This window comes from Trematomus bernacchii, unplaced genomic scaffold (assembly GCF_902827165.1).
Source record: "Trematomus bernacchii unplaced genomic scaffold, fTreBer1.1, whole genome shotgun sequence".
NCBI classification, from domain to species: domain Eukaryota; kingdom Metazoa; phylum Chordata; class Actinopteri; order Perciformes; family Nototheniidae; genus Trematomus; species Trematomus bernacchii.
This window is the reverse complement of record NW_022987547.1, coordinates 1208160-1352338: the sequence shown is the minus strand read 5'-3', so window position 1 is coordinate 1352338 and position 144179 is coordinate 1208160. Positions and strand designations below refer to the sequence as shown.

The 144179-nt window shown below is 39.1% G+C and overlaps 6 protein-coding genes across 11 annotated transcripts; 4 read left to right on the top strand and 2 right to left on the bottom strand.

Annotated features, from left to right (window-relative positions):
- Positions 1–3955: 3955 nt before the first annotated feature.
- On the top strand, positions 3956–7376 carry ube2g1b (ubiquitin-conjugating enzyme E2G 1b (UBC7 homolog, yeast)). Its single transcript, XM_034123008.1, has 6 exons — positions 3956–4341; positions 5197–5299; positions 5394–5491; positions 5773–5951; positions 6429–6540; positions 6629–7376. The coding sequence occupies exons 1-5, from the start codon at positions 4299–4301 to the stop codon at positions 6513–6515; spliced, it is 510 nt and encodes a 169-aa protein (XP_033978899.1). The 5' UTR covers positions 3956–4298; the 3' UTR covers positions 6516–6540; positions 6629–7376.
- Positions 7377–7699: 323 nt separating this feature from the next.
- arpc3 (actin related protein 2/3 complex, subunit 3) lies at positions 7700–10854 on the bottom strand. Its single transcript, XM_034123007.1, has 7 exons — positions 10750–10854; positions 10264–10363; positions 9744–9820; positions 9040–9108; positions 8730–8856; positions 8100–8194; positions 7700–7965 (listed from the first exon to the last, which is right to left on the bottom strand). Exons 1-7 carry the CDS (start codon positions 10753–10755, stop codon positions 7903–7905), a joined length of 537 nt encoding a protein of 178 aa, XP_033978898.1. The 5' UTR covers positions 10756–10854; the 3' UTR covers positions 7700–7902.
- Positions 10855–10933: 79 nt separating this feature from the next.
- Positions 10934–13755, bottom strand: gpn3 (GPN-loop GTPase 3). The gene is made up of 8 exons (XM_034123004.1): positions 13584–13755; positions 13316–13424; positions 12690–12857; positions 12471–12595; positions 12258–12373; positions 12058–12154; positions 11424–11552; positions 10934–11295 (listed from the first exon to the last, which is right to left on the bottom strand). The coding sequence occupies exons 1-8, from the start codon at positions 13629–13631 to the stop codon at positions 11230–11232; spliced, it is 858 nt and encodes a 285-aa protein (XP_033978895.1). The 5' UTR covers positions 13632–13755; the 3' UTR covers positions 10934–11229.
- Positions 13756–14002: 247 nt separating this feature from the next.
- Positions 14003–18114, top strand: rnf170 (ring finger protein 170). 2 transcript variants are annotated; one of them, XM_034123005.1, is made up of 7 exons: positions 14003–14182; positions 14879–15042; positions 15239–15314; positions 15669–15783; positions 16038–16111; positions 16464–16595; positions 16955–18114. In XM_034123005.1, the coding sequence occupies exons 2-7, from the start codon at positions 14903–14905 to the stop codon at positions 17222–17224; spliced, it is 807 nt and encodes a 268-aa protein (XP_033978896.1). In that variant the 5' UTR covers positions 14003–14182; positions 14879–14902; the 3' UTR covers positions 17225–18114. The 2 variants fall into 2 exon arrangements, with proteins under 2 accessions (XP_033978896.1, XP_033978897.1); XM_034123006.1 differs by lacking the exon at positions 14003–14182 and adding an exon at positions 14257–14670.
- Positions 18115–19424: 1310 nt separating this feature from the next.
- hook3 (hook microtubule-tethering protein 3) lies at positions 19425–45325 on the top strand. Of its 5 annotated transcripts, none has more exons than XM_034123059.1 (25): positions 19425–19584; positions 26787–26872; positions 27185–27257; positions 27417–27467; positions 27642–27774; positions 28590–28657; positions 29048–29110; positions 29521–29604; positions 30309–30371; positions 31828–31991; positions 32075–32215; positions 32477–32564; positions 32976–33089; positions 33230–33340; positions 33549–33633; positions 33754–33820; positions 35938–36078; positions 36421–36508; positions 39202–39236; positions 39324–39406; positions 39573–39673; positions 39795–39899; positions 40047–40118; positions 40827–40963; positions 42382–45325. In XM_034123059.1, the coding sequence occupies exons 1-25, from the start codon at positions 19528–19530 to the stop codon at positions 42395–42397; spliced, it is 2226 nt and encodes a 741-aa protein (XP_033978950.1). In that variant the 5' UTR covers positions 19425–19527; the 3' UTR covers positions 42398–45325. The 5 variants fall into 5 exon arrangements, 4 of the variants coding, with proteins under 4 accessions (XP_033978950.1, XP_033978951.1, XP_033978952.1 ...); XM_034123060.1 differs by having other exon boundaries at positions 41138–45325; XM_034123061.1 differs by lacking the exon at positions 30309–30371.
- Positions 45326–58994: 13669 nt separating this feature from the next.
- Positions 58995–114449, top strand: trabd2a (TraB domain containing 2A). Its single transcript, XM_034122677.1, has 7 exons — positions 58995–59690; positions 60990–61550; positions 85505–85651; positions 86079–86253; positions 106682–106772; positions 109847–110107; positions 113622–114449. Exons 1-7 carry the CDS (start codon positions 59586–59588, stop codon positions 113827–113829), a joined length of 1548 nt encoding a protein of 515 aa, XP_033978568.1. The 5' UTR covers positions 58995–59585; the 3' UTR covers positions 113830–114449.
- Positions 114450–144179: the final 29730 nt, after the last annotated feature.

The window sequence follows — 144179 nt, the reverse complement described above, 5'->3', positions numbered from 1 at the left end:
GATGTTGTTGGAGATGGTGTATTATTAGTATTGTATGAAGATAATGGTGTTTACTTGTGCCAGTAAGTGGCTCATGTTGATTGATGGATGTGAGGTTTTTACATAATATGTATTTGTTATAGTCCATAAATAGCTTATATTATAGTTTGTCTTTTAAGAAAGAAGGTCTTGTTGTGTGTGAATACAGTGTTGAAAGAAATGTGAAAATACTGACAGATCCTGTCTATGATGCTTTGACTCAGACATATTTGAAAAACACTGTTGTACATTTCTACACCTGTCAGTTATAGAGCAACGTAATGATTCATAAGCGCATTGTATTGATTATACCGTATATTATTTAGTGATAAGTGAAAGAGGGAGTAGTTCAGTTAAAGCTTCAATTTCCATCTCTGTCTCTCTCCATGATGCTGAGACATTTCTACCTTATTCAGCCAAGAGAGCCCCGGAGTGATGCAATGTGATACAACCTTAGCGAAGAGAAGAAAAGCAAAGGATGAACTGAAGTTCAGTTAAAGCATTTACAACCAAACAACCTCTAAACAGGATGGACATTTTGTTTCATAACCTTGCTACTCAAAAGGCAAAAAAGTATTTCTAAACAGAGGCCAATGGGTTAATACATTCTGACGACAGAATATCATGAATACTAGTCAATACATTTCTCTACATTCATCACCTTTCTCAGCTAAGTAAAGCTTTGTTATACTGAACAAACTTTTATTTTGTTTTTATTGTTAAGACAATAATTGGGACTCTTGAGCATACAGACGGCAGCACTTGTAGATGTACTTAACAAACACTGCCAGAGGAAAGGTATAAAAGGTCGCAAAAATCAATAGTTTTCCTTTAGCTGGTGCTCGAAATGTGTGCTGCAAATTCCTTGCCAACAGTTTTAACATATGTATATGTTGTTTCAGCATTTGAATGGAGACACATTCTCCTTTGAGATTTGAATCTATTAATGACTTTACCTTGTTCACTAAAAAACAAGGTGTTCTAAGAACAAAATCCCCTATTGGGATGAGGTTGGTTCCAGGCCACAAATTGTTATGACCCTTTTTTACAACTTGCATATTCCCAAGGGAGTGAGAAATCCCACTGGCTCTCAGTTCAATAACAGTAACAACCTTTCCGTTAATTGCTTTAGCGTTGTGACGATGACTTTCTCCTGACGTCCCCTTTTTGCAGTTTAATTGAGTAATAGCCCATTATAAACATAATAAATGAATCAAGGACAGGCATAGTTTCTCTCAATTGCAAATGTACAAAGATGCAGTCTGTTTAACCAAAGTAATTACAGGTCATGAGTACACACGTAATTATATCAGCTACATTAAACAAGGCAGTTCCCAGACAAAAATAAGTATGAGTAACTAATGACTACAGTGACATTTTCACCACATGGTGGCTGAACCTTAACAAATAAAACCTCTTTTATAGGGCATCAACAAACTTAGAGAATCAATAAGGACAGGGTTTGTTTATTAAGATTTCTGAATGTACTCTCAAATAAATGTGAATTTCAGAGATCAGACCATGTTTTGTGCACAACATGGGGAATCTAGTTCAGCTTTGATCATATTTCTATGTTGAATATAACTTGAATCAGCAAGTGTTGGTGCACCTGGATTTTTTTTAATAAACAGTGCCTTAGACTAACTCTAAACGGACAATAAATACACTAAATCGTTCTTGTGATATATCCTTTCCCAAAGTATAGGAGAGGAAATGTGTCTGTCTCTAAACTAGTGATAAATGGCCTTCACTGTAAGAAGTTCTGACCAGATCTATCTTCAAGTAAACACAAGTCTTTCAAATCATTTTCACAGCCAGTGTCTAACATGATTGATTTCTTATCAGACCTTTATGATATTAAAGGGAAAATACAGTTATTATATATTTGATCTCAGATACACTTCAATCACCAGTGTAGGTCAGCAAAATATTCCTTTTCCCAGTTGAAAGAATATAAATAGCGTAGTTAAAAGTCCCTTTGACCTCTGAACAGCCATGAGACAGCTTTAATCAACGCAAAAAATGACCTGCTATTAGCCACTGACCAGAGCTCTATATTATTTTCCAACACTGGTTATTAGATATGAGTGTGTTGTCACTTCCCTAATGATATGAGTATTTAATAGCATCATCTACTTGAGAGCAGCATATAAGCAGTCAGTGTAGCTCCTGTCTTATGGCAATATTTTTCTTTTAGTGCTTGAAGTTTCATCCATGATATGGTATTTAAATGATGGACTTTAAATAAGTTAAATATTTCAATGTTCACTTTTGGTTCCACGCGGAACACAAACAACTGTAGCCTGGTCTTCTAGAAAATTAGGTTTCTACCCATCCAAACTGCATTGTCAAAGTAAATTCTCCCATATTCGCCTTGCTTTTAACCTCACCATCAGAAATACAAATGATGTATTATATATATGGCCTACCTATTTTGTTCCCTCATGAATTGACAAAGATTTTAAAACATATTATAATAAAAAGATCACTGCATTTACTGTTTGTTGCATAATGTTATGGAGAAAACAACATGAGATCATGCAGAATAATGTAAAAGAATATTAGTCTAGAACACCCTTTAAATAAATACATTTTCATGCAAGAATTCCTGGGTAAATGTGAGGGTGCGGACGAGGAGTAAAATGTTAGAGAAACCCAATAAAGAATTACTTAGAAAACCTTTAACATGTATTTCAACTGAACAGGGGTCAATACAAGGCTGAAGGAAAATCATTTAAGTAATGGATGACTTTAACTATGGGATGCTTGAGAGACTAGATGATGTAGTCTTAAATGTTAAGGTAAAACGAGGAAAGGGTGTAAGATACGGAGGTTCAAACAGATCAAATAAGCCACATGGGGCCTAAAGGCAGCTGTTATGTTAAAGATCATAAAGAGAATAGTAATAAGTAGTAAGTGGTTCGATTTTCCCACCAGTACGTTTTAATAAATGCAGGAGACCTAGAAGCTAAAGGGAGACACATGTGAGGTTATAAAACACCAATATTGTGCTATATTTGCTAAGACAATGAGCCTGTAATGAGTACTATTTGAGGCATATATAACCAGGTGTCATGGATACAGTAAAGTACAAGCCTTGGGTTCACCCGGAGAAAAACAGAAGTAAAGAAATTGAAATATACTGCTGCAGGTATTTCAGAAAAACAACTGTGCTAGAGGGATGATCTTTGGTCATGCCTGAAACCGTTGTAGAGCTTTTAATGGCTCTGAATGGAGTGGATACAGGGAGGGCTTTTGTTTTTTGAAAGCTGAGAGGATGTGGATATGGCAGGCTATGAATGGAGTGATGTGAAGTGAATTTGAAAGTGGCCTTAGACCACCCGAAAAAGCGGTAGGTCTATATAATAAGGGAAAACTACAATGAATGGCAGGGAGTGGGAAGGCGAGTTGGCATCATTTCAGCCGGGAACTCATTTTGTAGGTAAGTGATAGCAATAAAACAAATTTAGACTGAGACACTGTTTTGTAGGCTACATGTAGTTTGAGTCAGTGATTTGCCCCAATTCAAACACAACATATGAAGGAGTTTAAGCACTGATGAATAATGAATCATTTGAATCTGTGCTCCAAATTATTCCAAATTATTCCAAAGGTGTTCAAAATTAATAAAATGTATACCTGTGTTGGGGAATTACTTTATTATCATATTGTATTTTTATTTCGTATTACTTATTTTATATAAGTGCCTTATTTTATAAACCTGTCTGTACTATTGACTGTTTAAGATCTGCCACTGGGGATGCAAATAAAGAACGTGTAGTATTCATTACAAACTGTGAGTCAGTAACGGGCCATTGGGGGTACATCCTGCCTGCTGCCAAACACACGAAGAAGAGAAGTGGTCAAAAGCTGCATGTCATACCCTGGATTTGTCCTTACAGGCAGCACTTCCGAGATGTAGACACAACACACTAATTACTTTATCTAAAATCAACAGCTCTTTAGCACAGTCAAAGCTCTACGTTTGACCTTAACTTTAATTTAATTGTTGGATATTTTGGGGGAACTGTACACAGCTTAGACAAAAAGGCTTGCCTGTGAGGTTAGGCTGAGGGCAAAACCCACACACGTTTTTTCTTCGCTTTGGACCAGCTTTGGACTCATGTTGTTGGTCTTGTTAGACAGAAAGAGAACAAAACGTGGACGGTGTGCTTTAGCTACATTATTTGTTCAATGTTTAATTCAACCGTGGTGACAGTTCGACAGTCATTTGGCCCTAATTAATACAAATAACGGTGGTAAACATATATAGCTGTAAAATGACGGAACAGTCCTCGTTGCTTCTACGTAAACAACTAGCAGGTAAGTTGGCTAACTCTTGCTACTTAAGCTATTTCACTGTATCATCAAGTTATCACATTATACAATAGCTGTGTTTAATGATCTTTGTTTTATTCGGCTAGGTTTAACGTACTGATACGTTTGGCATAATGCAGTTGAGGTGCACGTGTACAAATTGCGTATTAGACAGCTGTTAGAGAGGATATGACTAAGGCTAGCTGTTGCTCAATAATCACTGCAGGCATTTAGTAAGCACAGCCCAGGCCAATACATGCGCAGGGATATTAGCTACCAGCTCAGCACTGCCACACGTGTTTTCATCAGTATTTCTTACATTTCGGTCGTTTAATGGTCAACACACTAGTAACTGATTGCTTTGTGTCCATATCGATATAGTTCGTTCGACCTAAACCTAGTGATAATGTATTATTATTATTATTATATTAAGTATTTCCCTTGTATGCTACTTTATACTTCTACTCCACTTCATTTTGGAAGCCAATATTGTACTTTTGACTCTACTACTTTTATTTAACAAAATTAATTACTGTATATATTCACATTATAAGATAACTTAAATAAAGTAATACATAAACTATGATACAAAATGATAGGTTAAGATATCCAGCAGCATTATATAAAGAAATTACATCTCCTTCTTTACCAGCAGATATGAACACATTAATGCATCAATAATCAAAATGCAGGTATTTCATAAATATAATCCTAAAAAGGGACATTATGAACAATACGTAATTTATTTTGATGTTAATACTTATGTGAGATTTTGCATGCAGGACTTGTAACAAAGTATTTTTGCACTGTTTATTTAAGGCCCTTTTTAAAGTACATTTAACTGTTTATTTTTATTTTCAGAGCTCAACAAGAACCCAGTGGAAGGATTTTCAGCCGGTCTTGTAGATGACGACGACATATACCAATGGGAAGTGGTCGTAATTGGACCTCAGGACACATTATTGTGAGAAAAATGAAGTTACTTTCTTGTGGCTGAGCTGTATATTCATTCATAGTCACCAGTGTACATATTAACACCTCCTTTTTGCCATTTTTAGTGAAGGAGGTTTCTTCAAAGCAACCTTAACCTTCCCCAGGGACTATCCTCTGAGGCCTCCCAAGTTGAAGTTTGTCACAGAAATCTGGCATCCAAATGGTAAGAACTAAAATAACAGGCCATCATCTCTATTTAATTCATATCCAAGAAATCAATATTTATGTGTGCAGTGGGTGCATTTTTTGGTGTAGCCTAACTACTGCTGTTTAAATGTAAATGGTTATAAGATCTGTTTATTTCTATCTTCAATCATGTATATGTAAATCTTTTTTTTCCTGGGCCTTTTTAAATACATAACCAACTTTTTCTGCTGAGCTGCCGCTTAGTGTCTGCTTCAGTATAAACGTGTCAGTAATCTGTGTGTTATTGTTTTCTGCCAGTGGCAAAAAATGGCGACGTCTGCATCTCCATCCTTCATGAACCTGGCGAGGACAAGTATGGCTACGAGAAGCCTGAGGAGCGCTGGCTGCCGATCCATACAGTAGAGACCATCATGATCAGTGTTATCTCCATGTTGGCAGACCCTAATGGAGACTCTGCTGCCAATGTAGATGCAGCTGTAAGTCTCCATTTTATCTTATAATAACGCTCTCAAGCTGCATCTAGTTTGCAGCCTTTAAAAAAAAGTTTTACCAGTGATATACATGTTCCAGTACGTGGTTCTGACAAGCAATATGACACTTTTAATCCAAAATCTCTCGCGCGTATATGTTTACATTTGGAGAATGGTATCTGAAATGCTTATTATATTTCACCAGAGTTTAGTCAAAAGTGGGCTGAGTGACTCTAAGGGAGAACATCACAGTGTCAAGGCCAAGGGAAGTCTTTATCCAGGAGGGGCTGGAGATAATAAAGGCAATAGTTCAAAATCAACTTTTAAAATAAGTAAACATCTTTTTATTCAGATGTACAGTATTGGCAACCTTTTTCGGTAAATTGTGTGGCCAAGAAGTATTGAGAAACATTTCACAAGGGGAAGAAAGGATTGCACTGAGCAGGTTGTTGATAGAATATCTGTCTACCTTATATTCTGCAGAAAGAATGGAGGGACGATCCTAAAGGAATTTTTAAGAAAAAGGTAGCACGCTGTGTCCGGAGGAGTCAAGACATGGCTTATGACTAAGGCTTTTCCTACAGCCATCAACACAGTAAGTACTATTTATAAAAAAACAGTTACTTGCTGTTGCTACTCCTCAGGGTGCTGTTATTTTATTAAGTGTGTTTGTTTTGTTTCAGATTGGAACTGCACAAAGGATTTGACAACTGGTTACACTTAAGATGGCTAAATGATTCCAGGACTTAACTTTGTCGACATCAACTAGTCCCGGAAACAAAAAACAGACTCGCTGGAAAAAAAGTTAATGTTCTCATATTTCTCAATTAATTTCTGTCCTGCAGTTCGATGGTTGATATTTATGAATTTCGCTGAAGGGCATTGGCATTCAGGCTGCAAAATTTTCAATTTTTCACCATCAGTTGAAACGGTTTCTTGTCAAGCATCAAGATTTCTCTCACAGGAAGATGAATTATACAGCCTCGTTCTTTCTTTTTGTATATACTCATCAGATGTCTAGGAAGAAACCCCTTTAAAATGCTCCATTTTGTTAAAATAGTTTACTTGATATTTACCTATTTATTTAGAGGGGCTGTTTTAGGATGCATATGGGAGGTTTTTTGTTTGTTTTCACCCTGCCCCACTGAGCCATCCAGTCTACAGTGATTTCATCAATTATGCAACTTTGCAGTCGTTAAAGAGATGGAAATACGGACACTGGCTCTTATTTCCTGGAAGAGTTCTGCAAAGAAAGTGTTCCTTCTCTCCCTGGGGGGCAAACATATCACCCGGCGCTGCCTTAACTTTGACTGCCAGCGAAGGAAACTTATCGTCAATAAGGACTGCATCTGAAAGCTTGTTTGGAATCCAGAAAATAACATTGTGGACAAACCAAAGAGAATACACCAATAAATATATTTTTAATGAACGTGATGCATTGTTTTACTTTGGATGTAAACTGTTTGTCCTCATCTGTACAAGTACAGCAGCACTTTAATAGCCATTTATACAGAAGACATTTTGACAAGTTTCAATAATTGAGCCATTGTTTGTTATTTGTTAAACCTTTCCCTTCTGTGATTAGTCGATATGTCTGCTGTGGTGAAGGCCTATACCAAAATAATCTACCGGTCTAATTTGAATAAATAGTGATAAGCCTCATACAGAGCTACTCACTGTAAAAAGAATTTCAACTCCTTGAATACGTTCCTTGATCCGAGTGTGAAGTGCAATAAGAAGAAAAAAGCACCAAATTATATTCTAATCTCCATGAATGCTTTATTGAATTAAGCACCAGCTCAATATGGTCAACATCCAGACAAGTGAAGACATCTTCCCTAATGTTAAAGAGTATAAAATCATTTTATCAATGCAGAATCACAACCAACCCCCCCCCAAAAAAAAAAACCTTGATCCGTCTTGCAGGTGCAGAATCGAAACCTGAGTCCTGAGTTGTTCACTGTCCCGGGGCGGACAGACTTTTGTTCATGAACTGCCTTTTGACAAAGCACACCCACCACTGGAAAAAACAAAAAACTTGTGTTGAGAAAATGTCTGAAGGCACATTTTTTTTAAGCAAACAAGGCACCCTGTGATCTAATGGGCACAAAGAAACAGGAAACAGATTGTTTTGATTTGAGATGTTGGCCTCACCTTGCTGGGTTTGTCTGTCTGGGGGTCAAACACGCGATCACACAGCCTCAAGCCGGTCTCCTGGCGGAGCTGCTGGAGGTACGCTCTCATGGTCTCTGGAAAAGGTTGCAGAGGTTGTCACCACAGCCACTAACACCCTCCTTTACATTTTAACAAACACTTTTGCTAGTGAACATTTGATCTTTTACTGCTACATCAGAATTAGGAAGGAGTGGTTTCAAATGACTACTGTGTTTATTTTTGCAACCATTTTCTTTTGCCTTCTTCGGTTGTTTGATAGATTGTGGTTGGTGGTTTGCTGTGTATGTACTGACATGCAGTCCGCACGCAACAAATTAACTATTCTTGGAGGTGAGCTATAGAAAATACAAACCATGGGTATTTTGCCTAACTTGACAAGAAAGCTGAAACGATATATTGTGCAGCCTTAGCATAGATGTAAAGTCCCTGCCACAACAATTCTTGGATGATTCAATTTCCAGGCGCAATGTTTAAGATTGGGGTTGAAGGTTACCACAAAGGAAATGAAAAAAGCATTTCTAACTTCCTTTCAGCTGATGGAATTAAAGGAAATAATGCTAAGGGTATAAGGAAAGTGAAACAGCATTAGTTGATGGTGCTTGATCTTACCGTCCTCTTGCTTGTTTGCAGGCTTGACATACATAGCATTGAGAGGGAAGCCAGGTTCTCCAGGAATGGGGAAGTTAGTGATGCCCAGAGTGTACATCTCCTTCTCTCCCTGGCTCCTGGAGCTGCACTGTAAAGAGCAAACACAAGCCAATGCAAAGGGTTAGATCACCTGTGTTAGTAACACTATTGAAATAGGCATTCAAGCCACTCTGATTTACCACAAGTCTTTTAATTGATGCTACTCGTACCACTTTTTTATTAAAATCAGTTGGATTGCAGACATCTTCCTGTGTAAACATGAACAACTTACCTTCTGTAGCCTCTTTAGGCATTCAGAAATGTACAGTGTGACATAGATCAGCGTCCTGTCAGCCTCATTCTGAAAAACAAAATAAGATAAAATAAGATGGACCTTTATTAATCCCCGTGGGGAAATACAGTAGTTTAACAGCAACAGGGTAAGAAGGAAAAACAGGACAGCACAGATTAGAGATTAATAACATTAAAGATCAAATCAAAGATAAAAATAAAATGATATACAGGTAAGTAACCTTTAAAATAAGAAATGAATTAAAATGGTCATATATACATATTAAAATCACATTACCTGCTGAAATACTTTGAATTAGACTGAAAAAATTATTTTGTCTTAATGTTATTGTAAAGAAATTCCATAAAAGTTCCAGTCAGGTCTGCACAGCCAAGGGTAATGCAGTTTGAACCCAAAGCAAATATGCATTGCTGAGGGGAATGGGGAAAAGCATGCAAGCTGGGGCATGTGGAAGAACTAATTGCAGACCTGCTTTAGACAGACAGAGAGAGAGAGAGAGAGAGAGATGGGCAAGAGGAAACACATTCAGGAACAAGCACACCAGAGACGTACACACTTGTCCTTTCGCCAACAAAAATTGCCACTTATTTTCTTCCTCTTTTGCTTTGAAGAATATATAAAAGGCAGCAGAGTCCTTAGCTTTTATGCAAACAAATGTTCATGAACTTTAAATACTTGCTTACCTTGATTTCATAGTTCTTAAAGAAAACGTTGGCCTTGAAGTAGTAGATGGCCTCATCAACTATGTCAGTCTCCATGCCTAAAATGGACAAAAAAGTTTCAATAACTGAAAGGTTAATTTTAGATGTGTTTTATACAGACTGGATGGAAACCATGCCAAGTGACTAAGCAGTTTGAATATAAAATCCATTTCCAGTAACCTTTAAAGTGGCATACTAATGCACTCATCTAAAAAAATCAAGTAAATCATGGCCACACGAGGACTACCATACAAATATTCTGTTCTGTTGACAGCAGACAATGAAAAGCTAAAAGACATTAATGAAGAAGTGCAACTTAAGGATGCACTCTTCGGGCCATATATGGAAATGAGGGTAATGCATTTATCAGGAACTGAGGAAGGTGTCATAATAAGGTGACAAAACGTAGCAAAATAGCCATTAGAAACGATACATGTTTGTTTATGTAATCATGGGGGACTGGATCCACTTTATAATAATTAAAACGACCGTAAAAACTTACCGTCTCCTCTGGCTGGACCCTTGAACTGGGTTTTGATGGGAAGCAAAGCCATATTCCCCACCATCCTGGTGTCAGGGACCATCAGGCTCGAGTGATACGCCTGAAAATAAGAGAAAGGTGCTGTCACTAATATTTATTTTCCAGGTATATTTTTATCAGAGAGCATCAGTGACATCTCTGCTTCAGACCCATCCGCTCTTACGGCTATACTATCGCGACAACTAACGATGTATTTAATAGATACATAAATAATAACTAAGTAAGTTAGGTTAAAACCGTTAAATGCAATAATTCTGACTTGAAGAACATCAATAACATAGATAGCAAATGTTAGCTTAGCTAGCCAAATATGCTAACGAGACTCGTCACCATAGCTATCGTTTACTCGGAGGCCCTTGTCATCCAGTGGAGTTTATATGCATTCGTTTTGCTCTTAGCCTACAAAATACGCTTTTGCTCGTTAGTTATGGTGTAGGATTTACTCACCGGCATTTTGAGTGATAAATATCAGTCCAACTGCTCAGCGAAATAAAAAATACTAGCACTGCAGGACCCAGCTTCCGCCTGTCCCACCCTTCAGCTTTACAGGAAGTGGACACGTGTAATGTAGCGTACCGTCCACACGGGGGCGCTAGCACACCAGGTTAATTACACAGGAAGTCAAGTGGTATATTTTGTGTAATATTTTATTTAAAAAATATAGCATTTATAAATGTATTTAACAAAAACTTTTTTAAATAAAACGTTGTCTTGAAATAATGACACAAAAAAACTTCGGAACATAATATGAAGCAAGGTATTGATGATCTTGTGAGTCCGTTTTTCTGCCCATATCCTTTTTCTTATTTTGCTTGCAGTCATTATCATCTGGAATTGATATTGTGATTCCTGGTTCGTCTTCAGCCTCAAATGTTGTGTTCAACTCTAGTCTCTTTTTTTCCATGATTCTTGGTTTTGTACTAATCCTCAGGTGTCCCCTTTGCCTTGAAAAATCTCATCATAATTTAGGTCAGCCGACTCGTCATCAACCTCCTGTAGGTAAAAGGAAAGAATGGGAAAACAACAAAGGGAATCATTTAGTATATTAAAATATTAAGTATTGTAGTTTAAATCATATTGTTAAATTATGTTTGATATAGTTGTTTTGCTTGTTTCGTCACCTTGGGCTCCTTGAACTCCAGGTCCTCTCCATACTGTATTGAGAAGTCAATGCTTTGCAGTACCATGTTCATACCCTCCTCATCTGTGCGGTCAAAAGGCATGAATCTCACCATGCTATAATCATCAATCTGGACACACAGACAAAGAGAATGTCAAATTTAAGACGAAATTATAATCAAATGTTGTATCATATTAAAAGTATAGTTCAGTGATTTGAAGTGGAGTTGTATGAAGTACTGTACTGTAGTCAGTGTGTTACCTAGTTTTTAGAAAAAGACAGGAGTAATGGCATACAAGTACAACATGTGGTTCTGTGGATGGGGTTAGCAGCAACATTTATTTTAGCCACTGAAAAAAAGGTCATAATCAGATTAAAAGTAATGCCATCTTTGGAAAATGTTCACTGCCATCGGACGGGGAGCCGATATCAATGCTTACGACAAAAACAGTAATTTTACCTAAAGAAAAACATGGTAGCTGCTGCTCTATCGCTTCGTCAATTGGTTAATTTGTGTTAATGTATGACTTCTGTATTAAGGTTTAGTCATGCTGACCAATATATAATGTAGGTCATACACCAACTATGGTAAAGTACCTCACACAACTCCTTTTTCATTTAAGGGTGTCACTTACCAGACCACAAATGGCTTTGGTCAATTTTTTGAACTTTTTGCTCCTGATGTTATCTGAGGTATCTTCCATCATTGAGTACATGTCTGGGTCCAGGTACCTAGTGAAAAAGAAAGGGATACATAACTACAGGTGCTTCCAGATGAAAACGTTGAATTGATGAAAACACCAGACTTTTGTACTGCACCCGGTGTGAGACTTACTTTTCAATCTCCTTCTTGGCCTTGGGACTGAGCAGGTCCATTTTTGTCATGATGTTTATTTGAGGGATCTCTAACACCACCATGGCACTCAGGGCAGCCATGACTCCTGAGATGAACTGCAGTTAGAGAAGAGGGAAGATGTGAGACCTCATGGTTGCTGTTATAATTACATCAAGTGTACTTTAGTTCAGAACTGGCAAGGTCATCTGTCACCTTAAAAGTCTCCACCATGAACTGGGAGTCCACCAGGAAGACCCCGCACACCCGGAACTCCCACTGCTGGAGCTGCTCCACAAGCTGCTTCATTACAGGGAGGTGTGTGTACAGTTCAATCTGACCTGCAAAAAAAAAAAAGAAGAAACTGTGCTCAAGCTGTAAAAACATGGCTCCAGAACTAGGAGAATATAGTGCTTTCCGTGCCAAGGTGTTTACCTGGGCAGTCGAACAGTATGTAGTCATCCTCTACGTGACCCAGGCTTTCCCCCAGCCAGTCAAAGTTGTTGGCGAAGTACTCCATGCAGAATACCAGTCCTCCATTGGGGCCAAATCTGAGAGAGGGGTCCTCCATCACGTCATCCACCTGGATGAGCTCTCGGATGTCTGCAGACACAGAAACAATGAGGGTGCCGTACACAATAACACTAACCGTAAGTATACAACATGTGACAAAAAGTATTAAATGATATGAGTATTAAGTGATTCACAATATTTATGTATATACGGTATACTAAAGTCAATTAAATGAGCCTGTGTTGGAACCATACCCAGTTTATTGTTTTGTTATGCTTTTGTATTGATAGGATTACTGTGCGCATTGATGTGATCAAATTGTACTGTATCCTTGTTTAGTGTGTTGCTGTACAGTATGTGAACCAAGTCAACTATATATCTGTTATTAGAAAACAACTTCTTAAATCATAGCTTAAACCCATTAAATGCATGTAATAACATAACTCTTTAATCTCTACTTACTTTTTTGTAACCCTGTTGTGGGTTGTATAAGGCTACTTTATATAAGTACATGTAATGATTTTGTAACCTAAACATGATGTATTCACCTGCCATGACAGGGTAGTCAAAGTGCTCAGCTGCTGGGTCCAGGTTGACCACCTGAGCTGAGCGGTTCATGGATCCTAGATGCTGCAGCATGGTGGAGCAGTAGGTACTCTGAAATGTAACACACAATTCCAACAATAAACAGATACAAATAAACGATATGACTTGAACTTCATGTATGTGTATGACTAGACAATCTCATGCCTTAGCATAGCGCTTTAGCCGAATAGCATAACAAGGCATCTCAACACGTGTAACTGAGTAACTTACCTTCCCGCTTCCCGCGGGGCCAATCACGAGCTGTGCAAAACGAGGCATTTTGCCTCAGTGTGTTGTGAAAACGTTAAATCCCTTTAATCGTTAGCTGTCGATAGCTATAGTTTTTTTGGATTAATTACTGATTCCTTACTATTTCTTCTTCTTGTTTTTAGGGTCAGTCAAACCGGCTGTGAGCTGGTTATACTGGTCACTGCTGCCCCCTACTGGTGAGAGTGTGAAATAAAAATGAATTGGACAAAAGATAGATGGATGAATGTAGAACATGGTTTAACATATTTAACTTGTGTATGCAAATGAGCTCAATATTTTTGTATATAAACTGTAATATTAAAATGAATGCTCTTTTCAAGAAATGATATTGAATTGCTTCTCCAATAGAAACAAGTGACTAACCACCTGCTGACCCGTGGAGGGCGTTGGTTGCTAGAAACGTTGACAGCAGGTAATCCCAGAAGAAGAAGACGCAACTACCTGAAACAACATGCAAAACTGATTAAATCTGTCACCTATTGAAAGAGATTGTCTCAAGATTTAGGACCTTGAATGGACTGGACAAGTCTAGCCTTAAGAAAAAGCTGGATTTCTTGTTGGTATGTCATCGTCATGCGCCCTGTTGCATTGCAACGCATTGTAATGTAGTTGTTAGGCTACGTGTGCTGTACTGGATTGTGCTCTTGTGCCACACTCTTGGATAACCAAGTAAAAGGATAGCTATGTTTATGATTTAGCTACGAGCTATTATGGCCAGGTTAAGCTCGGATTTAGAAGACTCGGCCATTGGTCTATCAGTATGTAATAACGCTACCGTTAAGTTAGCTACTTTCCTATAGCGGATGTGCTAACATTAGCGAAACGACAACCCATTGCCATCAACGTCAGCAGTATTCATAAATATACTTACAACGTATTATTAGCGAGTCAATGCTACTCTGCGAGCTAACGCTAAACTAAGCTAGCTGTGTGGAATTTTGAGTTTATGGCAGACAGTGCTAGCTGATAATGTAAGCAAGATAAACAGCAACGACTTCCTTATATTGTGTGATCTTGGATTTTAGTGGTACTGGACATTTCACTAAAGGTAATTTATTGAAATGTATGATAGCTAGTTTGTAAGATGAGCTAACGTTAAGCAGCCTGCGAGACCCACTCCTTTTGTAGCTAGTTAACTTGTGTTGAAAGTACGTTATACTTCTAATGTTGCAAATACTAATAATGCAACTGGTTTTCATACCGTAGAAACACTGTCTAAGGAAATGCTAACCACTTTTTGTATCCATTTGGTTTAGTGTTGTAGGCTATGAGTGTGGGTGATGGAGGACAATGAATGTGGGGACTTGGACTACCTGGTCCATGATGAGGACACCTTCATTGAGGGTATCAGCAACCAGGTCTTATTTGTTGTGGTACTCACGATCACCTTCCTTGCAGGCCTGCTCACTCTGCTCTGCAGGTAAATTAATATACAAATTGGCCATGATGTTTATGTAAAGTAGGATATAAATGTGGTGTTTTGCATTAGCCTTCCAAATAAATTATCTAAAAGAAATGTCCTTGTTTGTTTGCCTTGCTTTGTGTGCTTTTACACTCATTATCTTCAGCTGGGGACTAATACAAAGACACTTTTCTAACCTTTGGCCTTCTTGCAGACAAGAGGAGCAGAACATTCATCCTGAGAATCAAGAGCATGTGCGAGCAGTGAGACAGCAGCTCCAAACAGAGCAGGTACGTCAGAAAATACAGCTCTAGCCTTTCTGCCAAAATACAGTTGACAAAGAAAGTCTAGAAACAACGACAAGACATGAAATGCACTTTTTATTTACCATTAATCGTACATGTTTCAAAGAAATTTGAACACAATTAATATATTTTGCAGGTAGGAAATAGGGTCATAAACAGACTGTATATAGAGATCATAAACTGCATGGTTTTGCAGGATTGTAAGCTGCTTTTATCTCAGTTAAAAATGTCTGTTTTTCAAAAGTAGATTCATTTTAAAATGGTCTGTTCTACCATTTGTCACATTTTAAACTTTCATATGTTTTTACTAAACTTAAATGTGTTTGCTTTTTCTGTCAGGATGAAAATTCACAGTCGGAGGCGAGGCAACAGTATTACACAGACATGTCTTGTCCTGTGTGTTTACAGCAGGCTGTACTGCCTGTAGAAACCAACTGCGGACACCTTTTCTGTGGTAAGACTTTAGTACTGATAATAGTAATATGAACTCAGCAAAACCAAGATGTTACATTATGAAACGAAGAAGAACAAGTGATGCAAATCAGTAATTGTCACTACTTAATTATATTTTCTTAGCTCAGAAGTAGACATTTCAAAACGATGAAAGCATAATTGAGAAATATATGCTTTAAAATAGATGTGACCTATTTTATTAGTATGTATGCAGTGTGATCATGTTGTCAAAGTGTTGTCTTTTCCCTCTTACAGGCTCCTGCATTATAGCCTACTGGAGGTATGGCACATGGCTGGGTGCTATTCACTGTCCCATCTGCAGACAAATGGTGAGACTTGTAATACATTCTGGATGTTTAACTTTTAACCTCAGCTTTTTATATGCCCATGTTTTAACTGCCAGACATACAGGTAGCTGTAAGGATTGCTTGCGCCCATTATGATACATGCTAAATGATTATCTATCTGGACTCATGTTTGTTGCTTAATCTGAAATACTTTACATTTTCAGTACAATTGTTTTCTGTTGGTTATTTTCACAATTACGGGTACACTGAGTTATTCTTTCTAATTGTTCAAATAGTTTCTAATTGTTTAAATCGTTTTATCAATGTAGGTGTGCACCACACATTTCCTCTTTTGGCATCGATATTTGTATGTTAAACATTTCTTCTTTCCTAGGTAACGCTGCTTTTTCCACTATTTCATGAGAACGCCGCTCCTCAGAGGGTCCAGGATGGCGAGGCAGAACCTCAGCTGATATTAAGAGACCTTAACGATTACAACCGCAGGTTCTCAGGCCAGCCAAGATCTGTGAGTATACAGCCAGATACATATTTAGGCTGCAGTAGTTACTGGTTAGCTAAGCATGCGTATTGTAAGTCGCTTTGAACCAAAGGTGTCAGCTAAATGTAAAGTAATGCTTGATAGCCAACAGTTCTTGAAATAGTAAAGTTCAAGATGCTAGTGCTGTTTTGAATTGTATTAATATTTCAAAAGCAGTCACTATTCTTCTCAATATTAAAAAACAACAACACATTTCTTATAAATTCCCTGCACACCATGGGTTTGCTGGTAAAAGATACACATGTGCAAATGAGATACTGAGCAGTATAGTCCAGGGAGCATATTTAGAACTCCTTTCAATATTTTCTCTCCTCTTTTCTTCTCAGTACATGGACAGGCTGCGCGATGTGCCCACTCTGCTCCGCCACGCATTTAGGGAGATGTTCTCTATGGGTGGCCTCTTCTGGATGTTTAGGATACGAATTATTCTCTGCCTAGTGGGAGCGCTCACCTACCTGGCATCGCCGCTCGACATCATCCCAGAGGCGCTTTTCGGTCTGCTGGGATTCATGGACGACTTCTTTGTGATCCTACTTCTCTTTGTGTATATCTCTATCATGTACAGGGAGGTGGTTACACAGAGACTGTATGGCTAGGTGCTCAAAAGACGCCTGTGCTTGGTGCGGGAAGAGCGAACGCAGCATCTACGGGACATGTATTGACTGAATAAAAGGAGAGCTGTTCAAAAAGAAATGCTGGGTCTTTGAGGTTTGCTTTGAAGCCTGGGATGTGACTTCCTAACTGGAGAGGGGTTGACAAACAAGGAACTCTGGATATTGGCTCTGTATATATAATTCTACAGTATGGTTGATAGATCTAATGACATCAAGGCGAAAAAACATCAATTAAAGGGAATGAATGAAGGCATTACAACAAGTTGTTTCAGATAATTGTACATTGTAATTATGGAAACAATTGTGTAACATAATGTGATCTTTAATTTGCTGTATTAATGGCAGTGTCTTGATTATATTGCATTTAAAGTTGGTTGTCAGCGTCCAGAAGGTCGTCTGTGAGCAGAATTAGTGTTTTTAAACCATACTGTGGCTATTACAGGCTACTCTGTCAATGAAACTGTTCATGCACTTAATTAAGTAATCTGTGACTACTATGCATATTCATTCGATTAACAGATTTACATGCGTGTGTGAAAATCACTGGACCATGTTACTTCCAACTGTTTACATTTATTGATGAAAATGGAACCTGAATCTGAGCCAACTGACCCATGCATAGGACAACTTCAATTTTTCCAAAAGAATCAAAGAGAAATTAAAGGTCATTGAATGTAATCTCATGGATGTATATGAATGTTGACTTCCCTTGACACTTGGAGATAATATTGAGTTTGGACGTTTGTCTTCTGTACAGGATCCTAATCTGGCTCAGAGTGAGTGAACAAAGCTTCTCAAATAACACAATTAATGTTTGCTTACCCGTTGGTAAATTAAAAAATCAATATTTAAAAATGAAATTGACATGTGTACACTATTGATTCAATTCAAATTATTGTGAGTATCTTGCACTGTGTTTTTAAGGGAAGTATCATTTAATCCTTGACTATATGGGTGGGATGGATTTTTGTTGATTCCCAGTAAAGATGCATTACTGGTTATCAACATTTTTGACATTTGAGGATAGGCCAAAGATTATTTGCCATGCATGCAGAAAAATTAATAGTACATAATGTCTTGCATTTGTAGACATTATTTTTATTTTCTGCTTCTTTTCTTAAGTTAGTGTGCTGCATTTACTTTCTTAGGGTATACTTTCTGAGCAAGCACTGGCCTTCATGTTCAAGAATAGTAGAAGAAGATTCGGCTGAGGACGGCTCATATCACGGATCAACAGTTGACAGTATGATCCAACAGCAAACAAAGCCATGAGTTCCCTCTTGGAATGCCACGTTGTAAGGTGTGGCACAAGCCAAGCTGTGTCATTGCTGATTAGTGTCTCCTCCAGTTTGTCTCTGGGGTGTTTGAGCAACCTCCACCCTTTTGTCTATGTCAAAATAACGCATGACAGCAGCGTGTGTTGTGAATGTTCACAAGCTGAGAACCAGTTAGGTGAGTCTTACCATGGTGGGAACCATAGGTGGGAACACATAGCACACTGCTTCAAGAGTTGGTGCTTTGGTGTAATCTGCATCACAATTTCCCAAATTATATTTCTACAATTTCTTAAACATGACCCTAGTGACCTCTGACATATTCCAAGTAGGCTACACAAGAAAATAGATGTTGTATATGATGTCAGGATTAGACTTCTCATCTCATTTAAATTGACACTTTACACAAAGATTATCTATGTCGGTACACTAATCAAGGATCAAGGATTTGTTTCCACAAATATTAAAAGTATCTTTTAACAGAAGAATCCTAACATGTTTAAATGTTGTTTGTGCCCACATAGCCCTTGCTAATGCCTTTTTTCTCTGCTTGTGCTGAGGGTCTTGGTCCCCATAAATTGTCCTAATGGCAATTTCTTTGTGTTTGTTTATATTTGCAAAAGTGAAGCACAATAAACTGAAATCGTTACTGAAGTGGGCCCAAGGCATTTGTATCCAAAATTGAGACTTAGATTATGAAGGCTTCTTTTTGCTCTGTGGATGTATATGTCATATCATATTTTTTTGTATACCTACTTCACATTGTATGTGTCTTTCGCGTAAATGTTCATATGATGGAGTTTTTCTGTTGAGTTGTCCTTTATTAGCATTCCAGACTCCGCCCACCCAGCCCTACTCTGGCAGACGCCGGAGAGGCGAAGCAGCGCACCAGACTATTGGCCGACGGTTTGAGAGACAGCCGAATGCGAGAGAGACCTCGGGAGTACATGAAGCCGACTGTTTAACTTCAGGCTCTGTTTACCACACAAAGTCGGTTCACGTTAGGTAACCATGACCACATCGGGGTCCTTGGATCGAATGGAGCTCTGTGAAAGCCTCTTGACATGGGTAGGTGGACTAATATGAAGTTTGTGGGTTTAATGTCACTGACTGTCAGTTCTCCGGCTCCCCGGTGATGCTAGTAGGTAGCATTCGAGGCTACTGCTAGCTCGATAAGCTAGCGGGGGAAACATTAGCAGGCTAGAGGAAAATGACACGGGCTCACGTTGGTTACGTATGCAGGCCAGCTGTTTGCTGCTTTAGCTGCTGATGTGTTATTTGCTAGCCGCCAGCAAACCATTAACCAAGACTGTAATTTTGGTTCTAGCTCTTTGGTATTTAGCTAGCTCAACTTTACTAACGCCCCATCGTATGTTGTAATGGTCGGATCAGACGTTATAAACGATGGCCTTGATTCAAAGCTTTATTATTGAGCATAAAACGCTTTAGCTCGGTGTCTGCTTTGAGGTTGAATTCCTTTCATTGTTGACCAATGTTTCATTATGGGCGCTTACTCTTCCCTATTGTTACCCATCAGAAATGTCAAATACAGACTAGATTCCCAGACATGGATTTCTAACGTCAGCGTTAACATATATCTTTCTAACGTCAATGACTAAAAACAGATATGGAAGCTACCAACTGGAGAAAATAACATCTGATTGAGTGGTCACATGCTACAAATATTAGCATGTTTACATTGTTGTATGCTTTGAGCACCACAAAAAAAAAGAGGGTCAATGAAATGCTGATGTGAAAATGATATCCAAGCAGATACAGACATTCACTGTTCTTATCAGTAGTTATCACTACTGAAGAAGAGTGAGATCAACCCAGAAATGTCCTAACTGTGATATAGACTTATATTCAATGAATATGCAACAATAAGGGTAACTGACATGAGTTACTAGGATATGTAAACAGAAGTGTGAATGCATTGATAGACATAACACGTGATGCAAACTCTGCATAGGTTCCTTTATGTTTGCTCTACACATTACATAGATGTCAGTTGTGTTAGCTGAAAACATTATGTGGTGCTGGTTTTGGTAGGGCAGCAAGTACAAGCAAGCTACCCTCCTCCTGCATAGTCATGTGCTTCCTGACGTGTCATGTAATCACACTTTAAATCAATTTGTTAATTCCCTGAGAGGTAGCCTTTTAGCCTGTGTGTTGATTGTGACATTGATGTACTTCATTGTTGCATCCTGCTCTTGTTGTCATAGCTTGGCTTATGTATTCAATAACTCAAATTGTTCTTTCTTCATGTTCCTAGTAATGGTGTGGCTGGCAAACATTTCCCATATACCTGTTAATTGTGAAGTCACAGCATTGCGTGTGACGGATTGTCACTAAAACGCGAGAGACTACAGTACCGCCTACAAAATAGCCCTGGTGATGTCTAGGTTACTGCTTGAGGTCAATGCAAAAGGGGGTCATACTGACAAATGCAAAGCCATGTATTGTAATATATTTAGGCACAACTATACAACCACAAATATAACCATATGTCATCCCAATGGCTGCCAATTAACCTTTGATGTGACTTTTGAATTTGTCTGCAGTCAGCCAATGTTGATTTTCATACGACGCTGAAGTTGGATTCCGATTCAGAGCTTCCGATTCGGCAGTTAAGGGGAAAGTTAAGGGAAATTGAATTTACAGAGCTGAGCGAACAATCCTCCGTGTTTGAACCTCTTAAATCGCTGCATAGCCAATTTATTTGGACTGGATTATCCCAGAGAGGCTAAACATTCTTTATAACACAGTTTTAGATTTGTGAAACCTTTATTCTATTTGTGAAAATTTAAAAAAAGGGAGATTTCAGTGCTTTTTTCGCATCTAGACCACATTAGACCAGGTCCTGATCTAAAACCACTAGACCTAGACTCATCAAATCTGGACTGGATTATCCCAGAGAGTCTAAACATTCTTTATAACACAGTTTGAGATTTGTGAAACCTTAATTCTATTTGTGAAAATACAAAAAAGGAAGATTTTGGTGCTTTTTCTACATCTAGACCACATTAGACCAGGTCCTGATCTAAAACAGTGGCCTCAGGATGCTTCCGACACAACATTCAATAGCTTTAGCCAACGAGCTGCTGGGTCAGGTGAGGCTGCAGCAGCTCTGTGCCCTGATGTGAGCTACATAATCGGTCTTTTGGAGTATGTGGTGTTCTAAGGCTCTGTGCCTGTTAGGATGTTAACCTAGCTCCTGCTGGGTGACAGAACCTGCAGTTTGTGATGGACTCTTACCGCTGATGCACTGGCAGAAAGAACATAATTGCAAGGCCTGGTCTCCTGAAAAGCAGGTGCAGCCTACAAACAAGAGCAGGGAGGAGGAGACACATGTTGGCACAGTCATGCATTACAATCATAAAGCAGAACAACAAAAACAGTTAGCCAAAAGCAAAGCTGGATCATTTATTAATTGCTGTTAAAGCATAAACAGTTAGAATGCTTTAGGAAGTTTTGCTTTAACTTTAATAAAATGATCCTGTGAGGATAATAAGTTAATTTGAAGCAGACTCAGTGTCAGGGTTGGGGAAAAATAGGACCCAAATGCAGTAAAAGGACTAAAAGGTCAGGTAACAAAAAGCGAGCTTTATTTCCCAAAGCTGAATGACAAAAGAAAACAAGGAATAACTTAACATACCAAAAAACGGGGGAGTACGAGGAAGGATCAGGACAAAAAACCTCAGGAACAAACATGGAGCGTGACAGGTAGCATGGACAAGAGCAAAGAGACTAACTGGTATCATAGACGAGAAACGACGACTAACAGACATGGAGCACAGGGGAAGACAAGACAATGCGAAAAAAGCACTGAAATCTCCCTTTTTTGTATTTTCACAAATAGAATTAAGGTTTCACAAATCTCAAACTGTGTTATAAAGAATGTTTAGACTCTCTGGGATAATCCAGTCTAAATAAATCGGCTATGCAGCGATTTAAGAGGTTCAAACATGGAGGATTGTTCGCTCAGCGCTGTAAATTAAATTTCCCTTAACTTTCCCCTTAACTGCCGAATCGGAAGCTCTGAATCGGAAGCCAACTTCAGCGTCGTGATTTACATCTGGTTGCTCAGTCTTGCATGTTGTATAATATGTCTAAGAAGATAATGAAATGCAAGTGATCAAATAATGTCTCATGACGTTGCAGTCACTTGACAAACATTATAAAAGTTTCCCTTTTCTTCCACTTGAATAGCATTTTATTCCATATTTTATTAATTTCAATTGAGCAAAGCTCTTAGCATAGCTCTTAGCATGGCCCTAGCGGCATGATCTTGTCATTTGAGTTATAAACACACATGGTAAAAGTACACTGTCACCTTTCGTAAGTGTTTCCACAAACTGGTAGGTGTGGGTTTCCTTTTTGGAATTCTGTGCTCCCTCTTTGAGTTTTGTATGTCTGTAGTGTAATTAAGCCAATATTCTTCAAGGATGTGATTGTTATTTTTATTGCTCGAGTTCTGTGGCTTATAAAAATGTAACCATTACGAATTTCAAAAAGAAAAATAATCAGGGTTACCAGTATTTATTTTCTATTCAGTGGCTCTTTGTGTAATCAGCTGCCACAAAATACTTGATATTACATTACTTATTGTGTGTACGTTATCATGGGAAGTACATTTTTATTTTACATGAAGCATTTCCTGACAGTTGGTTTTACAAATTGTCATTTTTCAATAGAGATATAGTGCACTATTCCCATTGTGAACGAGGCTCCTTGAGCTCATTTATGCTGAACTCCATTGGGCTCTCTTATCTGCCCTCTTTGCAGATTGCTATGGATGATGTGATCAAAGCAGACTGAATGTAATCTGGCATGACCGTGAAAAATGAGCAAATCTTGCTGAACTAGAACCTGAAAATCCCTCAGATCACATGATGCTTTGTTTCCAGATTCATTGGTTTTCAATCATTACATTGCAGCTCCACACATAGTCTTAGGTCTGAGGACCAACAATACTTTGCAGATAAAATGCCAAGATGTTCTGTGATAACCATCCAGTACACAACAAGTATGCATGTGCTGCTTAACCAGTGGTATGCCGTTTCAGTGACCAACATTAACAGCTACTGGTTCAGATAGATTAAAACTTTTAAGAAATATTCAAGCCCTGGAGCTTTGAGCATCCATAAGAGAGAATACAGAAAATATGAGTCCAATCGATGTAGTAATGGTGGTTGGCCCTACTTCCCCTTTGCAGTAAGTGCTTTAGCTATTAATATAATCATTATAAGCTGATTGAGAGGTGATCACGGTGATATACTGGACATGAGTTAGCCCAGAGCTTTCTGTAAAGTGTTCTCAAATTAAATTAGTGTTGATAGCCGCTATGAATCACATTACACTGTGGGACACAGGACAATGACCTTTAGCCTGGAGGTTTAGCACAAGGACTTAACTTTTTACAGAAGAATATAGTTTGACATGAGTCTTGGCACTGTATTTACCAAATCATTGTAATGGGTAGCCGTATTTAGCCATCAAATGTTATATAAAAAACTCATGTCATTTAAAAAGTTTAACATTGTGTTGTTTTTATCTACACTTGAGATAGACATTTTAAAAAACATTCTTGCTTCCATAATCATGTTCATTTCAAAATCTTCCAACCCTAATTTAGCGGTGGGAATTTCAGCTAGGTTGACTCTTTAGCCAGTTACCTGTTATGACCATGTCTACATACATCTGATTCCTGATCACCATTCAAGGCATCAAGAGTGACACAAATAACAAACCTCCAAAAGCACAATTCATAAACGTGCCATAATTGAAACAGGGCTAGAAAACAGGGGCTTCTTCCACATAGCCATTGCCATACATTGTCCCACACAGCATAAAGCAACTCATCAGCGCTGCTCCACTGTGGCTTTTCGAGAGACATCACAGGGGCATACGTTCTGTTTAAAGGCTTTGTAATCCAGTGGTATGTATACCACAGGTTTGTTGACCGAACATGCAGTCAAGCATGTGGAGCTCATGATGCCATGAGAACCTATTTCTGCTTGGGAACAAAAGCAACAGAGCCCTGCTAAAAGGGGACAAAATACCGTTGTTCAGCCAGTGTACAATATCACACAGATTTGGATGTGTTGACCTCAAGTAGCTGTTAGATTAAAGATGACTGATCTGATGACTTAACTATTCGGCACCAGCAAAAAATAGCTGTTGGTAGTCCAAAATGACATCACACACCAGGCATGTTACATGTCAAGGGCCATAGATTTATGTTGTCCTCAGTTTGGCTTAATAACAGCCTTTAGAGAGCTGTTGTCATGATGCCATGTTGGGACTGTGGGTTGTCTGTGTGTTTTTGATTGCTCTTATTTTCTTTCCTTCCACCTCTTTCCTGCTAAGGGAAATGAGGCAGACCAAATGTTGCTGCGGTTGGGAGCCACTAACAAGTTTTCTACCACCATTTCTACCATGACGCTTGTCTCGTTTCAGCTAATTGAAGTACTATGCCACTCTGGGAGAGACATATTGTGTGTAGTTGCAGTGGCCCACCCTGTGTAATATGTAATTCTGTGTTGCAGACTTATGCTTACATGTTAATTATAGCGCTTCTGACCAGTCCGAAATGCCAATTTGAGTCAACATTTTGAACAGTTTCATCACTGCTAGATCCATTCTAATATGTATTAAACACTGGATATAAACACAGGAAGGCAGCATGTAACCCTCTCTTCAAAATAATGAAACGTCACAGGAAAGGGTGTTTTCTTCATTGTAGAATATTGCATACATTTGATGTGGTAGTTTACATTTTGCAGGATTATTGGAGCGGTTAAGGTTTTCTCAGTCTCTCACTTGTAAGCGGTGTTATGTAATCAGGGGTGCTGTTATGTGTTGGCTCTTGGCCAGTGTTTGGCTTTAGCTACTAGCTCCCTATAGATTGACTAAGAAAAATCATAGCTAACTGGAGAAAAAAAAGATTAGTAGGAATATGAATAATAATGCAGATATTTTGAGTCAGATGTCATCTGCTTGACAATTTAGTCATCTGAATGTTGTCATACACACAGTCACCCCGCAGCTATGTAGGAAGCTTAGATTGAAAATGACTATTTTTGCTATTGAAATACGTTTTATAAAGGTATGCAAGATTCAGGGATCCACAATTAAGAAATGGTATTAGATTTGTAGTCCAACAGCAATATCAAACATTTTGGTTATGTGAATTTATCAAGTGATAGTGTGGATGTTAGGCTCATGATGCCTTCATGTAATGTGAGATGTGTCCTTAACTGTGTACACAGTGTCAAGTGTCTTCCTGTTTACTGACCTCTGTCTCTGCCAACAATGGTAATTAGGCTCTTGGCTAGTTTTCTGTGGCCTAACAAAGTGTTGCGCCATGTCCCAGACCTATGGAAGCTAATGTAGAGCATTGGATCAAACACAGTGAAGTCACCTCTCCTTTTCAATGTGTTTATAAGAGATACTGACATGACGGTGACACAGTAGTCGGAGAAGGTGTTGTTATGACTTGCGTCATGGTTATTTTAAGATTTGTTCTAGAGTCAGTAATTGAATAGCAGTGGAGACAACACCGAGCACATCCGAATATCATTGCCAACCCAACACTTAGTCACAACAACTTTCAATTAGGGTTATGTTAGAAATATTTAAAAAGCGGTGAACATATGTCAATATACTAAATACCAGCTTAAGCTTGACTCATTTCAACCCAGTTAGTGAATAAATGCTTCATAAATAATTGTACCTGTGTCCCCCACTCTCTCTCATACTATTTGGCTGAGTGCTCCCCCTTAAGCAACGTAAAGCAAAGTGAATTTCAATCTCTACATATATCTCCTCCCGGAATTCCAACATTCCTGGTCTCAATTTCCCCAACTTTGTCATGTGGACTTTTGGCATGTAGACTGAAAAACATTCTCTTATGTCTGGGCAACAGACTTTCATCATAGAGGAAACGCTGTAGAGAAGAATATGGAGGATGAAAAGAGAACAATGACACGTCAAGTCAGAAAGAAAACCGCAAAGAAATAATGATGCAAGACAAAACTGAGCAATGAAGATAAGCACTTATGATAAAAGCAGAAAGTGTGAGCTTCCTACTTGTGACTGTATTTACTCATGTCTTCAGGGATACCATTACAATCCAATTGATGTAGCTTGTCAGGCAAAATGTTGCATTTGATAAATTAATAATTTAATGTTTTTGTATATTACATATATATATATAATTTGTTCCTGCACCCAGCACTCAACTTGTTTGTCTGGTTGTTGTGTAGATCCAGACATTTGGAGTGGAGGCTTCATGCAAGACAGTAGAAGAACTGACGGGCGGTGTCGTCATGGCCCAAGTGCTACAGAAAATGTAAGTTTTGTGGGTAAATATGTTATCGGTTGTATATACGTGTTTATGAAACTTCCTTTTCTTTCATCTTATTTCACATTGTTTCTTTCATTTTTCCCCATTCATTCAATTATATGACACAATTATACACCAAATTTAAATGTGAACCTAATCCGCTAATATGTAAAAAAATATAAAAACATTCAGTAGGTCTCCTTCACCGTCAGCTTTTTTATCATTCCATTTCCTAAACTTACAGATTCTGAAGTCTCCTTAAAGATAAAACTACTTTACACATCTAATTCCTATTCTATTGTTTGTCTTCATTTCCAGAGATGCAGTATATTTCAACGACGCTTGGCTTAGTAGAGTCAAGCCAGAGGTTGGGGACAACTGGAGGTTAAAAGTAAGCATAAGCCTTGGTTTTATTGGTATTTGTGCAAGGTTTGGTGAGAACCGTCTTTTTTGTATATTTGTTCTAATTTGCAATGTATGTGTTTCAATCAAGCTTGTGTAAGTTGCATTTGTCTTTCTAATATCCTATATAAATGATCTCTTTTTTCAGATAAGTAATCTAAAGAAAGTTCTGAAGGGAATCCTCGAATTTAACCAGGAGGTAAGCAGAGCCAGTTGTATTTATTTTTGATTTGATCAGTGGCAAGCATCCCCATTATGTTAGCAGATGTGTTGCTAGAAGCGAAATATTATAACTGCCGAAACTATATAATTTTCTCTGTTATGCATATTACGATTTATTTTGGTTATTAAAACAGCTTTTGTGTTCGTCTAGATCCTTGGCCAGCACATTAACGACTTCACGCTCCCAGATGTGAACCTGATTGGAGAACACTCTGACTCAGCAGAGCTTGGGAGGATGCTGCAGCTCATCCTGGGCTGTGCTGTCAACTGTGAACAGAAACAAGGTGCACATCATATATACTGTGGTATCTGAAAACAATGTTCTCTAATGTCCCTTTGTATTAAAGGGGACCAATCATGCAAAATGCACTTTTTGATGTCTTTTATACATAAATATGTGTCCCCGGTGTGTCAGGGAACTCACGCAGCGTCAGAAAATAAAACCCTCTCTCTTTTCCTCCGTACCCAAATCTCTAAAAACGGGGGTACAACGGAGCTGATCCAGATTTGCGTCCGATATGACGTCATATCGGCAATGCGGACCCACAGCACTATCAGAAATGTTGCTATCAGAAACAATGCCCGGCTGTTCTGGACGTAATATGGTCGGTGTTTACATTAGCATCGCTAACACTCAGAGCTAACCTGTACTGGAGAGAGCATGTGTGTGAAGAAGCAGGAAAATAAAAAGGAACTCACCTTGTGGTATAACCGGCAAGAGAGAAAGCCTTTGAGCTCCATACTGTTTCAGAAATAATCCTTGATAATCCATGATATGGCGTTTCATCACGGCAGTATCTGCCGGTAGAATCTCCCGCATGAGCAGGCATAAGCTCCGCCCCTCTTTTGTATCATTTTTTTTAGCTTTATACCCAAAATCAGCACTTTTTAAAACAGGAAGTGAAATAGAGGGATATGAGGCATGGCTAGAATGGGTGATCTGTTTGGTATTTTGAGCAAAACCCTTCATAGACATGTTTTTCATATATTTCTATATATCCGAGACCTATGCTATTGCCTAAAAATAGCATGATAGGTGACCTTTAACGCTGACCTCAAATGCCCCCCTTCATTCTGTCCCTTTCTCTCTGTTCTCTAGAATACATCCAGACCATAATGATGATGGAGGAGTCGGTGCAGCATGTTGTCATGACAGCCATCCAAGAGGTGAACTTTCCTGTTTATTATAATGATAGATTAATGATGAGAATAAGGCAAGATTGGTCATGTATATTTTTCCAATTCAAACTACCAAAAATCAACTACAAATCAACTTAGATATGTCTACTGATGGAAAATAGTCCTACAACTCTGAGTACTGAAGTTTTGTCAAGATTTATTGTGTTTTTTGTTGTTGTAACATCACACAAAATAACAGCTTTACATATATTTTGTGTACAATTTTTATTTTTGAAATTGGCAAGTTTCTGAGCAATAAACTTGCAGCTAGCTTAAACCTACCACTTCTATTCTTGTTTCAGGCAGCATATTTATTTTTGTCTTTATTTTAATGTATGCTTCTTCTAAATATGAACCTGTTGTTGTGTGTTCCTGCAGCTGATGAGTAAAGAAACTCCGGTGTTGGGGGGCAGTGACTCGTATGTGGATCTAGACAGACAGGTATGGACACTTTGTATAACCTCACTGTGATGCCTTTTAATGCATGTCTGTTTTTAGACAGATTCACGAAAAATATTTAAAGTTCAAATATAAATTCCCTGTTATGGACTTCACTTTTAGATTAAAGTCACAAGCCAAACTTTGAAATTGCACAGACACCTTTTGTGATCTTACACACAGTATTCACTATAACTTGTGACATAATACATTGACCCAGGTATCCTCCACAACTAATGTTCTGCTTTTTGGACACATACCTGTAAAAGAGCTGGGAGTACAGGGAACAAATAGCCTTAGCAGGAGCACTGTGCTTTTTGGTTTCATTTCTGTGTATAAACTGCCTCAAAAACATCTCAGGGTGATCCATCTTTTCTTCAGTGTCTTTATTTGTTGTGTCTTTCTGTTCTCAGCTGAAGAAGACAGCAGAGGATCTGAATGATGCTTTGTCTACCAAGGAGGAGATCTCCCAGAGGTGTCGTGAGCTGGACATGCAGGTTGGTGTTATTTTTAACGCGGTTTGACCTCTGTTCTTGTACATCCTAGCACAGTTTGCAGGTACTCGCGTCACGTTTCTGACCTAACCAGAAAGACAACACACCGCCAGATAGGAACTATTTTGTCTTTGTTTGCTATTGTTAGGACTCCTGGTCAAATGTATAAATAGCCTTGATCTAAAATAGTTGTCAGGACAATGCCATTTGAAACTGAAAAGATGAATGAGCCTTATGTATAGTCAGGAAAGTAGTTAATGGGGCTCAATGCATTCAGTGTGTCCAGAAAATAACATTGCATAACACCTTTACCCAAGTTTTCTTTTGACTTTTCCTCTATATTTGGTAACCTTTTCACTATCTAACTGGTTTTGTCATGTACTTCTTATATCTAGTTTTGGTTACGCTTTAAAAGCAGCTCCCTTCTTTGCATGATTTGGTTTCTACTGATTAACCTTTCTTGTACCCTCCTAAATATGTCCTTGTCAGATCATTTATTTTTAAATTGAATTGTGATCATCTGCTGCAGAAAGAGAGAAACACCCTATATCTATATTGAAAGCAGATCATAGTGACCATATTAACTTCTCTTTATTTTCTGCTAATGACACGATAATAAAAAAAAATGGAGCTGCAATTTAAAGAGTCGCCTGCTCTCCTGTTGTTTTGTTTCCTGACTTTTTCCAACACTGTGCCTTGCTTTAAAGGCCCTCCATGTCCAAGAGGAGCGTGATAGACTGAGGTTAGACTATAATGAGCTAGAAGAGAGGGTAAATCTAAACTTTCTTTTTCTTTCTGTCTCTTTTTTCCATCCATGGTGTGTGGTGTGTCTAATAGTCCTGGATTTCTTTTCAGTCTGCTTGCACCGGCATCCCCCTTTTAGGAATCCTGGCTCTCCTAACTATGTGTGCATGTTTGTGTGTACACGTATGTGCACAAGTGTTTGTGTACACGTATGTGCACAAGTGTTTGTGCACACGTCTACACACGTGGTCCTCTCAGGAAAACTTGTGTGGGTGTGTCAGTTGTCACCCCTTTACTAATTATCCTCTGCCTTTTTACCTTGGTGTGTTTCATTGCTTTCCCACAGCAACTGTAGAAACTAAGGGGGAACACAGGAGGGTCATTTCTTGGCTAAACTGTTGAAGATATGTCACATTTTTTACACATACTGTGTTTTACTCAGATGTGAAAGGAAAAAGATCTCTGGTTCTTTGGTTAGCAATCATCGAGCAGCACAATTGCTTGTAGTGTAACTCAATATTAAGTATGTATTTTATTTTTCTATTAGGTTAACTCCCACCCCATGTTTTTGAACTTTTAAGATCACAACGCTAATGGTATACAGGCTTGTTGCCGTGAGAGCATTTTCAAAGGGGTGCTAGATCATCGAAAACGCTTTCACATAATAATGTAACAAACATTTCAATGGAATCCATCTTTCACATAGAACTATTCAACAACATTTAAAAAAGACATAAGAAAAGGCTAATGACATTTATTTGTATTCACATTATTTAGATTTTATCCAATTGATCCTGGCAAATTCTTAAAGGGTTGAGAAATAATGGTATGTCCTAGCTTTACATGCCAGGTAAATAGATGTATTTATTTTTAAATAACCTTGCCTAATCATGTTACAGTTCTATTTCCTTATAACATATATTAAGATCAGTTCATATTTTGAGTGCAGTAGCAGTGTTAGTAATTAATTAGCGCCACATTTAAAAGAAACAATTAAAGAACTGCCTCTGCGTTGTTTTGTGTGGAGCTTGATGCCCTGTCTGTCACATTGAGAAGGCAACATCAAACGACATGTAGCCCTCTCTGCTATGCTGGAGTTTGTTGGTCTGCCCTGTTGAAGTGCGTTTGATGTATGCTTGCTTTATTACCAGAGTTCATGCTGCAGTGATTTAATAACCTTTGGAATTCTTGTACAGAAATTATACATTTAAGTACCTTGACATATATTGTTTGAAAAGTAACTTATTTCCCATTTTCTGCCTCTCTTCTCTCTATCTTGAACATTCTTTCTTTCCATCCTTCTCTACACCTCAAATGCACCGTCCTTCTTTCGATTTTGACCTTCACCTTTCCTGTTTCCAAATATCTTTCTTCTCCCTCTCCATCCAATCTGTGCATCTCACTCCTGAACTATCCTCTCTGTCTTTTCTTCTTATTGCACTTCCATTCTGTGCGCTTCCTTCGCCCTCTCCCCTCCCACAGGTGGCAGCGCTGCAAGAGGAGAAGAGCAGTTTGCTAGCGGAGAACCAGGTCCTGATGGAGCGACACAACCAGTCTGACTCCATCGAGGATATAAACAGCCCTGCAGGACGCAGACACCTCCAGCTGCAGACACAACTGGAGCAGCTTCAGGAGGAGACTTTCAGGTACAACTTGCTGAAAATAGAGTGAGTTTCTTGCTATATAAACAGTGAAAGTCAAATTGACTCATGCTGACGTCAAAAACTAGGTTGGAGGCATCAAAAGATGACTACCGGATCCGCTGTGAGGAGCTTGAAAAAGAACTCCTGGATGTGAAGTCGCAGAATGAAGAGCTTTCGTCACTGGCTGATGAAGCCCAGTCGCTCAAGGACGAGATGGATGTCCTCAGGTAAGACACGGATGCAAAATGTTGTCCGTTTAAATTACCTAAGGAGAGTACACTGAACAAGAGAAGGGATTCCAAAAGCCTGTTGGGGATGGATAGGTAGAACAACAGGGGATGACGCAAGATAATGAATGTTTTCTTATCCTGTTATTTCAGACTGCTGTTGTTACAGGTGTGTTGCTACACAAACAGAGCGTTAGCAAAGCTGCCACCTCTCCTTTTTTTTCTAAATGTAAAACCAGTGTATGTTGATTCCCTCCCCAGGCATTCATCAGACAAAGTGTCAAAGCTGGAGGGCACAGTGGAACACTACAAGAAGAAACTAGAGGACATGGGACTGCTCAGGAGACAGGTACAAAGGCAGTAGTAGCAACAAAACACATGTTGGCATGGTCCTGTCTGATGCCCACTTAATGATGCTTTGGTGGTACCAGGAAGCTCGTTGAAATCCACCTACATGCTTTTTTTTTTAAATATGCACTTTTTTATCATTTGGATTGTTTATTTCTATGTTGTTAATTTATTATTATTATTATTTAAAAAAGTGTTATGTAAAGCCCCCTAAGAAAAATGTTTAATTTGTGATATTGGGCTATATAAATACAATTGGATTGATACATTTATTGTGTTGGAGCTATTCAATGTTCCCTACAATGCTTTGCAGTATGTCCATTGGTTAGTCAGAGACATAGTTAGGCTAACAGAAATATGTATCTGTCCGAGTTATCTGTTCTAAAAAAAAATGATATTTCTTCTTTTCCAGATTAAGCTTATAGAGGAGAAGAACACGGTGTTAATGCAGAGCAACGTGGGTTTGGAAGAGGAGCTACGGAAAGCCAATGCTACCAAGGGCCAGCTGGAGACGTACAAGAGACAGGTATCAAACCGAGAGCTGAACTACACGTGCAGTTATCATTATTTATATGGCCCCAGGCTGGGCGATATACCCCGATTAATAATAACTACACACACACACAAACTTGTCCATTTTTGATTGAATGCTCTTTCTCTGCACAGGTGGTTGAACTTCAGAACAGACTGTCAGAAGAGTCTAAAAAGGCCGACAAGATGGAGTTTGAGTACAAACGCGTCAAAGAGAAGACGGACTCTCTCCAAAAAGAAAAAGATGTATGTACCACTCACACTATACACTATAAAAGAATGACCCAAATGCTGTAAACACTTTGAAATGCTGCCCTTTCAAAAAGTTGTTAAAGGACTTGATTGACAGATGTTTATGTTGGACAATAGGGATTTTTATGGCAGACCCTGTACTTCTTTCCTCCCTCACACTGTTTCTGTATAAGTTATCACACATTGTTCCTCTCTCCTGTAGCGAATGCGTACGGAAAGAGACTCTCTCAAGGAAACCATTGAAGAGCTACACTGTGTTCAAGCCCAAGAGGGACAGCTTACATCAGGTAAAATGAAAAGCTATCAAGAGTCGCTAAATAAGAGTAGCTGAGCTTGTTCTGTTTAAGCAAAGTATAATATACTAGCCTTAATAGTTGGGTTTAACCTTTCATAATGTTTTGTTTTAGGCTTGTTCCCATTGGCCAGCAACGACGGTGATTCACTGGCGGCGGAGATCACTACCCCAGAGATTCGGTATGAATTTTGTTTGGTTTCACTTTGGTTATTTAAAAAGAGAAGGTAATCATAAAGAGTTGTTGATTGACTACACATATCAGATCATCTCATGTGTTTATATTCTGCAGGAATGCATGTAAATTATTATAAATATCGTGCTCTACAGAGGAAGAAATACCACATCAAAGTATCGCATCTGAATTTCTGTGTTAAGAAGTACTGTAGGCTTTAGGTTTTTAGGACGCATTTCTATTTCGCTTCATGTTGCTATGTGCATGCTAAACAGAAAGCAGTTAAGATAGAAGAGATAGGAGATTTAAGAGAGATATGTTGCTGATCTTGCGTGCCTGCTCCCCTGGCGCTTTAAGGATTGGCCTTAAAGGTGGAGTCCCTCTAGTGAGTCATGTAATAGTTGTGCGAGTTACATCAGCCTCACTGCTGCTTTTCAAGAGGGCTGGGTTTTCAGCTGGCAGTATACTATGCCTGGATTGTTTTTCCAACACTCATGAAATGAAGACAAATATGGATTTACATTTAAATCCTTTAAAAGCTACTAAAACATCATTTAAACTATCCAAATCTAGACTAATCATTACCCTCTAGAGGTAGAGTAATGAAAAGCTGTTGTGCCTCAGGGTGATGACATATCCCGCAGGCTTTCGAAGGTTTAAGTGGGAACATTGATGGTGATTCATTCTTATGTATGTCTGTTACTTGTCAGTTAATCATCCAACAGTGAGAATGAAAATCTGGCGTAGGCTGGGCCTTTTTGACAGATTAAACTCGTCGCTTTCATAAGTAGCATCTGGGATTGATCTCTGCCCGTCGTTTTACTGTAAACCATGAAACAGCCAGGAAAACAGCTGGAGTTAAAGTCATTCCCTCAATCTACTGCAGAGTATGAATAACAGCTCAGCTAGAATAAACCCAGTCCTGTTGCTTTAATCAGTAGTATTAGACCTGGGCTAACCTTAGCTAGCAGCTGTGAGTTCATCTGGAAACATTTAGTCAGATCTCTAGAAGGAAAGGAGTTGGCAGCCACGCCCCTGAAAAACACATTTCAGGACCCAAGAGACAGACTGTGCTCAACACTGTCCAAAACACATTCAATTTGATCTGTTTGGTAGATCGATTATAAGAAAAAAGTATCTCAAATATTTCTGCCTTCCCCTGACCTGAGTACACAGTTTGTCTTCAGGAAACAGTCAATCACTCGGGGGAAGAGTCATATATTTAGCTTTGCAATGGAAGTGTCTTCTTAGGGGGGCATCTCCTAAGATCTAGAGATGCCGATAGAGACCCTTGAAGTACTACAACAGCAATAAAAAAAGTTGTGTTGCTTTAAATGTTTTGAGTTTTATTTGACTGAGCCAACAGCAGCTTTTTTTGTAGTAGAATGTATCAAATGTCCCCAATGTGTCATGTTATATTAGGGCTGTGCAATTAATCGTATTTTAATCGCAATTACGATTTTGGCCTGCCACAATTACGAAAACAACATAATCGGAAAAAACAATTATTTTGTGACAGTGCACTGAAACATATTTGATCTAATTAATTTTGGTCTAATTTATTTGTATTTATCATATTTATATATGTTTAGTAGCTTGTTGAAGTGCGCTCCAAAATATTTGTTGATCTTGTTTATTGGTATTTATTATTTTGATATTATTTATTTAAATGTATCATTTATTTTATTTATTGGTTTTTCAGTTGAATTATACGTTCAGGGTAATCAACAGTTAAAAAGATACTGTTCAAATTATTATTTGTATTTGTTTTAAAGTTCAATAAATAGATGTTTTCAAAGTCAATGAATAATCGTATTTAATAATCGTGATATCAATTATTGACCCAAATAATCGTGATTATGATTTTTGCCATAATCGCACAGCCCTATGTTATATGCACTGATGCTACACAGTTTGTGCGTAAACATTATTCCACAACAGTTATAATTAATAAACGGAGAACATAGGTGGCTTCTGTTGTCTTTAACCTCTATATCACCATAACAGATTGAATTCTCAATGACATAATGAGGGTTATATTGGTTGGTGTCCATAACAACCAAACTGTGGTTGCTTCAACAAAATGATTTTTTTTAATTGACACTGTCCAATGTGTTTTTCCAGAGAACATCTGATTCGTCTGCAGCATGAGAACAAGATGTTGAAGCTGGCTCAGGAGGGATCGGACAACGAGAAGATTGCGCTGCTGCAGAGTCTGCTGGAGGATGCTAGCAGAAGGAAAAATGAACTAGAGACAGAAAACAGGTAAAAGGAACAGCCAGATACATGCAGCCTAGCATCAGCAGCAAAAGCAAACACAACTTGAGGCTGAATTCTTATTTTTTTATTCTCTTTTGTGCTTAAAATGTTCTTAAAATGTAAAACATTGAGCAAAGATAAAGTCTTTTGATCTGTTCATGTAGTTTTCAGTGCCACAGACACTTTCCAACTGGGCTGATTGTGTTTCCCTGTGTGGGAACGGGGATCAATCTCACACAAAGATGTTCTCTGTCTTCACTGGAATTTCAGTCAATGACCTTTGAGCCAGCAACAGGCCGTATTCATCGCTGTGTTAAAGCTATCTTGTCTTTTGTGTTTTTTATCTAGGTTAATCAATCAGCGTCTGATGGAGGAGCAGAGTCAGGTGGAGGAGCTGCAGAAGAATCTTCAAGAAGAGGGCTCCAAAGCAGACGACGTAAGTAATGAAATGTTTGTTCTGCATTGTGGGTGCATAACTCTCATATCAGTATAGATGTTGGCGGCCAAAGAGTCAAATTCCCATCATACCACACTGAAACAAAGATGGCGCACAATACTGCAGTACACAGCTCCTCCTGAAGGCTGAAGGTTTTGATGTTTTGTTTTTAAAAAATAACCCATTGCATAACAATTATTTTCTTTTTCTTTGCATCTAACTCTTCACAAGATAACCATACATAATATTAACCATTGCTAACAGATTGTATTCATGGTCTTTGTTTTTCTGTTTCTGCTCTTTTATATTGTATTATAGCCATGATTCGTCTGTATGGCATCAGTATATTAATTAAATAAGAAATAAGACTATCTTAAAATCACTAATACAACTCTGTTTTAGTTTGTATTAACATCATTACCTGTGTTTCATATTTGAAACATAACAAAAACATGATTTTTTTGTATTGCTTTCTCCTCTGTCTCCTTGAAACCAGTTCCTAGTAGGGGACTGGTATTTAGGATTGGACCTCCCAAGAAGGTTTATGTGTGAGAGAGAGCGTGCATGCATCAAACACCATCTTTCTTTTTCTTGAATTAACCCTGATTTAAAATGCTACCAACCCTTTTTCTTTCCTGGGTTTTGGGGGTCATTTCCTGCCATCAGTTGATTCACTCAATATCAACAAAACACTTGTATACAGTAGTAAATAAGTTACTTTCAGCCACTTCCAGTGTTTTATACACACAGTATATTTTTAAAATACACAAAACGGATTACTACTTAAAGGTAGGGTAGGTAATTCACTTCAGAAACACTTTTTGTTATATTCCATGGAATGCTCTTAACATCCCAATAGCAATGAATATATTAAATGCTTTGACAATAAATATATACAAATATTTCATCTGTGGAAGCCGTGGTGCTGTAAAAAACACGACCAATCATCTGAGCCGGCCCGGCTAAAATAACTGGATGGCCTACCCATAGATATATATAAACACTAGATGACTCACCCGCGCTGCTGGCCAATGGAGACTGACGGTGCCACATGGCGGCCATCTTGCCACAGGCAGCTCGCTCATTCATAACATTATGTCTATGGTGCACTATGGAAATAATCGTAGATTGCTCCATTTTAAACATCAAAGATGTAGTTATGATACTGCATACTTATAATTATAATCATGAACTTTTTTTTTTCAACATGTCTTGTCTCCTATATCATAGCCATGCTCATAACATTTATAATAAACCAAACCGTTTGTAAATCAGTCAAGATTTCAGCGAGTTAAGAGTATTTTTGTGCAGATCACCTTACAACAGCTGTAGCAGTAGTTGTTGACTGTGGCAAGATGGCCACCGGTGAGCTACGCTGGCGACTCCCCCTTGAGCCATCTAGTGTTTATATATATCTTTGGGCATACTTGCCTGTCAGCCTTCCATCTCGTGCACAAACTTATCTCGTGTGTGTTGGAGGAGGGGCTCTGTAAGGAAGTCTGAAGGAAGGGGCAGATTTTCTTCGGTTGTGTACTTTCAAATTCTAGCGCACTCGAGCTGGTTTCTCCATTCTTACCTACCCTACCTTTAACAGTGTATATAACTACCAAAATGTGTAAAGGAAACATCAAAGGTGAACAAATATCATAACATTTCTAATATTCTTGAAGAATTTATGTAAATTATACTGAACACTTTTGTAAACAGATGTTTTTTTTATCATTTTGCTGTTCAATTCATCAAGAATTTAGTTTGAAAAATAGTAACTTTTCCTCAAGAATTGATGGTCTCGCAGGCTGAGTAACATAAACAAATTCTTAAAAAAAACAACATCCACATTTGGCAGGTCTGTAATTTTTGCCAATCAGTAAAAATAATGTTTCTTTTCAAATAATGCTCCCCCTGTCAGACTATAGTAAGTATAACTTTGTGATTCCTGCCAAGTTCCTTCTTTTAGATATTAGGGTGTAACAGCTCAGTGTAATAAATGTGCACTGTGACAAAACAGAACAAAGTGTGATGCTAATGTATGTTTTCTTAACGTACACATTTTTAGAGAATGAAATAAGAACTCCTAAATATCATCAACGCAAACTGTAGCTTGCATAGAATCATGACTGCATGCATTTGATACACTGAGTTGCACACATGTAATAGTGACTCCTTTCCTAGCTAGGTGTCAAGAATCTGCCTTTTGAATCAGTCCTCTGGTATCCTCTACGTGTTTATCCTCTTTATAGTGACATACCTTTCCTCTTTCCTTGATGCCTTCTGATTTCTTGTTTAGTGATTTGTCTGCACACAACTGATTATAGATTTTTTTTTTAAATGAACCAGAACTCTCCGCTTATTGTAAATACTCACTGTGATTATCAATCTGTGAATTAATGTTTGGTTTGAAGTCTTCACTGATTCTTTTGAGTAATTCAAGGTCACGAATGTTTCATAATGCCACATTTTCCAAGCATAATCGGTTGTAACCTTCCCTCTGTTGGATGAGAGGGGACATGTGCAGGTTCTTGTTATATTGTGGTGCTTTTGATTACAACGTTTACGGGGTCAGTCTTCAAAAAATGAAGAAGACTGACATTTGCTGCAACTCCTGCATTTATCCAGCAGTGTCTCTTTGATTGTATCTGTGGGTTGTATAGGATGGAATATTATGTTATAAAACATATCCTTTTTTCCCCCAGTCTTCTATCCTGAAGAAGAAATATGAGGAGCACATGTAAGATAACATACATTTAATTAAAAAGTTCATATTTATTATGAGACAAAACGAGGCTTGACATTGTTTCTTTCTACTCTTCATCAGGGAGAAACTACGGGAGTTGAACAACGAGTTACTGAAGAAGAATACATTCATCGACGAAATGGAGCCTAAATACAATAGCAGCTGTGAGTTTATATTCTTATTTTTCACCTCTTTCCTCTCTTACCATCAGATCTCTTATTTTGAATGTTTGAAATTGATTTAATGTGTGGTACAGATCAAACATTTATCAAAAGAAAAGCAGGTATACACTCAGCCAAAAAAATGTAAATGTCTGTGTTGTTGCCTCAGCCCAACGAGTGGAGGAGCTGGAGGAGGACCTGAAGAAGAAAGATGATGACATGAAACAGATGGAGGAGAGATATAAGAAATACCTGGAAAAGGCCAAGAGTGTGAGTTTACTTTGTGAATGTGAACTTTGTTTTGCACAGAGTATTGTTACTTGTGTTGCTTGCTGTAGGTGTTGTTCAACAGGAGCATTTATGTGAGTTTGATTGAATGTGTCCTCTCCAGGTGATCCGGACCCTGGACCCCAAGCAGAACCAGGGATCAGGTCCAGAGGTGCAGGCCCTGAAGAACCAGCTGCAGGAGAAGGACAGGATGTTGCACTCTTTGGAGGTAATCCAAGTTGTTAGAAAAGTTGAATAGTCTGACAAGAAAACAGACGCGCAGCTTGTGGGGTTAACAACATAGATAACCAGTGTTTTGTAGCTTCAAAAGCCCTTGCATTTCTTAATGTTGTGTCTTGGCATTTCCTCCAAACAGAAAGAGATGGACAAGACAAAAAGCCAGAGAGATTACGAGGAGAAACTGATTGTGTCAGCCTGGTACAATATGGTAAGAAAAACCTCTTACTGCCTGAAGTCTTAGAACTACTGTCCTTTTTAAATTGTGGCTCACATTAATGACTTAGAAAGAAGTGTAATAATTCACCGAAATCCATAACATTAAAGTTTTATAGTACCACAATGATTAGTACATTAAGCCATAAGTTAATTATTTGATTAATGTAATTGCCACACATTTGATGGTTCCAGTTTCTAAAAACGGAAAATGTAGTATCTTTGGGTACATTTAATGATGTCACATTGTGCCCTATGATACTGTGATTTTGTGAGCATTTTTCACAGTTATCTAATGCTTAATTTAATTACCTAATGATTATTATAAAAAAAGAAAACTACATATGGCATGCCACATTTTTTTTTTCTTTGTAAATGTACTGTTATTTTTGCAATACCCTTTGATGTGTAGGCCCAAATCGATGAAACAAAACATCACAACTCATGCAGGAAGGCATTTCAACCACCAGAGGGCAGCATATGCTTTTTTACAAGCCTCACAAACAATGTGTTGTCTGTTACACTTTTGATCAATAGCTATTGTGCATATGATGTTGAATTGTTACTGATATTTGTTCGAGCTAAATTGTTTCTCGTGCGTCAAGTTCCTTGCACCAATTGTGACATCACGTACGACATCTTGTTTTACCGATGGTGACCATTAAATATATAATGAGAAGACTTCCTCTGTTCCTCCTCCCAGGGCATGTCTCTGCAGAAGAAGGCGGCTGAAGACAGACTTGCCAACACGGGCTCGGGTCAGTCCTTCCTGGCCCGGCAGAGACAGGCCACCAGCACTCGCCGCTCATACCCCGGCCACGTCCAGCCCGCTACCGCCAGGTAGATGGCAGCAGGGGGCAGACAGATACTGAGACAAACTACCTTACAAACCCCCCGAACTCACATACAGTAGATGTGCCTTTTCTGAGGCACACTATTTCCATTCATTTCTAATGGACGTTCTTATTTTCCTGCATTCTCCCTATTGATTTTCTTCTTTTCCTTCTTGATCAGATCCATGAGGTAGAGATGCCAGACAAAGCTGCCCAAAAAAAATCTCCCACCACTTTTTTTCCCCCTGACTTAACAGTTTTTATTCTGGCTCCTGTGATGCCACGCTCCTTCCCTTTTTAACAAATCAGCATTTTGATAGGGTGTTACTAACCACTGACCTTCCTCTCCCTGTGCTCTGTGGCGAACCTTTGTCCTGGCTATCGCATCCTTTGGAAGTTATTGTCATTTTTTGTTTTTGACGGAAGCGCTCTGCCTGTTCATGCAGTATTTATGCACATCTCTACCTGTCATATCACTTAAGGTTCATCGTGTTTCTTAGCCTGGAGTTGACAGATTTTCTGTTTCTGATGTAGCTTTCAATCAGGCGACAGCTATTCTCATTTCTCATATGTCATTGTTTAAACTGTGTTTTTCAAATGGAGACAAGTTGCTCTTCTGCGGAGTCATTATGTCTATATTGTTTCGCAACAAATACATTAAGGAATAGGAAGATGAATTGTCATCACAGAAAATGTTTCATTTGCTAGAAGAATTGTCTAAATGATCTCTAATGGGATTTGAAAGTTACTCCTTCAGTTGGTGAAGTTCTTCCAGGAGTCGCAATCCACAGCTAGATAGATTTTGGCAAAGTACATGCTAACTGTGTTTTCATTATCTTCTATTAAGGAGCCACCATTGTTCTAGGAAAGGCACACATACCAGCATTTACCTGATGTGCCATAGTGTTAAATTGAAATATATATCGCAGTATTTGGTTCATGTTATCTTTGGAACACTGCAGGCGCGCCTCCTCACACTACACACAGAGAGAAATGAGATGAAGGAACATCTAGTCTTGACTTCTGGATGCTTGCACTGCTTTGTTGAAAAGCGATTTAGTCTGGAGATGGTCCTGTATGCCGATAATATAACAAAGAGAGGATGCTGATTCAGTGTAGCTCATTGAAGCAGACTGACTTTCCCCGTCATTAAAGATCAATTATTTGCTCTCATAGTAAAAAGGCTGTTAAAGGTGTTATAAAAGCTCAGTATGTCAATTTAAATAGGAATCTTGAATTGGTATGCTTGTTTCTGTTACTGTCCTTTCTTGAACTTATTTATTTCCCCCCTGCATTGTCCTTGTGTGCTCTAACATTTCCATGATTCTTTGTTTGCTGTGTATGTCTTTGTATCAAGGCCAGATTCTAATCTAGCACTCCCCGCCGTCTGACCGTTATCTCTCTTTCTCTTTCCTCCCTCAACAGCAATGTCACTGCATGACTGCCACACCAATGAGCTGGCCCAGCCTTGTGTGTGTGTGTGTGTGTGTCCTGACCCGGCCCGGCTCTGGCCTACGTTGGCCCCGGGCCGGGCTAGTCAGAGGCACACGATGCATGAATCCTCGCCTTGCATGACTTTTGCATAGACTCATGCCTGCGAATTACCAGCACACCCGCAGCAGAGCATGAGCACTAACAACACTCTGCTGTGTCATGCGTTGCAACCTCCACACAAGCCCGGAGGAGGCAAGAAATCCAACTCCTTTCATCATTTCCCGCTCCTTCTCCTCATGCTCTTTACTCTCCTCCTAACTGCTGCCTTGTTACAATTCTATTTCTGTTACAAATGCCAACAACAGGGGCAGAATATCGCAGTATAGTCCGTTTACCAGGCAGTTGGTTAGGTTTGCTGACTGCTTCAGGATACCTCAATGACATACTTTCACAGATCTGTTTTTCATGGTTGAAGAAGAGTCTACATCTGCATGTGAGAGATATCTGAGAGGTGTAGCCTGCAAATGTATCACAAACAAAGCTCCCCTTTAAACTTCTAAGTGTGTATCTCCTGCAATGCCCAGCCTCTCGTTGCTGGATGGCATCTTTAGAGTGGTTTTACCTCAAGTATTAGGAGTAGCGTATAGGGCATTACTGTGCTGCCCTGTAAGCTGTTGGACTCTGCAGTAGGAACATAGGATGGCAAAATAAGTATATTTATCAAGATGAATAACATTGTTACAGATATGCGTTTACACAAGATAAAAGCCCCCGTTAAGCCTACTTATAATTTATTTTAGATTGCATTCAACATCTCTCGATAGTGGCTGTATGTTGTCTATGTTATTTGACCAAGTAGCAAGTAACCTGCACTCTAATGGAGCCAAATTAAGAGGCTCTGCTGGCGGTGCATTTTGTCCCACTTTTAATACATTACCTACAATCATTTAACAGTGTGTTACTATTGCAACTTAATGAAAATTGGCATCAAATTAACGTATCAGTATTTCACATTGTATAAAAGTATGTTGACAAATATGGCGAGAGATTGGACATGAGGAAATATGCATATTACAGGCATAAGTGCATTTTTCAAATGAGAGAGATGGTTGGACCCTCATATTTTAGTGCCTTTGTTTAAAATGTGACGTATTGAACAAATAAATTAGACTGGCTGGTCGTTTTAGGACTAAAAGCGTTAAGGCTATTTTATTGTTGAAAAGAGGGAAGAAATCAATTCTCGTCTACTTGATATATTTCTTGACAAACACTCAAACTAACCAGGCTGATTGGGGCTTTTCTTCTCTGTATTTTAACCCATTTTACTCATACATGTTATATTGTGTAACCTTGATTTAATTCATGCCGTGCATTTTTATCTTAATGGCTTATTTATTATTTTGCTGCTTGTACAGCAGTGTTGTTACATTTGTTTATATCAGCAATAGTATTTTATCATCACTTAAACTGTTACAATGGATGTGAAGTTACCATACAACTTCGAGATACTGTTAAATACTTGTCTTATGCAACGAAAGGAGGATGTGGTTTGAAAAAGTATTTTTCTCCAGCAAATGACATAAAGGTTGTTACATTATCTGCGATCAGTGTAAAATGAGAACATGGTGCAAAGTTCCATTCACCTCTAGTCTTTTCAGGAAGTCTCGTCATGTTTGAAACATGTTTTCTTGTTAACAAAAAAGCACATTTTTACACTTTTAATTCACATACGACCCTACAAATTATTTAATTTTCCAGTGTTTGAGCCACAGCAACAACGATGGGGTTGATGTTTGAGAAAAAAGACAGATTAGCTGTTGGGAATGCATTCAAATGAAGCTAGCTTAGCTGTTCGGTTAACTAACCTTACAACAACAATTTAGCTTCTACATTTGGGCATCCCTTAAATTAGTTTACGAAGTAGAGTGGAAAAACATTTGCAGTGTGAATCCAGGTAAAGATGTGATGTTTTTATTTGTCCAGTTCTCTACTTTTTTCTGTCCAAATCTGTGTTTTGTAAACCATTTGCTATTAAAATCCAGTTGTAAGTTATATTACACACAACTCTTTTAACCGTCCATCCCCATGAGTCATTGGTTTGGTAAGAAATCTGTATATAATGGAACACATCCACATTGTGGTTGAACTGTTTAAAGTTATATCAGGGATTTTGGGAGCATTTTTGTTATTTAATATCCCCCTAAGAGAATGCATTTAATGTTGTCCTTTTTAATCCCTCATCGAGCCAACCAATGTATGTTGTTGCTTACGTGTGTCGGTGTATATACCTAATATTTCTTGCAAATATTTAGATACTGGGTGACAGATTATCACAAACTGGAGGAACTAGCTTCAGAAGACAGCCAGTTAGCACCACTTTCAGACATTTTAACTCAGATTTATTCTCAATAAGGAATGAAAGGTTATGTACTGTTTTAGCTATAACTCCAAATCTTTCCTTGATATTCATTTTTCAGAACAAAATACTGAGCGGAGATTGCAGTATTCCTTACAAAAACCTGGTCATATCGTGGAGTATTACTTACATGCCCAAGCTAAAATGAGTACCCGGTGTTCCCTAGTGTTACTTGACTTGTATTAGAGATGGAACAAACATGAGGTCAGAATTGTATCACCACGCGTGCAGTGTTTGCTGTATTTTTTTACTCATTGGAAATCTTTTCTTTACATATTGAAGTAGCAAATAACCTTCCATTTGCCAAGTTTTATATTGCTTGTATACAAACTACACTATGTACATACTAAATGTGGCGATAGTAGAGGAGGTGTCTTGATGTGATTGAGAAAATGAAATTTAAGTTACGTAAGATGGATTTCATAAAGCATCTGTCTGATGAGGGCCTATGGATGATAATGTGCTTCCTACACTGCAAAACTTGGAAATGTCATTGTAAATAAAGCTCGTATAAAACAGGCCGCTTGTCTGTTTTTATTTTCCAAATCATAATGACCAGATTCTTGTTATCGAATAACACAAGCATTCTGAATAGTTTTTTGTTTTCTTCACAGGTTTACTTTGTAATTTATGACATGCGTGGACACTTATCAGACTGTGGGCGTACATTAATCCATGGCATCAAATTCCATTGTTTGCGCAAAATTGATATTTTTACGTATATCAAAATGACATTGTGACATCGGAAACTAACAACCTTTTCTTTCTGTAGTATTTCCAAGTGGTATTATTGTGGGTGCAGCTGTTCTGTTTTCCTCAGAGCCTAGCAACAAACAAAACAGGACACTGCATTTTGTGTTCCACAGTTATTTCTGTTGTTCAACTGTCCGCCATCTCTTTTACCAACTGCAAAGAACTTGCATTGATACCATAGACTGTATATATAAAGATTGATACCCTTTGGTAACTTGGGATATCTTCCAGGGGAAACAAAAGCGCACACAATGGTTCACAATGGTTGATGGACTTCCTTTGTATCGAAACCAAGCCTTCATTTTCCCGTATCGTGTGCAGTAGCATTGGCAGCAGATATGTTTGCAAACAAAGATGGCCGCCCACCTGCTACCTAGATCTAAAACAAAGTGTAGGCTACTGTTAAAATGCAAATCAAGGCCTTAAATGAAGTTGAATAACATAGTGAACATTTAATCAGCTTCTTAATGTGATATGCTTATTCTTTAAGTTAGCCTACAGTTTTCCCTATAGGCTTGCCTTACTCAAAATCCTATCATAACTACCACTGTTGTCAAAGCGCTACGATTGTTTCATATTTCTGTTTCAGCTATGTTTGGTGAATTCTGATTTGCAGTATCTGCTTCTCTTAAGAATTTTATCTGCACACAAGCACGTCCCCTGCCTGGGAAATGAAGCCTGAAGCCCCTCGAGGCTTGGGCACAGGAACTTCCCTGTATCAGTGTCCCATTCTTCATTCCTGAGAGCTTCTTTTTCCCTCTCTCACCTCAGCCCTGGGAGCTTCCTCCTGACATGTCACAGGCAGAGGTCCAGAGTCAATAAAAATACACTTCTCCAGTTTTTCACTCACTTCCATCTCGAGGGGTTTGGCTCAAAGGAGGGGGCCGGTATAGACAAGTCGTTTAATATCATTTTTAATTCCAGGGTCAAGTCGATTGTGCTGATGGTTAATTTTATTGTAGTTAGGTCTTTAAAAACAGATGACAGAGGGATTCAATGGTAACGGTAAATGATCATGTTATCCACTGTTTACTTTGGCTGTTTGTAATGTTTCCACATCAGTGGAATATTTCAAACAGGACCATTCCCTGAATGACCATTATTTATTGGAAATCTGTTTTTCCTGGCACAGGGCTTTGACAGATACTTGGTTTATGGAATATAATTGTTAGTTGCTGCCCTCCTATACTTCTCCTATTGCCAACATTATTTGCAAGTAGTTTGTATCTACGTTTTAAATGACATAAACTTTCTCTCACACACTCCCTCCCTACCTCAAACGCCTCGATTGGACTCCTTTGTTTACTTCCGTAACATAGTGACATTACTTGGCTAGCGCTCCAACACATCGTTCGTGATCGGCCAAGGGTCAAAACATCTCTAAGCAGTTGACCAATCACAACAGAGCCGGCCAGCTAACCAATCACTATAGACTGGGTTCTGGTTTCAGACAAAGGGTGAAAAAAGATGCTACTTCACAGGCAGTATGAGAAAATTAAAGCACTTTTTAAACATTAACACATGTTACAGTAGAGGCACAAAGTACAAACATGAACCTGCAAATGAACATAATAGGGCCCCTTTAATAGGTGATATGTGTCTGTTTTGTAATCACCACGTGTTATAGTTTCAAGGAACACCTTCTGGGAACTCTTAAGTGTCCATATAGCCTCTTAATGACAATTGCGTACCTCACAATTTGACATATATATGCTTTATGTTCTATCTCCAGTTTTCTCCGTTTTGTCATCAGGATTTAAAGAATCAGAGGAGGAGAAAATAGACAAGGAAAATTAACAAGAAACTAAAATAACGTCACAGGCAGACAGTGAGTCATATTTATGAATAGGGGTGGACAACCAGCAGCACTGACACAACTCTACTGGTGTGGTCCAGACAAAAGCCCTCAATTATTCTTCTGTTTCTTGAAACATGACCGCATGGTGTCTGATTGATTATCATTCCACTATGGTCAGACACTCCCTCAAATATAACAGACGTAGACATTAATCAATCTTACACAACCAACCTCTGCATGGATGGAACTTTTTTTGGAATATACATTTTGTACAGCATCCATATTTATGAGAATTTGGCTTGGTTGTGTTTTTATTGGAAGGAAAGTTTGACACCTTTAATGCTTCAGTCAGCTAAGAGGCAATGCTAACGGTGCAACGACGTATACAGTACACCCATTTTACAGAACATTGTTGCTCTTACTAAGAGTCAGAACATTGTTTTTAATATTCAAAGAAAATGTTGTCATTGATCCCAGATGTTTTTTTCTTCTTTTTTTCCTCGACACTCAATATTGAAGTAATTACGGAAACATTCCACTGGGAGGAAAATCAGAGCAAACGAGAGCTGTCATTTCCCTAATGAAAGAGCCTGTTATTATTTCTTCATAACTTAACGTCTGGCTGACAATATGGGCTTTATGACACTTTCAATTTCCATTTCAATCACACTGGTGGAGGAGGCCTGATAACACAAGGCTCTCATTGATGCACACACTCCAACGCGCACACACAATCAGACTCACAGATCAGGTGGTGTTTCAGCACTTTGGTTCGGAGCCCGGCGGATACCTGACCTGAGGTTTTAACACGCACGTGCGCACAAAAAAGCATGAACACACCCTCCGATGGATACACACAGAGCACTTTCACCGCCAGCCAACACACAGGCAACCTCTCCACTTTTACATGATCATTTTTGGCACGACTTCAATGAGAGGCAGGTGAGAAGTGCACTGGCGAAACTGAAACCTCATGCTCAGCCTGTTGACACAGAGAGAGAGTGAAAGGAAGGCAGAGTGGCTCTTTGGATTGTATTGACCCCTCCGAGCGAGGAGAACCATGCAGAGTTCCAGGGGAGCAGTTTGACTGACAGCCGCGTTTGTAGAAAGGCTTACATGCAGGCCAAGCAGGGTTGTGATTTTTTTTCTGAGACACAAATCTCTTTCATCTGACATGAAGATGTATTTATTCCTGGCAGTTTTTGGCCTCCTCCCAGGCTTGTTATGCTGTTAAAACGCCTCTCATTGAGCGATAGGTCACAGGGGTCACCAGAAGAACGGATCAGATTTGGTTTCCTACATGAGGGCTGACATTTTCAGCCAGATTCTCAGGCTTGCCGCCATGTTGGTTCCCATAGTATACTGATACGAATGTACTTCACCTTCAGAATCAGTGACTTTATTATGATAACATTCATCAGGAAAGTGTTTTTCTCTTTTTTACAACTTCTGGGTTCATGACTTAGCTTGATTGTTCAGCCTCGCAGATTTTTCTCCTTTTGACCCTTCTGTCCTCCGAGACAAAACAGAAAGCTTACATGTTGATTGTAAATCTTAAATTCTTTATTTTTTGCTAATTAGTAGACATAACATGAAAATAAAGCAAAAAATATTGCTACTATGCACACAGCATGATGAAATATAGCTCACGTGGGAGTGGTCATTTCAACACTTAGAGGCAGCTCCTGACTCTTCCGCTGCAATATTTCAAACTGATGAGTTGTAAAAAATGAAATGACTGTTGTCTTGTTTTGAAGGTGCATTGATCACACTAAACAATAGCAGACAGTGTGACTACCTCATTAATGGAGTCACTCGTGTTTTGCCAGTGAAATGCTTTTATTATGCGGCAAAAGCTAAATCTGTCCGCTTTGTAACAGCATTGACTAATAAACCTTTTTTTACTGTGAAAGTCACTGAAGAGAGCCAATTCGTAATATTGCGATAATTTCATCAGTGGGACAAACTGTAGAGTCACAACTTAACATCGTTTGGCCATGGACAGTGACATAATCTTCAAAATTGCCACTTTTAACAAAAACCTTATTTATTTTCAAAAAGAATCCACAGGGTAGCTTTAATTCACATCTTTAAGTTGTTGAACGGTTTACTCTCTTTCTCTTTCACACACACACACACACACACACACACACACACACACACACACACACACACACACACACACACACACACACACACACACACACACACACACAGAGGCCGACACTGAGAGCAGAAAAACCACCAGACCAGAGGGACGAACGTCTGAGTGATCGCCACGCTGTTTGAGCCACAGTGAGTCACACGGGGCGCCGTGACCACTAAATCAAAGAGCTGTTTGAACAGCTGCATTCCTTCACACCCCTTCATCCTCTCCCATTCTCCCTTCCTTCACCCTCTCACTCTCCATCTATCTCTCATTTTGGCTTTGTCCCACTCCCTAGTGATATTCTGGTGTGATGAAGATCAAGAAAACAGAGTGAATGTAGTCATCTTCTGACTGTGGACAGGTGTCTGTTAGAGGTGAAGCGAGGAGATGAGACAGGAGAAACTCAGTGATGCTTCACAGCAGCTCCTGCAGCTGATTTATGGGCTCATGACAGCCCTGAGTGAGTCATTATGAAGCTTCCATGTCTGTCCACACATACAGCTGGCCTCCTCCAGAGTCACATTCTGTTGGGCCATTCGTTTTCAGTGACAGGCACGATAATTGCAGTTGTATGGACAAAACCGGCTCACATTTATTTAGCGTGAGTCCTAATGTTTCAAAGGTGTGTTGGTTCGTTGGATTTGAATAGGGGGTAGGAAGTGATGGCTGCCGAATTTGATTGTACTGTATATTGCTTACTATTTATAATACAGTGCTCCATAGCAGGGAAGTAATGGTCAACACCCTAAACAGAATATAAATGCATGATGAGGACCTTTAACCCTTGATTTGTCTCACTTCTAATTACTGTAATAATACACACAGATCAAAGTCAGAACCACTATCCGAACAGACGACTTTTACTTATTTATTTTATAAATGGGGCAAAGAATGTTAGCTTTGAGCACATTTAAGCCTCTGGCAGTGACGGATAACTCATACATCAAGCACGCCATCATGAAACCTAATGACCTGTATACACACACACACACACACACACACCGACCGCACATCAGAGAGCGAGAGAACCTTTTCAGAACGAACTGGAAGTCGAGGGTGGAGTTGGAATGATAATAGTAGGAAGGATAATAATTATTTTTCTTTACCTAACACTGGCTCTGAGCAATAAACAACTCAAGATAAACTTTTGACCTCAACTGGAGCGGCTTTCTGGAAAGCAACAGGATAGATTTCAACTGCTTTTTGTTGTGTATGTCATTACAAAGGGACAGAGAAACAGTTGTTTTGATCTTCACGGCTTACTTGAATCTCATGAGACCGGGAACGTTTTTCAACATGCACGGAACGTTTTCTTTTTTTAAAGGATTTGTATTATTTCTCCTCTCAAAGGGCATCATGTTGGAACTTAATTTAAATACTATAATTCATTTTAAATCGGGAATTTAATTTTGTTAAACCTTTGAGTCCCACAGTCTTCATTGTTTCCAGAACCCCGTTACAATTAACACACTTCACAAATATTTAAACGCTACATCAAATTATTTTCAAAATGAAAATATGTTTTCTGTCACTGATTCCTTAAAGAGCTTTGTACACCTTTTTAATAAGGATTACAAATGTAGTTATTGAAACTTGTTACTGATCATTTGGCCATGCTCTCTGGTCTATATACTATTTAGAATGACTTCAAACATAGTTTTTGACATTACTCTTTTCACATTTCTCGAAACTTGTTGGTCGACATATTTGCTGACACTGATCTGCCATAAGCTAATGTGGACCAAATGATGACCCCCTGATTATTGAAGGATGTGAAAAAGGGGAAAAAAAGATTGCTTTTATTTTAATGACTTTGTATTAAAAGGATAAATCTGAATGACCACACATTTTCCTCTCACTAACGTCCACTCACAAACCTCAGCTCAGGATCTTACATGACTCAGACTCAGTCACCCACAGAGTATTCAGAGCACACAAAAATAACTGCAGGAGAAAAAGAAATTATTGGCAAACAAAAAGACAAAAAACGTTACACGATATTACCACAGTACATTGACTTAAACTGCCATGTTCTTGAAAACATTTCCCAAGATTAACAGCTACAGTAGTTGAAGTTTAAATTGTTTTTCTTATTGGCCGTTATCATTACGATGTGGAATTTCCTTGTAAATCAATGACACTTGTGAAAGATGTTTCCTAATAAAGAGGGGGGGAAACATGAGAGTGGTAGTGGGGGGGGTGGAGGGTGGAGGGCGGTTGTAATTAAGTACATGAGCTGGGGGCAGACCTTTGGATCCTGTATACGTGGTGGTATGTATGTCTGCCCACAGAGCCGCCAGGACACCCCGGATTCCAGTAAATGCTTTTTACCATGAACACCATTTTAGCTTTGATGCTGTGACTAAAGGCTCGCTCACACAAACCACTTCCATCACAACTAACCGTGCAGTCGTGCCTTTCCTGGTGTAGATGTCGTTTGGAGTTAATGTCATGTTTGTTTTTGAAATCGGAAACCATATATGTTTACGAGAACCGGGGAAGTGAATGTGTTGTGAATATGAAAAACAGCAATCATGTGGTTTGCATCCCCGTCTAAAAGTAGAAGGTCCGGTGTATTGACGCTGAGTTATCTTGAAAGTATGTTTGCTTGTGTTGGGAAGTCACAGATTAGAATACATGGGGTTACTGTAAGTGGCACAAAAACACCATTTAGATCATTGGTGGAGTCAAATCAGATTATCTTTTCAAAGGTCACATCTCCTTATTGTTAGGGAAAGAGTCTGGTAGTGATGCTGGTAAATTGACATCCACATCGGCATTTTAAAATCACCCCAATGGATTTGACAGGAAGTTTAAAGGTCCCATGTCATGCTTTTCCGGTTATTACCTGTCCCCTTGTGTGTTATGAAGGTTTTTATGCATGTACCAGTGGCGAGCCGTGAGCTTTATACCTAGGCCCTCTGACCCCCACCCCTTCCCTCGAAAAAAGAAAAAAAAATAGTTATTACGTCACAGCGTATACTTCAGCGGAATATCAAAACAACGGCCCAGGGTGCAAAACGCATCAATGACAGCGACCCTCTACCACACAAAACAACACCTGTGAACCCAATTTGTGTTCTTTGACATTGAAAAGGATATTGCATTGTGTTTGTTACTTTCATTGCCGTTGTATGTCTTAAGTGTAATTTGGCATGCTTTTATTTTGAAGGCGAGTTCACGCTGTTGACAGGAAGTTGTTGTTGCTATGGAAACAAGAAAAGTTTCACAGCGGGCGGAACTTGTCATAATGTCCGCGATAATAAAACCCACCCATTTAGAGGGAAGATATGATTGGTCAATTGTACTGTCATTTGACATTACTCTCTCGTTCAGTTACTATAGCGGGCCCTCTGTGAATCGCAGAGAGGGCCAGGCGAGCTTCTTTCATGTAACCCCTACATTCAAACAGAGAATGAACAGGCAGATTCGAAGGATTTATTTCTTTGGAAATGTTATTTTAAATACAATTAAATCAAGTTTTTCGAAAGTTTTTCGGTAAAACTAATGAAAAATATAACAAAAATAATATTAAAAAAATATATATTTAAAAAAAATATATTTTTTTTTAATGTTTTTAAATATTATTTTTTGGAATATCTTAGGCCCTCACAGAGGGCCTAGAGGGCCCTGACGGCTCGCCACTGGCATGTACACACTGTCTGCAAAGTCACAAACCCTCAAAGTACACCCTGTAGTGAGTAAAACTCTAACACAGAAAAGACCTGTCTGTGCTGCCCCAGAACGCCTCGTTGGAGATTTCTCTTTTTCCATTGTTTTCTTCCTGGGTACAGTGACGTGCCCATACCCAAATGGACCCATTGGTCCAATTGGACCAATCCGCGGAGCCGTTACGTTACGTCCGCAGAGCCGTTACGTTACGTCCGCGGAGCCGTTACGTTACGTCCGCGGAGCCGTTACGTTCCTCACACACACACACAATCTTTTCTCAGCTGCAGCTCCGCCGATTTCTCCTCCCTGAGACGGCGGGACACGGCGAGGCTGTGAGTCGGTGTGTAAGCACACACACAAACTCCCAGCCAGGCTGCGGGTGTGTGTGTGTGTCTGTCTCGCAGACGGCCACTGGCTCATAGGGAAGGGGGGGGACAAGAGCTCCAACAAGCCGTTTAGGACAGAGAGTGAATACACATACTATACAGAGATGCTGTATGAGAAACCAATGTGATTTTGGAAAATTGCACAATATAAATCTATTTTAGTATACCTCAACAATGGAATTATGATCAGTAGAAATGGCCATGACATGGGACCTCGGAAGTCCCCTTTTTTGAGATAACAGAGATTAAGATGTGTCTGTTTAACACATTCCATACAGGGAAGCTTTAAAATGTCTGAGTCACTGTTTCAGTTGTGAAAGATACCAAAACGTTTGTCAGCAGGAAGCTACCTGAAAGACATTAGATGGCTGGCTAGTTAGAGCTATGCTAGCCATTTTCTCCTGCTTCCAGTCCATAAACTAAATTAAGATAAGCTAACCTGTAGCTGACTGTATATGGGATGGTTTGGACATTTACATATTGGAACTGAAGCCATTATCCATGCCTTCAAAGCTACCAGACTCCTATTACAAAAACAATCATTTTAACTTGCAGAATATGGAAGTTGCTGGTATCCCTGATTAGCTAGTGTTATTGTGTCACTTTATTGATTTAAGGGTGAGTTGAGATTCAAAGTCCCACAATAACAAAAGAAAAAAAGAGCAGTATAGGAGGACAAGCAATTCCCTATTACAGTTTTTGTCAAAGGTATCTAGGGTCTTAGAAAGCAGCTAATAGTAAAGGGAATATTTTAAATATAGCGTACACATAAACTGATATTGATTTATTATCTTGGTCCTTTTTTTAGGTGGATAAAATACCTTTTCCTGCCATCAGGGTCAACAAAGGTATATTGATTTGCTTTTTTGTGGTAACTGCTACCAGCTTCGAGAAACTTGCCGTGTGCTTACTGCTATAAACTATAGGTATTAATCTGAACACAGAGAAATATCTCATAAAACCTGACTTTAAAAAATCCAAACTATTCCTCTGAGCTACAAAGACTAGCAATAGGCTACTTAAGAATAAAAATACATTTAGAAATAACATGAACAATATCAGTCATAAGAATAATTATACATGAGACTTACAAAAGATGTTGTGCACCTTTTTATGCCTTCATTTCCCTATAGCAGTCTCACTTGGCTTGGCCTCACTGCTGACCAATCTTGAACCTTTCCCCAAGGCAAGCATACAGACAGTCTGCTGCGTCCAAGCACAGTGAGACACACACACACACACACACACACACACACACACACACACACACACACACACACACACACACACACACACACACACACACACACACACACACACACAGAATTACTGATACGAATGCCAGGTCTTTTCAATCAGAGTTTAATGGGGTGTGAGAGAAGTAGACTATGGTCGATATGACTGACCATCGGTAAATGGACTGAGTCATTTTAACTCTTACTGGAAGGCTTACATAGCTTTCTGTGCACTTCTCTTCTGTTCTCATGTGTAAAATGAATGAATACATCTGTGCAGCAGTCTGCTTACTGACAGTCATGTCTTCTGTTGCCCATTTTAAGGATTATAAAATATGTAAACTTAGAGTGCATACTGTAAACTGGGAGCACTTGCATACAGACACACTTCCTAGGCTTATAATCAATTAAAGATCAGGGTTGTTTCAAGAACTATAAGAACAAATAATGTAGATATTTGTCACCATTTTATCATTTTACAATTCCTAAAAGACGGACAGGGTGGGTCACCTGACAGGATCAAATACATCCCAGTCTTTATAAAATGAAACATATGTGGCTATTTCCATATTTTGAAATCCGTTTGAAGATCTCTCTAAAGAGGCAGAATCAGATGTTTGCTTAGGAGCCTCAGAAGACCCCAGCGCTGTTTGATCTTCACAAACAGCGACGCTTTAAAGTGGAAATGTACAGATGTACTGCAGTATCAGTATTGACAGGGGTCACTGAAGCCCATAACAGGCTTCAAACAGACCTCCCTTTTATAGTGTAATAGAAAGGGATTCAAATGCTTGAGTGAAATGGGTTATGGATCACTCTTGATTTCGCTTGTTTTTTTAACAGGTTTCATTATAGACCATGTGAACAGCCCAGCAAACACAGAATTCAGTCAAAAAGAAAAAATGAAGACAGATAAGGAAATGCATAATAAAACATTAAAAATGTGGACTTTTTGCTTCAGCTGTTTGAAATAGAATGTCCCCTATTTGAAGAATAAAATACTTAAATCACAATTTACTTTAAAAACAGGACAACAACGACATGGCCTTCACTTAAATAAATAAAAACCGAACTCAAATGCTATCACGGAGGTTTTATTTACCTGGCAAAAAACACTTTAAAACTTGCAAATTATCATGTTTAGCCCCCCCCCTTTCATGTGTTATAAGCTATCAGAGACATTTTGCTCTGCTGTGTGACATTGTGATGCGCTGCTTCTTCGCTTCGTGATCCCAGACTTCCTCCTGATCCCTTTTTTTTTTTTTTTTTTGTGAAGAGCTGAAATATGTGGTTTCAGTTTACAGGTCTTACCTCAGACACAAGTAATGCTACACAGAGAGAGGATGAGGTATCTTGGAGTATTTATATAGAATAACCTCTGTAGGCTAAGAGGGGAGATAATGAAAATAAAAAACAGGTGTGTGTGTGTGTGTCTGTTCAAACACACCTCTCAAAGAGGAAACAGCTGCAGGTGTTCTCTTTACCTTTCTACAGATGCAAACAGAGATACACACACACACACACACACACACACACACACACATACACACACAGAGCTGTCACACTATGTTTGCCTCTTTTATTGTTTTTTTTAGCTACAGCTTGGATACATTACCTTGTGCCAGAAGTAATTTCAAGAAGGCTGTAAATGTTTGATATTTCAGTTCCTTGCTCAGTCAACCTGATTGGACAGAATCACCTTTCTTTAATTCACTGTTCTGATTTTTACACATTTCCTCTGAACCATCTATCAAAAAAGGAAAAGCCTTGCATTTGCAGTATCATGCTTTCATTTAATATCTGGTCGCCAACGTTTTTATAAGCTTTAAATATGCAGAATCTGGCAGTGAGATCTTCTGGAAAGAGAAGTAAGAGGACAACTATATCTGTCTAATCTGGGAGTGAAATAGAGTGTGAAGAAATTGAAATTGAGAGAGACACTAGGCCTATTTTACATCATGAAGTCATCAGATCAGATTCTCTGCTTTGTTTTATCCCCTGTTTCTGTTTCGTCTTTGTGCCCTCCATCCTCACTTTCACCTTTCTGCCTACTCTTTTTTCCCTTCCCAAGTGCCTCTGAATGACATGACTGAACCCGGTGCAATGTAGACAAAGTGCAGAGTAGTTGTGCCTTTAAAGTTGGACATATCAGAGAAGACTGAGTAAAGCACAGCTGGGTAAAATAATGTGTGTCCGCTAGGGGGAGCTATGATGGGCCCTATTCAAGTCATGGGTCTCAAATAGACTACACCTGAACAGAAACATTGGAGAATTGGCATTAGCATATGCATATATACTCCTGTGTTGTATGTATCTTATTCCTCGTTGATATTTTCTTCCAATGTTAAAATAGGTAAATGTGGTCCATCCCTTATCAGAGGTCTAATAATGAATAATTCCACAGCTGTGAGATTGTCTATACATGCATATTTCTGTCTTGCCAGCCACCACACCTCATCATAGTTTCTCCAGCCTGTTCTTTGTCTGCAGAATGAAGCCCCGGAGTCGTTCTTTGCGTCAACAAAACGTGTTGTATTTACTCAGACGTCTGACAACACCAACAGCTGCCCCCGTGTGAACCAGGAGTTTGACGGTGCAGAGCGTAGAACCAGAGCCCATAGATCTGCCTCCTGCTGCTACTACGCACCAGCAGCAAAGTGTGTGAGTAACCTACAATCTGAATTTTTACTGTCTGTTAAAAATAACCAAAAATCAAAAATTAAGCAAGCTTTCTGCTATGTCATTCACGAGATTAAGTTATTTCCATATATTTTGAATTTTCAGCAGTGGTTTAACAAGTTGTAGGTAGAAATGAGTGTATTTCATAATAATAATAATAATAATAATAATAATAATAATAATAATAATAATAATAACTTTAATTTATATAGCGCCTTTCATCAACCCAAGGTCGCTTAACAAAGAAACATTTAAGGACAAGACATAAAACAGGGGGCAGGGGGGGGGGGGGGGGGGGGGGGGTGAGTTAATGTTGGAAGGCTCTGTTGAACAGACGAGTTTTCAGGGTTGATTTGAAGATGTTCAGAGAAGGGGAGGGAGTTCCAGAGGGTGGGGGGCAGCGACACTGAAGGCACGGTCCCCGAAGGTGCGGTGGCGTGAATGGGGAATGGAGAGCAGGCCGGAGTCTGAGGATCGAAGGGTGCGGGACGGGACGTATGGGTGGAGGAGATCTGTGAGTATACTGAGGGGAGAGGGCATGGCTTTATTCTTTATTTTGTCATGTACCAGTTCACGGCTATGTACTTATAACACAACAAGTGATAATGAAATAGGCGTTGGAACAATAATAACATGATCATACTTTAACAGGATACTTTTAGATGTTTTTAATACATTTATTTTGTTGTTTATTGGTTAGAAACACATGTTCCATGTCAGTCATGCACCGCCCTCCGAATTCTGCACATTGTGACTGCACATTTTTATATATTTGTATTACGACCTATACTTTTTTCATTGTTTTATTTTTATGTTTATGTATGCACCAAAAACGGTTTCTGATTCTGATTTTCCTCATGGAGCCTATAAATCAACAGTGCTAGTCATTTTTCTAATTCTGAATGTCACCAAAGGCAGCCTACATGCTTCCTTATAAATGTAGATTTGTTTAACCTATGCAAGAGTGGCCCTGTCCCGCATGAAGTCTGCTGAGCTCCATTAAAGGTGGAGTTCTGTGGTCTCCATGTCTGCGCTGTGATGTAACACAGAGTAAAGCGCTGTTATTGTGGGTTTTCTCCATAGACTGTATATATAAAGGTTTTCTCATGTTAATGCCTCCAGTTTGTCAGGCATTAACACTAATCTATCCCCGGGATCTCCACTGGCACCCTTGATTGCCCGTAGGCCTCCCATTGGGTGACAACAAGAGACTTCAGTCTGAAACTGAAGATACAATACTGAGAATTAAAACTAGGGTTACAAATAAGGCAACTAGTGAGTAGTGTATTGATACAATATGTATTATAGTTATTGTGAATGCTAAAGGTCTGCACACCTTGTTTATTGACATGAATAAAATCAATGCAGTAGACTTTACGTGTCGCAGGCGGGGTTATGTTTAATCAGATTAATCCTGTGTGTGTGCATGTGCGTGTGTGTGAGGGAGAGAGAGAGAGAGAGTGGGCGACAAAGATGGAGGGAGGGGTATATGCAGTCAACAGGGGGTAGGTAGAGTGAAGTCGCCCGACAGAGATGCTCACGCACGCGTAAGAGAGGGGGAGAGAGTGCTTGGCAGACAGACAGAGCAGTGTGCAGAGAAGTTTGGGGGTTTTAAAGTGCAACCCGGCGGTGTAGTTTGCTCATTCACACCATGCAGGCTCACCAACTAAACAACTAAAAACAAACCCTACATCTCTATTTTGGTTCCAGGTGACACGTGCGCGGACCTGTTGGCTGGACAACTTTTGGATAAGTTTGCGCAAACTTTGCAAAACACAGGAGGAAGTGGAAGAGAATGAGGCGTGGAGAGCGCAGTGTTACCGGCAGTGAGAGAGGGTGACCCTGCGTAAACTCCCGATGACCACCTCTCTGTCGCTCTCTCTCAAACACACGTGAAACAGCAGCAGCGCGTGCATGTCCAGCGCCCAGGCCAGCATGACTCTGTCCGGCGGTCTGTCGGATACTTGTCAGCTCGTTTTACGCGACCGCATGGAGCCGGAGCTGTGGGTGTAGAAGGAGACTTCTTCCAATGCTTTCTGGGGAATAGTTGGTGCAACACGTTGTGAAGCGAACACAAGCCACCGTGCACACTTTGGAGAGAGCTACGATGCGGGGCACTCTGGGCGCATTCATTCAGTCCTGTGTGATACTGCTGGTCCGGGCAGACCAGTGGAGGCTGAAGGACTCCGCCAACTGCGAGCTGAACAAGAAAGTAAGTGATTATGAAGCGAAAATAAATGAATAATTGCACTGTTTAGGTGTTGCAAAAGTAGCTTTATTTAACTTTATTTTCTCGAACTCAGAAATGCCACGCTATCTTGTATTTTACAGTGTTAAGTGTCAGTTACGGAGTCCACTTCAACTTAAAAAAAATATATATTTGTCATGATTTATACATCAGGGACACAATATTTGGTGCAACAATACAAGGTTGAGTTGCACATCTTAAAGTGTACTTAAAATTACTTCTGTGTTTTAAGTGCATACTGGACTAATCAGTCTTGTCAATTTAAACTCTGATGTTTTTTTTTAAACTGTAACTAGTTGCCTTCTGATGGATTACTATTTATATCGTATTACTTCAAATAATCCATTAAAGTTGTACAAAAAGTTGGCAAAATTGTTTAAAATGCCTATCACAAGTCCCAAAAGTGTCTGCAAATTAGAAGTTTTGAACAGTTCAAAAACTAAAGAAATTCAAATTATATGGATATCAATATTATTAGTAATTGATTATCTGTTTATCTATCCAGCTCTCATTTTGTGTATTGGCTTTTAGTAACAGGCAGTTTGTTACACAATCTAGATGTGTGTATTTAGGAGAATGTCAGCCATTTGAGACCTACTTTGTCCTTTTGCATTGTGTTTTACAACTGTTTCAGAACCTCCCCTTATTGATTACCTTTCAGTCTCAGTCAGTCGTGTCCTTTAAACTCACCCGGAGCATTTCAGGTCAGATCCGGCAGAAACAGGAAGGTAAAACACGCTGGCCTAACAGTCTGACAATCACTGACATGTGTATTGTTATTTTGGCACTTGGGTCCTAAGTGGCCTGTTAATAAGTCATTATCAGTCTGTTAGCAGTCCGTCTAATAAACAGCCTCTCACAGACAAAGTGATAGATTTGCTGGTTGGTGTGAGACCGGCCCAGTGTTTGTTCATGTAAAATAAATGACAAAACTTTAAGTAAGATATGTTGTCTCTTTTCTGCCTGTTTCCTGATTTATCTCTCTTCACATGCCCATCAATTGGTTCTGACTTACTAATATTTAGCGCTGGAATGTAAAAACATTTAGCAAAAACAAATTGGTTAACCAACCACGGCAAATTCATTGGTTCCAGCTTCTTAAATCTGAGGATTTCCTGCTTTTAGTGTTTTAAACCACTGTAGATGGAACTTTTCTAGTTTAACAACTGATGGTTTATATCTACGAAACCATAATCAGAAAATAATCAACAGATTGTTCGATTGTGACAATAATTATTTGTTACTTCTTCCCTTTCCTCCTAGCAAACTGACCTAAACTCCTTCCTGTGGACGATCAAACGGGACCCTCCTTCATATTTCTACGGTACAATCCATGTTCCCTACACACGCGTTTGGGACTTCATCCCTGAAAACTCCAAGCAGGCCTTCCAGGAGAGCAACATCATCTACTTTGAGCTGGACCTGACGGACCCTTACACAATCTCAGCCCTGACCAGCTGTCAGCTGCTGCCTCAGGGCGAGAACCTGCAGGATGTCCTGCCCAGAGACATCTATCGGAGACTCAAGAGACACCTTGAGTATGTCAAACTCATGATGCCTTCATGGATGACCCCAGATCAGAGAGGGAAGGGACTCTATGCGGACTACCTCTTCAACGCCATCGCTGGGAACTGGGAGAGGAAGCGGCCTGTTTGGGTGATGCTGATGGTCAATTCGTTAACAGAGGCAGATATTAAGACACGAGGGGTGCCCGTGCTGGACTTGTACCTGGCCCAGGAGGCGGAGCGGATGAGGAAAAGGACGGGGGCCGTCGAGAAGGTGGAGGAACAGTGCCATCCACTCAATGGGCTCAACTTCTCCCAGGTGAGTTCAAAGCTCTACTAGTTGGCGCTGTTTTACAATTTGTTCCATTTCAGCAGTGTCTGGAATCATCTCTCTGTTTCTGTGTGATTTTACATTTGTGCTGATCTAATTGGGGGAAAATATGTTATAAAATTATTTTGAAACATAGTCCTATTGCCAGGGAATTCAACATATTGGAGGAAAGATCCCTTTGCACTTTTGACCACCAATTGACGATACTGATTCTGGGCAGAAAGAGTTTTTTTCTTCATGCAATTTGTTTGTGGACATAAAACCACCACACCAATGCTTATTTGAAGTTCATTTGACAAATGACAAAGACTGTATATACTTATTTTTCACTCAAGTCTGTGGTGTATTCTTTTAGAGAGTTGACCTATAAATCCCCTTTGTGACACCCCACACAATCTTTCTTTTGTTGTCTTAAAAACGTGCCTGTGTTCTGCCTGAGTTGCTCAATATTCTTGGCAGTCTCAAAAAAAGAAAAAAGAAATAGATTTAGAAAAAGGTGTTCTGTATTTATATAGATGTTTGTGCCCTTTAATTTCTTAGCAGGTAAAAGATACTTCAAACGCAAAAGTACTGCTTTGAATGCATTATGTTGTTGTCATATAACCTTAGGCTATAATTAAAATGAGCACAAGCCTGAAAAGGATTTTGGTGTATCCGCATCCATAATTAAGCTTTTATGTGTAGCTGCAGCTACGTTTGCTTAGACATATCTTATTAATCACTTCCATACGCAGATCTTGAGAGAATTTTACATTTGGGAAAAAAGCGCTTTTATATTGAGTTGGTTCTCAGTATTGACTTAGTAAGCTGAATCGGTAGAGGTGGAGAAACAGCTGGATAGCCACAACCATTCCTCAGTACATCTTATGTGTGTGACGCAGCTGGTGGATTTACCTTTCACACATTTTAGGTCTGTTTCAATAAACGAAATGTCAAATCTTCTCCGCTGAAGAGGCTTCACATCTCATTAAATACACCAGTACTAAGTTGTGTAATACAAATGACAAAGACCAGTTGTATACATCCAGATTCATTTTGTTTTAATTTTTACAACAGATGCCTTTTCCCATAGCTTAGTTGAGTGGATGAAGGTGTGGTGTTATAATCAGCTGTAAAAACATTCAGCCGTGCTCCGCCGCGTTCTTTGTTATTAAAGAAAAATGGATCCTAATGACTCAAGTCTGAAATCGACAGAAAAAAAGGAACCTTGTTCCCCACAGCAGCGCACTTAAGTCCCCTTGTCTGCCTGTCTGTCTGTGCCCCTCGGTGACCCTTTGAGTATTACAAACATCTCTCAAAGGCAGCAGTCACTATGAAATCATGTTGCATATTATTGAGGAATTTCTGCTAATGCTGGTCAGGAGCTAAGGGGATTACACTTGACCATTTAGCCTAACACCCAGATGCTTTAGGTGTTGTTATTCTAAAGCAGGGCTGGTGGGCCTTTCAGACTATAAGTCTCTGCTCAAACCACCCAGCAGCACTGTTATAAGCATTCTCTTGAGTCTAAGAGGAAGAATGAGGCAATATTTTAAGTCTTGATAAACACATGGAGTATTTGTAAGAGTTAGCATCGCAAAGAGAAAGATGTTATTCTCCGGCTGAGATGAGATGTTTTAGCTTGTGTTGTTAACTGCTAAAGAAGCATTCTCATTGGCTAAACGGTGAAGTTATATATCTCAGATACTCTTACACTTGTCTAATCTTTGTCAGATCAGATGCAACACTTCCTAGTGTTATTTTAAATCACTAGAAGTGTTCTTGATGAGACGTCTGTGGTCTCCAGATATACTACAGCAGTTGGTTGACCTTTTTCTGTGGCTGTGTACATAATGACTGTTCTCTCTTAGAGGCAAAGGCAGGTGATGTTGCTATACAAGTGTCTTACTTTGACATTTAAAACCAGGGTTTGCATCAAGTTCCTCTTGTTGTTTTATTTTAAAGCTAGAATTATGCTAATGGGGGTCCCAGCATAGGTACCTATCGCATAGGTTGTAATTTGTAGTGAAGAGTCAAATTCCACCCATTGATATATTCCTCTTTGACTTCACTTTGGTGGACTACACATGACACACGCAATAATTACATCCTGGTAACTTAACATTTTTAGTTGTCGGTTTACTAAATAGGAGACTACTCCCATGCAATCGCAGTGTTTATGTTATATATTTATGGTGTGTTTAGCAGTAAACAGTTACTACTATTTCATTGTTCAACACTTTGTTGTGAAATGACAAATAAATCAGACATGTAACTTCTCATTGACTGTGACATACAGCAAACTGTTTTAGTCCAAAGATTTGTGGCAGACAAGTTTGTTTTTCTTCCACTACATCAAAATTGTCTTCACTATCAACAATTTCCATCGGAAACTTGTTGGAGGAAACACAACTAGATCATAGTTCCTGTGGTCCAATTGTGAAACCATCAAAGCCCCAAGTTTGTAGTTTTAAGAAGGTATACATCAGCCATGTTGTACCCACAGTGCCTTTTCCCATAGGTTCAGTCATAAGTGGATGTAGTAATTGGAATGTCACCCATTGGCATTTGGACGATGATTTTGAAGCCTCCAGTTTGGCATTTCCTCTGTCCCCAACTTTGTTTTTGGCTGTGAAATCAATTGAGAAGTCAGTTTTTCATAGAATGCATTTGGACTTCTTTTTGCAACAAGTGGAGTTTCCCCATTGGCTATTTGAAAGAATCAAAGTTGGATGCAGCGTCTTCACTTTTTTGTTTTTGTTTGTATGTTGGCTTCACTTTTCAGACCTGGAGTTTGCTACAGCATAACAACTAACCTAATCCTAAAGGATGTGGCAGACCATCATGAATCATTTTCATAATTGATGTATTGGTTTCTGTTGGAAGACATTCACAAACTCCTTTTTCCGTTCAAACATTGGAACTTGTTATTATGGATATCACAGAAAGAAAGTGGGTGGCCGAAATTGGGTTTGTCAACACGGCTATAAAGAGAGAAAAACCTCCCATCATCACAGCTTTCATTGAATTAGGTCCACAAAGCCTCCAGAGGGCTCAACAATGAATTATAGTGTCCCAGAAACAACCCCTACCCTGACACTGCACCAGCAGAGCACATAGCTTGGCACTCCATAATTTCCACACTCGGTTTCAATCTAATCAACAGCAGCTTGATGAACGCCTGGCTTGAAGCAGCCCGCTTGATATTTCAGTAAACATTTACTTTCGCAGTTTTTCAGTGTCGTTGAAAAGGGCAATGCCATTTAAATCCCTCTGGCTTAACTACAGTGAAAGATGTTGAGATAGTGTGATGAGTGAGATACACTCTTGGTGAAACATATCACCGCCTCAGACACCATTCTTGACTGAAAATACTGTTAAATGAGGCTACAACTGGAGAACCAGTTTGTTTTCACTGGCCATTTTTCATCTGGCAGGGGAAGGTACATGGAAAATATAGTAGTTTATGTATAGAAGTAGTAAACATTTCTATATTCAGGCCTCTGTTGAAGTTTGTGTGCATGCTGATTGGATGAACGTTTGTCTGACTGGTTGTTTTTTCTCAATTTGGAGAATCATGGTTGCTTTTCTGGAGTCATGGAAACAAAAGTACTATGATGTGTAAGGTGGGATTAGGTTTTTTTTAGGTTAACATTGTGAGTCGCTGCTCTGATTAATTACTGCAAAGCCAACACTACTTGATCAATCAATCACCTGCTGAGCTGAATCAGGCGGATCTTGAAATCACATATTATCAATGTGGCTGTTTGAAAACAATCACCCAGCTCTTGCTTTAACATTTGTACGGCTGAATTTACATGGATTCTAGCAGATAGTACACAGCCAACCGGGTGTCATTTAAGTAAACGAGAGTAGGACGGGAAAATGATAAGTGAGAAAGGAAAAACAGTATGAAGGACAGGTGGACGAAATTGCTGTCCAGAGGTAAAAAACGAAAATGTTTTGACATCAACTTGTCACATGGCATGTCCCCATACAAGTCGATCTTGAATGAGGAGCTAATTATGAACAAAACGGAATCATGTGATCAGAGCAATCCTACTGAGATATGCCAAGAAGCTCAATGCATTACCAGAAGAATAAAAATAGACTTAAAATATTTACATTTTACATTTTTCTTTTCCTTTCCCCTGTAAACAATCCATCTTCGCCATAGCAACATATTGCCAAGCATGTTTTGTTTGCCGTCCTGACATTCTGTTGGACTGTTGTTCAGGTTGTGCTGTGATTTCCAAAAGGTATTGTCTGTCTACCATCTGCCTGATTCCATATGAACGCAGCATTAGACTTAGAGGATATAAAATAGCTCAAAGCATGAAAAATGAGGTGGTTTTTATCTCGTTTTACAAGTGATGTGTCCATTTTTGCCTACCATTATGAATTAAGCCCATTGAGCTCATTATTTTCAAACCACAATGAATTATACTTTCTATACTCCGATCCCTAATCTGGCTAAGCATGACTGCTCTTATTCTTGCACGGTGCCCCTCGTCTTTTGAAGAGCGGGCTCAGCCTTGCCCATTACACTAAGTGAGCTTGTTGAGGACAACAATGGCCGTATGAAGGCCGGCTTTCTCTGTCACTGTTGTTGGAAACCCGCGGGACATTCCACACCTCAGTGGAGCAGACCTGCTAATGAAAGTGTTGTTTCTTTCCTCCCATCACTGGAAGTAATGGTGCATGGAGAGGTGATGAATGCAGGTCTCAGTGTATGTCTATGAGAACAGGGTAGGAATGTTTGAAGCCCATTTGGTTCATTCATGACGAGGAGGGATTGGAGCAGAGAGAGCCGAGATGCAGACTGAGATCAGTAGAGGAGCCATTAAGGGAGGAAGGCGTGACTCCGTCTGCATTAAAGGTACCATGACGTTACCTCTGTTTGACAACCTTGTAACTTCAGTTGAGGTGTTTTCTTTTTGCTTCAAATGACGGGCTACAGGACTCTCGATCGGTCAGTCTTCATGAGACAAGCTCTGATATAATCCAAACAAAACCAACTTCTATAACCTGATTTTAACCCAATTATCTTATTACTGCCAGTCTGTAATTTCGAAATTTCCATAACCAATTTTAGAACACATGCTCCTCCTTAAATGTGGCTTTAACAAGCATATCAGCCCCATATAAAACCTACATCTTATATTGCCCTTTTCCTGCATTTGGGGAAAACGTTTTTTTTTTTAAAGATAATTTTGACCCCTTGGTCAAGCCATATTTTCTGTTCACAATTATGGCATAGAAACGCTAAGCTCTCTTGGCTAGAACATTGCATATATAACAGTAGGTTATGTTTTGGAATCAGTAGATTTGTGGGAAAATGTACCAAGAAACCACAACTCATTGGACAGGACAGACGCTGTCACTAAGTGTGAACATCCCAAAACTCCCACACAAGCTCGACATGCTGGACAGTACAATGACTGCCCTTATTTTCCAGCACCACATGGGCAATGCTGTGGGCAAGCTGCCACTGATTTCCAGAGTTTGCTCTCGGAGGAAAATCCTTCTCATCTCCTCCTGTAATGAGATTAGACGGCAAAATGAGAATGATGATGAAAATAATGATTTGTAGTGGTACAAATCATTTGGAAATCCATTCCTGATTCAAAACCTGATTCTCGATGATGTAAATGGAAAGTGGCACAAACGTTTTTCAAGGAAATGTATCCACAAAATATTTCACTTTCATCATTCCAAGCTAATTGAACAAGTTTAATTATGAAATAAGAAAGGCGCCCCTAACACCTGTCACTTGAACTACAAGACAACTCTAGCACGTGCACATGGTATTTAGTCTATACAAATTATAACTTTATTATATACATGTTTAAAACATTTACAAAAATGTAAGCATGTGTGTATGCACATGTGCTTTAAATTAGAAGAAGGCACTTGTAACTGGTAATTCTAAAAGGTATAACTCAACATTTTGGGAAGTTTTGTCATGTCTATACTGCAAATGTAAAGCTATAGCAAGCAGCTGCTAGCGCAAAGACCAGAAACAGATAGGAAGAGCTAGCTTGGCCTTGTCCAAAGGTAACTGAGCAACTTCCTATAGTCTTTCCAATAACCCTTGTTAAAGCCACATGTTGTCGTTTTCATATTTTGGTTAAAAAATCAAGTTACAAAGGTGAGCTCTACAGCTCTGTTGGTTTTGCTAAGCTAACCCCCACCTAGCTTAAGCTTCATATTTACCTTACAGTAAGACTGGTAGGAATTTACTGTTCTTATTGTTGGCAAGGAAGCTAATTTACTGTATGTTTGTGTATGAGTGGGGGGAGAGAACACATGCTGGCGTGATGAAAGTATTACGCAGCAATATCATGGCAACAAATCTGATTAAATCTAATTTGTCCAACTGGAAAGAACCATATGTTTCAATGATCACCGGAGCAGAATGGCCTGCAGTGATGAAATGTATACATGTGCTCACATAAGTAGACGCAGCCCAAAACATTTCAAGAACAGCAATACATCTTAACCTGTACTTAAACAAATTAAGCTCATTAGTGCATTTCAAGTAGGACTTTAATGCCCTGCCAGATGATTGTCTCACTAAAAGAATATTCATTTGTGATTTGGACCAATTCTGAACCATGTGGACATTTTTAAATAGCAAATGAAACAATAATTCCAAATGATGTCATCATATGATACGTTAATAGTAAACAGGCAATGCAATTTCTCAAAAGCAGAAAAATCAGATGTTTGAATAGTAAGATAGATTAAAGTGCAAATATGCAAATACACCTAAAAAGCCTACTTTTTGCAATAAAGCTGCAAATTAAACTCAGTCATATTGTAGAAAAGTATTTCTTTCACAAGCTGTTTATGTTTTCTTTGTCCTCAAATAGTTTGCAATTTCTACTTCACTCTGCTTTGATCAAAGGGAGTAATTTCTCTGTGTTTAGTTGCAACGTGGTGTTTGTCTGCTGTTTATTTGTTCGTATGATTGCTTGCATCCGTTTATTATTGTTTTGTCTGTGTGTGTGTATGAATGTTTGTGTGCACATGTGCCTCTCTGCAAGAGTTCAGGTTTGTGTATGAATGAGCGTTTGTATCCATGTGTGTATACACATCTATGGTTGAATTTCCAACATGTCCTCACAGCTTCCAGGCGTCGCTGGTTTCATGTGCCACTAAGGTGCTTGATTTCTTCCCCACTGTTGACCAAACAGACCCATATTAGATGTCTGGCATCTCCTCAGACATTATCTGTCCATCTGTCTGGATACACGACACCGGAGACAAGGATGCTGCGCTTCTCTCACCTCCAAAACCCCTTTTTTCCAAAAGTCTTATTGACAGGAATTTAAGCTTAAAGTCTATCAACAAATAATCCCAAAGAAAAGCAAATGAACAAATAGCTTGGAGTTTATCTGTGTGATTTGTTTAAGATGTTTAAAGAAATGAATTGTGTTGATTATAAGAATGTTTCAACCAGCTTTACTTTGTTTTCTATGAGATGGTATGATCGATTCCACTTAAAACTTTTCCAATGATAATAAGATAGTCCCCCGTCGCTGCTGCTGCCATATCAAGGTAGAATAATTTCACAAATTAGATTTTCCATGTCTTTGCAAGTCAACCCATTTGCATCGTCTTGTTTTTCGAGTACATTTGATTGAGTGGAGATCGGATGCAGCTGGATGGTGCCAACTCCATGCCAAGAAAAAGAGCTTAGATCCTTGAAAGAATATACAGTAATACACTCCAGTGGAGGAGGCAGACTTCTGGAGACTGCTGCGGGCTTTCCTGGTTGTGTAATGCAAGCTTCTGCACCTTAAATAGGGATTTAATAGCTTGTCTCTCTAACTTAACAACAGGTCATGAAAACTTGTGTAGTCGCCGACGACCCTCGTAGCACCATCGCTGCTCTCCCGCCACGCTTAGTTCGTTACTTGAAAGGCCTTCTGAAATGACCTCAAAACCTGATTTTTTGGCCTTTACAGCCAACTGGCAGTACATAATACACCTTGATTGTAATGTGTTAGTAGGCCAATTGGATCCAAGGTAACAGTCAAGTTGAACATAGCTCCTTACAATTCATTTATCAACAATTAATGTCTAATTTAATGTATAATAACTCAAACAAAATAAGAAAAACAGAACTCTTTGTGTTATTTCTGATGAAATTACGGATATCTCTGCCCCTGCTTTGTTCTTGCAGACAGTTTTCCATTTGCTGTTCCAACATCTGATTGTACAACCTCGCAGACGGCAAGCAGACCACAGAGAAACACTGAAACACATTTGTGATTATGCTATCTCGCAGTGTGCCTCCACCTTAATTTAAGTAAGAAAAGCTCTTAACACTCACTAACAGCAGCCTTCTCATATTTAAAGCTAATGTAAGTTATACGTAAGAGCAATTAGAGTCTTTACGATGCTAATTTGTATTTGTTTGGTGCCCATCATTCCTTCTATTGTTGTGTAAGTTAAGATTGTTGCAGGCCTGAATGTGGCCAAGGGCCCCGGGTCATTGTTATTACAAAGCTATGACTAATCTGCACTGAATTAGCACGTGACTGATAAACATTCAAGACATGCTCTTTTTGGGGAGTAACAATTTTAATTCCTTTTCATAAAAAAAAATACAACTTCAATTATATTGAAATACTTTAAGCTACAGCATGAAAATATGGTAGAAAAACAAGAGTAAACTCACTGGATCTGTTTCAGATGTCTCCTGTTGCATCAAAACAAGGCTTTTGTTTTTCATTTACTAATAGCCGTCAGGAAGTGTTTTCACACGTGCAGCATTTACTTTTCAAAGTTATTTTCTCTTGATTTTGAGGAGGCATTAGTCAATGTTGTATAGTTGGGAGACTTTATCAGCTGCAGTGATTTGGCTAACAATTTGTAGCATTACCATAACATTTCCATATTGCCACACAGTGTGAAAGGCACATCTTTGACTTAACATGTATATATTCCTGTAACTATAGACTCTGTCTGAAATGATCCTCTTTGTGGATTAGCAGTTAAAAGCTTAATTCTTATGTTCAGATAGGGGTGTAGTTTTCAAATGAGCATTAACCTCAGTTTGACATGAAATCTCATAAATTACTTCTGGTATACGTACGCTTTCCCTGTACTGGGCACATCTGTGGCTTCTCTGCATTAAATCAAGACTGTAGAAATGAGCCAAACCTGGCTGGACTTCGGCCGAGCGTTACGAGGCCAAAGCTGTCCGCGAGGTCCAACACAGAGGATTAACAGTTTGTGCTTCCTCGCAGAGCGTCACCTGGAACTTGTGGAAAGATTTTGTGCAGCTTTAAGCTTGTATTTTGGGATTAAATTAATTTGTTATTTATAAATGTTAAACATTAATCATTTTTTATTTTCTCTGAGGTACCCTTGTGCGTAGAATGTTAAAACCTGAGACTCTTTAGCTGGTTAGTTCATGTAAATAATAGACTTTACTTTAAAAAAGTGTTTTTTTAACTAAATGTAAAAAAAAGTTGTATAATTAAGCATTAAAGTATTGTAAAATTAAGTGACATGTTTATTAGGCTTATCTTACATGACTTTACAGATGCTTTAGAGACAACATTTTCAAGCCTGCAAAAAGGGACCACATAGTTTCTGAGCTAACCTGGCCATAAATCCACTTGTGTCTTTCTGGCTCCAGTCCACATTGCTGGTGGCTTTAGTGGAATTTCACAGGTGAGCACAACACAGGAGGGATTTGTGAGACCTTGCTGTTCTCCAGAGATGTTTGGACCAGACTTATTCTCAGACTAGCAAATATCTGGATGCTGTCACATATCTTCACACGTACCAGGAGTTAAATGAAGAAGGAGTTTCTTTCAGGGGAGCTTTTTTAACATACTCTGCAAAGTTGCTTTCTGACATTAATGCGAACGCTCGTCTGCGACTTGTCAAGTAGGTTTACACAGCATTTATAATCAGAAATTACTATAAGATATTTTACTGGTTAGCAGTTTCTACAAATTGGCTAAAACGCAATGTGCTGCAGTGATAGATGTGAATGCATTTTTATAAGACCTATCCACACCAGGACTTATATTGGAACAAAGTTTTACAAAAAAGTAGATACATTTTCTTGGAATTGCCAGAAAATCAGGTGATCCAAATGAACTGCCATTGACAAATACATGCTAAGCCATCTTAACAGTGCTGGCGTTGGAAGCTAATGGCGCATTTCCACTACAGCGCGGAGCACGGTTTAAGAGGGCTGTGACGTCAGCGGCCCGTTTTTGGTTGCGTTTCCACTTGGCCTAGTACCGGCCGGCGGGTCCTAATTCACAGTTTTTCTGGCCTCATAAAATCGTGGGTCTAGGGCCAGAGACAACGAGGCTGAGTCGGGCTGAGTATGCTAAACTAGAGAGAGAATCGCTGGCAAGGGGGCTACAACTACAACAAGATGGACATATTTGACCGTGATTTAATTGTAATACACGTTTCAAAATGATGCCGAAGTAACAACATACTGATACCGGTTAGTAAAAACCATGAATTAATGCTTTGACAAGTCTGCAGACAGACGGCAGGCGAAAAACCTTTTAAAATGCGTGTTTTCTAAATGGAGATTGGCTAAGCTAACGCAGTATATGCTCCGACCGTCCACACTCACAACAACGGCCTATACAGACATAAATAAAGCAGCGACTGTATTCGCCATGACACAGGCAGTCTGTGGTTTGTACTTGTTTAACTTTTGTCTAGTTTCTGAACATATATGAGGAGCTGTGAGCTCTGAGTGCTAACAGCTAACGGCTGTGTTGTTTTTCTGGGGTTCTCATTGACGATGACGTCACGGCTCCGCCTACACTGCGTTACTATAGATACTACCCCAGTTCCTAAACTGTAATGGAAATGCGCCATAAAGTGAGCCAGTCCTAACGAGGCCTAGCCATACCGAGCGAGGCCGAGCGAGGCCGTGTAGTGGAAATGCGCCATAAGAGAAGTGGAGAATCCTAAAAAACAAGAGGCTATTATCCTCTGTAAAGTAAAAACTGTTAACATGCTTGTTAGCTTGGAGAGCTATATTATCTTCCCCTCATTCTTTCTTGCTTACCGTTGAATTAAATTATGAGAAGTTGTGAGAAATATGCCCAGTGTAGAGAAAGTAGAAATAACCTCTGGGAGTAATTTTGACTGACTAATCTTTGAACGGAACTCTCTTAAGCTGTGAAAAACTGGGGAGAACGGTGTTGCTAACAGCCTGTAGTTGAAGCTTCTAGATAAGATCTTTTCAGTGAAACATGACATTTCATCTTGATTAATAGTTGTTGCCTCTTGGATGACTGACAGATATTGGTCTGAACAGAACTGCAAATGTGATGGTCTGCTGCACTGACTTGTTTTGCATCCGTAAAGGAGAGAAAGAGCGAGACGTTATATAAACCTCCGGTGTGTGGTTTGATGTTTTATCTCTGAAGTTTCTTATAAATCAAAAGGAAGATTACGTTTCTGACTTCTAATCGAGACATTTCTATCACACATTTAAATAAATAAAAATGTTTTCTTTCTCCCGACCACTCTATATAGGCATACAATTCACTATGTTGCTTTTAATTAAATAAGACATTATTAAAACAAATGTAAACAGCGGTCACGACGCACCATTGATTACATTAAAAGCAATGTATGAACCTGATACACACACACACACACACACACACACACACACACACACACACACACACACACACACACACACACACACACACACACACACACACACACTCATACACACACACTCACCGATATAAAATCAAGAGCACAGAGGTGTATGTAAGCTATTATATGCACACATGCTTTCAAGCAGTCGTGCAATAGTCCACACACACATCAGACCAACACATACATAAACATGTGTATCAGGTTCCTCCCACCACCCAGAGTCAGATCCCCGCTGTGGATGAAGGTTTTTCAGGGTTCTTTCGGCCCAAAGACTGTTTTTGTTTTGGGGGTTTGTCTGAACTGCGGTAGCTGAGATCATAAACCCTCTGAGAGCTCAACACTAACGCCACTGTTCGGCCTCCAAGCTCATTTCACCACTCTGTTTCACTCTCTCTGAGTGTCTGTCTTCTTCTATGTTTTGGTCCCTTTACAAAGGTTTTTACAACCTTGGTGTTATTTCCATAGCTTTAGACACCATTCTGGATGTGAAAACGTGTTCTGGCAGCTCGGCTCTAGAGACCTCAATGTTGATCTGTCGGTCGGTTTCTTCTACAATTTGGCAAAATCTCAACTTTTACGTAGATTGCCATGAAATTCGGTACAGACATTTACGGTCGCCAGAGGACTTCCTCTCTAGGACCACCATGAGGGGGACAGTTTGTGAAAGGTCCAGACAGCTGTGGGTTATATTTCAATGAAATTTGGTACAGACATTCATGGTCCCAAGAGGATGATAACCAATGACATAGGTCAGGGGTGCCCAAACGTTTTTCGTTGGAGGGCCCAGTTAATGGTGTGCCTTGGGCAAAAAAGCAGACCCTCGTCCCTTTTTCCTCTGAAAGGAGTTGCTTGGGCTTTAGCTTGTTGACCTCATAAGAACTTGGTTGCTTTTCCACCAACTGGAACCTGATAGGTAACACGTCACACATTTACGTGGAGGCTTTTCTCAGCAATGCCAATACATTTAGTTTACTACAGTAGTGGAATATATCACAGCTGTGTTCATATTGCATTTATACTTAGGAAGCCAGATTAAATTGCAAGCACGACGTCTACCAAACGTCATACATGACATGAACTGTTATACCTCACCTAAATGAGCCTCATTTATGTTGCTTATTCAAAAACAATTGTGGTTAGCTTCTTTTGACCATGCTTTTGTGGTATTTCCTGCATCCATATTCACTTTTACAGACTAAACAATGTCAGTGTTAATTAGCATTGTCACTGTAGAGACTCTTCTTTGCAACTGAATCCCCAAAATGGGATCGAAAATCAAAAAGCCAACCATGCTCTGACTCTGTATCTCTCAGTGTTTATTTCTCCTCACACAGCACTTCCTCCCCTGATCTAAAATGAGTGGAAACTCTTTTTTGTGTGTGCTTATCTTGTATTTATGTAGCTTTGCAGTTGTTATTTTGGTCGTAACCTCACATGACAGAAGCACGTTCATGCGTGTTCCATCCTCTGTGAATGCAAATGGACACTGTTTTCTGAAAAGTGAACTCCCAACACATTTAGGATGTTTGGATGCCTTTCATATTTTGTTGGCTTGTTTATAGGTCTGTGGTTGTGAGGCTGCGGGTCATGGGAGACGTCTGAAACCATCTTGCTCTTCCCTCTGTGTTTCTCTCTCTCTGTTTTTCATCTTTCCACCTATAGACTCCTCATTATTTGTCTTTCTTGTCTCTTCCCTGCAGGCGTTTTCTCTTCCTGCTCCCACTGTCTGTCTCCAAACATTTCCTCCTTCTGTTTATCCTTTTGTCTCCGTTATTGATCAGTCTTTCACCACAGTAAACAGATGCATTTCTCAGATGGTTTGGATGCTAGGTTATATTTTCCATGAGATAGACTTTAGGTTGTATTTGTGAGGTTTGTACTTTTGGGCTTTGAGTCAGTGTTTTTGTTTAGAACGAAGGGATTGATGCAAGCTGACTGAAAGTATTTACATGCATATTAATGTGAGTGTGCTGGTGTGTGTGCTGGTGTGTGTGCTGGTGTGTGCTGGTGTGTGCTGGTGTGTGTGCTGGTGTGTGTGCTGGTGTGTGTGCTGGTGTGTGTGCTGGTGTGTGCTGGTGTGTGTGCTGGTGTGTGTGCTGGTGTGTGTGCTGGTGTGTGTGTTGCTCGTTGGGTTCAGTTTTCCTGCGGTGCTTTGCTTCTGAGTCCGGGCCAGTGGTTTAAGGGAATTGCAGAAACTCCTAAATAGAGCTGTGTGGGTTTTTGATTCCTACTGTCTCTTTCTATCTGACTTCTGAAAGTAAAACTTGGAGACTGCTGTCTGCTGTTTTTGTTGTCCAGTTGCTTAGCACATGTTGTCTTAACAACATCTTACCCATAATCCAGTGCAGTAGGAGATCTGAGCTGTGGTCGAATATTCAGAATATTAGGTCCGATGTCTTTTCCAAACCACTTATGTCTTAAAGGGCCCATGTCATGGCCATTTCCACTGATCATAATTCCATTGTTGAGGTCTACTAGAATAGATTTATATTGTGCATTTTTCCAAACTCACATTGGTTTCTCATACAGCATCTCTGTAAACGACGTGTATTCACTGAATTTCACTCTCTGCCTTTAACGGCTCGTTGTAGCTCCAATAGCTCCAGCCCCCACCCTCCCTGTGAGCACAGTGTGCTCTGATTGGTCGGGACGTTGTGAATCGCGCTGAGCTCCATGGAGGTGTTGTTTCCTTGTTAGCGATACACAGCCAAACACAGCCAAACTCATCCTGAGCACACACAGTCACAGCCGAAGTAAAAACAATAAGTGTGGCTTGATATTGAGTAAGAAAAAGGTTGATAAATGCTGTGAGAATGGGTCTGCAGAGAGAATTTTGCCGCGATCCCAACTGTCTGTTATCAGCCTGCAGCCAGGGAGGAGAAATCAGCAGAGCTGCCTGCACACAGATGTGTGTGTGAGGAAGTCCGTGGATCGGTCAATTTGGACCAATCAGCGGGGGCTTAACGTAACGGCTCCGCGGACGTAACGTAACGGCTCCACGGATTGGTCCATTTCGTTCCGGGTACGGCTTGACATCATGCCGTACCCGGAACGAAATGGAAGAATCAAATGTACAGTGACGTATCTCCAATGAGGCGTTTTGGGGAGGTATTTTCTGTGTTAGAGTTTTACTCGCTACAGGGTGTACTTTGAGGGTTTTGACTCTGCACACCGTTTACATGCATAAAAACCTTCATAACACACAAGGGGACGGGTAATAACCGGAAAAGCATGACATGGGACCTTTAACGTTGATGGAAATCTTCATGAGGTCAACAAAAGGTATAAAGGAGGGTTATTATTTTATATTTAGCAACTTTATTTAAAACACATATAAAATAATTAGGCTACAGTAATAAACTCGACCCACTACAATTAAGGATTTCCTAAAATATAATCCGACCGCCAAAGAGTTATTGACTGTTGCAGCTTGCATTAAGCGAATACAATGGGTTATTCAAATGTTTTAATTTATTGAAAAAGTAGGATAATTTAAGCAATCTATAAAAAAAACGTTTCACTTTCTTTAGTGTTTCTGAAAAACTAAAATCATCTACACAATTCAAGATACTTTATTTAAAAAATACTACTCTTTTACCTTGTTTTACTTAAGTAAGAAATCTCAGATAGATTTTCTAACAATGGTTTGAATTTGATTTCGAAGTAAACAACAATGTGATCAAATAAAAAAATGCATTGTGTCTAAGGTAGGACTACCACTGCTGCTTGTTGCTTATTGATACATGATCACAACAGAAAGATTGACAATTATATAGGGGTCTGCGTAAGTCACACACTTCAGAACAAACAAAGAATGAATGAACAATTTCTCTGCATTGAGGTTGAGCAATGTTATTTATGTAACTGTAGTAATGGAGCGGTCAGTGTCAGAAGTCCATTAGTGACCTTGAGAGCCCTGAAGAGGTCAAACTGTCTGACCTCAGCAGAGTGTGTCTTTGTGCTTCTTCCTGATATATAAAGCATGGCAAAAGTATTCCCAAAAGTAATGAAGACTGCATTGCCTGAGATTGTCAGCTGAAGGACTGACACAGAGCCTCAAACTCTATATTTTGTGTGTGTGATACAATTAAAGACATCCAGTAAGATCATTTCGATACATATGTTGATAATATTGCTACATGATACATGGTACATAACTATAACAAACATTAAAGACCAGTTTTTAGGCGACAATGAATCTGTGTTGCTGTTTGTGCTTTAAACGTGGCTACTTTTTCCTGCGTGTATGCAAGTATGATCTTACTCCACATCTTTCCCTGTTTGCGTGATAACACACACAATAACACACACACACAATGTGAGGATGGTCAGTGTGTATCCCCTCTAAGTGCTCGCAGCTGTTTTGGCTTGATTCTCGGCGTGTTGTTCTTGACTCGTTCCGTCCTGAAGATTAACAGCGCTCCTTCAGTGGACAGACAAGTCATAGAGATTGATGGCTGTTTTCCTTGCGGCTCGCTGTGTTTTCAAGACCCTCGTGCTGCCTCAGAGTGGACTGATGGGCTGAGTGGCTGGCCGGCTGCTCTGTGGGGTTCTGTGAAAGTGTGTGTGTGTGTGTGTGTGTGTGTGAGTGTATGAGAGAGAAATAAAAGAAGAGTGGCACACAGAAAGACAGAGGCAGAGAAAGTATGTGAACAGTGGTGTCTGCGGTGCAAACTCTCACAAACTCTTCTTCTGTTGGTCTCGGATTGTGTGATGACAGGTGCCACGACAGTGTGTGTGTCTTTGTGTTTCTGATCATTACAAAGGATTATTTACATATGGGATGAATTAGTCTGTCGAGTTCTTCCTCCATTGATCCCTTACATGTAAGAAAATAGTGATTATAATGTCCATCCCAGTTTCTTAAAGTCAGAGGTAATGTCTTTAAATGTCTTGTTTTGTCAGTCTAAAATGAAGAAAAGCAGGATAACAATGAATTTAAACTGCATTTTCTTTTGCCATTTTTGCTTGAAAAGTTATCAAAACAGTCATCTATTTGCAATTTTCTTCTATAATGCGACCAAAAACATAGTTGACTAATACTTTCAGTTCTATTATTTGTGTTTGGGTGACAGTTTCCAATTGTTTGCATACTTAAATAATAAGAGAATTGCATGTTGCCTGTTGTCGAACTTAGAACTTGTCAGAAATATTTATATAATAATTATAATTTGATTACCAATTTGACAGTAACCTTTCTTTAATTCATGGGCCAATCTATAAAATGTCTGAAAACTGTTCAATGAGCCCGGCTGACATCTGGAATCTGCTTGTCTTTTGATTGATTGAGTTATATTTTAGTATAAATGTAGTGATGCAACACTTTTTTTTTAATGAATTGATTGAAATTGTTGCCAATGAATTGACTGTCATTTGATTGATTGGTTAATCAGTGACTAAAGGTGACCCCTTCATGTCCTTTAATTGTCTTTCATTAGTCAATGTTTTATCATGAAGGATGTGAACACATGTAGTGTTGGCGTGTGTGTGTCTGTCGGTCTGATGGTTGGGACTCATGTACAGCTTGTTCACGGTGTGGTGAAGCAGGAGAGAGCGGGGCGGGTGAGTAGTTGACATTTTAATCACCACAATCCCCCACACACACACACACACACGCACACACACACACACACACACACACACACACACACACACACACACACAGAGATCTCCAGCCATTTGGTTTGAAGCTGATTCACTGTGACAGCCTAAATATTTGGCTGCGTCCGGGCACCAAGGTAAATGCACCCCACAAAAATGTTTTTACAGGGAGAAAGAGAAGGGGTGGGTGGGAGAGAGGTTTTGGAAACAGATAGAGAGAGAGAGAAACAGAGAGTACTCACAAAAAAGAGAAGAATAACTGTATCCATAGCTACAATGAAATATTGTGTGTGTGTTGACATGGGATCAAATCTTCAATTGTTAAGAAAATGAATCAACATACATCTATGAATCAATTAATCTAATCGTTTATTGTCTTGTGAAAACATGAAACCATAGCTTTCCCAAGACTTCAACATAATGGATGGAACATATGAATACATAAAATGATAAAAAAAATCACTATCTGACAATTTTACGGCCTGGGGGTTAAAATGGTCCCATTCTACAGACATGTTCTTCTGTTAAATCATTTCTTTGTAGAAGAGATCCTCTTTGGATGTCCGACTGATGGTGAGCCAAAGAAAGCAACATGAAGACGTCATTGTCGGCTTTGGGATAAGCTTACGCTGTTTCATGACATTTAATAGATTCATGTGATTAACAGAATGAACTAAGTAATCAATGAAAAGTGTAAGCTATGATAGAGGTGAAATCTTCCATCTAAGAATAAACTCTGCTCCTGTCCATTGAACCCCCCCCCCTTTTTTTGTGCACATTTTTAAGAGAAAGAAACTCTGTTCCTCTGACTCTGTGAGAAAAACCTGTTCATGTCACATTCATTGATTGAACTGTTTAAGATCAAAAGGAATAGGATATATCAATTATATCAGAGGATGGATTTTCCTTCCAAAAGGGGGGAGGCCTGGAGATTTTTCTCTGAGGGGCTTGGTGATGAAATCATCGTCTTATTTTGGGTGTTTTTCCGCTCTATCATCTCATCTGTGTAGGAAATCTCGGCCCCATATTTCCTTTCTTTGGTCTCATATATGAAAATTAATAATGCTATGTTCAAAGGTCTCCTTTAAGCTCCAGAGGCTGCCGTAATCCATGATGATGAATCATTGAAACACACACACACACACACACACACACACACACACACACACACACACACACACACACACACACACACACACACACACACACACACACACACACACACACACACACACACACACGGAGAGACTCATACATGTACATACAAATGCACAGAGAAAATCCCTAATCTTGTGCAGGTGTATACACGCTTACATGCAAGAAAACACACACACAGTGAGGAGGTCATGAGGGACCCGAGGAATGCAGGGGTCAAATCTTTAAAGACCTGGCTGATAGAGGGGATGTATAGGATCAAAGGACAGAGAAAGGGAGGGAGAGATGGATGGAAGGAGGCATCGGAGGAGAGGGAGGGAGTGTACAGGATCAAAGGGGAGAGGAAGGTAGTGAAATAATGGGAGGATAAATGGAGAAGTGTGAGCGAAGGTGTATGTTAGGGGGGAGAAAGGTAAGAGAAAATGGGCTCCGGGGGCTGATAGAGGGACTGGAGGAGGGAAAGGGAGACGGTGGAGAAAAAGAGGTATATAAGGAAGGATGGAAGGACAAAACGTAAAAACAATAGAGATAACTCAAACTGACAGGTGTGTGTGTTTGTGCGCTAGTGTGTGTGTGGGGAAATGGTGGGGTTTCAGCCAGAAAGTGAAAGCGGTGAAAGATTTATGCGTATGCAGACGTGTGTGTGTGTGTTCGGTGTGTGTGTGTGTGAATGGGGAATATCATTGAATACCTGTTGAATGAAGCCGGGACCATTTGTTGCAGCTGCATTAGCCATTAGCAGCCGTGTTTTTTTTATAAATGCAGAACCATGAATTTACAAAATCCCCCATCCCCCAAAAAATAAAATGCTTAGCCTCCATTCCTCCGTGTTCAAAATGGTAATGTCTCAAAAGTGCAGCTTTATCAACTGCTCCACTTTTGATCTTCATGTTCAAACGAGTAGCTGCCACTATAGCCTTGCCTAAGCAGTTAGTCCTATTTTATCTTTTTACATTTTTATGACATTGAACAGTCAAAAACGTAGTCATAATTGGCCGTACTTCTAAAAGAGTGGCCTCTATTTGTTGTTTCCCCCCTTGCCATTAATCTAAAACTAAAAATGAGAGAGAGTTTTGTTTCAATCAGCTCAGAAATCTGCTGCTAAAATCAGTCCAATAACCCCACCTTTTCTGGAAGATAAAGGTACTTCCTGCAGGTCAAAGAAAACCATGTTGTGAAATAACCAAGTGGGACTTTACTTCAGATTCTCTGTAAAACCCTGGCAGGGCTGCTGTGTTTCTGACACGCTGCTCCGCCCTTTTTCATTTCACTGTGATAACATCAGTCATAAGAAACTCAGAATCCCTATCTCTGTCTATTTCTGTCTGCCTTCATGCTCCCCTCCCTCTGATAACATCAGTACTGAGAGTCCTGTGCTCTTTTTATTTCTGCCTGTACCTCTGTCTTATTGGTTCTGCTGTTGTTTTTCCTTCCCTGCTGATTTGTGTACACATGATAGACTGCTCTCTCCCTCTATGTGTGTGTCTGTAGTCAATAGAAAACAGAGGCTCTATTGGAAGCCTTCATTCATACTTGGGAGATGGACTCATTAAAATGTGCTCTTACTCTGAAGTTTGTCAACACAGAGTGGACAGGTGACTTTTACAACTCGCTTTTCTGCTCAAAAACACACACACACACACACACTTCATAAAACACCCACCAAGTCAAACATCCTTCCATTCAGTCCACCCTCTCTTCTCCTTTCCTCTTTGTTTTAAATATGATATTTGAAATCCAGTCACTGAAACACTCTCACAACTCCATTGGCAGCACTTACACTTCTGTCAAAATCATAATAACATCAATTACTTGGAGGCTTTTATATACAAGGAGTTTATCTCAGTGTTTACAAGCTGCTCTCATTGTACCATATTCATATTGTGACAGGACCTCACATACAGTTTACATATGACTATGCATTTGTATACAGACACAATGTGTTGCTGACATATTGAGATGAAATACTTCAAGTTATCTTATTGTTGCTTGTTATGTCTACAGTATGCTGAATGAGACAGCAGTGTTGATGTTTGAATATATTGGAGATGAAACTGAAGGAATCAGATGAACTGCGTTGGCTTTCTCCTCAGTTGCAAAGATAACTAGTAATAAATAAAGTCAAATAATAAAGTAAACAGTTTGAATTCCCTTCCACAGATTTCCTCCCTTAATATAAATTCCCAAAATAACATAGATCTGCTTGGTCTGATTTGTAGTGCGACTTACTTGTATGATAAAGGCAATGTTTTTAATTAGTCGTTGCAATGACCTGATATCAGCTTGATATGGCCCCAAAAAGTTTGTTTCAATCACAGACTACACATTTTGAAATTGAATTGACCATTACAGATGAAATATTCTCTGTTTTACCATGTTTGAATGATCTTACATGTATGTCCATGACTTAGACTTTGACTGCACCAATGTAATTAAATACTAACTGTGTCTATATCAACAAATGAGGCTTAAATGTAGATACAAACTATACCAACATCTTTAAAAACGGCAAAGACATGTTGGTTTAATGCAGCAGTTTTGTTTCCTGTGCTGCATATCAGACCCTCAGCAGACAATGAACACAGTCAGGAGGACTCGGAGTTACTTACTTTGGTTAAACTGTATTAAGTAGTTAATGGTTAACAACATCAGGGCTTGGGAGAGAGAAACAAGTTGATATCTTGGCTAGACTAAATGTTGAACATAATCTAATGACTTAAATGATCCAAACATACACACTGTGTTTATTGACTCAAACGAGACAATTGGGTTTTCATTGACTTTAAAGGAACAGTGTGAGAGTGACAAAAACTAACAAGAACATCTGACACAGGACAAACAAATAAAAAACAATAACTGACACAATGAACACTAGTATAGTGTTTTAGTATAGTTTAGGGTTTTCAGTCTGCTTTTTGGGTTGACATGTCTCACTTTTAATGATGCCGCTGCTGTGAAATGGATCATGTGGCTCTAGTGCGTGCAGTGGATAAGTGGATATTAGTTCTAAACAGACTAATGATTTTTAGAAAGTGCACACTAGTTTTAAAAAGGAATTAATGTAACCTCTCCTCAGAGCTACTCCTCTAAGCATGCTCGCTACTTTTCTTGCAAATCCTCAGCTAAGCCAACACACTTGAGAGCGCGAGCAGCGAGCATTTCTTCAACCGAGCCGCCGAACACTCCAGATCTCCACATGTGGGAATCCGACTGTGATGATGTTTGCTCTGGATGCACACACCCACCCCACTCCATCTCAACAAGGGGGGACATTACCATGACAAAGGACAATTATTGACTTTCATTGGCTCCGCTTGCTTTGATATCAGCAAGGGGTGTGTCTGTGTGTCTGTGTGTCTGTGTGTGCGTGCTGGAGGGGGGGGGGGGGGGGGGGGGCGGTTTGAAGGGGGCAAGCCGTGGAGGAGAAGAAGAAGAAGAAACAGGGGGACCTGATGAAAGGGGCCGAGTGGGAAAATGCACCCGCTGACCCACAGTGCACTAACAGAAGAGGAGGATCACAGCGCAAAGAAAGAAATCATTCATTAAGGCTTTCTTTCTTACACTCCTCCTCGCCGCTCCTGTACCCTTCCTCACTTTCTTGCTTGTGTTTTCTTTCTTTCTATATTCCCATCCTTTAACCTTCCCCCCTCCCTTATTTCTTTTTTTGAAACTTTTTTTACTGATCCTCCCCCTCTCTCTTCCCCTCCTCCTCCCTTTACAGCCATAATTTAAGGGGCTGAAAGGCACGGCGAGCGGAGAAAGAGGAGAAGAGAGCTGAGAAAAAAAGGGGAGACCCTGCAGATGAGGGCCTTCCTTCACGGACGTGGCACAGATGTGAGGGTGTTTTTTGTGAAATGAGTCGGGGAGGGGCGGCGATAGGCTAATTTGCGTGGCATAAAGACGGGGTCCTTTTCATATGCAGAGCGCTACTTTGATGCGCGGCCGATGAAAGCTGGAGGGAGCGCAGGGTAGAGGAGAAGAGAGGGTGACGGAGGGGTCCTTTGTCCCCTGACAAGAAGGCATCTGCTCCAGGCTGCCCTCCTCTCCTCCTCTCCTCTGCCTCACCCAGGCTCCCACAATGGGCCAGCCGAGGGAGAATAGTGTCATCAGAGCACCTTAGAAAAAGCAGAACATGGAAAAAAGAAAAAACAGCCGCTTGGGTTGGCCTGGTTGGTGCACGGGTATGCATATCAATACAGAATTCATTGGACAAAGATCTGAGAGAACACACACACACACACATTGAGGAATACGTACACAGATGCACACTGAATTGTCAAACATACTGTAGACACATTAACATAGTTCCACAGCTGACAAAACACATCTTCACTTTGACTGATAGCTCCCATAGAGGAACAAATAAGCCATACAAACGTTCCTCTTTTAAGGGACTCGACATCAATGGCTTGCAGGGTGAAAGGTGTGCATGTGTGTGTGTGTGGTGGAGGGATCAGAGGCGGGGCATGTGCTGAGGTGAGTGGCGGTGGTTTCTGTCTCAGGCTTCGCTGTGTGTAGAGGCCTTCAATGAGTGTGTTCATGTGTGTTTGTGTGCATGTATGCATATGTGTGTCCTCGCGGTGCTGATCACAGGCGGCAGGCTCACCGGGGCCCTCACACCAAACACTGGCCGATTTCACGCTCGCACAATAGGCTGAATCCCTCTGCAGCAGAGCGTAGAGGGTTTTTGGCAGGAAAGCCTTAAACTGTCTCCATTGCTGTAGTGGTTAGTTTAGCAAATATTTTACCTGGTTAACTTCCTGTTTGGGCTTTGGTTTACTTTTAAAACTGTGATAACAACATATGTCTGAGATGTACGTACACATTTTAGCTATGATAACAGCGTGACTCAAGGGATGGCAATGTTGGTTTTTGGCAATGTCACTTTAGCCCCGACTGAAATATCTCAATAGCTATTGAACAGAGCGAGAAGACATTTTGAAGAGTTGGTCCCAACATGAAAAACCCTACAGTCTTTGGTTATCCTCTGATACATTTGTGACTTTGAGTGAAATGTCTCTTCAAATATTGGATGGACTATCCTGAAATTGTGTACCAGCATTGATGATCACCTCAGAATTAGTTCCTTTGACTTTAATTTCTAAAATGTTTGTCCAGCGTCTTAATCAGGTCTAAAATGTATCCAATACTTACTAGGTTTGTATTAAATGTTTCACTGCAAATAGTCCTGCCTTAGTTTAGGAAGGATGAACAGCTTATCACCTTAGTCAAGCTCCATTAAACTGCTGTGATGTAATTATTTGATCGGACAAAAATGTATATTCTTCCTCAATCGTACACTACCATTTAACAGCCTGAAAAAAATGGGTTGAGTGATTTATAAATGTGGTTGCTTTTGATGAAAGCTTAGCTATTTTAAAATGGAAGGTTTGTGCCTATGTGCAACATGTCCTATGTGCAACTTTTGCTAATGCAAAAACTAAAAGGAAGTTTGTGAGGCCGGAGAGCCTTTGGGTCTCCCGTCATGGTTATAATAAATGGATAAATAACTGGTTCCTATTGTCTCCTTGTAGGTGATCTTTGCCCTGAACCAGACGTTACTACAGCAGGAGTCTTTGAGGGCCGGAAGCCTTCAGGTCCCCTACACCACAGAAGACCTCATCAGACACTACAACTGTGGAGACCTCAACTCCATCATCTTCAATCACGACACCTCACAGGTCAGTCTTACTTCATCTTGCGTGATGTAGCAGTGGAAATTATTTCTCCCTAATTAATAAACTAAGAGTCATTTTGACCCTTTGACCCTTTGGAGTGTCCCAGTGACACGACCTTTGACCCTTTACCTTCACCCCTCAACCCTCTGACCGACCCTTCATCCCCCACACCTCCTCCTACACCCAGCCTCTCTATACATCGCCAATTTGGTTCTTCTGTTCCTACTTGCCATGTCTTTCTCTCCATTATTTACCCATTCACCCTGCTAACAATCCCGGTGCACCTTCAGTTCAAATACACATTTTTGATTAATGTGTTTTTAGAATTTATTTTTCTTTGAATGAAAGACAAAACTAAAGGAATCTCCTCTCCCCCTTCCCCTTTTAACCTTCTCGGCTTAACCTGAACCATCCTCTCTGCACCCTGTAGGTCCCTAACTTCAACAATGTGACACTGCCACTCAGCGAGCAGGTGACCGCCCAGGAAATAGACAGCTACTTTCGACAGGAACTCATCTACAAGAGGAACGAGAGGATGGGGAACAGGGTCAAGGCACTGCTAGAGGTTCACCCTGACAAGAGCTTCTTCTTTGCCTTTGGAGCAGGTTGGTGATCAATATTAAAATGCATAAAACAGAAGCATTTCAGCTATGGACAGACACAGAGACATATGGGTCTTTGTCTCTGTTCATCAAAGCAGTCGAGGAGATTACAACAACAAAATGGCTTAAATTCCTCTTTTTGTCAGGAGAGCACTTCTGCAAAGCAGAGCTTAACAACTGAGCAGCTTAACAGACTCATGGAGAGAAAGAGAAAACAGAGACCACTTAGAAAAGCGGAAACAGAGATGCTGGCCTCAGAGTTGGTACTGGTTAATTAGCTTCTCTCTGTAATCTGAAAGGCAATACAGCCCCTTTCAGAAAATAGAATATAATTTAAATATACAATTAAAAGATATTTCCACAATCCAACTTTTCCTCATTGGATGGGACAAATACGAAGATATGTCTTTTAAGATTCCACATCTTCCCCCCAGGGCATTTTCTTACCTACTTTTATAACAAATTCCCATTTGTTGTGTTTTCCTTCTCATTGTTTGTTGATTCTGTTGATGTGCAGAATAAACGAAGGCCCCGGCTCCACGGGAACGCATACGGCAAAACGCATCGGAGTAACGCAAACGCAAATGCAAAAAAGCTTCCGTCCACACGCAATATACACCGGATTGTGTCAAGCTCCACGAGACAGCTCCGTTTACATCCAACCGCTGGAAAAGCTGCAGTACATATGCCGAACCTGTACGTGGCGCTGTAACTTCCTCCACAAAAGCAGCAACTTCCTCCACAAAAGCAGCGAAGAAGAATGGTTGTCATGGCTGCACTTCTGTTTATTCTCCGCGGTGGGGGCCGAGGGATCCGGGCAGAGTTTTTCGCCGGTCAACGTGTGTTAAAGTTTAAATCTTCCGGACAAAATTATAAAAGTGCCGGTCAAAGGTCTTCATTGTTATTTATTGAGCTTTAAAACAAATGAATAACGATGATATAATGATATATAATAATAAAATACACGGAGGCTGTCTCTTTTTCCTCTCTTCTGACAGCGTCAGTGTCTGTCTCATGCAGCAGCTGATCCTGTAATGAGTGACCCGACAGTAAAAATGAACATATTTATAACTAGTTTAGGTAGTTTGAGAGGTAATTAAAATAGCTAAGGGTGATGATCTGACTTGAAGTGTGTGTTTTGCTCCCGCTGCATCACAGCGGGAGGAGCTGCGTGTCTCCGTCCTGTCAGTTAGACTTCACTCGCGTTTATGTCCATATCGAGATAAAGATAAATAATCTGAATTCAGTGTGCAGTGTACTTTTGCGGGGGTGAGCAGCAGAGGTGGGGAGAGGCGGGGCTATTGCGTCGTCATTATCAGAAACGGATGACCGTATAGGCGACCACACGGCCCCGTTGGACCCCCCAGAGCGCTCCGTTCCCAGATCTATCCACCTTTGGACCCGTTGTCGTTTGCAGGGTCTGTTTCTACGTTTCCGTTACGGCGTCGTCTAGCTTAAAGGGCTATACGCATGAGAAATATGCGGATTCAACCCGTTTTCGTTCCCGTGGAGCCTAGGCCTAAACTAGTCCAGACGAAACCAATGAATCTCCAGCTTTATCAGCTCTGGGTCCAAATAAAACCGAAACGGATGTGTCTATAGGGCGGAGGCTCAATAAAACATCCTTTTTATCAGTTTATAGCTGTCCATAAACAGACCACTGGTCTGTTTGAGTTCTTTTACACACTTTCAGAAATGTCTGTTCAATTGTTTGAATTCCTCTATAACTATGCAGCAAGCTCATAAGAGGCTGATTAGACTCAACTTAAAACAGGGAGGATAAAGAGAGAAGATTCCAGAGAAGTTATCTACTTAAGTGTGGATTCCTCTGTGTGTGCGTGTGTGTGTACGTCTGTGCTTATTCATCTAACTTGATTTGACGATGTATATCTAAAGCAGACCGTCTTATTGGTATTTCCCCCCTGATTGCTTAATCAAAGCTTTGCCTGGACCTAATAGACAAGAAGAAGATGGAGGGCTATTTTGCAATCATTTCTTCAAATTGGTTTTCAGCCTAGATAAAGTTTGTTTTTTTATTTTGCCCAAACATATAATTCTTCTCACGCCAGACAAATGTGATTCTTTTTTTTTAAACGTGTACAAAATCAGTATACATCAAAAAGGAATTTCTAACACCTTCAATATAAAGTGTAGGTAACAACAACTGAAATCATTTCTTCATATCATAAAAAGTACTAAAGAAATGGAAAATAGACAAATCCAAATCAAATGTCACCCTTTTTTATAAATCTATCATGAGATGTGAAGAATGGTTTCAACATGTTCACTTTATGAAACTATAGGACAACAAAATGGTTGAATTAGAATGTCCATTTCACATAAATGGCACTATATTGACTTTTAAGTTACCTAAGTCATTTTTACCATCGCTGAAACCATAAAAGCCTTAAGAAAACATTTTTACAGCAAAGGGCATGTTCACTTGGAAAGAATCTGTTTGCCCAACATTTGATTTAGCTCATTATGGGATATGTTTGGAGACGAGAGGATCAATGTTCAGTGCCATCAATTTGAACAGTCAGATTTTCCTTGTGATGACATCGTCAGAAACGTCCTGATTCAACGTTTCTTTGGTCATTTCGAGGCAGAGAAGCAGCAAAGTTTGAGCAGAGCGAGCGAGAGGCCTTCACAGTCTGTTGGTCTCTGAGCTGGCAGGAAACAGCTGAGGAAAAGCAGACACACACACACACACACACACACACACACACACACACACACACACACACACACACACACATACACACCCACACACCCAAGCCCTAACAAGGAGTACATTTCACGGCGCGTCCCAGAGGAGGTGCTTTTACAAGGGCTTGGTCTAAAAAGGTGTGTGCCTCTGTGTGTATTTGTGTGTGTGTGTGTGTGTGTGTGTGTGTGTGTGTGTGTGTGTGTGTGTGTGTGTGTGTGTGTGTGTGTGTGTCAGCCGCTGAGTGAAAGTGATACGGGCAATCAGCCCAGAAGCACTCTTCGACATACGGAGGGCAGGTTGGGTCGGCCTGTACAAGGAACGGGATGGGGCACATTAAGGTGCACACACATGTGCATATGCACCAACACAGACACACACACACACACACACACACACACACACACACACACACACACACACACACACACACACACACACACACACACACACACACACACACACACACACACACACACACACACACACACACAAGTGTACGCACATACACACACATATACATACTCCTCAGCCCCCAGGACAGACCGGGGTAAAATGTGTCCTTAATTATCCCTGGAGGGGTCAGAGGACACACACACACACACACACACACACACACACACACACACACACACACACACACACACACACACACACACACACACACACACACACACACACACACACTACAATGAAGCCCATTATGTCGGCATACTTTACTTCCCTGTTTCCATCAGGTGTGGGAATCTTATCGTTGACCATCTCATGTTTCTTTTAAGATGCACAAAAGGACTTCTTGACAGATTTATCAAGCAATTATTATCTATTCTGCATTTTGTATTTTTTTTTGCTCATATATTACTCAACTTTCAGTGTGATGTTATAAACAGGAAGTCAATCCAGGAGCTTCAGAATGTAAGACTAAGTAACCACGAAGCAGGAAATATAAAAACTATTAGCCCTGACAAAGACCTACATGGTTCAAAACATGTCGGCTTTTAAATGATTACGCCACCATAATATAGGCTTTCTAAATGTTTCCTTCCTTTTCGTTATTTTTTCGTATATTTGGGATTTCCACTGTTTTTGAAGAGCTCCCACATCCTTCATCTACCGTTGAGTACAAGCCCAGAACAACCAGTTATCTTCCTTCTCTTGTCAGTGTGACATGTTGCAGTGACCGGGAACTTGGAGAGAACTTAAATTGGGTTGCTGCGAGATTTAGCAAAATGATTATTACTTGAAATTGATCCAGACTTCAAACTAAATTGGATTCAAAAGGGAATTAGCCAAATATCTAGCATACTTCTCTTCCCCGAGTAATGATCCCATTAGCCTGCATGGGGCTGGCCTGCAGATTCCTGAATGACCTTTGTGGAAAATTGTTGAGGGTTTTCATTTTCCCCCATTATAAGCTGTATTGCCAAAACAAGTTCGCAAAACAGTTTATACATGGTCATTTATTCCCTGTCAAATTGCCTGGTTGGATGTGCTTCGCCAAAGGAAACTTAAGAGAGCAGCATAAGTGTGTTTGTCAGGATTAATGGCAGTAAGTGTCTGAAAAAGTACACTGCGACAGCTTTGAATCTGATAAGCAGGACGCTTTAAGCTTCTTTGCCAAAATGGCCATTAAAATTATGATGATCCTGCATCCTTCATCATTTTTCCAATGAAATATCTTTAGCTATTTGTTGCTACCACAGTGAAACAACATGCTCATAGATCATCAATTTGGATCGGCATTTAAATAACTTTGTCTCATACGAAGCAGAAATCGTAATTGAAAGGAAGGCATGCAGGATCATGTAGCATTAAAAGTAATACAGTAGTTAAGAAAAGTGGATAAATGTGCTGTTTTCTTTCTCATCCTTGTCTATGGGGAAGAATCATTTCGTGATATTTTGGGTTTGTGAAATTGTTTATGGAGAAAGCATTAATGGTTAGGCAGTTGCACACTGCCAAACCAGAGCTAACGTTTCTACCCGTAAATGATTTTTCATGTGCCTCCAGCTTAACACACACACACTCACACACCAAAAGCCATAGCCATGCACTAATTTACTCTCTGTTTTGTTTTGTGTGATTGTGGCTATAATCTTGAGCGATTATCGGATAAGGAAAAGACACACAGATTCCTTTTCCGTCTTTTCTTTCATAGCATACCGACATTTATCAGGGTTCTTCCCATGAATCCACAGCTCTCCTTGTAGAAAGTAATTTTTTTTTGTTTGTCTAGAGCCACTTGCCATTTGTCAAGAGTCATTTACACTTTGACGCCAAACCAGTAAACACACTAAAGAAGAAAAAAGCACATTACAAGATGCAGTTGCTATTGAGAAATAATTTAAGTGCTTTTCAAATTAATTCAAATATTCAATGACTTCCTACTGTTTCTAAGATATAGATCTACTGGTTGTATCCAAATCCTTCAGAATGAGTCCTGTGGCCAATTTTTGAATCCCAGCCCTCGCTGTTGGAGAAACTTTGTTTTTGCAGCGGTCTGGTCAGGTTAGTGGTCAGAACGGAAAAAAAGTCAAACAAACACAAGTGGTCACTGGTCAGCCCAGAGGAACACACACATCTTTCTCTGCCTCGCTCCGTCTCTCCTCCACACTTGCTCTCTTTCTTCGCCCACACCATACTCTCCGTTTCATTTTCTGTCAAAGACCTGTCCTCATCTCAACACTTGTCCAGAGGATTTTTTCCGCCTAGGCTTCCATCTTCATTACACAGAGACATGAACAAAGAGAAACACAGAGAGTGTGAGTTGATAAGAGCTGCTTACAGCAATGTTATGTTTATGTAGCGCACACCCATGATGACCACCCAGTAGACTGTTTAATATTATGGGAGCCGTGTGAGATGATTTATGGAATAAGAAACTTGTAAAAGCATGTAACACAACCAGTTTTTTCTGAACAGCTCTTAGCCTTTCTGTGCTAACTTAAACAGAAAAGGGGGTCGGTAGGGTAACACAACCGATGTTTCAACCTTCACTGACATCCACATCCAACATTTTGTGAATATAAATGCTCTGACAGCAGCTTTTAGTTTTGGCAACATTTCAGTGGTGCTTATTTTTGTGAAGCAACAAACCTTGCTTACTGGCTAGAAACTTATTTTTGACAGATAAGGTTTGCCAGTTCTTACACTCTGCCTGGAAGTGTTTGAGTCTCAGCAGGCCTGCAGGATATTTGGAAGAGTATCTTGGATGGATCTTGCTGTAGTCGTATCCACAAGTGCAGAAAGACCACAGTTCTTCCAGTTTTCTTGTGTACACCCAAACCTCTGCTTTTAGTTTGGGGTATTGTCATGCCTCACTATACTTTACTGTACTGTAAGTAAATACCTCCTGGAAATTTGTCTTTCACCCCATTTGTTTGTCTGAAATACCACGGCCATCACACAATGTGAATGATGATGTTTAAAAAGCGCCACATGTTCATACGGGCATATGGAAGCTGTTATAGTTGTGCCCCATAGGTACAGTAACCCAATCCATGTATACAATCTCAACCTGTATTCCCTCTATAATATCAGCCATAGCCTGGCACTCTTGACTTTAATAAAACGATGTGTTTACATATAGCTGAAGGCCGAGGGCTCTTACTAATTCTTCTCTTTTTTTTCTTCTCCAGGCTGAACGCTAATGCATCTATGTTTCAGCCTCAACCCCAAGCTGCTTAGCACATCATGATTCTCCTGCTCCAAAAAACCACAAATTTGAATATTTGCGGTGGTGTAATTGCCAGGGTGGTTGACAGGCTCTGACGGTTACTGTACTTTGATATGTTTGACTCTTTTCACAGACAATTAAGGTTTGCCTTTGGATCTTTTGCTATTTGGGTTGGTAGGGCCACGCTAAAGTGAATACTGCTCGGTTAGGGAGCTGTTTAGTGCGGTGGGAATGCTGAAATAAATAGATGGCTTGGCCCCGTGGACTGCGGCTCATGACAGAGGTTGACATGAATTCATAACTCACACGGAGCACCTTGACTTGTCAGTGTGTGGGTAGCTGTGGGTACTAAAGCGGGGAAATAGTCACCTAATACACAGAACTACACTGCAATATAAGAGTTCACCTTCTGTGCCACGTTTGTATTTATAATACTAAAGAAAGTATGACATAATGATGGCAAAAGTAGGAAAAGGGCTTTCTGGTTCAGAGCCGTCTTTGGAATTTGATCCTTTTTTGCAAACACATAAATGTGACAATAAAATAAACCAAGACACTAAAACACAGTGTTTTATGTTTTAATGGAATGGATCATACTGTCATCACTGGTGACCCATGTCCAAGAACCACATGAGCCTTATGCAATTTAAAAAATGTAAATGGTCATTGCCAGTATCGGCCATTAAAAAAATAAAAAATAAATACAGTATATTTAATTTTAATAACAGGGTAACCCGTGCTGAGAACAATATGTCATCATTACAAAACGTTGCTTCGTCTTTGTTTATTTTGAAAATCTGTGTGCAAGACATCTGAAATGTTTCCATTGGACTTAATGATTCATCCATATGAAACATGGAGTATTTCCCTCCAATCTCAACATCTCATATCTTCAATAAAGAGTTGGAACAACATGAAAATGCTATATAAAACTGTCAGGCAGTGCGGAAGAAGAACATTTAAACTTATTTAGTAAACAGAGGAGTCAGGGATTTAAAATATACACATTAAAAAGGTGTGTTTTTTATGCATTATTTATTTTTATATAAACCATGCTTTAACTAGCCCTGTGTGCCTAATATTTTAGTCATAACAGATTGAATGGACCTTCCTATTCATATCCCCAGGCCAAACCTTACACATACCTGGCTCAAATCCCTGCAGTGTGTTTTCACACTAAGCACCACATCACTGCGGTCGTCCCCTTTTTTCTTCCCCAGATGGTGTGAAAGTCAGAAACGTGGTGCTTTTTTCACAGAAACTCACCCTCGTAAACAGCCGTTTTACAACTGTTTGGGGCAGTTGCTGACATGAGTACACACATGTCATACAGCACCATTAAAACCCAGACCAGACCTACCACACACTCGGTAGGGAAGCAGGCAGGCAGGGGAGGAACGTCTGCCAACCCTGGATAAAGTCCTGGATTTAAGCTTGAATGACACCTTTATGCTGCAGGCTTTTTTAAAGTCCCATCTTGTAGGGTTATTTGTATTTACTGTGTTGGAGAATAGTTTGCTTATCTTCTCATACTGTCAGTTTACACTAGAGCTTCCCTACAAGTTTGTCATTTTCCTTCAGATATTTCCTTTAAACCATGGCTAAATAATCTTTTTGCAAGATTAACCTATTCGGTTTTGTACCCACACCCAAACAGATTTCCCCCTGTCTTGGCAGATGAAAAAATAGTCATGTGAATTATATTTGTACTGTTTTTCAAATAATGTCCTGCCAATTGGGGTATAACACACATACAATTATCTCATGGCTGTAACTATGACAAACAACTTACAGTATTTTTGAGTAAGTCTTATGTGTATTTGTAGCGGGCCACACTTGGTTAGCTACTATGTTTACAGGTCGTATCAGAAAGCAAATCATTAATAATACTACATGTCCCAGAATTCGAGTGGCAAAAACAATCCTTAAGCAGCTTCTGTTTTAGAAATAAAACAATGGAGGAACTGACACTACTGTTGACAGTGCAGCCAAAGAAACCTGCATTTTTCCAATTAAAACATCTGTCAATAACCATGCAAATATTTGAATATAAACAAATTATTTTTTTGGGGTTGCATAGGAAGTCACTTGGCTGTAGAAAGTGATATAAGTGAGATACATACAGCAGTCACATTGGATTACATGCATGCAGTGCTCCTATGAATCCCTCCTGCATGTGGATGTAGCAGGAAACTGTTACATTGCAAGGTCAAAGACATTACATGGTTATTGCTGGAAAAAAAGGCAGACTATATTGAAGGTAGAATGTATCAAAAATGATATACACAGTGGTTTTAATATTATTCTTTTCGATATCTTGATATTAAATGCTCCACGATGGTCACTTGTGTTGCCTTCTTTCGGTGACAGTACAGTTCTTCATCATGGCTTTGACCGCTCTGAAATAGATTTATTTGCAACAGATGGAAAGTAGTGATGACAATGTCAGTCACATTTTTATGGGGTGTGACAGACTGACTTACTGACCCCCTGTCAACGTTTTTTTTTAAGTAGGCTTGCGTGGAGCTTCCTCTTGATCTTGCTTCTCTTCAGCTGAGTAATGTTAGCTTACATATTTACGACCCTAAATACAACCCAGACAAACCTTTAACCAGTGGGATGTTAACATGTCAGCAGCGCCTGTAGTGTATCATCTGGTACATCTCTGTCTCTTCTTAAATGGGAGGATAAACCTGTCAGCCACTCCGCAGCACTAACTGACTGTTAAGCCGCCGAGTGAAAGGCACCTAAACGTATACATTTAGTTGCACTCATCGGGTCAAAGGCCTCCGTCTCTGCACTTGAAAGACATATTTCATATATCCCGCACTTCTCTCCCCTTGTCACAACAGCTTGTTTTGATTTATTGAAAGAGTTGAACTCCTCACCCCCTGACCCCATTCGAACCCAGCAGTATTTCCTTATGCACCTGGAACAGGCTCTTAACATGCCTTCCCAGGGGCTAAACTTTCATTTGGACCAGAAATACCTCACTTCTATATGAAAGGGAAAGGGGAAAAGAAAATTATATATGTAGCGAGCGAGCAGCAGTGAATCTATTGATGATTCGGGATTGTTCTTGAGGAGCTGTCCCTTTTCATTTTGGAGGTAAGAACATAAAAGAAAGCAACACTGCCCAGGGGGGGATGAAGATATGAAGAGACAGAGGAAAACATGACTTGTGTGAGTTGTGGCTTCCACTCTTTCCCCCCTTCTCCCGCTCTCTGTCCCAATGTGGAGTTATTGAATACTTTTTTGAGTGGGTTTTGCTGGTTCGCTGTATGAATGAGCCTGTGTTGCCTGGCGTATGTGTGAGTTCATGCACGATTCTGGGATGCCACAGAGCATACGTTTTAGTTTTTACACTCAAATGAACTGTGTTATATCTATATATCCATTTGGCATTTAGTGAAAGCGCTAGCTCATTACTAATTTGTTAAGAGCTGGGGTTTGCAAAGAACCCAAAATGTTATTTTTGTGAGAATATGCGTCCAAAACACAGAAACATTCTAATTATGTTCTTGTTCACAGTTAAAACATTGTTAAATTGTGTGATGCCAATGACTAAACAAACATCTGCATTCAAAACAAACACGCTCCATTTTCATTAATCATGTTGAAATGACTGTAGTTGCTTTTGTAACTTGTGTTTCACATTACTAAAGGTCTGGAGCAAATGAGAGATTGTCATCATAGAAACAAGGTTGTTCCGTTTCTGTCGAGGCTGTTTCAGATGCTTTAGTTGGTGCAGATGTAAAAGTTGGCCATGTTTTGTTGTGAAGTGTTCACAGGAAGGCATGAGAGTTTTTTGGAAAACCAAGCCTAGTCATGTATCGAGAAAACATTCTGGTTGTATAGTTAGCAAGGGAATGATTAAGGATGAAATGGCATGAACAGATGTTTGGTAATTGACAAGAAAAACATTATTTTAGTAAGAGAATCTGGCAGAAAAGGGAGATAAAAATAGAAAGACTTACATATGGAGAGATAAAATGAGTGTGTGTGTAACAGCATTTATCCTGTGGATCTGCTCTTAGTTATTTTAAGACCTAAATCACTGATGACCTGCAGGCCTCATTTGACATCTACACGATCTCTCGCAGATTACTCAAACTAAATAGGCACAAAATTGCCCTCTGAGCCACATGTTTAAGATGGAAGCTCTGTGAGAGAAAAACTACGATGTGGAATGCTTTTTAAAAAGTGAGCGGGCATCCGACTCCCCCTCGGTATCCTTTTTCTGAGACAGTTGAAAGGCTGAGCAGAGACTCGCAGCAGGATGCGAACCGCCATGTGTTTTCAGAGGAAGCAGTTTCGAGGCCGTAGTATGCAAACTGCAATAATATATTTTGGAACGTTGGGACGAACAAAAGCACGCGTCTGTAGAAAATAAACTCTGTTATGGCTTCAGAAGTCCTGCTGGTTGGCGAGATGCATGATTGTGTTCAGAACTCTGTGAATGAAAGTCTGCAGTTGATTTTTGTAGTGAAACTCTTCTGGTTGTGAAGTTTGGTAGAAACCAATTTCACTTTCCTACTTAAGTTCAGTACTGCCTTTGAACAATTCAAAAGACAGTGGTGCTGTTTAATGCTGAACAATGCTGCCATTTTAGTCCGTTTGAACCCACAATGCATCATTCAACTGTGCAGTGTGTGTACCCACACATTTGTGACCCCTTAAAACAAGGATTTGCCTACAGCCTGCAGCCCCTTATCACAAATGGAATAACACTATGTAGATGTGGGGGCAATTTAACCAAGAGCCATCATTTATTTGGGCCTAAACTTTTTAAGTTATCTAGTAGATAACTAGCAAAAGATTACAACACAATTAGTCTTTCTGTTTTACTATTCTGTTTAAGTGATAGGATGTCATTTCACAACCCCTCAGATTTGTCTTGTGACCCCTTGGTGGTTCCGAAAAAAAAATGTGTTTAACAGCATGATGTATATTTAGTCATTTTGTACAACGTTTAGTGGTCATAAAGTCCACCATGATTTAATGGCAAAACAGCAATAGTTTACTTATATCATTTTCAAAATAGCTTTATCTTTTTGAATCTTATCAGTTGTGCAAAGTAACCAAGTACATTTGCTTAATGTACAATTAGTACATTTTGGGGAGCTACATTTATTTGACAGCTACAGTGACTATATAAATGAACATGTTATAAACAAATGATATGATGCATATGGCACTTTTATGATAATCATAAAAACACAGCCAACCTGAGGTCATGTGGGCTGGGTTCCCCTCACTGCTCTTAAACTGCTTTTAACATCTCCTTTCATCTGCTTTTATAGTAATAATATTCTCTGACACAGTATTTCTAACAAAAATAAGATATTCAGTGGTGGGGACATTCAGAGCTGGCAGTGCTCCGGTTTACTTTGTCAGAAACTGCCCACTTTTACAGAATTCTCTGACTTTGATCACCGTTTCATGCGACCACAGTGAATGAGCTGGTGTGTGCTCAAGCGCCATAATTTCTTGGCAGAAAGAGCAAAACTTCGAGAGAGTGTAGAGACTATTGCAGCCTGACAGATGTAATCCCTAACACGGCTCCAAAGTGCTGTGTGCCACCACACATTTTGAGTGAGGGTTTATTTAAAAAACAACCTCACGCCACAGGCCTCTTATGCGCTCTGTTTCTCATTTATTCCCTGCATAAATTCAAGTTGCTCAGCACGATCTCAGGAGAACTTGTGCAGACAATTTAGCTGCTTTTGGTCTAACGAAAAACATATTTAATCTCAAATAAAACACAGAGTGAAGTGATCATAAAGAAGGTGGAAATGTTACATCTTGCGTGCAATTTTACTCATCAACCGTTTTTTACAAGCTAAACAAACCACCTCCTCCATTATTCCTGCCAGCCACATTTCCAATAGCATCTACAGTATGATAAATGTAACTTTAATGCTTTCCACCAGAACATCAGTCTTCAACCTTTGTCTCGGGGTGTGACATCAATCGTAGAAACATTCAGATGACTCTACTTTTAGATGATAAATTAGCTTGGGTAAACAATAACGTTTCATGATACGTGAACATGACAGATGAAGTGGAAGTGAAAGCCTTACATTAACAAAATGCCAATTTGATTAAAAGAAAGGGATATTTCTTCACTGGCTCTTACAGAATGGACACAAATAGAGGGTAGACAACAGAAAAGGCAAATCGTAGTGATCAAAAAAGGCAAAAACTGGGTTTAAAGAGAGTGAAAATACAAAAACAGTCAGTATGACGAAACTCCTGCTGGCAGTGTTTTTTTTGTTGAGGCTGGGGAACCCTGTTAGACTTTAGTTCATGGTTAAATCAAATGATTTTAACATATTTATTACCAGAATAGCTATTTTCTTTACTTCTAAACTGTATGTTTAAAGTTTTCTGATAAAGGATATTGAGACGTGAGAAGATTTGGTTTATTTTTTCTTTGGAGATGTGTACTTTCTACACCCAATCTCCCTGGTTTCGCTTTGCAAATGGTTGAAAAACCTGCATGCCAAATTGAGATACCACTTCAAGCAGCCCAAGCTACACTCCTTTTTTGTAAAGCAGACTTTACATAGGCACCATGTCAAGGTACAGTCTACATGACCTCAATAGAGAAGTGTTTGAGTCCCACACTGAAGGCCTTACAGGATGTTCTTATCCTCAGCTATCACAGTCTGGCATCTGACAACTTAACATTCCTGTGTTGTTGTGCTTACCATTTCCCTTTGTCTATATTCCTGAGTTTATTTCAATGTTAAATTCAATTATTGACATGTTCGCTTCTGCCTGTCTTGAAATCTCTTGTTATTCGTCTACATTACGTCTGTTGTTTTCTTGCTTCAGCTTGTCTATCATCTTCCCACCATCTCGACAGTCTGTTTACGAAAGAGCGATCGGTATCAATTTGACAATAATGGAGTGACCTATTGAATTCAGCCTTTTTCTGAACTGTGCGTCTCACTATGGCTGAGAGCAATAGAAAGACAAATGTTTTGGTGGTGGTTGTCATGTTAGCATTCTTTGGCTTGACTTGAGAAAGGCTTATTCCATGGAACAGAGGTGGGTGCGTGGCTTCGACCTGCTGTTTTGTTTCTTTCATATTCACACATCCATATCACAGCTGTCTCTATCACACATCACTATCTCTATCTTGTATCTTACACTCAGAACTGTATCCTGGAGGAACTAGAATTGAAAAGCTGTCCAATTCTAAGGAGGTTTGAAGAGGTGTCAATAACCATAATGGGGATTTTTTAAACTTTATGGCTTTAAATTCATAACAGATGGTAAAATGCTTTCTCTTTTATGAAATCACCTTATTATTCGTGACTTGGATTGCAAAAGCATATGTCTACCAAATGTTTCTTTTGGCAATTAAGAAGAAACAACGCAACATATTTCAGTTTTTTTCAGGTCAACAACAAAAAATACAAAACAAAGCATCACTTGCATTGAATCATATTTCTAACATAATATCAATCAAACTCACATTAAAAAAAAATAAAGACAGATATGCCTGAACACATTTGAATAAATCATACAGAAAAGAAAAGGGATAACATAGTATCTCCTTTATGTTTTAAAGCCAACATAGCGAATCACAACCCTACTTTAGACTTAACAAATACACAAAAACGAGGTTTGGCATTATTTTTGCGTTAGTAAAATGTTTCTGCTGTATTCATGTTAATGGATTAAAAAGTAATGATGACATCACCTTTTAAAATAAGGCCTTTACAGCAGATTGTTAATGAATGAGCAGTAAAAGCATTAAAACAACATTCGGAGGTTTAGTTTGGCTCAGACTGTTTCAACCTAAAACTTGACTACTCTGGTTCTACGTCAATCTATGATTTTTTTTAAATCCCTACACACATTACTTGGCTGAATCATATGTACTTTTGTTTTAACAATGTATCATTTATTTTTACGAGATAGAGTGCAGTGGAGGGAAAATTGAAAGATGCAACAGATTGGAGTTCAAATGTAATATGATGTAGGTTTTGGACTCGTTTAAACCAATGACAGTGCAAGAGGTTCCTCTTCCAAACTGAATTTGTGGGCTTGTATGCAGACACATTTAACCAAACATATCTTTTGGCTACTTACATTCTCTCCATTGCTATTATTTTAGGAATATCCTTATCCTGCATGGAGTTGGGATCCAAATGACAATGTATAGCTGAAAAGAACATCATACTAAATGTATTCCAGGCGAAAACATACATCTTTGAAACTATTTTTCCGTAGCTCATCCAGTGGTAAAGAATCTTGGTGCCTGCTCGGATGAATATTATATTTACATTAAGAGACTCTTAGGTCTCAACACCACAAGTTGGCTACTTAAATTATCAAAGTTTGACTTAAAAAAACAACATGAACTGCTCTTATCCAGTAATTGAATTGCGGTTACGAACTATTTACATAAAGCACTTAGTGTTTCGCTGCTGCATTCCTGTCTTCCTGTCGTCTTTTCAGCATTGTGGCTCTGCTGTACGCCAGTCTTGAGTTCACTACTTTGGTCCGTACAGAAATATCGAAACAATTGATGATGGATTGCCATTTTGTACGTTCATGGTACCAAGAGGATTGATTTTTCTTCCTGTGCTGCCACAAGGTTCTCTTAAAATGTTTTTAAAATGACATATGTTTAACTGCATGCTAAGGGAATTTAAATATATCTTACCACAAAGGAATAAAGAATGATGAAGTCAGGACTGATATAATCCATTTCAATGCTACCACATATAATTACTCTCAACTTACTTGACAGTATTTAATCAAATTGTCTCTCGTTTGAAACCAACAGCGTCCTGTTCTTTTCAAACAAATTGCACTTGACTGCTAATGGATGAGGTTTAGCTATACTACAGGAAGACTGTCCATCAAAGACACTTAACAATATGATATAACCAGGGATAACGCACTATATAAGCAAATGCGTTTTTTCCAGACATTTGATATGTGTGTTAATATAGAACTGACATTGTTTGGAAAACACCAGGGTGACTGTGTGGTCTTTATGCCAGTGGATACCCAATAATTTTCCTGTTATTTGTCTTTGACATGACTGTCACTGTATGGATGGCTGCGTCTATTTAACTGTTGAAGACACTGAGTTTTTACTTGCCTGTCAGCAGCTCGGTTAGCCAAAACAGTGATTTTCCAGTAAAGTATTTGGCTGCTTAGTACTTCCGATGTCCTAGAAACGTCAAGTCTCAAACTTCAGCCTATTATTTACTTTTGACAATCATTTGAAAAGCTTTAACTCTCTCTTTTAACATCCCTGTTTCTGCCTGTGTGATTTATGCACAATTGATGTGTCTCAAACCACTGTAGTGTCGAATATCTAAGCAAGAATAGAAAGCCTAAAACCAGTTGCATGATAAATTCAAGCCAAACGTTTGCGGTTTGATGTAATTTGAAATAAACGTTACTTCCAGGAAGCTACCTAATAAAACATTCTGCAGAGTAAAAAAAAAACCTGACACCTCACTGTCATTTTCTCCAAAAAAAGGCTTCGTTGGGGTCTTAGTAGTAATGATAATGGACCGTGGGGCCAGCTGACTAGCAGGGAACACGTGTATATAAACAGTTAGCAATAGCTCTACGAGGCAGAATGGCCTCAGTTCTGCCTGTAGCGTTTGTTTATCCAACATGCTGTAATGTTATGAGAACTGCTGCTTGGGCCCTGGTTACAAGTTGTAATGTAAATATTGATGTGTATGGAAAAGGAACGCTACTTAAGGCTTACCATATGCTCTAATAATTTGAGCTGCTGATTGTGGAGACTGGATGTATTTTTAAGGACGGGTACCTCCGTGGTCTCATGTTCCTCTGACTGGGTACAGGTGTGCTGACAACGTATTAGAAATGTGTTTTCTAACTGACAACTCAGTTTATTTCAACTGGTCTTTCACATTTAGAAAACGATAATACAATTATAAATGCATACAGGTAGTGTGGACCAAGCCAAGACCAATGGTGCATTCATATGCTCTTCGGATGGTGTCTTTTCCCAAATTGGGAAGTCATTCTTCAAACTTTGATGTCTTCATGAGATTTAAGTTAAAATCGGAAATGAACATGGACATACTGGATAAGTGAACATTGATTTGAAGATTAAAATGGCAAAAAATGCAGATATGTTAAGTTATTCTCTTTATTATGTCATATTAAGCTAACATTCTATGATGTTTGGACTGAACAAAGACTTTTCAAAGACATCACCTTGGACCTTTGAGGACAAGGGATAGACATATTTTTAGACCAGATGATTCATCTCAAATACCATGGGCAGATGAATCGATTAATCTTCTATGACTTCAACCAAGTGTTTTAGGAGCTTTCACGTAAAAACATCTTGGATATGGGACATTAACTTTGGTCTTTGGTGTGAACGCTGTGTCTTTGTACACCCAGCCTCACCATCCCTCAGCCATTGTGTTTCCTCCAATGGCTGACTGTTATAGAAGCTGTCACTTCATAGAAAAGTTCAGTCAATATAATAACAACTCTGTACGTTTGTATAAGCGTGACATGAGCTAATCTATGACCCTCCAACTCAGCGGTGCCATGTATGAAAGTGGCTGCATGTATGGAGTTTGCTGTGAATGAAAGCTTTCAGGTCTGTTCCTGGTCTTTATCTCTACCATCTCCCCTCTCTCAGCTCTGCTGGAAACACATACAGTCTACATATTGTGCATTGAAGTACATACTTTGGCACATTTCATAGATTTAAAATGTATGAAATTGGCCTAAATAAATAATCTGTGGAAATATATGTCAGATGTCACAGATGTCACTTCAGAAGTGTGCTTCTTAAACTGTGGGCTGGGTCCTAACATGAGCCGGGGGCCTGGTTCTAGTAGAAACATGAATGGATATGTCTATTTCTTATTGAGAAAACCTATAGGACAAAACTGAAGTGAAACATTGAGCCTTAAGGTGGAGATTTTTTGTTAAAGTGAGAGTTAAAAAGTGAGAACTGTTTTGTTTAAGACCAATAGTGTGAGAGTGAAACGATACTCTGCATGCATATCAACTGGAATAAAACAAAAATAAGTATATCAATTTTCCGCATACTACAAATAACCAGAAAAACTGATAGCGATATTGTGAATCCACATGTTTAAGAGGACCATGCAGAGAAAACATCTGTGGAAGAACTTAATACAGCTCATAAAAGTGCTGCAATGTTTACAAGTACGTTCCAAATCATCAGCATTTTTACAATTATCATGTATGTTTTGTTTGAAGTAGGAAAGCAAACATGGAAGTAGTTTTCGTCTCCGCAGTGAGTCACTGTATGAGTACCTAATCTTTAAGAATGTCCTCTGTAAATCAGATGTTGATGTTTCTCTGTGTGCCAGTAGGAATTCATTGTTCTTTCACTGATCCAAGATTGATATTCAGATAATTGAGTATTCTGCGTAGAACATGATGTACCTCCATGGGACGAGACAGTATCTATGAGCTGTCGGTCAATTCAAAAGAAAAAGGGGGGAAATACATGGGCTTGTATATCACAAGATTCCGACATTTTTGTAATTTTGCAAACACAATAAACTGTCTTTTTTCTTTCTGACAGAATTACAGGCTAATGTATTGCTTCATAACAATTATTAGCAGTATGAGTAAGAAACAGAGAGGCAGTTGTCACAAATCACCTGGCATATTAAGGCCCCAAAGACGTGTTAGTGGCCAAAGGCTACATCATACTTGAGGCCCATTTTCAGGAAAATGCTGAACTTTTTTAACATTATTTTCTGTTTTTACTTTCTGCCTCTTTCCGGGGCATCAATCATACTTAATCAAAGGTGTCTGAATTACGTTTCTGTTTGCAATTCCATGACTTTGGCACACCAGCAGGCTGCAGGTTTTTCTTTTTTTTGAAGTATGAAACTTGCTCTTGTCAAGGTGGACTGCTGGTCAGAAACATTTTTTATGTGAAATGCTTGTGGCTGCTGCAGTCATTCTTTCTTAATTTAAAAAAAATGTGATCCAAAAATAGGTTCTCTCCTTAGAGTGTGTGAAACTGTACAGTTGATCCATACAGTGAGACAAGTATTAGTTGACTCCATCCAGTTGTAGAGATTAATATTATAGGGAGAAAACAGATTTGTTGATAAGATGTTACCACACTTTTTTTTTAACCTTTTTATAAGATTTTTTTTCTGCCGCATGGTAACTTAAAATACCTTCTACATTCTAAAGCATATAATAGCACTGGGGGTGGAGGGCTTCAACTTTTAAAACCCAGTCCCCAAAAAACACATTGAATTCCCTTGGGGACATGTCAGAATTGATGGTTTACCTCCTACTATAATTTGCGTGTGTATACGTATTTGTATGTGTGTGCCTTTGAAGATTTGAAGTCCGCCCACCCTTCTGTGGCCCTACATTGTGCCGAACAGCCCCATTTGTCCCACCTTAATCCTCTGACGTAAACTCACATAAATCACACTGAGTTGTTCCTAGACGTGGGCAGGCTGGGAAACTCTGTCCCTCTGTCCTCTCTCCAACTCCCATGGAGAGTTTAAGAGCTGCTGGGTATTCGTTTAACTGACCACCTGTATTGATAATGATTTCATCTCAAAAGCAGAAAACAAATGTATGGCTCTTTTGTTCTTCTCCCAGGAGAGCTCTTAGATGATTTAGATAGGTGCATCAATGAGATAAAAGCACTCCTTAAAAATTGTAAAGAAAGACTTCAAAACAACTTCAGAAATAAAAAAAAAAAAGCTAAGCATGGCTTTTTCATGTTTTCAAGGTCTACCAAGCTTTATGCACATGGGACATTTTTCAAGTACTTGCATTCACCTAGAAGTAAAGAAAGATGTTATCAAATCCACAGATCAAATGTTGACATTGCAGTTTTCAGTACTACCCCTTTAGTCATCCCCTAAAGCTTTTACCCACTTGGACAAAGTTTAAGCCAACACGTATTAGTCGTAGAGATGGGTCAGCATCATGGCACCCATAGTGCATCGAGGCCGACCTCTCTATCGTAGGCTCTGGGCCAGATTAAAGTGCCGGGGCTCTTTGTTTACACATCTCCGTGGTGCCACGGCTGAGCAGGCCCAAACAATGGGCCCCTGCTCCCCCTTGTCAGAGTGAAGGGAAGAATGGAGACCTCTTGACATGGCAACCTGAAGCCTCAATGCCCCCACTTCACGTAGCTGAGAGGGTCAGAGCGAGAACGAGAGGAAGAGGGGGGGAAGTTAGAGATAAGGGAGGAGGAGAATGGAGAGATGAATATTGGAGGGGGAATGAAAGGTGGCACATACAAGGGGGGTTAAAGCATAGAGGAAGAAGGATGATGAAGTAAATGAAAACAAAGGAGAGTCTATGAAAATGGAAAAGCAGAGGAAAAAGGTGATTAGAGGCGATTAAGGGGGGTAAGAAAGTAGGGGGAAAAATTAAAGTTATAAACTGAAGCGTTGAGGAGGCAGCAGAAGTTTGAAGGGACCCGAGGACAAATAAACTGTTCAATCTTTTTACCAACATTTACACGAGAATATCGAAAGATCTATTTCATTGTTATGTGTTTTTGTTTAATAAGGTACTGAAGCCATAAGGCAACTAGCTTAGCTTGTTAACACGTAGCTTAATTCAACAAGCTTAATTATGTTTATTGCAATCTCTAAAGCCTATTTTATTCAATCGCTGCTTATGTTAAACCAGGCTAACTGCCTCCCAGCTCCTACTCCACATGTAACACGTATAAAGTCGGACATATTTTGGGTTTGTTTGTTTGACAGCAGCAGTACGGAAAAGCTAGTGTCCCAATTTGTGATGAAACTTGGTGGAAGGGTCTAGCAGCGGACAAGGAAGAACCATTAAAATGTTGGAGTAGATTGGTCTTGGCAGAGGTCTGCGCTCCAAGTGGCCCCTCTAGTTTCTGTATTTAAATCATGACTGGGTTTTCCTGTGATCTCCTGAAACCGTGCAGTTAGAAGGGTAGTAAATGTCTCGTTTCAATTTGCTTGCAGTTCCTCATTAGCTTTCAGAAGTGGAGGTCATCACTTTTGTGTTTTTTTTGGTCGCAGGTCACTTTCTCGGAAACAATACAGTCATTGATGTGCTTCGTCGTCAGGGATACGAGGTGGAGCACACCCCTGCTGGGCAGCCCATAAACAGGTACGTTTACTGCCCAAAGGCCCTTAAACACACACACACACACACACACTCACACACACACACACACACACTCACAGACACAACATCTTCCAATTTAATATAAGCTTTTAACTTAAAAAATGTATTTGATTCATTCTCCAGAAATCCAAATGTCCCTTTTAAAATCATTGTATTTTCATGCAGCGTTTTACTTTGTATTGTTTATGAGTCAAACTCGCCAAATATCATTTAAATGCTTGACATTGTACAGTTATGTTTGCGTAATCTGTAACCAAAAGAAAAAAAAGGTTTTGTTTGACTAAAAACAGGAAAAGGAAAATTGCTGGGCTGCCTGATTCAGTTAAAACATCCAAAATACCTTTACATTTTACCCACACAACCATTAAAATCTGAAAATCAACTTTAAAACTATTTATTATGAAAGACATAATGGGTCAAGTAGAGTAATTCATGAAGACAAAGATGAATGAGTAATATGCTTGGGGCCATTTCTGTTCCAGCATGTTTTATATAATAATTTTCCTTAAAAAGCGTAAGAAATGTCTGTGTAACAAGAGAAGACGGAAGAGCCTGACAAAGAAAATAGCGTGGAAAGTGAGAAATACAAAATTGACAGATAGATAACCAAGCAGAAAATATTATGTTTCGCCATAGTTGTTGCCCATTATGATTTCTTCTCAAAACACAAGTCTGTCAAACTCCAAGGCCCATATTTTATCACTTAAATGGGGGTAAGGTTTCAGGTCCCGTCAACATTCACCGGGGCAACCGCTGCCTCATGGCCCTGACAGGAATATACATTTCTTTCAACTTTCTCACTGACTGGATTTCAAATGGGAAATCATTTTCCAAGCACAACTCTGTAGTTGGTATGTGTTCATTTGTAGACCCAAAACAGATGTTCAAGCTCTGCTTTGACCTTGTAAGAAAATGTGTTGTCTGCAAATGATGAAAAATTGCACTCTGCTTATCCGTTAAGTGATTCTGCCGGTGCCCCTTGTTTCCTCGCCTCGTCATAATAAAGGGTCATTTTTTTGTTGAAGTTGGTGATCACATATTATAAAAAAAAGGTTATAAAAAGACATTCATTGGCTTTGAAATGTCAGCACTAAATGTACATGATTAACAATTATCTCTAAATTATTTGTTATTTGACAAGCTGTTGATCAAGAGATTAGCTGATGCCGAACATGGTACTCTGTGATTAACGTGTAAAGCAAATACTTACTTACATTCAAGTAAAATGTGTACGATTCATTGTGTGCAAGAGGTCAAAAGTATATTTAATGTTGTCTTAATATACTTTAATTTACATTGCAAAATGATTGGCAGATATTGTCAAAAGTAGTAGTTATATGATTTGAGAATAAACTGCGGTATTCAATCATTTATCATAAACAAACTTCAGATTTTTGTAAAAGGAAGTCTGATAGACGGAGGGAAAGCTGTAGGGATCTAATATTTGGATTACTTTAGTGTTAGGAAAAACAATATGCTGATGTTCCTTTTCCACTGGGCTCTATGTAGATCCTTACACAGATAAATCTGATAAAATCCCCACCGGCCACCAGTGAAGTGTTGTTGAAAAGGCCAAGCTAAGCAGGGCTCATACCTCCTGCTGTGAAGCATGTAGTGCAGTCTAGCATAGCACACTGTGCGGGTGGCTATCTCTGCAGATCTGTGCTCTGTGTGTGTGACTCAATGGATGAGTGAGTCTACTTTCACACACACACATTTTCACACACGTTTGATGTAGGATTATGAGCCTGAGATGAACCTGTGTGTGACCCAATCACACTACATTGCTTTCATAGGTTCATCTCTGGAATTCATCTTTTAAACAATACCTGGGTCTGGAAATATATCTATGGATATATCTGCTAAACTGCACCATTATACCAGACCTTGTATCAACATATTTGATGATATTCTTCCTATTCCAGTAGTACAGTACAGGAGCCGCTGTGATGCAAGTCAAATTTCAGACTTGATCTGACCATTAAAGTATTATCGTATCGTATCGCATCCTATCGGAGGGAGGTTGTGGCTCAGTGTTTAGTGTGCTGATCTTCGGATCACAGGGGCACTGCTTCGAATCCCACTGCAGTCAACATTCCGCTGTGTCCCTGGACAAGACACTTCACCCCAAATTGCTCCTGTGATTGCCCACAGTATTGAATGTATGTAAGTCGCTTTGGATAAAAGCGGCTAACAAGTGACATGGAATGTAATGTATCGTATTGTAACAGTCAGTTTTAGTTTTTTACAGAAAATCTTGTATATTTTGTCTAAGAGACTGGATGTTGGTTCACTGTATCCTCAACTCCTCTACTATGTCCCTTTCATCTAATCTGATTAATTATTAGATTTACGTATACGTTATTTAATTAATTATATTGTCCTTTCTAAGATGGATTTTGAAACCTTGTTTAATGGCGTGTCCACTAGGTCCTACTCTACTGGAAATCTTAATTTAAATATTTAATCATCAGACTTATCGAGATACTGTAGCTCTGAAAATGTTGTAGCTTATCTCATCATGGAGAAGCAGCTTTAGTAGGGCTGGGTTCAGAACAGTTACAGTGGATTCCAAAGGACAAATAAGGAGAACAATTCCACAATGAATCACAAAAACAAGCATAATCAATTTATTCGCCATAAATCCATTTGTTCAGGATAATACTCACAGGCAGTTGATGTCTCGAAGATTTTTGGCTTTTGGTGGACCTGAGTTGGTCTTTCCAAAACCAAACTTAATTATGTTTTGGCATCAATTCGGCCCATGCGGAGAATTTGAAAACCTTAACTACCATGCACCCCACTGACAGCAGCCTGCATTTAAATACAAATAGAAATAGAGGAAAATAAGCATGGTTGGGACTCACATTTGTCTGCGTTATTTGCATGCAAACAAAACACATTTTTGAAATGCAGAAGGTGCTGCTGGTCTTGGTTCTATTGATTAAAAACAGAAATAATTCCACAAGCTCATACCATTCAAATCAAGAGTTATCGATGAAGCAAATATGGCAAATCCTTATGTGTCTCATATTCCTGTGATGTGCGCCCTCTAGGAGAGCATCATCTCCAGAGTCAGAAGACCTCTACGATGAGTCCCCTCTTCTGGAGCCTTTCTTCCACGAGCTTCCCCACAAGGAGGACGATCAGGGGCGTTCCTTGGAGGACGATCTGTTGCCCCACATGCTGCTGCCAGCCGATAGCCTTGAGATGCTGGAGAAAGCGGAGCGGAAAATGCTGAAGAAAAAGCGGAGGAACAAGCAGAAGAAACAGCGGCACCGGCATTTCAACGACCTCTGGGTTCGCATCGAGGAGAGGTAAGAAGTGCGAAAAGAGGATCTAGTTTCTGATATACGTCTGTCATCAATGACTTGTCTGTCTCTTTGTTGTGGGGACAAAAGAAAAAAAGGATATAACTAGGAAAGCTGAGCGAAAAAAAGGGAAGAGAGAGGGGAAATTGAAAATGTGTAATGCAGTCTTTCCACATGTCTATAGAATAGACCCGACACTTCCTGGTGGGATGCCGCAGGCTCAAACAGCCACCATATCACATCACCATACTCTTCATGCAGTCTGCACACACTTCACCACATGTACACACACACACACGCACACACACACACACGCACACACACACACACACACACACACACACACACACACACACACACACACACACACACACACACACACACACACACACACACACACACACACACACACACACACACACACACACACACACACCCTCTGCACTGTGGTATAAGTCCAGACTAGTTCCTAGCTGGTATAAGTGTCTTGGATGTGAAAAAAGCCGCCTGGGAATTCCTACTAAGTATCCGGTTTTGGTCTCACAGTAGCTCCAGGCAGGCACTCACCGGACACCAAAACAAGCTCACCTTTCAGACTAAAAGGAGTGGTCTGCTGTGTTGAAACTTAATTTATTTTGTTGTAAGGGCAAACCTTTATGTTGCATGATTGTGCATGTGGGCAGGGAACAAAGAGATTAATTTGACCCGGCATCTGTTTTCTACACCCACTTATCCTGCTCATAGTTGGAAGCTATTTCAGCATGAATTGGCAAGAGGCTTTAGAGTTTCTAGCCAAAACCTAAAGTCAGACAACCACATTCATACACACCTACGGGCAATTATAGTTTCCACTTCACCTGATCTTTGGACCGTGGGAGGAAATGTCACACAAAAAACGAACCAGGTCCTTCTTAAGTTAATCATGGAGGAATTTCCATTTTGGGAATAATGGTCAATATCCACACGAGTGACTTGTATTAGTAGAAAAGGGAAAAATAAAGCCTGGATAAAAAAACGAACTCTATTTGTCTTATTATCCCATGAGAGAAATGTATTTTACTGCACAATCATCTGGGTAAAGGTTAAGATGAGAATCTTATCTTTTTATTACTCAGCAAACCAATTACATATTTTTATATGTTTTTTTTTTTTTACTGCCTCCTGAATGAGAATGTATTTGCATGCTGTAGTCAGCCCTCTCAGAATCTTAATTTGTGTGAAACATACAGCTTTTTCCTATGGCTATAACATAATGCTGACTGAGATGTTTGCATATGATGCTGTTGCTTTTCAACAGACTTCTACTTCTTCTGTTAATACAGTTACCTTCAAATTGTCTTTTCTTGAAATGTTCCCATGGTGCTACGGTTTACTTTCCCAGTTTGTGAGCGAACCACAGGTTAAAGAAACACAAGAAATGTGAGGAAAGAAAAATTCATTGTGGCAGTCTTTTTATTTTTACCTGGTTAGCGTATGACTATGACAGTGATATCTAAATTATGATTATCCTTAATTGCAGCTAACCAGCAGGAAAGAAAGAATAGACCATGCAGGTCTCTGCTATTCAGAATTGAGTGATTTCTACCTCTGTATGAACATGTATTTTTCCATATACAGTACAAACTATTTCAAATTAGTGACGTAAAGAGACCATGCAGTGCCTGTTCTTCACAGAAACAGAGGGCGTTTGTGAGCGTTTGTGTACATTATGTCTGCAGAAATGTTTTCTCTCCTCCTGAGAACCTGCATTTTGAGCGGAAAGGAAACAGACTGTTTGTGTACACGTGTTACAAAGTGTAGACGGTGCACGTCTTTGTATATTTTAATGTCTGAAAAGGTAGCCCATTGGAGGGAGTCCACAAAAAAAAGAAGCAGCTACTGTTCTCTGTTGTATTTGATGGTCGGCCACAGAGCGATGTGTCACACCTGGTTTCCGTACACCTTTTCTGGCCCTCAAAGCAAAATAAACCCACTTTGTAACTTTGTAAAAAGGCTAATATTTTCCCTTGACTTTCAAATATCTGCTTCAGTAATTTACACATTAAATGAACTAATGTGGCTTAAAAGGCAGCAGCTAAGTATTCCCTGCTTGGTCTGAATTTATGTTCCGTATTAAAAAAAAATTAAGAGCCTGAAGCTGCAGGCAGTAGCACTCGAGCCAACACAAGTCAATGCTAAGAAAACATCATTAACTACAAGTATCTATAAGTAATAAAAATAAACACTATCTATCACTCGAGTTGAATTTTTGAAGGGAATTTGTCAACACTTTTTATTTGCTAAAATGCCTCATTGATTCTGCAGTAACTGGTTACGACACACTGCCTTTTTGCACTTTCATGTTTAACTGATTCCTACACAGAATATATTTAGCCATTTTGTTTTGCCTGGCGCTTAACTGTCTTAACTTCTCCAACTGTTTAATTTCTTCAGCCAAAGACATTGGAGTCAGCCATCCAAACTCAAGAAGCAATGGCGATAGACTAATTTATCTTTATTTTGAGCATTGTCAAAATGTATTCCCCTATTAAACAGAGGCCTATAGTAAGTGCAGTTAAGTGGAAATGCTATCTTGCAATCACATTTTCTTGTATATTGGAGGCTATCCTGCTGTGCAAATTTCAATAATGTGTGTGTTTGTTCAGCCTGGCCTGGTCCCAGTCAAAACCACACGTGCACTGCACTCTCGGGCATCAAACAAGAGAATAAAATGATTTAATTGCCGGAATTGTTTAGAAAAGGACAGATAAAGAGACACATGCAGGATGTATAATATTGGCATTGGAAGACAAATAGAGTAGAAGCAGGCCGGCTGATTGGCTGTTGGTTTATTGCCATGAGCAGATCAATGAGCTGCGCGCCTCGGATACATTCTCTGCTGATTGGTCGATGCTGAAACAGTGGATTGCTTTGTTGAGAAGTTTTCCTTTGTAGCTTTCCCCATCATTAATATTTCCATTGTTTGTTTTTTTCCTGCTGTCCGCTTATTTTTGCTTACAATTGTGGATGGTATAGGGATGTAGAGAGAGTCCTTTTTTTAAGATAACACCATGATTTTCCTTGGTGGTGGTTTTAGATGAGCAATGACAGAGCAGAATACAACAAGGTCAAGAAAAAAGACAAGGAAATTAGTCTGGGGATAATTGTATTTTACACACACAATTTCATACCATTGGTGCCATTTCTAATGCGCCATCTTTGTTATAGCGCATCTTTGGCTTTGGCTAAATGTTGCTAAATCCTGTTGGGTGCATTTATGTAGAGATTTTTTTTCCAACTGAGCCCCGCCTACCTCTAACCATCGAGGAAAGCAAGGACAAAACACAAAATTGGATATCACTTTTTTGAAATAAGCTAAAATCTTCTTGAAATGTGTGTTTACTAGGCTAGGTTTAGGGTTAGAGCTAATGTTGCTAAGTTAAAAGGCAATCAAGCAAATATTTAGGGGGAATTTCAAAAATAAATAAACATTGTTTTAAATCTAATGTGTCTATCCTACTCTCATGTCTTTGCTCTACAGACCTATGGTCCAGTCTCCACCTCCCCCGCTGGTTCGCATCGTCAACGGTTACATCACAGGGAAGCCGTCTCATAGAGCCCACAGCCACAACAACCACCATCACATATCCTCAGCATCGAGCGCCTCCTCATCCTCGCCATCTTCACTTGCATTCCTCTGTACATTGCTTACAGTGGTGCAACAGATATGGACTGCGATCCTCTTATAGAGCGTTGGATACGACGCTTTAAAAATAGTCAGCCATCATGAGAATAAACTGTTGTCTCATGTAAAGTGAGGTCTGATCCTGCAGCGTTTGACCGAGAGGAGGCGGCATAAGGGCTTGGTGACTCAAAAAAAGAAAGCGTGGAGAAAGGACGTGAAATCGACTCTAGCTGTCAGGTAACAGTACACTCCATGGGTGTTAGGTTAGATAAAGTTTGTGTTGAAAGGTAAATCATGTCACTAGAGCATGTCTCTTACAAATTGAGGCCTTGATGAGCATGTCAGTTCATATAACCTCATGTTTTTCATTGGATTATTGGTTATTTTACACAGCAGAGGTGAGTACACAGGAGAGGAATTTCAAAGCTGACAGACCTGAAGCGTTATTGGACGTTCACTGACATTACGCAACATGTCGGTTCCCGTAATGTTTCATTATTCAAAGTTCAAACCTCGCAGAATGTGAGATCTCACTGACGCGACTGTTCTGTGAAGAAACAGGAGAACCATCCTGAAACTATTGCTGAATATCACATATCTTCAATAAGTACAACTGGAACCATGTGTGTGTGTGTGTGTGTGTGTGTGTGTGTGTGTGTGTGTGTGTGTGTGTGTGTGTGTGTGTGTGTGTGTGTGTGTGTGTGTGTGTGTGTGTGTGTGTGTGTGTGTGTGTGTGTGTGTGTGTGTGTGTGTGTGTGTGTGTGTGTGTGTGTGTGAATGAGCGAGTGTGTGTCAGACAAAGTCGATCAGCTCTTAAACCCCCCCCCCGGCCTTACAAACAGAGGTTTTCCTCTCCAGATGTTAATTTATTCTTCCATTTTAGAAGAATTTGTTTAATGTTGCATAAACATGTGAGAGGGGGAATTGTACATATTGTTTCTAAATATTATAGATGTATTTTAGAATTATAAAAAAAAAGAAAATTATCAAAAGTTTTGTTGTTGTTTATATAAATATATAAATAGATATGCAGTATATTTTTGAAAAGAGAATCAGGAACTAACCACCATAGCCCGTGTCATGTGTCTCACTGAAATGACATTTTTGAAAGGGACATATGATTGTATTGTACTTTATGTATCAGTGTTATCTCTTGCTTTGCTGTATGTGTCTGCTGAAAGAATTCACGTTATGTGTGTGTTTTATTCACCTAGAAATCATTTGTTTAATTTATTTAACTACTTTAGTTTTTACTTTAGACCATACTGTATGAAACATTCCAAGTGTTGTTTTTTTCCATTTTTCCTTTAACAACTATTTTAATTGTATTATTTGAAATGTTTTCAAACATGATTTCCAATGCATTTGATGGTTATAATAATAATTCTGGTTTTAAATACATGAAGCTGTCTACACAGATAGACAACATACAGCAAAGTGATTTAGGCCGTAAACATTTTTCTTAAGGCATGAGATGATTGTAATAGTATTACCATGACAACAATAAAATATTTATCTAGATTAAAATCGGATTATATTGCTTGGCAACAGACAAAAGTTAGAAGTCAGTGAGAGGATGTATTACCACTGGGAGGAGTCTGATATATCGGTTATATATATATACTGAATCGCGTTTTTGTGTGTGCGCCCTTTGTTTGCTGTGTGGCTAGGGTTAGGTGTTAGATTAACAAACATTACAAGTGTATCAGTATTAAGAGGCTACAATCAATATTTCCATGTTAACAATGGATCAAATGAAGTCACATATCTTTCTCATTAAATGCAACAGCTACAACGGTGTAAAAGTCAGTTTAGGGTTAGGAAATATTTGAACCCTAACTAACTCCCAACACACACACACACACACACACACACACACAGACACACACACACACACACACACACACACACACACACACACACACCACACACACACACACACACACACACACACACACAGACACACACACACACACACACACACACACACACACACACACACACACACACACACACACACACACACACACACACACACACACACACACACACACACACACACACTTATTTTGCCAGTAAATGTGTGACTCTAATCTCAAATAATTCATAATCTCAAAGAGATTCTTATTCTTGCAAATTCTCAGTTTTTCTTAAAATGGCCCTTAAATGCCTTATATTAAAAAAAAAAATGTTGTTTGGGAGAAATATGTTGCTTACATTACTCATTGGGCACAAACATTTAAACATTTCATAAAGAACATGCTCCATTCATCAAATGTATTTAAAATCATCATCATCCTCATTGTGGGACTGAACATGGTATCAAAATGACATTGAAATACACGTTTATTAAGCAAAATGGTTTGAACTTTGCACTTACTTGTAGACGGACGCATAACGTTTATCCCAGAATGGACATATCACATCAAGTTGTAATATGTCTCAAGTCACAGTTTACACATTTTTTTGTCAGTCGTCTGGCAGCGTGGGTGGGGATACAGAAAACACACACACGCAAACATGCTGCCCTGCTGCCCTGACCCAGGGTTCATGTTTATGTGAGGGTAATGTGCTGTGATAAGGCTGCTATTAGAAGCTGTTTGATGTGTGTATGTGGTCCGACACAAACAAGGCAGCTGCTCTGACAGCGCACGTCGATCCTGCAGGAAACAAACAGGAAACCAGAGCTAACAGACTCCTCAGATGTACAGGAAATGAGCGCTAATTGATTTGTTATATCAACAGGAAAAGAAAGCTAATTGACTTGTTAGTTTGCGCTTTGATTTACGAGTGAATGCGTGCTAGGGGAGGTCATAGAGGTCTGTATATAGCGAGAGCACTGTTAAGACAGGACTTACATGATTAACGGGTATAAATGAGGTGTGGGAGGTATGTATGACGTGCAATAGGGTCATTGTAGGTAAAACATAAATCAGTGTGGAGCTCGAGCAGTAGGCTTGTAAGTCTGAAAAAAACATCCTCTGTTGTGTGAAGAAGTTGATCCAACCTGCAAAGTGAGGCGTTGGGGTGGAAAATCTCTAAAAGTATAGGTTTGTATAATTTTAATCAGAATATTACCTCCAGCTATTTGTTAACATCCAATGGTCTCAATAAGAGGGTAAGTGATTCAATCCGCAAAGTACTTTCTTATTCTAAATGTAACTGAGCTCTGTATCTGTTTATCAGCTTCTTTCATTTCTTGAAAACCACATACAACAATAGCTACACTCCTGGAATTTAAGCTGTTTTTCATATTTCTTTTCACTTTCTATTGTTTTTCCTTCATTAAGAGAGGAGTTACCCGGCTGCATGCAGAGTCGGAGCGATTCCTTGGTGGATGGTTTCTGGAAAATCTCTATTTTAGTTTGATGGGGTAAATGGACCTGACACAAGGGTAAGGCGATCATATTCTGATCATATTCCTCCAAAACAGCACAGGTAAAAAGGCATTTACCTCTGACACTTTAATAGATTAGGTAGCAACTTGTTCCCGTTGTGTGAATGCACAGCTGTTCAGCTGTGCATTCACACAATGCACAATGCAAGGCTTCTGTGGTCAGAAATGTAGAATATGTTGACCTATTTGATTTATTGTGTTTAATTAGTTTGAACTACATTTTGAATACGTTTGTAGATGATAAGAATAACAGTAATTAAGGGTATAAATAGTTGATTGTCCTATGGGGAGGGGCTTAACATATATAAACCTCTGGCCACAAGTGTTTTGGGGTTAGTCTGACTGTGGCTGTAGAGCAGAGAGGTACCAGTTATATTTCTTCGACCTGTACATATATATTGAGGATTGTTTTTCTTTCTATTTTGGACTGTAGATCCTTGTTACTTTGTGTTAGCATTTTGGCTGTTAATAAAAGCACTTAAGGATACTTTTTTTGTGACTCTAGCCATCTTATTTAATTCCTAGTTTTTTCATCGACCCTTTTTGTAACATATTTAACTGCCATTGTGTGATTGTGTGCAAGAAATAGAAAGATAACAGAGAAGAACCAGATTTCAGAAAAAGAGTCACAGGCTAAATGTAGCCAATTTAAAAACATTAAACTCACATCATGTTAAACACAGCCTCAATGAGACCTTTCCTCTGCTCTATGTAACACAAAACTCTCAAAACAACAGACCATGTAAGTCACTCAGTCATTCTTTAAAATAATAAACAAACAGAGGTACAGGTTACTCCTCTAATTGCCTCTTGTTAAGTGCTTTTACTGACAGATGTTACAGCTCATTTACCATAAGAAACATCACAGAAAACATGCTGTGAATTCCATAAGTCAAACTAAGTACCATAAGGGCTGAATGCAGACAAGACAAATAGGCATTGAAAGAGATCAGGGCACATGGTTAAACTCTGATCAGTAGATGGTTACTGCAATTTAGGTTTATTTTTAAAAATGTTAGTCGTCTTAAACCTTCCCGATGCATGTATTTAAGCTTGTAAAGTCTAAATGTGGATAATAGGTGAGTCAGGTTTAAACTCAGGGGACAATTTCCTTCAAACATGATGGATATCAATTGACTGAGGATTGTATTTCAACCAGAACCTATTGGATGCCATTTACATTACAGGCACATGAAAACATGATATTTGAATTCTCCTTATAAATAGGTGAAACTAAGATAAGTCTTTCAAATCTGTTCAATCACATAACACAGAAACCTTTTTTAAGGATCTGCCTCTAGCTTATGGGGTTGTTGCCCTTATTATCCCCTCATTCAAATCACATTCTTATGAAATAAATATACTCTCGACAGACATTAACTCCTTAAAACACAATCAAATAAGAACCAGTCTTGTGAAAACACACAACACTGGACTGGAGGTGGGGTTGCCAGATTGGACAAAGTAAACCTGTAGGAATTGAAAGCAGATGTCCCCGCAGACGTCTGTTTCCTGTGGAGCACACAACTAGGTAAAAATAAAGAAATGGCATTGAAAGACACAGGTAGTTTATGTCTTGGAAAAACTGCAATTGTCCACTATTTATTGGCGCTTTATAGCTGAAAACCTCATTAAAAATATCAGGTGAAGTCCCTTGTGGAAAATTGGAAAATCACACCTTGCAATGCTGAAACTGGATTTAATGAAAGACAGAACGCGTGGACTGTCGACGGCCCTTTTTTTCTGTTGTCTTTGATGTATTCCCATTTTGAAAATAAAAAATAAGTACATACGTATTTCAAAGAATGGAAATACTTTCTATAAAACTGTCAACTACACGACTTTCATTTAGATTAATATGAATTGCTCTTGTTTTTATTCCAAGGACATGGATACTAGTTTCATCCATTATTACTAATTCAATGAACCATTCATCCATGTTTACAGACAGTCCCTCTGTTCATTTTGAGCCCCGAGGTCAAATCACTTTCCCATTGTTAAAACAAGCCCTGCGTCTTATTGTTTATCTGATGTAGCGCTGCTCTATCCCTCACAGTCTTGCACAAATAAGCCCATGTGTGTAGAGAAGGTCTCAGTGTGGCTATTATTACTGCATCAGTCTAGAAGCCATTGCATGTGATGACTGAGACCCATGGTAATAAGTGCTCTGTTGAGTCGTCTGTATATTTATAAAGTAAATCTCCTTGGGGTTATATATAATGTTATCAGTGCACTTGCAGCTCATAGTGTAAACATGTGGATTTTTTTTAATATTAAATAAAAAATGTTCATGGATTGTCTAATTTAACACAGGGGAGATTAAACCTGACTTCTTTCTCCCTTAAAAAAGAGGTCAATGATCTCAATGGGATACAACCTGAATAAATAAAGGTTTGAAATGAAATGAAATGAAAAGAAGAATGTATGTTTTGTCACTGTTTCATCTCCATCTAACTTTTTTACAGTCTCTGCCTGCTTTTCTCACTCCGTCCCAGCTATCAAAAGTAAAATAATGCATAACCAAATCCCAGAGACATCTTCAAATTGTATTGTCTTTGTCCAGCCAACTGAAAAATCCAACAATACATAGAAAATGTAAGTAAAATCCTCCAAATTGTAGATCTGGAACCAGCATTTAAAAAAAACATAGATATGTACGTTTGAATTTAAACTAAATACATACAACAAAGAGGCATTATATGGAAATACTTAAAAGTATATATTTCCACAGATGGTTTTCTCTAGCTCCAACTAGAAATAATTACTTTGCTGCCTTATACTGGCCCCCGAGGAATGGACTTTTAGACACCATAACCTTTAAATGTGAATGCTACATCTGCTAGGTTTCCCAGAAGGCTTGACAGATTGAAAAGTTTTCGTAATGCTTGCCTCCTCTGTGTGCTCACAGAAAAACTCATAACTTAAGGAACCTATTAGTCTAAGTGAATTCAAAGCAGTTGTAAGGACAGTTCCGATATTGGAAATATTCAGGGCTTTGATTTAGTTGATTACCGAAGTCTCTGCATCTGTTTCTCCTCTTTTGTCTTTGTATTTTCCATGAAATATTTATTCTTAATTGTTATAAGTTATAACCATACTTTCAGCAATGATTTACTTTATGAAACAGTGTAGCAAACACATACAGTAGACCCTCAAAAATTGTTTTATGGCTGGCAAACCATTGATACTATTAAAAAAGCAACCTGTCATAGAAGTGAAAAACTTAAGTTTAGGAATACAATAAAGCATTTGAATAGGACAATTAATAATCGTTATGTTTTGTATGTAAATTGTATTTGTTTACAGTAAAGAGGCCGCATCTAATGTAAAGGTTTTTTTCATAGCAGACATTTTTAACATGCCGCAGTAAGAAGGGCACAGGTGTATGTAATAAACTTAACGATGGCTGGAATCCATTTAGCGGCTTCAGTTTCACGGCCCTATTGTGCGACGCATGCTGTCACAATAACGCCTTATTGGGACACCTGAATGGAACAGAGCCATCGTTACTGTGATTAGTAACACCTGTGCTTCTGCTACAATGACAAGCCAAAAAAAATGTCTGCTGTCAAAAAACGTCTATTTCTCCAACAAGGTGAGGTCCCAAAGAACAATTCCTGAATATTTTTGAGTTGGCTATGTTACTTACCTTTTTACTTTGCCCCAACAACTGCAGATTTGTATTTATTATAAGCATGTTATCTGATGACACTAGAAAAAGCGTGGTAAAGTCTGGACCCATGCAATAGTCAAGTTGCAATATGTAAAGCTAGTAATTATACTTTTGCTTAGTGAGCGCCTTAATGCCATGCTTATATCAAGTATGAAAATCGTTGATGCATAATGTGTTCTTCTTTACATTTTGAATTTTAACAGATTTTAACACATTGCGGTGTCAAGTGATAATAAGTCAACGGTTTTTTAATTGATATGCTACATTTGTATATACTTCTCCATGCTCAAATGATTTATCAAAGCGCGTTTGTAATCCTTGTACACTTAAAATGACATTTTCTGTTCAGAAGAAGTTTAAGAGCAAAACATTGTGTATGCCTGTCAGTGGCCCACAGGGTAGGTCTGCCTGTGATTGTCAGTTTATAAACAAATGAGGCATTTCAGAGCTGGCTCTACACCACAGGGTGTCACTCAGTCACAGCACCGGGTCAATGGATCCCATTCACGGAAAACATTTTTTGGGGTGTGTTATTGATAGAAGGAAGCCCACACTGGGAGCTCGAACTTGGAGTCAGAACACTAACACACACACTCTCACATCATACCAGCATTGTACACATGTACAAGCTAACACACACATGTTAACACAATTCAATCAGACCCATACAGGTTCTGAGTGGGTTTGGTTCATATCCATTTTCACCCTCAATATACTCTAACTCAAACTAAGAGTTACCCCCCTCGGAGGTTCTCAGATTCAGCTTCAGGAATGTGTTTTCAGTGGCGACAAGACGTGGGAGAGCTGGAGCTAAAAGGTCATGATGACCTTAAGCATTAGAATTAGCCTATGAGCCACTTCCCTCTCACCATACCTGTGTCTTTTCGAGTTTTACACTGCTCAGATTATATTCTAGGATATTGGTAGATTATTTTTGCAAGAGTGGCAGTAGCAGAGGAGGGAGAAGTACTCAGATCTTGTACTTAAGTACCAGTGTGCAGGAATACTCTGTTACTAGTAAAAGTCCTGCATTCAAAATGTTACTCAAGTAAAAGTACAAAAGTATTGGCCTCAAAATATACTTAAAGTACCAAAAGAAAAAGTAGTTATCATGCAAATTGGCCTATTTCAGAATAATATATATTATGTTTTAATTATAATTATTGATGGAATATAGGCTAGTGTTAATCACAGCTGGTTAAGATGCAGCTAATTTGAAATGGAAGTATAAAACATTGGGAGGTTTTGCATGTGAGAGATTAACATAAGTCAGTGTAATAATGAAGATGACATTTTCCACTTAGAATAGAAGATTGCAAATTATACCCACCATAATGATGTGTCAAATACATTATAAAGAGACAGATTATAGCTGACAGCAGTTGGAAGTGTTATGTTAATCACTCCACAATAAAACTAGGTACAATGCCGCCCTCTGTCGGTGAGCCGATGTACTGTTTTTCATTCAATAGAAACTTCTCCATCTGCCTTCTCAGCAGATTTACTATACTATGTCTTTTTTTGCACATTTTCGACATAATTTTTTCTAATATTTTCCAAATACTATGGAATACTATGTTGTTTTCTTTCTCATATTTTAGAGATACTATACTATTAGGTTTTTTTCTGAGATTTCCGACATGCGTAACTAGACTATCTTGTTAGTTGATTGAGTTGTACTGACCATTGTTCATTAATGTAACACTAGTTATTCAATGAAGCTGAACTAACTATTTTGTAATAATAGTTATTTTATTGAGTTGTTGGTATATATTATTCAAATTAAGACAATTATTTATTTATTTTGTATTACTTTTATAGAACAAAACATTATTTTTTAAATTAATTTCCCATTTGCTATTTTATCGAGTCGAACCAACCAATTTGAAAAAGAAAGAAAGAAAGAAATGTTGTATCAATTGCAATAAAATTATCAGTTCAGTACTTTTTTTTCAAATGTTTCCAAATGCTATACTATGATTTCTTTCATATTTCTTTAAACGATATATACCATATACTGTGTCGTTGATTGCATATTTGTTGACATATTATACGATGTAGTTTTCTCTGTTATTTTTTACATTATGTTTTTAAATGGCATTCTGAATATTTTCCAGTATTTTCAACATACGATGACATTCCCGCAACGTCTCTCTGCGGATACTCTCGGGTGTTGAACACGGTTTGGGAACAGGTTTTAGTACTACTTAGGATTATTTGGATATTTGTTGACATTATATACTATGTTGTTTTTCAGATAGTTTTCCATACTATACTATGGTGTTGTTTTTGTATATTTTAGAAGCCTTGGATAGATTTTGATGGATATACTGCTCTCCATAGGCAAAGAGAAGTCCTTTGCACTGTGTCTGCAGTCCTGTTTTTTTAAATGACTATCTATTAAAAAGCCATTATAAGAAATGGGGAGTGATGTTGTTCCTGGCAGGAGTTTATTGGAGAGTAAATGTACGCTTCCACACATGGAACACCTCATTAACCCAAGGGATATTTACGGCCCTGCAGCACAGCCAGAGATTAAGGCCTTGCTCATCTTAATAGTGTCTCAGCTGACAGAACTAACTCTTCTCCAATTCACACCTGTGTTCTGGAGCTGGTCGGCATCTACGACTTTGCTCAGGGGCATTTCGGACAAATTCACTCACGGGTGAAGGGAAATTGTTGCTGATTGAAACACAGTTGCAGGTTCACCTTCGCTGATTAAAAAAACCAAAGAGGTAAAACAAAAATAGATTTTTCAGATCCAAAGAAGGAAGGACTGCTCTCAGAACTAATAAACTATATTGTTAAAATGTAAGTCTTTAAATCAGACACAAGACAAATACCTGGTCTTAAGAGCTGCAGTACGGACACAAAACATTGAGTCCAACATCACTGCCATAAAAAGAAAATAGAACAAAAAAAACCGTGTCGTGCTTCCTCCTCCCCCTTTTTGTGGGCTAGGAGGGATCTCACATTCATCACATCTCATTAGAACAATTTCTTTCATTTATACAGCTGTCGAGTTGGCAGGTTATTGTATCCACTTTGAAATATCTGGGTATTAAAAAAGTTAAGACATTGCCTAGAGTTGTGATTATAATGAGAAGCTCCTACACCTCGCCCCCTCGTGGTTTAAATTAGGATTTTGATATAAAGTCCTTTTTGACATATCCCATTAATATGGTCTCTATATTTTCAAGTGTCTCTGAAACATGTCATCATAACTAATATTAGCCAAGGTATATTATACATTTGACAATTGTTCAGATTCACCCTATGTACTCTAAAACAGTATGTAAATAAATACAATTTGTGATAATACACTTGGTCTATTAATATATAAACAGTTTTTGATAGTTATACCTGATATGCCTTTTTCAAGACTTGTATTGCCCCCTAGTGTCCTGTAAATTAGTGAGTTGAAAGAGTAGAGTAAAAGAAGAGTATATTTTAATTGGAACTGCATAACATTTGACTATACAGGTATATCTAGCTATACTGTATACAACTTGTATTTTTAAATTAAAAATAGCCATAAGAATGAAAACAACTATTTTCAAAATCTCTGCCTCCCTATAGACGTCTCAGCTCTTTTCTTTAGGCTGAATCCATCACCTATTTGAAAGTTGGATGGCAGTGCTACCAGCCCACTCCAAATTGCAAAAGATTCTTTCCACCTCTTGAATGTTAGTGTGACGTATTTCCAAGTTCCCTGTCTCATCACCTCGGATTCTTTCCGAGCAACTGGAGATAACATTATTGAATATAAAGCACCTGGGACCGACTCGTCACCCTGCAAAGATCAATTTCAAGTTGGAGGCTGTGAGAAAGTAGCATAAAACTCTCTGAAGTTAACCTCTGAGACATTACCCCATCCCCAAAACACCCGCAAATAAAAGGGCTTCCTCCGAAAAGGTAGAATAGAATGGGATTAATTTAAAAAGCTTATGGAAGTGGAATTAACAAAAGTAAGTTGGTAAATTAGTTTTCTGTGTTGAGCATCGACACTGCTAGTATGTCACCACTATCTCTAAATAAAAGCTGTGCCAACAAAAACACCCCAGCAACATTTTTGTTGGGGTCTCAGCCTCCAAAATGTACCTGTCGTGTCACACAATTACCTTTTGGGACCATACTTTTCATTCCATGTCTGCTTCCATTTCCTTTCCTGAGCTTTTCAGTGCAAGTAAGCCATGCATTTAATTAAAATGAACTTCTTCTAATACCTTTTTTAATTGAATGTGTGTGAGGTGAATGAAAGCAGTTTCAGTCCCCAAAATATAGCTGAATTTGAGTGCCATAGTTTCCTTTTTTGTGATTTTTTTCTCCTCTCTCAACCGCACTTCAATCTCAGTTATTCAAATTAATTTAAGCTAAAATCTTCTCTGTAACAATGTTTTTCCGGGCTCTCATCAAATCCTGGCTTGTCTGTTTTGTCCTCTGTCTCAATATTTGTTTTGTCCCCTCATTAAATAGGCTGCCTGCACCTCTCCATGTAAGTAGTTCATGATTGCATCTCGCAGTGCCGTGTCTCGCATTTATTCAGCACAAAAGGATATTATTTTTCTGCGCTTTCAACTTGGCTTCAGAAAGACAGGAAAAAGGGACACACTCCAAAGTGTATTTCTTTGTCCTGTCTGAGCCTACCAAGAATAGATCTCATCATGTTTTCATGGAAATCCAAATATCATGTTGAGGGAATTTTTCATCTAAATGCATTTGTGGCAATTGAAAAAGTCCCAAATGACAAAAAAGAGCCAAAACAAACCCAGAGGAGAATGGAAAACAGAGAAACGGAGAGACACTGATCCCAAATATGCTGAAAACGATGAAAACTATTATTTCCTGTGAACATGTAGCAAAAATATCATGGCCAGAAAAATAATGTATCTTCACAAAAAAGGGTTTATTATTCTTCCTACTCCAGAGGAATGTTGTATAAGGACTTACAAGGTTAATGTTCAATACAAGTATGTAATTTAATAAGCAGTCCATCATTGACATCATTAAAAGAGTGCACAAAAGGAACAAGTCATATAATAGATTTATGTATTAAGCCTAATTTTCTGTTCTCTTGACAATGGATAGAGGATGTTAGCCCTCTCCTTGACAGACTGAGAGTGGGGAATAAAACGTTCGAGGTTACTCTGACCTGAAAATCTAATTTGAAAAGCATCTCCGTATGAACTATGTAATATTTAGCTCATGTTGAACAGCTCAAAACTCCAAAAGAGCTAACGATTATCCAATCAATCAAAAGGAGTCACTTTGAATAGCTTAATAATTTGCTGCATATCCAGGCTCACACATGGATGGATTGATACTTTATTAGAGCTGATTTGCAGGGCGAGGCAGATGATTGAGCATCCTGCTGCAGTCCCAGGCTCCTCTGGTATTCAAGAGTGAAGCTCCGATAACTGACAGTGACAGGGCAAAGCTGGAGCAGATGAACCTCATCGACTCCTGGAAGCATGGCTGATCACAGCAGTGACAGCAGCGGAGAGCGAAGAGGAAGACTGACACCTGATCAGGAGATATGGAGGGGCACTTCAGAGCTGATACATGAAACAAGTATGGCTACTTCTGTCCGGAATTAATGATAACTTAAAAACCTATAGTGATCCATGACAGAGGAGAAAAAAAGGGCCTTTAAAAAAAACAACCTCTCAACAAAACCTGATCTCACGATTTGAGATCTTTGAACACTAGATGGCAGTTTGACACAGAGAAGTGTTGTTTTCTAAAAGCCTTGGGGTAAAACTGAAATGTGTTTTGTAACAATCACTGTAATTGCTGTTCAGTACGGCTGATTGAAGCAGTGTTTACCTACCTCTTGATTATTGTCCGTTTTGGATTGTCCCAAACCTAATTTGATCCACAGCTCTCAGGCTGGAATATTAAACTTAGATTTCTCACACTTTTGTGTATTAGGAATCTGGGCATTTTCAAAGGTTGTGATAAGGTTTTAGTTCCATATGAAAATAAATTACCCACAACTTGATTGTACTTCTGGGCAGCCATTGACCTACGCACTTCCTGCCCTCTGTACAATTCAGTGCACACAGCTGAAGTAAAGTGGCAGCTTAATCTTATTTTCTTATTTCCCCAGGAACAAAGCAGTGTAAGATGCAATAATAAATGTATTTAAACCCAAGTTTTTGGTGTTATAAAATAATTACCGAAAAAACAAATGACAAAGTAAACCTGGAGGCCCAAAGCATTATTAACGCAGCCTTGGAGATAATAATGTGGACCAAATGTGGTTCAACAACACATTTGGCCCAAATTAGAAAATACCTGTTAATTGTTTTTAACCTCAGACATAATCAGAATCTGTCAATCATGTGTAACCAGCACTGAATGCAGAACATATTGAAAAGTCCCTCCAAAACAATGGCACAGTTATTCAACAGACCTTTCAGAATAATTGCACTTCAGGGCTGAACTGGAACCTGCAAATTAAAAAACACTTCGAGAAAAGCATCATTTTCAATATGCCCTGATTGTTAACTCTGAGAGGTTTGATAATGGAAACCGTAATAGCACCTCAGGATGGGAACCCTGGAGGGACAGCATTGCCTGAAGAACATAACAAAGAATTGATTTGCCTTATTCTATCAGGCCTCATGTGGGCGTGTTTCATTAGTAGGGAAATTGCTTGCAATTCTAGTTTTAGGCCTTCAGAGAAATGACAGTGATCTTAGAGAATGTCTGCCCTTGTTCAAATCAAAAAGTCCTGATAAGATTCCTTTCAAAATAAGCAAAAAATGCAAAGTAATTGGTGTGTTTGAAAAAAAAGAAAATCTATGGGAAGATATTCCATTATCATGCAGATTGTGATTCAGATAATTTACCTCTTCCAACACAGGCCATTACAGAACAAAGTGTGTGGCTCTAATTCTCGTCCTTGAGGAATACCTTAAACAGTGTTTCTGATTTAGACTGTTTTAAAGTTTACTTTCTGCCCCTTCTTTTTAATTGGCTCAACCTCTTGTCCACATTACGTCAGTGCCCTTTTATTCGGTCCACTGCTGTACGGTTAACTGATTGTTTTCTGTCCTCTTCTTGTCTTTGGCAATTCCTTTCATTCTTGCAAATATTTAGAATACGCTTTAAAAGTGGATGCTATGAAGTGTGTCATGTAACTCTTGCATATCACTTACATTATTGACTCTACTCCAGCAGCTTTTAATTGGTATTTATTGCCTTCTAAATCTGGCAGAGCTGGTGATAAGGCTGCTGGATTTGGCACCGCCCCCATCCCACCCCCCCCCACTGTAACTTTGACCATCATAATCTCACCAAGATCACACTAGTGTTAGTTATTCCCTTTAATTAAACGAACACATTTCACTCTGAGCCTATCAGGTGAAATATTAACACAACTTACAAAGAAAAATACATTCGGAGAGATGCCCTAATAATTTAAATATACTGATACCTGTAAAAGTATTTCAACAAGGCGGAGAGATCATATTTGATGAAATAGAATCGTAGAAAAGATTCACATCTCATTTGAACTTATTGACGTTATACCTGCCTTTCAGTCTTCTTCCCCTCAGGTCTCAAAGTGATCACAGACTGCTCATAATTCTGTCATATCTCATTTCTGCAACCTTTATCATCCTTTTCTCCGATTGTTTCTTATTTTCCTGTCTGGTTGCTCATTTTGCATTTGTTTCGCACTCAGCTGTTTTCTGCTGCCACGCTCAATGAGCACATCAAGACAATCACATCCTCAATTTGTCTATCTCTGCCTTTTTGTTCTTTGCACTAAGAGAGAGAGAGAGAGAGAGAGAGAGAGAGAGAAAACGAAAACACAGTGGAGAAGAAGCACAAGATATGCAAGCTAAAAGCAGATCAATCACAGGTGTTGAGGATCAAGGCATAGGATGAAGAGGGCAGGACTGTTTCTGTGTTTCGACCTGTTGGTGGCAGTGTTGATGCTTACAACTCTGTGTTGTTGTACTTTAGTGAACCCTTGCCACACGCGTGTCTCCTTTGAGAAATGATAAAGACAACAGTGCAGCTCTGGGCCGTAACCGTGCTTTCAGCAGAATTTGATTTGGGGGTTTGGGAACCTTTTTATTTTATTGTTGTGAATACACAATTTTCGCAAAATCGATGTGTCCCTGATATAGGCTACTGTTCAATGAAATGTGTTTTAACAAATGTTTAAATCAAATGCAAGGTTTGATGATTAGATAAGAACAAATTAAAAACATTAGCATCCATAAACTTTCCCATGGAAACACACTGTACAATCGAACAAATCCACTCTGGACTGAATGGAGTTTTACAGTGATAAGAAAACAGATTTTCTAAAAAATCCAGTGCTGTTCAATCCTGCTGTAGAAGGTCTGCTCAATCCAAGTGTTTGTGGAGAACAGCTACAAAAACATCAAATGCTCTTTCTTTCTCCCTCTGTCAGATTCACTTTCTAATTCCCATAAAACAAACTCAGACTGATGGACTGGTGTTGTGTAAAAACTGTGACATTGTCAGCCTTGTATAGCTTTATATGATCAAGGAAAAATACCCAACTTTCTTTAGGATGTTGAATTTGTATTATCGACTCCAAACAAATATATAAGGCCTAAGGCACTCTTGGCCTCAGCATACACAGAACTTAAATTGTAAGTTAGTAGGAGATACAACAGTTGAGGGCAACTCAAAACAAACAGCCATTACTGTCTTGCTTCAGGGCCTGGAGCTGTTTACTGACTGAAGAGAAAATATAATGAATAAAGCATCATGTGCGCCTTCCAAGGCTTAACCGTTAAGTCAAAACAATTTGGATGCAAATTCCTTGGCTTCACCTAACTATCCTCAATAATTCCATTATCCTATTAACTTTGGTAAACATATGAAAATAGGCTTTACCTTGCATTAATTGGTGCTCTAATATATTGTTTAATAAAAGTTGCAGGTGTCTATTTGTGCGAAATGTGTTGAACATGTGTCCAAAGAGGAGGTTTTAACATCAGTACAGCAGGAAAACAGACTTCATGGTGAGCTGGCTCAGACTATGACTTCCAAATGTCTTGTCTTGATCCAAGTTCTCAAATCAGACATTTAAATGAGCTGGTTGAAAGCAAGCTTATGCATACGCACACACACGCACACGCACACGCACACGCACACGCACACGCACACGCACACACACACACACTGTGTATTGTGTTTTCTGTGTCATTAGTGACCAAAGCAATAGCAGCTTTGCAATATGAAGCTGATGTTAACACAGTAGTCAAGACAATTAACTGACTGTTTTGATTACGCTCTTCTAATGAACACTCAGAATGATGTTGTCAGGCTCTGTCTGGCTGAGCAGTAAACAATACTTATATTGGCTTTAATGAGCTATGAATAGACACCGTGCGTTGCAATATTCCACAAGAGAGCCTCCCAGGCTGAATGGTGTGATTTCAAAACCAAAGTCTTAAGGGAGACCAAAAACAATGCAGTACAAACCACAAGTGGACACAAAGAGCTTTTTAATGTGGCATGTAATGACATGATAATCCCAGTGCAGAATCAGCTCTGGGACCCATATTCAACTAGTGATTTGGAAAAAGCTACTAATGTTTTGTTATGTACTGACTGTACTGGTTTAACAACTGTAATTGATCTGCTGATAGACAGCGTTCCACCTGTTGCGACCAGGGAGTCTTTCAAACTTAATGACACAGAACATTATTATTACAGCAGCGGTGTGTGCAGACAACTGCATCAGAGAGCTAACAAAGGATTCATTTAACTCAGGATTTGCACTGTGACATCTGAGGAGAGTTATTAAGCCGAAAGGTGGTTCAGATGTGTGTGCATATGTCTTGCTTTAAGAACCCTAATAATTGTAAGTACCTTTGGTGAGAAGATGAAATGGACTATTCAGGGGAAGTTTAATGAAAACCCTGTTAAATGTGCCACATTAACACTAATCTGAAATCATGTTGTCTGGACATCTGATGAACCTAAGTCCATTATTCACTTTAACTAGTAGCTGGCTCGTTGGCTCGTTAGCTGCTAAATGTCTCTTCACCAGCTAAAAGCTTACTTTCCCTTAGAAAAGTTTGATCAGGTAACATACAGTGGGTTTTCAGAGCTAGCAGCAACCAATTCAAATATAGGTCATCAGTTAAGCCATTGTTAATGTAAAAACATTGATTATAGATGCTTTATTTTAGCTATATTGGCAACAAGTAATCTTCAAATCCATATTTTTGACATTCATGTTAGAAGCAACTACTATTTATTGCTTTATTCAGATTCTATATATTGTTATTATTATTATATTATTTATATATCTAATTAGACAGATTTCAATGTAAATGCATTTATAGTTTGTCCACTCACTTTTGTTCTTTCAAGTTGAGTCATGTGAAGGTCCATTGCAGGAGTCTAGCTATTTGCATTACTGTTCCTGTCACCATGGCGATGGGACAGGTTAGAGATCTGCGTCTTGTTCAATATCATACTCAGTAAAACTACACAAGACAAAAGCCTCTTCTCATTTCTCTTCTCTTCTCTTTTTCTTCTTTAGCCTATGGGTGTATATATTCACTTTATTTTTCATGCATACCTTCGACATACTTAAGCTCCTCTTCAAGCTCCACTTCAAAAATCACTGGCTTAAGTTAAGATCCTTGGAAAACATATCAAAGAAATAACTTCTACTGCAAATATTACATTTTTGAGTATCAAAGCAACACGTATATCTATTTTTTAGAGAGACATGTTTAGGCTATTGCTTGGTGTGTTTTGAGGAGAAAGTCAAGTAGGTAACAAGAAACATTTATTGACAGAATAAGGGTAGATGTGATCTGACTTGCTTCCAAATGAAGCCACACTAATCTTTTTAGTTATTTAAGGACAATAGCGCAGAGGAATCATTCCCACTGGTCTTTTTTCCTACAACTCCTCCATTTTTGTATTATCCAATTTACAGCACAGTAATATTTTAAATAATTAAAAAGGGAACACTTCCTTTCTCTGTAGGGAGGTAAAATATGTGTATAAAAACGTTATAGAGATTTAATATACTGCTGCTTCTCACACAGTGATGGTTGGGGATTTCATAAAGCACAAATAAGGTAAGCGATTTACATATTTTGCAGAGCTGAAGGAGTGTTTCCCATCAAGACCTCCTCTGTGGCCTCTCATACTCAATGACACTGTATAATAGTTTACACATTTCTAATCACACCACATGAGTCGCAACCGAGGTGGTCCCAAATCCATTTACATTTCTGACGGACTAAAAGAGCTTAACAGGCTTTTGTATTTTTCTTTGATATTCTTGACTGGCTCCGCGCCTGGTGCTGACTCCCCTCCTTCATCAGCTCGGCAGGAAACTATATGCTACGAGCAATGACAACAGCGATCCAATCGACAATGATGTTATTTCCGGGGAGCAGAGTGTGAACTCTATTTCGTGAAAGTCGCTTCCTGAATGACTTTTCCATTCTGTCTCTCACTCACACACACACACACGTGTGAGATGCTTCCTTTCTCTGCATCAATACCTGTGTTATTGGCTCCATGCAGGTCAGTAGAAGGGATGAATATGCTGTGAAATCCAATAATACAGGGTGTCTGCATCATAGGGGGTGATGAGGCTGTGTGAGGGGGACAGAAGGAACAAGAAGAAATGAGGTGGAAGGATATCCAAACAATAAAAGCTTGAAAAGATTGTCCATCCATGTGCTGAATGCTCTCCGACTGCAGCCATACAGCATAATGAGGTTGTGTACGTGTCAGGGAGCATTTCAAGTTCAGCAGGCCGACTGCGGAGATATAGTGTGCCCGGCTGTATTAAGTTAATTTTAGTATCGCTTCAAAGGACCATTAAGCATTTTCCGAGGGCAAAACTGAATAGATATATTTAAAACAATTAATATTTGAACATTACCGTCGTGAATAATTTATACTCACAGGAGGCTATATTTGTAGATAGATTGTAGGTGTTAATTCCAAAGATATGATTAAATAAAGTATGGAACTTATATATATCACACATATAACACTCAAATCCTTCAGGATATAAACAACTCTCAAAAGTCCTGACGTAACACAGTGACATCACTATGTATCCCTCAATTGGCTAGCACTCCAACACATTATACATGATAGTCTAAAGGGCGAGACATCTCTAAGCGGTTGACCAATCACAACAGAGCCGGAGAGCTAACCAATCAAAGCAGACTGGGCTCTGGTTTCAGACAGAGGGTGAAAAGAGGTGCTGCAGCACAGGCAGTATGAGAAAACATTTTTTTTTGAATATTGAAACACGTAAAAATGTCACAGTAGAGGCTCAAAATACAAATATGATCCTGAAAATGAGCATAATAAGGCCCCTTTAAGGTCAAATCCTAGCACATTGTTAGCATGTTGCCTTCAGAGCTTATAGGCAAGTATTGCAGTAGATCCACAGACTGTTGCTTTTATAAAATGTACATTTACTTGTTTTTTGTAGCCTACTAATGTTTTAAAACAGATAATTCATGTAACATTTATTTTTGCTGAAGAGTCATGGCTCAATATCATGCCATTGTGATCCAAACAACTACTAACTGCTTAGAGTGTGACATTTTAAATGCAATATGTCCACTGGAGCAAATTAAAATAGTGTTTTGAGTAATGGTGACCGAGGAATATTCAAAACGAGCTTATCTATCCCCTCATATCATTTCCAAAAGAGCATATGCTGGATGACGATGCACTTTCCTCTCCACTATGAAAACAATAAATAACTGAGCAGAAGAGTAACTAGCGGGGAGCAGAGACCAGACTGACTGCATACGCTTCACAGATGGCTGTCTGATTCTGCTTCATTGAAAGAAGACAGGCTGTTGTCATTTAGGGTTTTTTGTTTATCATCATTAAGTAATTGACATGCCCTAGCATTGTTTTCCCTGCTCTCTCCCAAACACAATCAGAAACCGCTGACTTTTAACAGACATGCTTCGTTGCTGTCCCCTCAATCTGCTTGTCATGGCAGTAGAGGAAGATTCATAGTTTCACTGCTAAAATGTCAAAGTTTGGCAATTATTTGATGAATATTTAACTCTTCTTTCCTCAACCTGAACCGTAATGGTTACAGAAGAAGTGAAAAAGAGGTAATGGAGAATTTTGACACAAATTCCTTGTTAAACTCTTCAACTGTAAAACGGCAGCCTCCCCTCTGCACACCTCTCATGATGATTCTTTATCTCTGCTATGAAGGGGAGCTCTCTAATGTCAGCTGCTGAGATAAATACCATTATTATCAAAGACCGCGTTTAACTTCCCTGCAGCTCCAAAGTGTGCTCTCCCTGACACTGCCAAGACGTGCCCTTCTGATGAACCTTTTTTGTGAGAATGCACTTAAAAATCTTATTTTCTTTCCATATAAATACTTCAGTGGCTACTGATCCAGATACAGATACAGAAATATTAAGAAAAAGTGCAATCAAATTTAACCATTTCAAAAAGCATTTATACTTCTTGAACTGACGCTTGCGGTAGAGGATGCCCTTTGAAATGTTCTGAAGCAAGATAAAAAAAGACAGACAATTCGAAGCAGCTATACTAAAAACATGCGGCTATATCAACCTTCTATTGAACAGCGGTGATGGAAGAAGTTTTTATATGAAGTAAGATAACTTATACTTAGTGAGAACTTTACATAAATGTGCTGCTAAACATCTACCAACCACTGTATTAAGTGGATATGACCAAACATGTCCGCCTTCATTTGACTATAATTACTGAGTGATTGATGACTTCATTGCTCTTATTTGTACTGCATCAAGATTTCTTTGTTACTCTTTCAATATTTATTTCCATTGCTATGCCATTTACAGCGTGCATGGATATAACAAAGCAAGTTTACTGCTGTCAGCTACATTATTAAAAGTTGTATGAGAACACTGCTATATGAGCAAAGCAATTCTCATTGTTATCAATAGGTTAAAAAAAACACCATCAAAATCAAAGTCATTATACCTGACCATGTGTGTTGGGCATTTAAACTAAGCTATAATAATCTGTAAATGCACCTTAAAGTGGACCTATCATGCTATATTTGAATAATATAGTGTAGGACCATACCTATATAAGGCATATTTATACATTTTTTTTTTCAAAATACCAAACAGATCATGCATTTTAGCCATGCCTCATTTTGCTCAATTTGACAATTTATAGCTCTGTTTTTGCAAGGGCTGATTCTGTGAGAACAGCACCACCTACAGGCCTGGTATATGTACTACAGCATCTCCAGCGCTTTCGAACGGCAATGGCCGTGGCGGTCTCCTCCTGATTGGTGGAGTTGGCCCAATAGCCGTAGCGCCACCGTCCTGACGTCAGGACAGTGTTCAAATCTGGATCAGTTTTTATCAGATCCGTTGCAGCCCCTTTTTTAGAGATTTGGGTATGGAGGAAAATAGAGAGGGTTGTGTTTTCTGACACTTGGTGAGTTCCCTGGAACACCGGGGACACATATTCATGTATAAAAGACACACAAAAGTGCATTTTGCATGATAGGTCCCCTTTAAATGAGCATTTCTTGATCATAATTAAGACATTTTCCAGTGTTAAAAAGAAGAGCTGCTATAATAATGTGCGGCAAACAAAACACTCTCTGCTCTTCATTAATGTCTCCTCTGAAAGCCAGCTGAGATTTTCTGCAATACTTGGTCTGCTTCTTTTTGTTTTCTATGTGTGTCCTTCTGTTCTGCTGCCTCACTTAGTGTATTTCCTGTATGTTTTGCATTGTCTTTAGATTGCACATATTTTGCCCAACATATTGATTGTACTTCATATCCTCCGGGGAACCGAGGAAAAAAAATGTCTTCCAATTTTCTTTTTCTTTTCATTTCCTTCCTACTTGGGGTTAAAAAAACATCTTGCAATTTAGACCTTTTTTTATTCAATTACATTTTTTATTCTACAGTATGTCCACTGAGGACGTCAAGACAATTTTTGTACACCATCTACTTTCTTTTTGTTGTCATTTGCGAGTGTTTTCTTCTCTTTTTCATACTTACATATGGACAAATGTGTTTGTTTTTTGTACAACTACGCACACTATCACCAGACTGAGGATTATGTTCATTTCTATACAACACTAATGACTCCAAGCAAATAGACATCAACGCATGAAAAAAAAAACACAACCTTCATGATTTTAGTTTTTGTGTTTTTAGTTTCCTGTTTTATTTTGGCATTTATTTTCTCCTTGTGTCTTACTTCCTGTTTTTTCCCTCCTGTACCTGATTGTCTCATTGTGTTCACCTGCTGACCCTGTGTTTCCCCTCCCCTCCCCAGCTGTGTCTTGTCTTGTGATTAGTCTTGTGTGTATTTAATCTTGTGTATTTAGTCTTGTCTTCCCTATAGTGTTCTCTGTCGGTTCATCGTCCCCATGGTTGGTCCTTTCTGCTCTGCCTGTGATTCTGCCTCCTTCTCCCTGGTTTGTACATGTTTATTTTGTTCTTTGTCATCAGCTTTTTTGTAAACTAAAGCTCGCTTTAATCTGCCATCTCATTTTTTAACTACACATGGGTCCAATTTCCTGCTAAACCCTGACAACAACAGCTCTTAAAATCCAAAGGGCTTAATCATGGATTAATGTTTTGCATGAAACTTCAACAGCAAAAACAGTTTGCCATTTTTTGGTTTCGAGACAAATTCAAAAGAGTCCTGCAAAACCAAAACAGCTCAATACGGAGAGAGGGTTGACGACCAAACAGAAGTTGAAGTGTTTTGCTGAAAGTACCTCCTGTGTGTCTGTGATGCGGACAGTCACACTATCATCAATAATGCAACACTTGGAGTTGCTTTACAACCCCTTCTCTTCTCAATCTCTTCACTTTTTCTCTTCCAACCAGTTTTTCTTCATTTTTTTTCTCCATCGCTCTGTCAATTGTCTCCTCAATAATGGTTGTCATCCCTGGTTTATCGTGTGCGACAGGTGTGTGTGGAGGGTGTTCAGTGTTGTCCCTGTCAACCGCTGTCTCGTCTGCTCCACATTCAGGTGGGAGAAATTCATATCAACACATCTATAAGTTTGTGATTGGCTAGTTTTACCCCCCACTGCTGAACAATACACACAGACCTGCGGGAAGTAAATGAAACAGGATTTAGGTGAATAACAAGCGGTCGTGAGATGAATCCACATGACTTTGTTAACAAAAAGTGACTATTTTTAACTCTAATATCAACCCTTCCTGTCCTGCAATACTGGATAGCTGTTGCCATAAAAGAAAACCATATGCAAAAAAAACGATTTTAAAGGAACTGGTAATGATTGAAGACATTGTTAAAATAACTTATAACATGACTTTGCTTTGTTGGTGAGTTATAATCTTATTGAATACGCATCTTTTAGATTGTAAAGGTGTTTTTGTTGTATTGCAGTACAACTGGCTTTTAAAAGTGGACAACTGCTCCAAACCACTATGACAGCCATTTAATGATTTTGCCTTGTGATGGAGGATGCGTAAACATTAGCAAGCGTAAATGTATTTTCGATAATGCTGAATAATCTGTTGCCCTCTGAATGATAAATGCCTTATAATAGCTGTCACCCTTTTAGAAACGGCTTTGTTGTACATTTTCATTTTGTTCTGCTGTGTCCTTTTTGTCTAAAAAGGTGCTTAGTTCCCTTCAGGTTTATTTGTGATACCCAGCCAAACCCACTGAAGCCCAAATGCATCAATGGAAAAAGGCCTCATTCTAGAATAATCCCTGACACTTTTTTGTACTCTATTGAAACCTCAGTCAGTTTGAGAAAATATGCTACAGCTGTTTTTTTCTAAATTGTTTATACATGGTGACTATTTATCGCACATACTTTAGTATTTTGCTGTGTTAATGTTTTTTCCCTGTGTAGATAGATAGAATTGGAGGGATGAAACCCTCTTTAATGGTCACACATGCAGCGCACACTTTTGTTCTCTGCATTTAACCCATCCTAGTACCAGGAGCAGTGGGCAGCTATTGTACAGCGCCCAGGGAGCAATGGGGGGAAGGGGGGTGTCCGGTGCCTTGCTCAAGGGCACCACGGCAGGGCAGGAGGTGAACTGGGACCTCCCCAAGTAGCAGTCCACACTCCATATTTTAAGTATGTTCGGGGACTTGAACCGGCGACCCTACAGCTCCCAGTCCAAGCCCCTACTGACTGAGCCACTGGTGAAGATCAAGTAAGATTAGCAATAACTCTGCAATGACAATGTGGAAATATGCTTATTTGGACTTTTTAAAGATCCATTATCAGATGCTGGTATAGGGCACATGAAAAATGAAATCCGGCTGCAATTAAAATCAACATATGAAATCCTCAGGGAAACCTGTCAATTAGTCTAACGCAATTGTTCATGATATGTGTCGCCATCATCCTCTTTTACTGCCGGTAGCATTAGAAAGGTGAACATAAAAGAAAAACACAATAGCAACATGACAGAAAAACTAAGTTTGAGACCCTAGATGTTATGATTGACACTATAGGCATAAAGTGATCAATAATTTACACCTACTTTTTGAACTCCTTATCCGAGTTTTGGACCATTTTTAGTTTATTATGACTGTCGATACATGTACAAATGTTATCAGTTTGCTCTGTTTTTGTTAATTAGAGAAAAAATAGGCTGCAAAACCACAGAATGCAGGAAACACACACATTTCTCTTCGGGGTTTGAAAGCCAGAGCTACTGAAGTACAACATTGGCAGGTAGGTGGGAGTTTTGATCAAATGGGATCTCCTGTAAGATGATGCATTGAGGCTTGCCACTCCACTTAATCGAAAATGACAGCAACGCCTTTCATCAATTTGTCACACAGATACACTCATCTGCGAAGCATACACACACTAGCCTGTGCACACAAAAACATCGATATACACTCTGCTGTTTAAGGTTATTAAAAACGTCAATTAAAATGGTGTAATGATCTGTCACATGAAAAATACCTTGCTATTTTCCCTCTGTATTATTATTTTACTTAGTATATACACAGTCAGGACACTAGACTTCAAGCTATTTCAATCTCTTTAGCCAAACCAGAACTGGACATGGTAATGAGAAATTCTCCTATAGGTCCCACTCAGATTTTACCCAGAGTTCTTTGCTCTTCACCACGCTGGTAAAAGCAGCGAGCTGCTGGCAGAGAGGCAAAGTTCAGTAGCCTGCTCAACTGTGAAATAGACTCGAAATTGCAGGTAATTACTGCATAATGAGCTCAACGCGTTCTATACAAGACCCCTACAATCATATTGAATTAATTAAAGTTTTAATTATCAAGCCACCGTAGGATATTTGTATGCAGAAGAGGACTTAGAAGTTTTGATCCTATACATTTTAGGCCCCATCTAAAACTTGTATTATTATTATCATTACATATTTTAGGTTATTATAAAGTTATACGATACTAGGCTTTAGAAATATAGGCTTTAATATACATTTATTGATTGTTGATATTGTAGTTAGGAAGTTATTTTATGACTTTCTTTGGACAGTTTTGTGTTTTTAACTTTTAACACAACACTCCTTTTGAAGGGTGATACATTTTGTGGAGGTCAAATTGACTTATGCATCAATGGACCTTAAATGAAAGCAAAAAACAAAGCAGTTATTATATGTTTGTTCCCAATTCCTAATTTTCAGTTTCTGAATGAGTTTTCAGAACAAGGTTTGGTCTGAAGCAGTGTCTGTAACAACATATTGCACTAACTGTCCAACATTTAATTTAAGTGCCCAAAATTCTGAGTGTATTTTCTGTATCATTCATACATTTTCATATATATAGATTATATGTAATCTAGTAATTAATTATGAGACCAGAGAGGATATTGTGTGGAACTTGTGACAAACATAGTGAGTAAGTGAACATTTGATTAATTTTGGACACAAACTGAAATCCACTTGACAAAGTAAAATACATTTAAACAAGCCAGACATTAAACATTAATATTGCCTGTTATTTTATAAACACCTCAACATTAATCTGAGGCATGCAATGAAGCAACCTGTGCTTTAAGCTAAACTATACAACATTCACATACAGTAGGTGAGTGGAAATCTAACCATGAAGTGACCCTTTTCAATCCTCTATAGATGCTAAAACATTTGAATCTGCTTCCATGTACGGCTCAAAAGAATCGTTTCATCACTGTCAGAGAGTGGCAGGTCATTTTTACATCGCAGTTCTCTCTGGAGATCCAAATCATCCATCCCTGACCAAAACCGCTCGGTACATCCCGCCCACCTCATCACACACCTCCCCTGAACACAACTCAATTATTCAGCACGATAAAGCAATGACATGTCCCTAAATGAAGTGTGTGAACATGACATTCACTAAGATCACACTATGTTGTTGTGTACTTTTCATATTATACCTGCTGGATATCTTAGCTTTCAACTTGAATCCTCTTAGTAACCTTTTGTCAGGACACTGTTGCTGCTACCGTTGTGAAATTACCCTTTTCCTGTTTGGGATATTTCTCTTCCTTCTCAGTCCCTGGTACACGTTGGATTTACTGATGTTGTTGAAATGGAGGTACAGCATAAAGCACAAAGAACTGTAAAGGGAGAGTGTAAAGTGAGAGGCATTTTCCTTTGCAAAGTGATGAGTATCTGGAAATGTTCCTATGTATGCACTGCAGTTATGTTTTTTATTTTTTATTATTCCTTTCAATGGTAATGAAATAACATTTAGAAACAGAGCAGAAGTTTAATTTATCTATAACAATAAAGAATATTGATTTGGTTCAATATCATTATCACCACCTACTAATGAGGCCCCTAATGAACTTGATTTATTTGAAGACGATAAACAATGGCCTTTCTTCGCTCTCATGGGAACATCAGCTCAAATTTCTTAGCTTAAAACACACACCCAAACAAATCGTTGTTTTCTTTTAAATAACTCAAGGTAATAATTACTGTGATGTCAGTAAGTGGTTTTAACTGAGCACTGGCGTCACCTCTCTATGGGATCAGCCTTCATTAGAATATAAAGTGGAGAAGGGGCGAGTTTCCCCTCTGGCATGGTTAGAGGTAATCAGGACCATTGTTAAAATGATGGTCAAGTGTCACTGGCGCATTTAAAAACTAACAAATGAACATAATATCCTACTGCACGTATAACCCAGGTTCAAAACAGAGAAATAAATAGTCATAAAAATAACAATAAATAGAAAAACGGAAATACATTATTCATGACAAAACCACTCATTATTTCGTGAAAGTTTTTAGTCTGGTTAGAAAAAGGTGTTTTCCTGAGAAACTAGCATTGTGACTAAACTCAAAGCTCATTTTGTTTAAATTAGGTCTACCTCGTGCTCCCCAGCCTGTACCGGTTTTGTTTTTCTTTGTTTTTCTGGTAAGTTCAAACTCTTTTTGGATAAGACTACTTGTTTTTTCTATTCCTTTGTTTAAGTGTATAGGTTGACTCTTTACTTTTTTCCGACATACTCAACTGGAACTCAAAGTCTTGAATTGTATTTTTTCTGTATAAGGATGTAGAATATAAAGTGTAAATTAAGCTAGAAAAATTACTTTTAAAAGGGGACTTTTAAGCTTGAAACTAAAAAAGAAAATCCTCAAAAAAGGAATATAGCGTGAATAAATGGGATAAACCTGTTGATTTAAAGCCTTTAACTTAGGAAAATACACATAGTCCTAATTTACATTATCTGGAGACTTATCTAATGTGACTGTAAAAAACCAAGACAAATAATTTATTTAGAACAGAAATAATTATTCAGATTTTTTTCTTTCTAGCAATCTCAACTACCCCACCTGTCCAGTAGCTCCTAGTTCTGGGTGATACAGTGACATAAGTGCAAAACATGCCACTGCTAATCATGTGCACATAAGTCGTGAAAAATGGTAACATGATGAAAGTAAAGTCTTTAGGTTCACATTCTTTGTTGCGCTCTTCACTCTGGAGATTATAAATTCACATTTCGCTTTAAGTTCCATGCCGTGCCGAGGCTTTAGCAATATGAAAGGTAATACTGTGATGATTTGCTTCTCGGTGTGTACTTAAAAAGCCCCAAGTGAACACTGAAGATTAAGTAAGTTAAAGACGGAACATCCATAAGAGAGAGTTATGCCTTTACAGCAAGAAATCAATTACCTATGCCTCAGGGAAAGTTGAGCGTATCACTGGGAGGTGTTGCAAGTCTTTCAGCTGATACTCAGAGTTGATTAATTGAAGCCATCCAGCTGCTGAGGGCTGATTGGTGAGTGGTATAACTGTGAACAAAACGTACACGTACACATGTGTATGATATACGCAGAGGCATTGTGTGTGTGTAATCATTTTTAAATCAGAATCAGGGGGAACTATAGTTTCAATGTACAATCTGCTATTAACGCTCTCTGTAGGCACTGTAATTCAGGATGTTAAAGTTGATCACTAAGTTCTCCGTGACAATAACAGAGTTCCTCAAAGTATTGTTTTAGGAGGGTGCCATTGCTGTTGCTGCGAGCCATGTTGGATAAGTACAGTCTACATTCTTGGCAGGGAGAAAATGGTCTCCAAAATCTGGCGGTTTTAATGAGTCAGGTTCTATGACTTCTTTCTGTAAATGATAACCGTGCACTTCTGGCCTGATTGAATTGAGTTTTACAGTGTATTTGAATGTGATATGGGATAAGAAGAAGACTTTGAAAATCTTGAGTGGTGTTACCAATGTTATGATGTACCCTCCGGTGGGATTGGACACTTCCCAAAAGAGGAGTCTAATAAGTGTTTTATGGTCTTACTTACCAGTCAGGATTTAACATTTTACGAGAAACACATTTCTGATTTAAACACAATTATGGAGCATGAACATTGAGGTATTATTTCAACACAGTTATGGCACGCTGTTTTCTATTTATTTTGTCAGTCGTGTCACAGATGGCTTTTTAATTGAATTCTTATCCTAGGATTTGGCCTATTGATACGATCACACCATCATCAACATTACACAATTAATTGTCTCACATTTTGTCAGGTCATATGAGGCATTTTCTTTTTCATTATACAGCTGAAATAATTGCTTTATTTTAATAATTTTGATATAGAGGGCCTTTTAGCTAACCTCACATACATTTCTTTGTGGCAGTTTAAAAGAAGATGATCTATACAGTGCTGTAATGTTGCACTATCGTGTTTGTTTTATAGCAAAAAATACTGTGAATGTGTCTTTTCTTCGTCACTGGAACAAAATGGAAACTGAGCCTTTTTGACATTTTCCCATTTTTAGCAACAATATCTAGCACTGCAAACATTTAGGCGAAAGCTATTTGGTTAGCCTCCTGTGGACGAATGGAGGTTCTTCACAGTAGAAATCTTAAATCATAACAACAATCATACAATTCTTGTGCTTTTGCTGCAATATCCATGTAATATACAGCTGCTACCCCGAGCCTGTCATTAGAGAAATGCGACCATCAGCAGATTAAAATAACTCACAGCTTTGCTCAAGTTTCAGGGACACTTATTATAGCTGACTTTGTGATATCCAGAAAACTTTGACGGGAGCTTTGACCTGCGGCGAGGAAAGCTATCCTCTGCTTTCTCCTAAATCAGATTGCACTGCTGCCAACTGTCCACTTGTTTGTGTTTACCATAGCCTTTGGTTGTGCATGCCAGCATCAATAAACAGAGCAGTTGTAGGATATCTGTTAATGAGCAGGCTACGTAAGTAGATCGTTTTCAGTCATCAGCATTTTTTAAATATATTCTCAGAAGGAAAATTATGTTCAATGTTCTCTATGTTTATTTTGCTGGGTTTTGGACTGGACGGTGCCCTCTCTGATGCTCCTATTTCTCTCCATCTGTCATTTTCCTGGGAGCGGATATATCAATGTTTATGTCCCTGGACAGATGTAGTATCTCACCTCCACTCCCAGAAACAACATGATGTGTCTCAGACAAAGCTATTTCTTGTTTTAATGAGAGGAACAATAGGAAGGTGTTTGTGACAACACAGCTGATGTTTCCAAAGGCATTCATAACTACCGACCAATTTGTAACGTTTCCTTTTTGTTTTGTTGACTCTTCAGTGTTTCTATTCTGCTATTAAGTGTTCAGCGCTTCATTGACTGCAGAAAACTTGCAATCAAAGAGTAGCCACTGCATATTTAGTCTGCATCGCAAGACTCAACTGTAAACGCCCGTGAAAATGTGCTGCATCATGCACACATTAGCTTGGATGGGAAAGGCAGGAATCCAACAAATCCAGACGCAAGAAGTATGAGACTTGGTGTGTTGCTGGCTGAAGAGACGCTCAGACAACAGAGCCTCCATGTTATTAATTTAGACAATCATAAGAATGGGCACAACAAAGACATATAGGGAACCAATCTAA

Coding starts and splice junctions, on each gene's coding strand:
- ube2g1b (XM_034123008.1), top strand. CDS start 4,299: ATGACGGAACAGTCCTCGTTGCTTCTACGTAAACAACTAGCAG. Junction 5,300..5,393: donor GGACCTCAGGACACATTATT/GTGAGAAAAATG, acceptor TGCCATTTTTAG/TGAAGGAGGTTTCTTCAAAG. Junction 5,952..6,428: donor CTGCCAATGTAGATGCAGCT/GTAAGTCTCCAT, acceptor TATATTCTGCAG/AAAGAATGGAGGGACGATCC.
- arpc3 (XM_034123007.1), bottom strand. Junction 9,109..9,743: donor TTAAGAACTATGAAATCAAG/GTAAGCAAGTAT, acceptor TTTGTTTTTCAG/AATGAGGCTGACAGGACGCT. Junction 8,195..8,729: donor TGCAAACAAGCAAGAGGACG/GTAAGATCAAGC, acceptor AACCTTTTCCAG/AGACCATGAGAGCGTACCTC.
- gpn3 (XM_034123004.1), bottom strand. CDS start 13,631: ATGCCTCGTTTTGCACAGCTCGTGATTGGCCCCGCGGGAAGCGGGAAG. Junction 12,374..12,470: donor TCATGGTGGAGACTTTTAAG/GTGACAGATGAC, acceptor CTCTAACTGCAG/TTCATCTCAGGAGTCATGGC. Junction 11,553..12,057: donor CCAAAGCCATTTGTGGTCTG/GTAAGTGACACC, acceptor CTGTGTGTCCAG/ATTGATGATTATAGCATGGT.
- rnf170 (XM_034123005.1), top strand. CDS start 14,903: ATGGAGGACAATGAATGTGGGGACTTGGACTACCTGGTCCATGATGAG. Junction 15,315..15,668: donor AGCAGCTCCAAACAGAGCAG/GTACGTCAGAAA, acceptor TTTTTCTGTCAG/GATGAAAATTCACAGTCGGA. Junction 15,784..16,037: donor CTGCGGACACCTTTTCTGTG/GTAAGACTTTAG, acceptor TCCCTCTTACAG/GCTCCTGCATTATAGCCTAC.
- hook3 (XM_034123059.1), top strand. CDS start 19,528: ATGACCACATCGGGGTCCTTGGATCGAATGGAGCTCTGTGAAAGCCTC. Junction 28,658..29,047: donor TCATGACAGCCATCCAAGAG/GTGAACTTTCCT, acceptor GTGTTCCTGCAG/CTGATGAGTAAAGAAACTCC. Junction 36,509..39,201: donor AGGGCTCCAAAGCAGACGAC/GTAAGTAATGAA, acceptor TTTTTCCCCCAG/TCTTCTATCCTGAAGAAGAA.
- trabd2a (XM_034122677.1), top strand. CDS start 59,586: ATGCGGGGCACTCTGGGCGCATTCATTCAGTCCTGTGTGATACTGCTG. Junction 106,773..109,846: donor GCTGGGCAGCCCATAAACAG/GTACGTTTACTG, acceptor TGCGCCCTCTAG/GAGAGCATCATCTCCAGAGT. Junction 110,108..113,621: donor TGGGTTCGCATCGAGGAGAG/GTAAGAAGTGCG, acceptor TTTGCTCTACAG/ACCTATGGTCCAGTCTCCAC.